Raw genomic sequence first — 144179 nt, forward strand, 5'->3', positions numbered from 1 at the left:
ACGTTCGTAGATTCAATGCACCTGTTACTGAAGACGTTGCAGGAATCAGGGTTGCCGATCGTAAAGGTCTACAAGAAATTGTAATCGTAGGAGAAATAATAATCTACAGTTCATTGCTAATACACACCGTTCAAATGACGCTCTCCAATATTCGACAATCTTCTGGAAGGGACAAGACATAGCATAAATATTAAACAACAAGATCCCGTATCAGGTATTTAATTAATTATGAATATGATCATTACACTAACAACACAATTTAATTATTAAACGTAATTAATTTAAATTAATATTTATGAATATATTTTTACAGGAGCCGAAACAATTAGACGCGGGCAGAACAACGTCATTCTACGACCTCGAGAGTTTTGTCAACAATTCATGGTCGACATGTACGCGAAGATCGAGGGCGAAAAACAACGGTCTACGATACTAACGATATAATCAACTTAGGCTACGTGCGGACGAGTAAATTCAATTGCGAGACGCAAATTGTATTGTAAACAACGCCGCCGAACTTGGTAACTCTGTCTGTCATTCTACGATCATCGTACGTAGGCAGTCCACGTCATATGCAAGAATATATACACGATGCTCCGACTTTCATGCGCGAATATGGGCGACCGTGTTTATTTTTCTTAGTAATCCAAAATGGCTAGAAATTACATCTTTGCTAGTGCCTGGCCAAAATGCAATACATCGTTATGACGGTGAAGTTATCGGTGAAAGGTGAAGTTATCGAAGGCACCATTTAAATGGTACGTTTTGAGGTGAAAATATATTAATACCACGAATACCTATTATACCCACAGATGTACTAATTCAATTAAAGCGTATTCAATTATCGATTAGATTGGCATTTGCGATGACTATAATAAATCACAAGGCCAGACAATGTCTGTTTGTGGCTTAGATTCACAAGCACACTATGTTTTTCATACGGACAATTATAGGTTGCATACTCTCGAGTGGGTACACCATCAAGTTTGTTTGTATTAGCTAAAGAGGGGTTAACGAAAAATATCGTTCACATTGTAGAATTAAGGGTTTAATATTATGTAATGAATTTATGAATAATGCATTTAAAAAATAGTGTTCGGTGTTTTGTTATTTTTATATTCCCTCATAGTTCACAGCGCTCCATGCTTTTTTCACTCATATACTGCATCATTACACATTTCCAATAAGTTAGGTTTTTTTCTACATTAGAAATTCTCTAGAAATTATTAACATGGCAAAACAACGTTTGCCGGGTCAGTTAGTAATATTGTATATATCTTAGAATGAAACTTATTAATTAGTAATTTTGAAGAAACCACCATTTCTTGTTATATATGCAGGAGTAAAGGCATGATCAAGAATGCAAATTCTGAGATAAAAGTTATGATTTCATTGCAACAAATAATCAAAAGTCGCCATCTGCCTGCCTGTAACAGACTTACAGAGATGGCGACGTACCAGTAGGACATGCTTTAATTTTAGTAATAATTTTACTGTCGCTTTCTTATTTAGAGGTCTTGATTAAATACTTCTTAACAAATGTGATACGGCGTACTTTATTATTCTATATTATATTTTTTGCAAATTTTGTACATAATTAAGTCAAAAAATGATGTCTTGTCCTTTAATAAAACCATATTTTTTCTCATTTGATAGATCTTGTTCGACATGATTGTTTTTGGTTAGCTGTGGGCTAAATCAATCAATAGCTAGTTAAATTAACTAAAAAAGTCAAACCTATCGATGCCAATGTAAATAATTGTTAATTAAATATAATCAAATCAAATCAAATATTTAATCCTTATCACCTAGTGCATTTAAAATAAAGCTACTGAGCTTAGCTACTTTTAGTTTATTATTCTTTCATAGAAAAGTAGTTAATCGAATCGGCCTTCTGTCTGACACATATACAGAAAGTCCACTGATTCACGATGAGGACTAAAGACTATAGGCTCAGCGAATGAGATATTTATAACGGATTTTGCAGTCGGATCAATTAGCTTGACGTATAATGATTTTGACCGGAGAGAACAGTATTGCACAAATGGACGGATTTTTTTCGGATTCAATACCAAATCTTTCAAATATATTTTTTCATAATCTATGTTAATACTTAATGACTGAAATTATTTATATATATTTTTGAAAATTATTCATAAATACTTCTTTTATTGTATTCTTTTTATTTTGTAAAAAGTTCATCTGCACGTGCATGGTATTACCTACTCGCAAAAAGTTTATAAATGAATTTGATTGAACAAGTTTTTTTGACATGACACACTATTTATCTAAAATTTGCTACTGCCGTGCGATTATATTTTATTAAAAACAGCAAAGCCTTTCTTCCTTTCGAGATCTATGAGTATTTTTTTTTAGCGAAGAGATGGGAACGAGGATGACGCTCGACCTGTTTTTGCGAAGCATTCTCAATTTGTAGTAATAAAAACAGGGACAATGAATAAACTTACATTTTACAAATATATCTTACTTAGCATATAACAATTATGTTATGTTTCATTAAAATTTACTATTTATGATATGATTAACTAAATCATTTAACTGTGATAAAAACAGTGCTTCTAAATACCGGGAATGCCTAAGGAATTTGTCACACACTTTTTTTTACTATTTACGATGATATTAAAATAGATGATCATAAACATAAGCGACACGATAGAAACTTAATTCGCGGGATTTTTGGTATTAAGCGGGGTTCTATAATTGTCTGTGAATTAATAATTTAAATACATAAGCTATTATATGAAACGCGTCCCCAAGTTTTGTTATAAATTACAGAATCATTTACTGCTAAACTATTTATAATTATTATATATTTTGCTATTTTTATATTATTTAAAGCGCGATGTGTCCCGGTTATAACTCGTGAAGCGTACTATACTTGTTATTTACGAAATACCATTTATTTTTGATATTTGGCAGCGTTTGATAATTGCCACTATAATTAAAAATCTAAGCTATCCTATCTCTTAACTTGGACCAGACTGCTCACGGTGTGCCAATTTAATTTAAAATCGGTTAAGTAGTTTAGGAGTCCATCGCGGACATACATCGTTACAGGAGATTTATAGATATATTAAGATAATGCGAAAAGACTATCTCACCAACCAATATATAATAGATTTTCTCTGAATAATAACCATTTAAGGACAAAAGACAAATAACTTTATATTCATATAATTCACCGCATATCATCGCCTGATGACTATTGTAAGGGCCAAAATCCTTTTTAATGCCTAATCCGAGACTACGATTTTCAATTTATTTTTTTACATTAAACTAATTATTTTTTTATGATAATACCGATATGTTGTAGTTCCATTCATCATATACCTATCTCTGCAGCGTTATTTCTAATGATTTAACTGATTGTGTGGCATATAATATATCAAGTTGTCGAAAAATTTAACAGCTGCGTTACTTTTTACGATTTTTTTTGTTATTATTATTGAACATTGAGACACTAATAAGTATGTTTTGAACTGTAATGGTTATGTTAACCTCCTATAAAGTTAAATCACAAAAATAATCAGTTTCACAGAATATTCTTATTAATCTGGATTACTGCGTTACCAATGTTGAATATTAAAACCTAAATGTTTTCATTAATGACTAAAAAACACTTTAAATTAATTCTAGTTGACGACATAATATTCTTCTTTCGATGACTAACATACACGTATTAATTTGAGGCATTTTTAATAATTAGAATCCTATGTATTATTTAAAATACAATAATAATCAGAGGGACACAGAAGTAACGAAGCCTAGTAACCCAGTAGTATTTTCTTATATATAATACTTCGTACTTTCTATACTACTATAATGATAAAAACAAAACAAATTTAACTTTTTAAGAAGTTCATTCTTACTTGACATAAAATTAAGTACCTAAGATAAAGCTTAGCTAATACAATATAACGTTTACCCACATTAATATTTGGTAGGAACCAATTAATATTAGAAAATCAACCAAAACCCAAGTTTCCCTCTTCATCAACTTCACTTTTAGCAACACCTAGGTAAGTTTAATGTTTGACCTTAACACAAGGATCTATATCTTTGTAGGATGAACGCTCTCCTTTTCAATTTGCTGTATATCTTTTATAGTGAAACTAGACTAGACAGAAACTAATTGTTTGCTACAGTTTGTTAAGAGCCCATCGTCAGAGCTGGAAGATGAGAAATAAACTTTATTGTAATGTTTTCTTCCAGGTACAACATGAACACCCTCAAAAATCTTCCATTTCTGTTATATTAGGAACTGATAGTTGGCTAACTCTTGCTAAGAGCTCATCGTCAGAGCTGGAAAATGAGGAATAAACTGTATTCTAATATGTTTTTTATGGTACGGCAACGATATTAGAAATGTCATCTAGGACTATTTCCTCGTCCAGTCCATCCAATAGAACGGCTTCTTTAAGTGTTTCAATGACAATAGCAGGAATAGGCTGATATGTTTTTGGATTCATGAATGAACAAAAGCCCCGTTGGCAAAAACAACTGAGGTCTCTGTATTGAAGTTCACCGAGAGTGTCAGTATAAACTTGATAAACTTGCATCGGTTCGATGGGCACTAGGTTTTTAGGTAGAGAGGTATTTTTTAACGTTTTGAATGTCACCCGTTAGTCAGTAAATACAAACGGACCTTGTTCAACTCCTTTAGAGAGTAAAAAAAAACTTCTGCCTTAGAAATATCTGAACCAGCAGCTATTTTATCTGCAGGGCATTTGAGATAGCCACCAACACCAACAGCAGCCCTTTTCCCGTGGCCGGCTTCAAAGAGTTTCCATGCTACGCGAATGATGTTGTATCCGTTAAATATTCGGAATATGAAATAAAAAATTTGCTTCTGTGTGTACTGAGTAGATGGTCCATCAGAGAAAGAGTGATTTGTAATTTTTGGATGTAGGTGTGTTCAAGTAGAGGCAGGATTATGGGAATTATTTGCAGCTCTTTGGTATCTCTTTTTGTATTTTCTACACCTTCCATTTGTTCCGGTTCTTCCTGAAATTTCATATTTTTTCTGTAGACTGCATATCGATCTCTTCAAATTTTTCTTCGATCTCTAGACCTCGATCAACATGGAGTTCCTGGCCGTGGGCTGGAGAGCGGTGTAATGTCCATAATTTATTGAGAAGTCTTTTGAGGTACCCGTCGTTTCTTATTCGCATTATTCCATTTACGGTTTGCTCTATGTTCACGCTCTGTCATGTCTTTCACAAGATCCCGTAGTAATAACGTTGAAAACAACTGCGTTACCGATTCAACTATTGCGATACTTTTTTTTAGTAACGCAGTGTAGTAGTTACGCAGTTGTAAATATTCGACTATCTTGTAAATTATCACAATATAAAATAACAAAATGCAATTATATTTTAACATGACGGATTCAATACATAACTAACTACGTATGAAAATAATAATAATGTATATATGTATATATATAATAATAACAGAGGGAGGGTTGGCACCCCGGGCAGTTGCTGTCATTTGTTATACAAGTCTAACTGATTGAAATGCAAGAAAAAGTAATACATATTTTGAACTTAACCATCTTCACCAATTTATACTGATTTCCCATAAATTTTAATTTTCATTCCATGGGACTGGTTTTTAGGTATCTAAAAATATTTTGGCCCATAATCTGTTGAAACCGGAAGCAGTTATTAAAAAAAAAAAAATAATAAAAAAACCAAATAAAATAAACGCAAAAGCACATACACGAAAACTTGAAGGTAACGATTGAATTGAATCTGTCAGTGTAATTTCTGTCAAAATCTACATGCAACTCCGGCAACCTGCCTGTCCCCCGAGATACCTATATAATCAGTATCATCAAATTCAGGAAACATATATCTAAATCCAATTCTGGGTTTGAACCTCAATCGTGCTGTTAATAAATTAACTTGAAAAAAGAGCACTGTTTTAAATCATAAGTATAATCTAATTATGTTCCATGGGGGATTTTCACGAGTACATGTTATTAACTTTCTCTCGCGTAGACACCGATACCGATGCCGTGGTAGTGGACGATATGATTTTGCTATCATGAGAGTTATATTTTATTTTTTTCCTGTTAGATTATTAAATAGACATTTACACTCAGAATCTAATCAATGTACAGATTTATTTTACAACGAATATATATCTAATACATTTCAAATTCGTAACATCATTTACGTCACTACATGAAAGAATTTTTAAATAAAAACTTAAATTTAATAAAAATGTGTGCGTGTACTAGTGTACACACGTAAGAAGTGAAACTTCTTTATGACCTTATTTTTTTAAAAATGCATGCAACTTTATAGAAATTGGTTAGAGTTAAATTAGATTGAAGTTTAACAAAAGGCATTTATTATCATAGACATGAATACAAATAATACAATCATTTCATTAATTGTAATAGAATTATTACTATCATTGTTATCGTTATTATATATTTTAGTTATTATTGGCTTATGGTTACTGAAATATGAAATATATTAAGAAAAACACTTTTTGAACGGATTAAAGCTATGTACTATTATTAAAAACTTATAGTTATGTACATAATTTTAAATTAGAATCCGCGAAAACAGAGGACACCGTGAGTCATTTTTGCAAAAACCCGTCATCTTTTAGTCGATACCAACTTCGGGGCAATAAATACAGATAAAACAACTTTCTCTGCAGTTGTGATACTTTTGACATTAAACACCTTTCGTCTTCAGTCACCGTGACCACGCACGCTGAAAAGCACGCGAAACGTCGGTTTTTTTTTTAAATTTAGAATTATGTAAATAACTATAAGTTTTTAATAATAATACATAGCTTTAATCCGTTCAAAAAGTGTTTTTCTTAATGTGTAAAAGCTATTTTAACAAAAGACAATACTATGAAATATATTGTTTACATTCTACAAAATTTAGTAACCGAGTAAAAACTCCATCAATTGTGTGGTAGGGACAATAATGGCGCGTAACGGAAAAATGTTACGCGTAACCGAAAAATGTGACGGTAACTTTTTTCCAACACCGATAAAGAAGTTTCACTTCAAAAAGAAAATATGTAATAACAAACCTACGCCATTATTATGTTTTAACTTTCCTAATGTTTGTATATATCGATATCTTGTTGACATGCATGATATTGGTACTGTGAAATATACCTATTATTCTCTAAGGCATAGTTATGCTTCGACGATTGTAGTTAAACCATTAAATTAAAACATTAAAATAACTACATTTATATTATACATTACATAAAATCTCTACCGTTGTGTTCAACTGCTTAGTACTCGACCTTCGACGGAGAGAAGGCCTCCTCCAAATTCTGGCACTTGTCTCGCATTTTCGCCACAATTTTCCTATCGCAATCCCTTTTATTCCATATTACCAGGTTCCTGGTGGACGTACTTTTTTCAAAGTGTAAATTATGTAATAGATATAAGATGGTTGCAATTTGCCCTTACTTTTTTATTCCTTTTAGATTATTAATATAGATGACGCATTCTTTTAAAAATATAGTTTGTGAATTCTTTAACACATTGAACAGTTCGAGGTTTTTTCTAAAGTGTGTTGACATACAAAAGTGGTTTTCACGAATGTTTGAGTTTGAGATCATAAAAATGTCGTGATTAATAAATATTATATATTTTCTTTTACATTGTCAAAAAAGTTTTATGTCAATTAATAATTATTCTTTGTGTTTTAGTACGGTCAACTCACGTAACGGCGATGGCAGGTAATAAGGTATTTCTTCCATGTCACACTCAGCCCAGTGCTCAAGACAAGGTGGAAATGGTGTTGTGGTTCAAAAAGACTATTGGGAAACCTATTTACAGGTAATATAGCTATATATATATTGAATCCTATACCTTAAGCTAATATTTTAGATATACTGTTGAACTTCAATTAGTTCTGTAAATTAACGGTAACTTAACTATTTATCTTATCTAAGTGATCCCTGATGAGTAAATGTCAGAGTTAAGAAAGCAAAAGGCAGCTTACCTATCTAGTTTTAGAGCCATGGTAAACATAATTAAATCTTTTTATTGGCTTTTTAAGTAGCTGGTTAATTATAAATAATAGGTTGGCGAAAAAGTTTCTTCGCATTTTTAAAGAAAATTCACATTATTTTTAAAATAGTTTAACTAAAGTAAAGTAAAGTAAAATGTAGGTACCATTAAGTTCGATAACTTCTTGCCATCTTGTAGGTAGGGACATGATGCCATTGTTATAGAAATTTTGGGACTTCTGATTAAAATACCGCGACAATTGGTTTTGGCAGTCGTCTCGTGATGTTAACCTGACACTGCCTAAAGAATTCTGAAGAGACCGAAACAGGTGGAAACCACCCTTTCTGTTGACTTATTCCGGCCGCTTTCTCTCTTCTTGCTTTAATCTCATCAGTTGTTTGCAGTAGAGTTCAGAATCGATGGTCCTGCCTGGTGGTAAAGGCTCATAATGAATAATGACCTTCCAATCCCACCACACACACTTGTTGCGAGTTAACCCGGGATTCGCCACAGTCTGTGAAGCCGAGTACGTGATCCACTTTTCACCAGTTCTTAGCTTCATCGAAAATAGTTCGGTTTCATTAAATTGTAATAAAGAATCATAAATGAGTATACAGTTCATTATGTTTCTTTCAGTGGGCTCCTGAGGTACCCAAATATCGAGCTTTTTTGTGTACCCAGTTTTTTTCAATGCACCAAAACTATTTTGTGGTCAAACAAAGCAAATTTTTTTCGTAGCATGCTATGCATTTTTACCTTTTTTGAGGTAAAATTTTAAAATGTATCGAAATTCTACATTAGATTCACTCATCTTGACATAACGAAAAATAAATAGAAATTATAAATTTTCCCAATTTGAATTTGGAATTATCTTCCTTAAAATTTAAACTTCACATGATACCAAAACCAGCCAGACACAAATACGTAGTATAGCCAAAGAGATTTTATTACAAGTTCATATATACTACAATGCGAAAAGACTTCTCATGTTATTAGGTCAGCGGATAACTACGCTAACTACCCGTTGATTACTTACAAAAAGATGTTGGTCTGCCAGTGTCAAATTGTTAACAGGTATGATGTGCGTGGGCGCCCAATGAGTCAGCCGAAGTTTTCATCCAGTGAAATTGGTACTCGAGCCTACTTCTACGCCACGGTCACTCCTGCTATTCTTTTATTGGAAAATGTGACATCAGCAGATAGTGGAATATACTGGTGTCGGGTAGACTTCCTACACTCAGCAACACGAAACTATATGGTTAATTTGACAGTCATCAGTAAGTATTCCTGTAACAATCAATGTATTAACGTTATTGTAAGAAATAAAAAACTATAATAAATTAAGTAAATAATAGGAATAGTTAAATTTAATAAAATACCTATCGCCATTTACAAGAACCACACACAGCGCCTATTTATAAGTGTTATTTATATAAAACTTTCCATATATACCTACCACACATCCCAGTACAAGTAACATAACATAATTTCATTGGAAACTATACCTACTCTTGTTTCTTAAATCAATGCTAATTAAATACTTAACCAAACAAAATTTTATTAGATAGTTAGTATATTATAGATAGTAAAGGAGAAACAAAAAAATCCCACATCGTTTTGTTTTACCAAAACATTATCTTAGAAGATAATACTTCTTGCATTATATTAATATAATTACTTAATATATTTCAAATTAAATATTCATAGCTTCTCGCCTATTATCAGACATTGTAATGCTATTAAATGTCTATATTATGTGTTAGAATTACAATTTTCTTTTATTGAAACTTGTCGTACTTCCATAAAAACGAAGCTTGATTTATTTATTGAAATGGTATCGGCGAAAGCGACAGTACTTACCCACTAGAATATCCCACAAAACTTATTGTTAATTATTTTATACAATTACAAAAATAGAGAAAAAATATTAACGGACAGTTATCATTGCCCGGCACCCTTTTGTTCAAAAGCGATGTTTTAAATGAGAAAGATTTTGGGTCTTGTTCCTAGTATTTATGCAAACTTCTATTTCTGAAGGCTAAATTCTATTAACTGAGGTAATCATTGGAAGTTTTTTTAAATACTATCAATTTTCATTACTTAGCTCCACCGAATCAACCAACTATAATTGATGCGAGGACGCAGGATTCAATTCGTTTGTTGGAACCTTATAATGAAGGAGACACGATTGAGCTATTGTGTGAAGTAAAAGGAGGTAAGACCACCAATTAACATAACTTTTACCTTTAGTAAAGGTTAACCTCAATATTATATAAAAAGTATCATTTTTTAAGAAGTGAAATCCGAAATCAAAACATTTATTTTTATATAACAGGAAGCAAACGGGCAGGCGGACAAGCGGTAGGAGGCTCACCTGATGTTAAGTGCTCAACCGCCGCCCATGGACAAATTTTTGGAAGGCTCACAAGTACGTTGTGGGACTTTTGAGAATTGGGACCCTCTTTTCTTGAAGTCGAATTGTTTCTGTGAACAGTTGGTTCCACAGAGTAGTAGTGGTATGTGGCAAAAACTGCCTTAAGAAACGGTCAGTTGTGGATTAACGTTGACGTTGAGGTGAGAAGGGGGTATTTTTTATTCTACCTTGACGTCCTAGTATGAAACTAGGTTGATGGTATATAAGTCCTCTGAGCAGTCTCTATGGCAAATACGAAAGACGATGCAGAATTACCTGCAATCTCTACGCAACTGAGCAAACCGGTGGGAAAGTGAATGGTCGTCGACGATTAGAGTGGCTCGTCGTTGAATACAGTCCCTTCCAAATGACCGCCAAACTCAATAACGAATGTCATTTGATATGTGACTTCGAAGGGAGGAGAAGCGACAAAGGATCTGAATTAGACAAAATTTTGTCTACCCCAGTCCGAAACTCCATGTAGCAGAATTTCGCTATGTCCAAACTTATAGCTAGAACCTCCCACTTGGACATCATTGCCCACCTAAGGTAAACAAGAAGGTCACGATCGCCTTTTTTTAGGCATCGGATCTTGAGAAAGTGTGCCAGTACCTCGGGACAATACCGAATGAGTACACGTAGCCTGAAACGAGTAGCGGTGGTTATTAGAATAATTTATTTAGCACTTTGTCAGTCCATGATAATGGACTATCTATCTGCATGGAAAGGAACGGCTGAATCTTCACTGATTAAGTTGGAATGTGCACAAAAAGCAATTCTTAAAGTTGCCTATCGCAGACCGTTAAGATACCCCAAGTCAAACTCCACCTAGAAATAAAAACTTATTCAGTAAGAAAGCTTAGCGATCTGTTTAAGATATCATAAACTTCATGGACTAACAAATCCGCACACATCTAAGAAAAGACGTTTTGTATTCCCGTCACCAAATTTGAATTGGAATTCGAATCTACAGAAGGGTTACTACGGCTTGGCATGGCTCTGAGGTTCCAAATTAACACACAGCACACGAATGGTCGTGAAATAACTTTCAGATACAGATACCGGCAAACTTCTTGAGCAAGGGAGGAGCAAGGATTAAACAAGGGAGTGGGGGAAAATTTCGACACGTCACTCTCCCGCCGCCGTGCAGTGCTACCTAAAAATCGCTGCTGCGCATTCGGTATCTATACACTCTCAAATACATGCGCACACACACCCATTTCAACACCCACACATTCACGTATACTTAATGTCTCATAAGACTTGTGTTTGATTATTTGTAACACTACGTCACATGTACGTCACCATATACCACGAATTAATTGTTATCTAGTTACCTACAACACAGGGATTCCCTAGTAAAACCTATTTGTCATGAATAAAGCTATTATTATTGCTGCTGTAGTTTTTTAATATTCATACGGGATATTGTCACAATTTTTTATCCTAACCTTCTCCTTCCCTATCTATTAACTCGATTCGGAAGTCACTGAGCATATTAGCTGAAAAGCACTCGGGTTACATAACTAATGTGATAAATTTGCATTTATGTCTGTCCGTAGTAAAACGTCATAAAAAAACATTATATCAATTGTAAGTTATGTTATCTATATATATAAAAATGAATCCCTATTTCCCTTGGTCACGACATCACGCGTGAACGGCTGGACCAATTTTGCTAATTCTTTTTTGTTGTGTTTGTTATTGTCAGGAGAAGGATTTTATGAAAAAATAAATAATAAAATTGCACAGAAAATTAGAAAATGTAATTAAGTAATCCAGATTTTTGTTACAGCAAAATTTTTTCAGTGCACAGCGCTTTTACAATTCAAACTTTTTTGATACATCATAATGGCGATTTACATAACATTAACAGAATGCGTGCTACAAATATCGTTAAAGAGGATGTAATAAAAATTAATATCGTTTAAAACAAATGCTTCGATCGGAGTTAATGTATTGATAAAATAATTACAGTCGCTAATTGTTTGTGGTATTAATCTTGAAAATCCATGTTTTTCACATGGTCAGTTATATGCCGCGTGTTCCCGTGTCGGAATTTCAACAAAACTATTTATATACGCGCTAGAAAAACAAAAAAAAAAGAATGTTTTACATCATAAATCATTACAATACATTAAGCATTACACTTTTTTTCTAAAATACTTTTTTAGTTAATTATACCAATTCGAAATCAATATTCATAGTTAAGACAGGACAACGTGTGTCGGGTCCGCTAGTTATTAATATATTTTAAATAACGTGGAAATAAAGTGATATACGTTATTTAAAATAATAATATATTTTTGTTACAGAAAGTTCAGAATGTTGATCTAATTGTGCAGTGATGAAAGAACATCAAAATGCAGAAAATAGTTAGTTGTATAGCATAGCTATGTAAGCTGTTGAATGTTGATGAATGTAACTTATCATTAAAATGTTTATATAAGTATAAATTAAGAGATTAAATGTAAAACAATATATGCTCGTGGAAGAAAATAAGCCTTAAAAATAGTAGTTGATATTTACCATACGCGAAAGATTCCCGTGTAAATTCGGAATGAAGTCTGTCACCTTTAATGAATGGAATGGATAACTCGATACAACTAAACATACTCTTCAGGGTTTTAATATTAGTATATTTAGATATATTTTTCATCCTTAACGTAATAAAACACAGATTAGGGTAAATAATCGCCACCGGGGACCGTTACTTCGCACTTCGCTCACTCCAGTGAGCTTCCGTCCTGCCTTTCAGGCGATTGACCAGCCCGAGACGGCCCAAGCCGAGGTTCAAGTCTCACAGGAGACGCCCTGGCGCTAGCCGCGGGATAAAACGCCATTCAGGCCGAGCTACGCTCGCCAAAACAGCCTGAGCTGAGTTGTAGAGGCTCTTAAGGCCAACAGCGAGATTCCAGATTAGATATTACAAAATTGTGTACCGAAACTATAACTTACTACGAGGAATAGAATGTTAAAATTAACTCGACAACATCTTTCTTAATACTGATTGTTTGAATAATCCATATTCGCGTTAGTTACTAATTTGGAGTTATTCTGTTGAAATACAACGGTCGCATGGGAAGCAATAAATTGTAATATCTCAGTTGCTTGTGGTGAGGCAGTGAGTTTTACTATTAATCTAGATTTTTTCCAAGATTAGAAAGTAGCACATTTGAACCTTTTGCATTTATCTTTTTACCATTAGTAATAGGCTTATTAGTTTATACTAACGCTCAACAAAAATAATTATACAAGTGCATGCGTTAAAGTTTTATTGAAATTATTTTATTATCTCAAATAGGTATTCGTTTTAAATTTATTTTATTTCTATGAATACCTATGAAACAAATTTAAAATTTTAAATAAATAGACGATTTCCTATATTCTTTTAAAAATATATATAAAGTTCAAAAATTTATTTGTCAAATTTTTAAAGAGCTCTCATGCACGTGACTGACATATAACCCCCGTCATTACAGCTGACGACTTTTTCTTTAATATGATTGAAGCAATAGTTAAATACATTTTTGCTCGGTAGAAGAACATTATAGCATATTTTTTCGTTTACTTTTTCATACTGTCACGTTTAGCTCCACTGATAGAGGGACTGCTGCTTATTTTACTAATTTCTGAACATTAAACAACTCTTTGAAATAAAATTCATTGTTGTCTGCATATGCCTGTTAAAGATTTTATTGATTTCATTTTTAATTTTATATATTTTATTCAATAGGAAATCCACGGCCAAGTCTCATTTGGTATTTAGAGAACACCATAATAGATGAGACGTTTGAAGAAGAGGACAACGGAGTTACCAGCAATGCATTAACATTCCCAAGATTGGGACGAGAGCATCTTAATGCTAGGCTTAGTTGTCAGGCCTCCAACACAAACTTATCGCCACCGCCGAGTAAACTTTTTATCCTAAACATAAACTGTGAGTAGACAGTAATTATATGATTTTTAACAAATTACATTTTTATTACTCTTGAGTTCTTTAGGGATTGGAAGTTAAAAGTTTTCGTTGTGAAATTTCATTGTAAAACCCGTTAAGTTATCATTTTGTATTAATAGGTATGTTCCAAAGAATTAATGAAGTATGTGTTTCGTTTATTAGAATACAATATTAGTTCGGCTCAATATATAACCAATCTATCTAGTTTATTCGTAACCTTCCATATTTTTTTATATAATACTGGAACCTGATCTTAAGTGATACCACTCACATTGCCAGAGGGCTAGCACATGCGTTGCCGGACTTTTAAGAATTATGTAGTGCGAGTCATGGAGAAAACTACTATTATAGTAATAAATAGTTCTAATAAGTAATTCTTTTAAATCAAAAATACATTTCACTATAAATCATAAATTGTTTTCTGAATCTAAAAGTGTCGGTTAATAACTACTTTTCGTTTAAAAATTCACCTCAAGTTTTTCAATGACTTTTCCAAACTTGAACTGAACACTCAAACTTCGTGAATGTAAAATGTTATTTTATTCGAAATACTGAATTGAAATAAAATAAAAATAATCAAATCAAATATGACCTTTTCTAAGTGTGCAGATAGTGAAGAAACAAGAACAGCTTTCTGCTAACCGAAGATACGAGATTGAATGTATCGTTACTGGGTCTCGTCCTGCAGCCGAAATTACCTGGTGGATAGGTTCTAAGCCTCTAAGACATAATGTTATTAATGTAAGTGGTTAATACTTATTTCATGTAGAAACTGGATTATTGTTTACTTAATTACCAATACTTTATGGATTATTATAGTTCTAACGTTGTACTCTGCAATATTGTGTCGTCAGATGTGAAAAAATTTCAAATAAAAATTCTACTAAATCTTAATATATAAAACAAAGTCGGGTTTGTTCGAAACATTATTACTCGAGAACGACTAGACTGATGTACATGGTGTTTAATTTGTTGTCTTTGTCTTCATCCCAAATTAGATAGGAAATATTAAAATGCTTCTGTATAGTAAACTTCATCACCGAGAATCATTGTGTTAGCCTGGGCTACATTGGCATTCTCAGATATGACCACAATGCTTTGGGATCCATACTCTTCTCATGCATATCAAAGCACTTTTTGGATACACTTTTTTATCAAGCGCGTCACAGCGAAAATTCATCGACAGTCTCTTGAAACGCTTGTGACCTTTATTTAATCTTTTATTATATGTATCAAAGAGCTTGAGTACCAAATAGGCAATTTATTTCTGCCAATACTCCGTCTTTTAGGAACTAACCGGCCCGGCAAACATCGTTTTGCCATGTATATTATTTGCAGGAAACACTTTTTAGTTCAATAAAAATAAGCTATCTACTATAATAAAAAATATTCTTTTGGAGTGGATAGCCCTTATCACTTAGGGGTTTGAAAGATAGAAACTCATAAGAAAAATTCATAAGAATCGGTCGAGCCGTTTCGGAGGATTATGGGAACGAACTTTGTGACACGAGAATTTTATATATAATAGAGATTACGTAGAAATTAATACTTTATCCAATCAATATTCGACAATGGTTTTTTAATATCCTCGTAGATAGCGCGACGAAACTTGTATTTTATTTGTGCATTTGGAATAGTTTCACGTAGAACTAAAGTCGGTAGCATCAATCTTTAAGAAAGGATGATATTCGTATATGTCAGGTTTAACTAGCGCCATATCAGTTGTCGAACTGTCGATGAAAGTGTTACTTCAAATTACATCTAGGATATTATTGCTACTATTAGGCGACAAATTATGTTGTTTTAGGCCTTAAATGTTAATTTAGTTAAAAACATTTAGGGGATATTTTGTATTTTAGAAGTACCTTTTGAAGTTATACTTCTTTTGGCGAGTTAGAGAAAAATGATTAGAATAATTTTTTACGATGCGCGCGCACACCGTCACAAAATACCGACACCCTGAAGTTAGCTTAGAAAAATTGATTATTCAGAAATAATTTTGCGCAAAAGAAGTATAACTTCTAACGTATTTACATAAGTACACACACTTGTTTTTTTTAATAGGATGGGTCCTAAAGGAGTCCAATTAATATTTGGGAGGATAAAGTCACCGACTATCAAAAATGTATCACTTATATTTGTTTCTATTATGTAGCCACACATAATAAACGTTTCAAGTCTGCATAAAGTCTGGAGGTATATAGACAAGGCCGTTATGGAGACTGCGCCGGTCGTTGACTGCAAATGAATTATGGGGTATAGTTATCCAGAGTGTTTCAACACTATTGCAGTTCCACTCAGGCCTCTCATATGCTTTGCTAGATACATAGATCAGCAGCCCTCTGCCTAAATTTTTATTGGAGGTTTCTGTCGTTCTATCTCGTCGAAACATCTGGTACTAATATGGTAATGCACAATTCATTATCATAAAAATGGGGAGGAATGCTTCGGCTGTCTTCTCGTTTAATTTTTTTGAATATTTGGATTTTATAAGGATCTTAAGTCTAAGGCAAACATTTATGACAGACTTGAACGGTGGAGGCAGTGGTAATATTAGTAATGTTGAAAAAAATATATCTAAAAATATAAGAATTTTTTGAATTTCCTTAATCACAAAAGAAAATAGTCATACACAATACCACAAGAACTATATCGAGGTGGTGAAATAGCCATACAAATTTGTGACAATACAGCTTATTTTATATGCGGATTGGGGAGCACTTTAGCTCAGTTGTCGGTAGCGTTAATAATAGTTGACAAAATGCCTCAATATGCAATGCCTTACAATTATGCAAGGTTAGAAAAATAAATTGAAAATAAAATTAAGACAAAAGATATTTGTAAAAGTTGTGGTTCAGACGGCATTTGCCCCTGTTATTATTAAAAGTTATTTATGTTCCTTGACGTTACCTTAAAACTTAGTTCTTAAATTTGTTGTGGAGGAAAACTAGAATTATACCGATATTATATCTAAATGTACAATCTAAGTAAAAAGTATATATTGGAGTTAACCAGTGTAATCTGTTAATTTATAAAAAAATATATTTTCAATTAATTCTTTCTTTGTATAATATAAAATTAGTCATAATGTCTTATTAAAAACATTAGCTATGCCATTGGAGGCGGTTACTAAAATATTTTGTTTTATGTATTTATTTTATTACTATTTAGGTACTGATGTTGTGGATAATCGATTATCCGCTAAAAAAACACCATGTGTCGCTACTCCTCTCTTCGAAGACACTCTCCGAAAACCCTCTGCCAGCTTCGGACTACTGCGCATTGACGAATGTAAAAGAGTTAAGTTTCGCGATCATTGTCAGAGCGAAAGGCAAAATGAGCCGCCAAGAAGATTGGTGTACTTAGCACGGCGAGACGTTATTTCTCATCTCTGTATGAGAGCTCCCTAGTACCAGCTCCTTCCATTTCGATGACCAGTCACTGGTGGCACACAGTTCTGAGTGGCTTAATCCCTTGTGGTTGCTTAGTTATGTACATCACATAACAAAACATAGCTACACTCTTTGCGCTTCCACCGCATTTACCATGGAGAGTGCTCGGGGGAGTTGGTCGGATTAATGTCTGCAACTTAGTTTCATCATCGGGCGACGAGGCAAAACACCAGCTTTTTTATTTTCATAAGAACCTTCTCCTGACTGAATAATTAACACAACAGAAAAAGAATTAGCGAAATTGGTCCAGCCGTTCACGCGTGATGCCGTGACCAAGGGAAATAGGGTTTCATTTATATATATATTGATATGTTTTTTTTAGTTTTGCAATATAAGTACATATGTCAAAAAATGTCTATTTAAGTTCTTTTCGCTTCAATCTTGTAAAATTAATTTCTTTCAAAAAGTTGTAGGAATAGTTATTAGTAATACATTTTTAGAAAGCCCACGGTGAGCAGATTTTAACGCAAATATAAAATAGTAGGTTTAATAATTATATCAATAAAAGAATTTAACAGTATGTGAGGGGAAAAATATAGTTTTTAACAAAACTTCGTCGGGACTTGACAATTCAGACAGGCCGATGTCCCTGGGTCCTTTTCATTTGATTTTGCTTTGTAGCGTAGATTCACGTAAGTTCACGTAGAAATTCTATCTATTGTGTTGAATTATTGAATTGATTAGTTTGTGGTTATTAATTGATAATAGGGGGTTTTATCTTCATTTTACACAATTGTTAAATATTTTATAAAATAAATATTAGAAATCATCATATAGTGAATAAAAAGTTATTTTGTCGATAAGGAAATAAAATAAAGGTCATTTCTTTAAACTGTTGTTTTTACAATTTATTTATCTAATCAAAGTAAAATATCTGAGCTTTATTTGAAGCCCTATTTGAAACTATATACGTGGGCGAAAATTTAATCGCCTTTCTTGACACAGACCTCACTGAGACACTGAAATGGACCTCGATGTTCCATAGTTCGACCCAAAGCAGGCGTAAGAGGGTTTACGTGACCTTACCTTACCTTTCTAACTTTAGGTTAGCATTAATTTTTTGATTTAGAAAAATCGTATTTTAAATTTCAGCCATTAGCGATTACCAATAAGGTAGACTTGCTCATGACGGATGTGACATTTAATATACAAAAAATATTTAAATAATAAGAATTTTGACAGTTTTCACAGTCAAACTTGACCCGAAGTGTAGTACAGCTAGTGCCAGAACCACAAGATCATGAAAGATTCCTGATTTGCCATGCTGAGAATCCTCATCTCAGGGCAAAGAGCCTCGAGGACACGTGGAAATTAGATGTTCAATGTAAGTAGAGGTATTAAGGATTACACAAGAGCTTTTGTTGTACTAAATATTTGTTCCACTCACTTAAACTTTAAATATATATAATAACATATATAGAATAAAGATATATGTACTAAAATATTCCTATAAAATTGAATTATATTTAGGTATATTGATATAAATTGAATGTAACATTTCATTTCATTTCTCCCAAATTATTTTGAAATGGATTCTTAGTAGCTATTCTTAAAATAATAATGAATTCATTAGCTAATTTTCACAACTAAGGATAACTTTCCTCCAGATCTAATATATAGTTAAAATGCTGAGAACCCAATATTTATTTATTAGGAAACAAAACAGATACATCTCTCTAAATTAAAAAGTAAAAACAAAACATCAAAATTAACACAATGGGTATATCCACAATATACACATAAAAATATGATCCAAAGCAAAACATTAGCTAATTAGACAATACAACACAAAACATATAAATTGGGACAACGACAAACATACTAGTAGATATAATAAAGAAGAAAGATACAAGACTTAGGACAATAATAATTGCTACTTGCTATGGATCGTCTGAGCCCATTTTGGCAAAGTTTAAAATGATTTGAAAGTTGGAACCTTCTGTTTAAGTATGAACAAAAAAATATTATATGAATGTACATAATTATTAACACAATTATTACGATAATATCACTTCAATGTAAAATTTTATAAAGTAATTTGATTTTTCAAATATAGCTTTGCTATGCTCCATTTTTCAAATATAGCTTTTTTTGAATAAAATAAATGTCATTAAAAACATAATTTGTAAAAAAACAAATCTTGCAACGCAGTTCTTCTACCGTACAAAAGTTGTGAGATCCATGTAACGCCAAGTCTGTCAATTTATTCCACGGGACTTTTTTGTATTACGTTATTACGTAATTAGCTAACCCAACAACATATAATACTCATAGTGACCATATTATAAATATTACAAATATTTTATGTCTAAAATAAATATATTAACTTGGCCTGCTAATTGTATCCACAACAAAGTTATAGGCGTCGAAAATGGCCTGAATTACTTTTAGAAAAGTAAGTAGTAGTGTAGTGACATCATAATCACTCATACAATTTGCACTTGTATGTAGTAGTTATAGACGTTTGCCTTGTTTGTAATCTATTCATGTTCACCAGTCTAGATCCATCCAGTGTGTCTCGCTCGTATTAAATAATATATATTTTGCTCCCAGATTCTGTGACATGGGTTTCTATGCGTTAATATACAGTTCTATAATTGCAAACTTGTTATAAAGCAGTAATAAAATTTCTATTTACATTCTACAATTATGTGAGTTACTATTACACTGTTTGTAGGTATTTGTCTCTGTATGAAGGATGGGGATGTAAAATCATTCAATATTTTAATATTAATATTTATTGGAGTTTTTATGCATATACGTTGAGGTATATTACGAGTATTTATACGCACTCTGTCCCGATGGACCTGAGTTTAAGAAGTACTTAGATGGTTTTTTTTCAATTAAATTGGACAGGCGTTTGCATAAATGTAACGAAAAGTGAACGCTATGCCAGCTAATTTAAGTTTACATCACATCTTGCTAATAACTGCTCGTTTTCTTTTTTCATAAAAATGTCACATTATAATTATAATATATATATATATATATATATATACATCACATCTTGCTAATAACTGCTTGTTTTCTTTTTTCATAAAAATGTCACTTATAAATATAGGTAAATTTTTAAATTTAAAAATGATAAAAGTATTCGGAAGCTACTAATTGGAAGGAATATATTAATTGACACTAAGCTACCACCAGCCACACTAGGGCCATTTCTGTGTTGCGAGTGACCAGATACTCTTCCATTTTTCATATAAGTATACAAAGAACAATACACTATTGTATCAAAATTATTTAAGTCGTAAGGTTAGAATGGTAACGATTTACAAACCGTCGCCCGAATTCGATGATACTGAATATGTAGGTACTTTTTAACCTTGATTGGAACACCTTCAAGTGATTTTTGCTGCCAGAGTTGCGTCTAAGTATTAAAAAAAAATATTTAAAATGTTGTGTATTATGTATTGAAATTCGTAAATAAACCAGAAATTTTTCTACTTTTCTATCGGTTATTAGAGATGTGACTTTCTGCATAAAAATCGGTTTTTTAATTAATCTATTATTTTTTTGCATGAATAATGGATTTTTTTATATTTACCGATTATTTGACCAAATTTTTGAACTTTAAAGTTTTAGAATAATAACCTCCAACCACGCTCCAGAACCAGTTATTTAAAAAAATATTAATATCCTAACCTATTGATAGAAAACACTTTTTAACCGGATTGAAGCTATGTATTATTATAAACTTCTGAATGAATGGCCTAAAAACAAATTTAGTGGTCCAGTTAATAGCGTCCAGTCATAGTTTGTCAAAAACCGAATCAGAACACCCCACACACGGGTGGTTTGGTACGCAAGAGTGGAGGTGCTGCATTTCCCGTAGCGCCGGATTTGTCCAAAAACCAATTATTAAATAACTGTTTTTGGCGCGTGAAAATCAGTATCATCAAATTCGGGCGACGGTTTGTAAATCGTTACAGTTCTAACCTTACAACTTTAACCATGAATATCTTCATAATGGGGTTCCGCAGGATGGAGATGGCACGGGGTGTAGCCCTCAATAACCCCCCCTCCCTCGCCCTCCTAAAACCTCAAACATCGATGGTCCATATTGGAAAGTTTAACCAAAATTCCCAACAGATGTACCAATAGTCAGCCTCAAAATAAGCCTGACTAGCAAGAAGTCGAATCACACCTTGGAAGGAGATGACGTTTACTTGGAATGCACTGCACGAGCCAATCCTCGTCCTAGTAAATTATTTTGGTTCAAACAGGTCGGTATGTTAATATATATATGTAGTTCTAGAAATTCTAGAAAAAATAATATTGTTAATAGTGACACAAATTAATATATAGTGATTATTTTAGCATAGGTGAACATTTACTGAATTAAATCAAACAAATCGACCACTTCGGTACGGTCTTGTTCATAAAAATATACTATAAGACACGAACGCTAGGTCCGCCCTAGTCACATGATGGATGAATTTTTTAATGTAAATGTTGAGTATGTTCTTTAGGGTATGCAAATAGAGCACAACGCCAGCGCAGGGGTTTTTGTGAGCGAGCAAAGCCTGGTGTTGCAAAATGTAATTCGCAACGATTCCGGAGAGTATAAATGTGCAGCACAGAACGATGAAGGAAAATCTACAAGCATCCCAGTTAATTTACAAGTTAGATGTAGGTATTTATAAAAATACAAATGTAATTACGACTATTCACTAGCCCCGACGAATAAATGTTTAAATCATAGTTTCGTCAATTTACATTTACATGAAAACTTAAAATGAGGGGTCAGGGAAGAAGGGCTTGGCTAACGTCCGTATCTGAGCAGCAATATCTAGCACGCCACTCTTACAATGTTTACATTGTTATTATGGTTTTGGGATACAGGTCAAAATCATAGTGCTCAAATCCAATAAATGTTATCTTTTACTTTAAGATGATAAATTGTTTAACATAGATACCGACATTATTAGAAAACGTGACGTTCTATGATAAAATTATTTTTTTGGAGCACACACACAAAAAAAGCTCAGCTCTCATTATTTTTTTGAGACTTGTGATTATTATTCACTCACAACATTGCAGAGGTTCAAACTACCATATCTATGGAGCTGGTGAGATGAGTATCTATATGATTTGTCATGTGGCAACTTTAATAGCGATAATTATAAGTATGATGAAAAATATTAAGGACCACATATGTCACCATGGAAGTAGCCCTGCGTTTTCAATTGACAGCTCTTTGAGAATTAAAAAAAAAACAACAGATATACTATATCATTTGCTCGTTAAGGGTGATGTTTAGAAACTCTCAATATCTAATTCACGAATTCTTTTCTTAGATCCACCAGCGTGTATTTCTTCGAAGAACAGTCAAGTATTAGTAGTGCTGGAGAAGCAGACGGTAGAGTTAACATGTGAAGTTAACTCTAGCCCGCCACCTTATTATTTTATGTGGTTGTTCAATAATTCCAAGGAAAACATGGATATAGATCCAAAGTATGTTGCATTGTATTTAATACACAGATTAATAATATATATCTAACGTGAACATTTTGACTTGACAACTAGTTTACTTGGGTCGAAATCATGAACAAGATTGTTTCCTTTTTAGATGTTCAAGTTCAAGTGTCGTATGATTTTTTTAAATTAAATTCGTCCAGGATTAGAAACCAGGAGAGACAAAAAATACATTTCATTCCAGAAAACGTCAAGATATAGGCAGTATAGTCGTAAGACTTTGAACCGAACAGTTTTAGCTTCAGACTTCCGTATTTAATTCATTAATAATTTTTCATTCATGAGGTTTTGCCTCACCTTGACGTGAATGCTCGCTGATACCATGAAGAATCTATTGGAGTAAAGCCAGCGTCCATATATTTGAGAAACCAGCGCTTAACCATTCGTCAGACATTGCTATTTCAAGATGTCGTCTTTAAAACTATTTCTAAATAGAATATTTCTTCAGGTACTACAAAACAAGGGGAAGTACATCAACTTTCCTGTACACACCGAGGACAGAAGAGGATTTTGGTGTCGTCTCATGTTTGGCTGTAAACACCGCAGGTCTTCAAGACGAACCATGCAGGTTCATACTGGCGGCTCCTAGTAAGATCCTTTATCTTTCTCTTCTTATAAATTTAAATTTGGAATATGGTCCATTTATTTCCCTATGATTTATATTGACATTATCATTGAAACGCATAATATTTATTTTTGACTCGTGTCGACCTAGTAGTTCAGCGTGCGATTTTCATCCCTGGGATCGTACGTGCGATCTACGACTGTCCTATCAATGTGCGCTTTTGACATTTCCTCGTACGGTGAAGTAAAATATCATGAAAAACTGGCAGTCCCAAAGTCAAACGGTGGATGTTAAGCTCACGTACTAGTTTCGCCATGTATTGTTGGAGACATAGTGTGGATAATAACTCCGTATTTGGATCTGTAGTTATATCTTTGAGTTTTTATTCCATACCGAAGAATGCAATTTGTATATTTCATATTTCGAGTACCCTTTATGTAGGGTATGATTAAGAATCATTTTATAGTTTTAGCAATATAAAATTAACACTACAACGGACTTTATAATAAAAATAAAAATATGTATATTAATTTGACAACAATTCATTATAATGTGTAAGATTTGGGAACCCTTTTAAGTAACAAAATACCTGTGTCAGGGTTCTCAGCTCTTCCATACAAACTTCAAAATAAATTCAATAAAAATATTTATTCAATTAAACATTTAATATGCACCAAACTGAAATATTTACATCAATTTTTATCTTAGTGATGATTCCAATGTAAAAAACATTAACACCGGATAGTGCTTAATAAGAGCTTGGTGACGAGTTTAATACGTAAATTACAATAAGGGCTGTTGTATTTATTATAAAAATCACAGTTTGTTTTGAAGTTAATTATTTTAGAAAACTTTTCCCTAAAATTTAATTTTCGCGAACGCAAGATGCGTAAAGTACATTTGGTCTGGTGGTCTGGTGGTTTCATTTATTTATACTAATTTTGTGCGCGTAATATAAATGGAGCCCTGAAAGCGCATATATAACTAGTCTGGCCATAGATACTGTTACTTAAAAACTTTTCAATTCTTTTGAATGTGGAACATGTATATTATTTTAAAAACTTCATTCGAGTTTGATCCATTTTTTCGTGTTTAATATTAAATTACAATATGGGTTGGGGTATTACATAAAATAGGATTGCATTGGTCGCCTTGCACAAAGTGGCTATGGAGCCGTTTGTCGTATAACAGATACATCAAAAGCTTGGTTACAGCCGAATATCGTACGATCAACAGATACAACAACATTTCATCTGTCGAAGACCAGAAAATATCGGGGAGGCCGCGTGCTGTTAGAACTACAAAGGCTGTTAATCTGTTAAAGCCAGAATTTGTCAAAACCCGATTAGGATGCAAAAAAAATTTTTATCACGAGAAATGAAGATTCCAGCTAGGACTGCCGCGTTTTATAAAACAAGACCTGAAGTTTGGTGCTTTTCGTCGATATGTTCTTTTCGGGCACGACATGCCCTAAATCAATATTTACAATTAAAGAGAGTGGATCAATCAAAACGCCTTCTGTCACGGTACACGAAAAGCACAGAAATAGGGGCTATTTACCAATGAAAAAATTTTCACATTTGAATAACACTAGAATAAGCTATAAGATAAAGTATACGCTCACAGTTCTAAAAAAGCTGCTCAAGTGGTCGGAAAGGTATAACGTGGTCATCAACCTGCGTTAGTGATGATTTAGTGGGGCGTGTCTTATCAAGTCACAAAACTACATTTTTGTGAAAAAGGAGTGGAAACTTCAGCGAAAGTGTATCAAGATACAGTTTTGGATCGTGTTGTGCAACCTCTTAGCAATACACTTTTTAAAAATATACCTAGGACTTTCCAGGACGATTCAGCACCTGGTCATAAGACACGAAGTACCTAAGCCTGGCTTGATACCAACGTTCCTGGCTTTATAAGAGCTGAAGACTGGCCCTCATCTAGCCCAGACCACAACCCTTTAAACTTCAAATCATGTCACTTTTAGAGGACATGGCCTGCTTTACACGACACGTTGTCACAAGTCTGTTAAAAAATCTGTGGAGCAAGCAGTGGCGAAAATTCCCTTGGAAACAATGCATAAATCCATAGATTCGAGGGCAAACAAATTAAAGGCCTGTATAAAAGTCAACGGTGGCCATTTCGAACACATCGGTTTATTTTAGTTTTTGCTAAAACTTTAATAAATATGTAGGTATAAATTTAAAAAAAAATAATGCATTTTCATTTGAAGGAGGACTTGTGGCTGGACTCGGTATTTAGAAAGCATCTTAATTGGACCTCCTTGAAATTAAATACTTCACACACTTCCATGAGGATCATAAGAAATGATATCTTATCTTATCTATTTGATAGAAAATATATCGTCCCTACATCCCAATATCAGCTCAAAATTTTGGTTAGTTTTCACATTAAGTGAAATCTAAACATGTATATATAATACCTAAATACCTATGTATATATAATATAAAGAATCTATTGGTAAAAACTTCTTACTAACAATCTCAACGTTAGATCTTAATATAATTCAAGTTTTTTTTAAAGTACACACGGGCACACTAGGTGGGTACACCTGATGTTAAGTGATACCGGCGCCCATAGACACTGTCAATTCCAGAGGGCTTGCCAGTGCGTTGCTAACCTTTTAAGAATTCAAGGACCCTAATACTGCAGCTGGTTCCACAAAGGAGTGGCAAAAACTGCCTTAAAAAACACTCGGTTGTGGAACGACGGACGTCAAGGTAATACGGACACAACATCGTATTCTTCTCGACGTCCGATGATAAAAAAACTCAGCACGTTTCGTATATTAATACGATTCGGATTACCGAACAACTCCTCTGAACACTCTCCATAGTAAATGCGGTAGAAAATGAAGCCCACCCCACATCTCTACGCCACGTCACCCTTGGCGACAAGCCGCTTGGTTAAGTGGAAGAAGCTAGTACTGCGGAACTCCCGCCTAGACATCAAATACACCATATGATGCCGAATTTGTAAGGAATGGCCCGAAGTGAAGAACCGTCTTGTCTTGCTGACCACAAGCTTGCTAGTTTTTGACTGGCTTAGTTCTTGAAGGCTAAATTATCCTTACCATCCAAATGACCGCAAAACTGAAGTTCGTTCGATATGTCAACACCATGTTTTCCAATACTGGCTGTGGCTTAAAGAAGAGTGTCTTGTTCGACAAGAGGAGTAGCGACGAAGGGTATTTTTTTGCGGATAATGCCCAGACTTGTGTCTTGTATCTATTGGGGTTAAATTGGACTAGATTTAGTTGACCTCAGTCCGAGACTGAATTGTACTGCGCGTAGAAGGATTTTGACTTCATTCACCAGTTTGTTCTGGTAGTGATCGATAACTGCTCAGGAAATACCTACATGACCAGTGTAAAGAATATTCCCTGTGCTGTCGATCTCATAGCAATGAATGTTGCTTAGTTCCAACATAATAAACGCTAATCGCATCCAGTTACCTCAGATGCTGGCCGTAAATAATGGATTCCACAATTTTGGAGAGCGAAGAGGTTATAACTGTAATGGGCGTTCAAGGCAATCGTCTTTTTGAGGGATCGGATATATTAAAGCGGTCTTCCAGTACTTCGCGGTGTGCAATGGAGTGGAGGGCTGACCAAAAGTCCCTTGGACAGCTATGGCGAAAGACCAGAAGGTTCGAGTCCCCAAAGGAAGGCAGCCTTAGCGATTTGCCGTTTGAAGTACCTGGAGGCTGAATTATATGCTTCTTTATGTTCGCTGGTATTGCCATCACAATATCTCGCCGCCGCAGGCTTTAAAGCTTCATTCTCATTAACAATACATATTAGTTTCCATAGTTACCTAAATATCGACACTAAATTCATATCTCGTATTCAACTTTCTCATCCACAAGATCTAAAAATCTTTATGGAAGTTCACACTTACTACGGTCTAACCAATTACAATATCTTAAATAGATTCTACCTTCATTTAGTTTAATAAACAATAAAATGAATAAACATCTAATGACAAACAACTTAACCAATTTCTTAATGACACTGGAAGGAACTAGCGGTTAAGGTACAGGCTAGGCCTAGTTTAAACGCTAGTGCTTATAGAAGTATATTGTGTATAAGGCAAACCAAAATGAACATTGTATCTCAATGTTTCGTTGCCTATTGTATGTTTACAACCTTTAGAATGTAAGTATAAAATGTAATGTTTTTTGATAAAAAAATAAAAAAACCGACTGGAAAGCACAACTTTTATATAAAAGCAGGAGTTAAATAGAAGCAAATAAATTATTAAAAATATTAACAACAGAAATTATGATATCATAAATTAATTTGACGTTTAATTTTGACTTTCGAGGCATTCCATTTTTTCGACCATTTCATCGAACTAATCAAATCGAAGGCAAAAGGTAAATCAAAAAAGAAGTAACCCTTTAAACGGTTTTTAACTAACTTGACTTCGATGTTTTTAATTTATAAGCTCTGTGACGTATAATGACAATGGAAGCTGACAGTAGCGCCATTGCTACGACATTTATAATAGGACATAGGTCGAAGAGTCATATACTAAGACATATCCTGGTATAATTCTGTATAGTTATTCTTATAAAAAATTATATCGTATATGCAAAAAATCTACGAAGGAATGTTAACTGTAGACAGTGATATGATGATTGACAGCGTGTAAATAGTAGAGACTGTAGTGAATGTGACATTCTACACATTCACTACAGTCTCGAGGAATATAATAAATGTCGATTTTACTTATTTACCTTATGCTACATATAAACCGCTGTGCCTATAAATTACATTTTAAATATGTCATTTAATAACTATTGCATTGATATTTTAATTACAATATGTCTTGTAGCTTTGCCAACGAATCTACAGAATTGTTCAGTGTTGAATTGAAGCGTTACAGCTCTGCAAGTGGAGTGTCAAGAAGGCTTCGATGGAGGTCTTCCTCAGGTATTCCATATGGAGGTGCTGGAACTACCTTCTATGAATGTGAGTATATACGTTTTCAGTTATTAAGAAGTTTAAGTTCTATCTCTAATATATTTTAAGCGAATATTAATGTAGTGATAATTTACTTTAATTTTTATTTGTTACATAATAATGATGTTCATATTGTTTTAATTACTTTATTTTTATAGAGTTCTATCAATACATAAAATATTTGACGTTACATTTTGGACATAATTAAGTAATGTAAATTATGTTCTTATTTTTTTGGTATAACATTTAATGGTTACAAAAATTTCGGTAAATGAATGATTTGATTTGCAGTAGTATGTAGTAAAAATAAAATGGATACAATTTTTACAAGAGGCGTTGCCGTTTTGTGCAACGCCATTGTGAGAAAAGATGGGTAATATCTATCAAGTAGTAGTAGTAAAACACCCTGCGCTGGCCATCCCCTGCCATACTTACTTTTAGGCCTCTCAGTCGATTTGTCGCTGTAACCGAAATTGATTATGTAATTTGTCCATGTGCAGGTGCCCACTCCTTATTCGCGTGTAATAATCCTAACTTTTTCGAATGAAGAAGATGTCATTTGTAAAAATCCGATATGAATTAATAAGTGATGTGATAAATAGAACCTAGAATTTTCCTACACATTACTGAAAGGTAAGGTTAAAGTGAAGTGCCTTAAAAAGGGAATAAAAAACATTCTCGGAAACAGCAGTAACTTTCTTACTAAAATCATAATATTGTATTTTTTCCACAAGTGCATTTTATTCTTAAGACGATTACGGGTTATTTAAAAAGAACACAAAAGTCGTAGATGCAACATAAAGAAGATCGACTCATTTGTTAGAACACGTATGTTTAAAAAAGTACAAAGTTATTTGATATCGCCGACAGTTTTAGTTCAAAGCCAAGCCCGCTTCGTGTCTGCACTTTATATCTAGGAATGTTACTATATTTTGTGTAAAGATCACAAAATCATATGATGCTACGCATGGTTTTTATATTAAGTTTAAAAACGTGACTTCACCAAATTTAATCAAACGTGAACCCGTTAAATTTATTACAAAGATATACTACACGGCACACACTTTTCTTTTTACTGTTACGAAAATATGCATATTACACCTATCCCCTTGCACTATATAAATAATGGAATACCGTTATATCAACTTTGTATATATATATATATATATAAGGCTTTGAATTTTTGAATCTTCAATTTTTCAAACTGCGAAAGCCTATGGGCCATACGTCACCGAGATGCCATGGCGACGTGGCCAGCGACGTCGCCAACTAGTTCTTATTGAGATGTATGCCCGTTAACTCACATGGCGACCGACTGGTGACGTCACCAAGTAGCAAACGTAGCCAGAGTCGATCGCTCCGCATGCAGCGACTGGCGACACTGACTACTTGGCGACGTTGCCTTGTCGACGACGTTTTGACAATCAATAACAATCCAGCGCTTTATACGCATAAAATGAAAAAGGCTTATTTTGTTGCTTATACATTTTTAATATATTAAGTTCTTCTCGCAATTCCAATAAAATGTATTAATTTGTATTTTTACATTTGTTATTTTCTTTACTTTATAGATCGATCGATTAAAAAAAATATTTGTTTACCGAACCGCCACCCATGGACACTCACGTTGCCAGGAGGCTCGCAAGCGCGCTGCGGCCTTTTTAGAATTTGTATGCTCTTATCCTGAAGGACCTGGCAGGTGATTCCACATAGTGGTGGTGCGTGGCAGAAATTGCCTTAAGAAATGCTCAGTTGTGGAACGACGGATGCCAAGCTTGTGATATCCATCGGCACAATTTGTAATTACCACGAGCGTTACGGGTTGTGTATGTGTCTATTTACGTTAAGTGTCTTTGGGAACAGTATTGCTGTCGCTATAGAAAATTATAGAGTAATAGTAAGTAGTAATTATAGAGAGTATGAGTGTTTCTTTCTTCTAGGTTCTGTCAAACGTTACCTCAAATATACCACTTCTGGCAGTTACTGGTCTCCCTGAGCGAGCACGAGCCCATTATCTTCTCCTCCTGTACGCATCGAATGCGAAGGGAAGGAGCGAGATAGAGACCTTGTATGTTTTTGTTTCACATAATCGATTAACAGGTAAGTTCTAATATCTATGTAAGTATTACATCGGAGTCAAGTTCAAAATTCTGCATCTACATACACTGCAAACTTGTTTGAGAACTGTATAAAGAAAAAGCAGATTTACTCGCCAGTAAATCTGGCCTTTTTTTTATATGCCTCGCCTTCTATCTCAATAAGGCGCCCACCTGCTGCTGCCCGCCTGATGTTTATGTGACTTATGCCTAACTCAGGTAAAGCTACACCTCGCTTTGTTAATAACCTCAGCATAAGTAACACCATTTTCCTCAGCTTCCTTTTCTAATGTCACTAGTACTGCTGCTGACCGGGGCACAGTGAGCAATGCCTCTTCTTTGGGACCGCCTCATGTTGCACTATCCTTTTACCTTTTTTCCTCGAAACAACACTAGCCCAAGCCGTAGGTCCCTCCAGTGGGGTCTGTACATTCAACGTTATTATCCAACCAACGTCATATATGAAAAACCTATTCCTTTATTTCCTCCACCGACGATTCTCCTCTCTGATTCCGGCATAATGAGTGGTGTCGCTTTGCGTCTCCTCTGTTTACGTTTCTGAACCTGTTATCTCCCCGGAATGTAGACAAGACTTGTTTCGGGATCCATCACTCATTTTAAAATCTTACATTTTAAACAATTGTGTGATAAATACAAAGAAAACAACAATATTTTCCAAGTAATTCGCCTTCATTAATAAATGACGGTAGTTAACGCCTACCGACATTTTAAACTCATATGTATATGCCTAGTCTAGCCATAAATACTGAAACAAAGTAAAAAAAAATCGATTGCAAATAATATTTAATACATTTACAGTGTATTAGTTAAATACATAAATATAAAACAATTTAAAATATAAAAAGCTTATTCGAAGTGGTCCATTGGCTGCAATACAGTCTTTTATCTTTGAGGCCAGATATCAATAGCAGCACGCACTCTTTCCATGGGAAAATTCTTCACTGCCCATCGTACGGATTGTTATTACTATTAATTAGGGTTAAGAGGAAGCCGTATGTTCTAAAACTGACAATAAATCATAATCCAGTGGATTGAGATCGGGACTAGACGACGGCTAGTCTTCAGCTCTGATGAAGTCTGAAACCTTCGTTTCCAACCAAGACTGCGTAGACCAAGCTTTATGACCCGGTGCCGAGTCTTGCTGGAAGGACTTGGTTATTGAACATGGTGTTGTTAGGGGGCTTGACTACCTTCTCAAGAATGATATCTGGATACACCTGTGACGATGTTTGGATATATTTTTAATAAAGTATGGCTCAGACACTCCTTCATAGCTAATATCCCACCAAACCATCACTGAAGTCGGATAGTGCCCACGTTGCACTCTGTCGACTAATTGGAAAGCTTCCTTAGAGCTTTAAGCATAAATATGGTCATATTGTTTGTTGCTCAGTTGTAAAAAAAATCTCATCCGTAAGCAACATTTTTCTGTGACCTCCCTTTGCGTATCGCTGCAGTAGTTCGTTCGTGTCATGGTTCTAGGCTTTATCTCCCGAGATAAAATCTTTTTCTTTCGGACAGGATACACTCAAATCAACAAAAACAACGATTATACAACTTACAATGATTATATACCTAACAACATCGAAAATGTGTCTTAACACTACATATTATCTTTCTATGTTCGACCAATTATACATAAGCCAAACATTTACAAAAAATATTTGTTGTTCAGTTCATAATACACGATAATATCAAAAAAAAAGTAGTCTGTTTTTCGTAATCGATTCTGAATTTTGAGAAATATCCCAAGAAATTTCCAAATTCCAAAGCGATCGTTCCAGCCATACGGTTGTGACACTATACATTTATCGGACATACAAAAAATATTTGGCAATATATCCCGGCTATAGTAAATATTGCTGAGTATTGCATTGTCTAACCGTAAATGCTGGCTGATTCTACCCGCCACACTCTTGCAGCTATATATTTTCGTGAAAAAAGTTGCGCTTATGAAGTCGCGAGGTGATGTTATTGTTAAGTAAGAAACTAATTTTGAAAATAAATAATTTTGTCTTACATGCTGTTTTGTGCTATATAAAATATAATTATAATTATTAATTAAATATAATTATTTATAAAATATTATTATTAATTTAATTGTGAATTTTAACTTCATTGTATAATTTGCTTAATAATAAGTTTAACACTACATTTAATTCCAATTTTTTTACGTAGTCATACACTTAAACGACGTGCATTTTTACGACTTACTTTAATAACAAATTACCCTAACCTTTTTTTTTATAAATCATAATAAAAGAATTTATTACATTTAAGATAATTTATTTATACCTAGTCTAGCCATAAGTTCTGTTACAAATGAAAATGCATTTTTGATGCAATGAAGTAATGTAATATGTATTATTAAAATGTATAGCTACATATTTATTAAAGTCTCGGCAAAAATATAGAAAAATATATTAAAAATGGCCACCTTTGGCCTTTAATCTGTTTGGCCACGAATCTATGGATTTACGCACATTACGCTCCCAACGGAAATTTCTCCACTGCTTGTGTCGTTTAGAGCAGGCCCTATATTCCAAAACTGACCATAATTTGAAGTTTGATGTCTGGGCTAGATGAGGGTTTAAGCCAGTCTTGGGTTATTCGTGCCTTGTGACCGGGTGTCGAATCCTGCAGGGAAATCGACGATATATTTTTAAAAATTGTATTGCTGAGAGAGAGGATTCACAAGGTGATCCAAGTCTGTATCTTGATACACTTTTGCTGAAGTTTTTACTCCTTTTTCACAAAATAACCACGTTATACCTTTCCGACCACTCATCCTTGAGCAGCGTTAGAACTGTGAGCGTACACACACTTACTTATAATAGTATTCGTTGATCGTGAAAATTTTTTCATGGGTAAAGAGGGTATTTCTGTGCTTTTCGCCTGAGTATCGCGACAGAAGGCGTTTTGATCGATGCCATCCATTTGTTGTAAATATTAATTTAGGCCATGTCCTCTTATATCGACAATAAGCACCAAGATTCAGGTCTTGTTTTACAATACGCGACCGATATTTTTTTTGCTTCCTAATGGGGTTTCAACGAATTCTGGCTTTAACAGCACTAAAAGCACGCGGCCGCCCCGATCTTTTGTAGTCTTAGACCGTCGAAGTGTTGTTGTATCTTGTAAATTGCTCGTCTCCCAGCAGAAAATGATAATTTTAAAATTATAACGTAATTAATTTTTTATTTATTTATTTTAAATCATTTTCCGATCCACTAATATCTGGTAATCCTATGTGTTAGTAAGTATTTGTAACAGTTAGTATGTATCAGGAACCCTCTCCGGTAAAGGCCTCCTCCAAGTCTTGAGATCTTTCTCTATCTCGAGTTATTTGCATCCATTGAGGACCCGAGACTTTTTGGTGTCATCATCCCATCGAGTGTAATGTCTGCCTCTGTACCTTTCGCCTGGTGGGCCTCTCCATGTAGTTACTACTTTCGTCCACCTGTGATCTGTATGGCGTGCTACATGACCCGCCCAATTCCACTTAAGTTTTTTGGCGTGGCTTAGAGCATTAATTGCTTGTCTACCTTTTTAATGTTTAGCATGCTCCTTTCCATGCCTCGTTGACATGTATACATGTTGTTTTTTGTTTTATTTGTAAATTTCCATATTTGTGCATATGTCAGACATGGAATAAGGCACGAGTCCATAACTCTTTTCTTAAGCATTATAGGCATATCACTGTTAAATATTTCTTTACAACTCCAATAGTTATTCCACGTACTTCTTACTCTTACTCTCTATTTCTTGATCATTTCTGTCGCTGCTGAATCCAATTTGTTTACGCACGTATATATAATATGCAACATATTCTAACTCATCATTTCCAATTTTTAAAGTAGATCTTTTGTAGTTGGTCATGGCTTTTGTTTTTGTTATATTCATTTGCAAATCTACTTGTAAGCTAGCCTTGTATAAAATTTCTATCATATTTTTTAGTTGGTTGCTTGTTTCTGATAGCAATACTAAGTCGTCTGCAAATCTTAGATGGTTTAAATATTTGCCATGGATGTACAAGCCTTGTCTCTTCCAGTCTAGTTTACTTATAATCGATTCTAATACTGCAATAAAATTTTTTGGGGAGTGTGGGTCACCTTGCTAGACTCCTCTACGCACTGGAAAGCTTGGTCCTATGGATTCTAGCTTGACTCTACTAGTGCTGTTTTCGTATATATGTTTTAGTACAGTTAATATTTGACCTCTACATTCTGTGCTTTTAGTGTTTCCCATATACTTTCGAGAGATAAAGTATCAAAGGCTTTTTGGTAGTCTATAAATGCAATGTAGAGGGGTCTTTGTTGCTCTTGATATTTTTCTATTACTAGCTCTAATGTATGAATGTGGTCAACAGTAGAAAAGTTTTTCAGAAAACCAGCTTGTTCCTTAGGTTGGTGCTGCTCTAAGGTTGCACTTAACCTGTGGTTTATTATGGTAGAGAAGATTTTATATAAACTTGGTAATTGCCTATATGTTTTAGGTTACTGTATATTTTAGCTGAGTTATATCTTTGGTTTGTGTTGCTATTTCTTCTCTAATATGATTTAAAAATTCCTTCATATCATTTCCATTTTGTTTGTATTCGTAGGCTCCTATTGTTATTATTATTTTAATTAGGAATATTGTAAAAACAAAGAGGAAGAAAAAAAAATATAAATATCCCCTTTGAGCATATTTGAACACCGAATTCGGAGAGAAGACAAGACTGTATGTCCTTCGAAGTCACGGGTTATTAGAAATTGTGGTTGAAAGTAATGTTCATATCACGTCGTAAGTTAAAGCTGACTCACAGTTGTTTACTGTATACACTTTGTTCACGAATAATTATTTCAACAAATTGATTTAATTTCCTTAACGTTCTCAACGTCTTCGATTAAATATTCAGCAATAAATGTTATTCGTTTAACTTCTTTACCCTTTTAGTTGGTAAAAACTTGCTTGAAAATAATAGACGAAGCGATGTGAATATGTTAAAAATCCGTGTATTTACGATCTGAATTTATGCTTTAACACTTCCACTGCTTTGTTACGAACTTTTATCTCACTTTTCCTACTTTAAAATCAGATTGGATTGATATCTATATTTTTAAAACATAAACAAACACGACACGATATGCGCACCGCGCCTACCCGAGTTCCTTAATTTTACTATAATATGTAATCAATAAGTGTAAGCCAAACAGAAGTTTCTAAGATATATCACAAAATTTGTTTGTTTAACATGAAATTACCGAAATGTATATTATACTTTTTATTCTAACAAAAAAAGCTTTATAGAAAAAGAAATATAAATTCTTTATTGGTAACTTAGGATGCTGTGTAAGCATGGATACCAAGTTTAGGTTTACTATGGAACCATAATTGTTTTAGATAACTTAACGTCAGTGATATTTTTTTTACAGAGTCACCCACTCCGCAGTCACTGCCGTCAATGCTAGGGTTCTTTGTCGCACTTGGGGGTTTGTTAACTGCCTCAATATGTGCAGTGCTTGCGGCAGCTTACCGCCGGAATAGGACTTATAATAATCGACCCACCAAGTGAGTTATAGTAAAAGATGCTGTAATGATAATATTGTAAGTTTTTGCGCGAGTACTTTACATAATACATGATTTACATAAATTTGTAAGCGCCATTTAAATGTATTATATAATTCGGAATTAGGAGTGCTTTATCTAAATTGTATAAAAATTCGCCTTTTCTATTTTTTTATCAGAATAATTTGAGTACATTTTATGTAAATAGTCATTGTTGGTTTTGATAATTTTTTACTTTTATTTTAACTAACAAATTACGTCACAATTGTAAGGAAGTATTTCGAATACAGTTATTATACTCAACAACGACTTCAGTAAATGTCATTTTATACATATTTTTGTTTTGTCATTGTTATATATTTTGATAATTTTATAGTAATACCGTGGACTCGTCAGAACATGATGACACGTACACATCCTCTCAAAAGATCGACTATAGCCGTCAGTTCGCACTAGAACTTGGCCTCCACGACAATCCAGACAATCCAGACCACGGCAATGGTAAGTAATTGAACACTTTAAGTTTACCAGACCTATCTCGCTTTAAACTTATTACAACATTCCACGTTTCATCGAAGTTGGATTTATGAATTTATTCCTCGATTGACTGCAAGAACCTTGCTTCGTTTAATTATATAAAATTACAGTGATGCCATATTAATATTACAATTCAGGAGACAACATAGAAGAGATGGAAATGTTTGCTGTGAGCGACGTTCTGAGAATTCGTGGCAATCGAGACTCTAATGACGTACCTAGCAACAATGTGAGTAAACAATTCTTTAAAAGTCTTTTAGTGATAAATAATTATTAATAGGTATATTAATAACGTCAGTAACGCCTTGTTTTACATGATGCGATAAACGAACTTTTAATGGTTCGTTTACATCACAGTTATATGGGGCAACAATTTTTTATATTTTTTAGACATAATTCCTAGATTTGAGTACAAATAATGATTATTTACTCCAGTATATGGTTTTTCCATTTTTAGCGCTAAAGAAGATTTTTTTTGCTGCAAAATACGAATACAAATTAATTAACGATATAAATGGTTTCCAGACTATGTTCGTAGTAGACTGTGATGTAACACCTCGTAGCGCGGACATCGTAGCAAGGCATGGACCTAATGTACACGACTGTATATTTTCCGGCCAATAAGTTGGCCTGGGTAATGACCCAGGCCAGGGTATATAATGATATACACAGAAGTCGGTTTTAGTTTTCACACCATTAATGTACATGTACGGGAACCCACCTCGAAGAAGCTTGCCAAGTTACATGTTCGATGCTAGTACTACATTTATATGATAAATAAACTTAAATTAGATAAATACAATGTGACCAATTTATTCATCACTGTGCCAAATCGCCGTGCCAGTTCTACAAGAAAATAGTTAAAATTGAAATGTATAAGTATTATGTAACGTACATTAGAATTAAGATGAATTAAAAAGAGAGAATTTCTGATTAAAAACCACAAAAATGTTATATTATATTTTAATAGAAATTATTAATTTAAATTATGAAAAGATTATAATAATATAATAATGGGAAGAATCATATAAAAAATAAAAGTTATCGTTGCTATTATTCATAATAACTAATATGGCCATAAATACTGTTACATAATTATTTTTTAACTTTTTAATTATTTTGAAACATCGCGCACGCCTTCTGTCTCGATACGCAAAGTGTATCAAGATACAGTCTTAGATCATCTTGTGAATCCTCACTCTCAGCAATAAACTTTTTAAAAATATCCCGTGAATTTTCCAGCAGGATTCTGCACCCGGTCACAAGGCACGAATTACTCAAGCCTGGCTTGAAACCAACGTTTCGGGCTTTATAAGAGGTGAAGACTGGCCCTCATCTAGCCCAGATATCAAACCTCAAGACTCTAAATTATGTTCGGTTTTAGAGGACAGGGCCAGCTCTAAACGACACAGTGACATTGAGTCTTTTAAAAATATTTGGTTCAAGCAGTGGCGAAATCTCCCTTGGAAGCGTAATGTGCGTAAATCCATAGATTTCTGGCCAAACAGATTAAAGGCCTGTATAAAAGCCAAAGGTGGACATTTCGAATAGAATACTTTTTTAAAATTTATTGCTGAGACTGATAAATCTAGGAATAAATTTTAATAATAGGTACATGTTACATTACTTCATTAAAAAATGCATTTTCATTTGCAACAGAACTTATGGCTGGACTAGGTATATATAAATTATCGAAAATACAATAAATTGTTCTATTATGACTTATAAAAAAAAGTTTAGGGTTAATTGTTATTAAAGTAAGTCGAAAAAGTACAGGTTTCGTTTAAGTGTATGATGACGTAAAAATATTTGTAATGAAATTGTATACTTATTAAAAGGTTATACTTATTATCAAGACATAATTGTTAATTAATGAAAAGACTGCAAAATTAAACAATGAAGTTAAAATTGACAATTTAAGTAATTATTAAATTATTATATTTAATGACATAGCACAAAACAGCATGAAAGACAAAATTATTTATTGTCTAGATTGGTTTATTAACAATAACTTGAATTAGGCACCACGATTAGCCCAACTTTTTTTCAGAAATGTAAAACAAGGTACTAAAATTAGCAAAGAGCAGGTGAGTTGATCCTTTGAGTCCATTCGTCAATAATCCGTTAAAAAGCTTGACGCGGTATCGCGCGATCGAATACGATGGCTTTCACCAGCATTGCAGGCCATGCTGGCTGCGCCAGCGGAATAGTAGTGAAATTCCAAATACATATCAATTTTTGAATGTGGCAGGATATAACTTTGCTTAACACTTAAATAAAATAATAAGTAGCATGACCTCAATCAAAGTGAATGACTTCAAACTACGAAATCAATTGTATTGTATCCAAAAGTTTTTTGGTCACTTACATTTATGCGCTACATATATACTGACTCAAACCGTGACATAACACTTTTAAGGCTCCTAGGCGGTCTATTTTTCACGAAAATGTATAGATGCAAGAGTGTGGTTGGTAGCATCAGCCAGCATTTCCGGTTAGACAATACTCGGCTATATTTCTAGTATGGCCGGGTTATATTGCCAAATATTTTTTGTATGTCCGATAAATGTTTAGTATCCCAGTCGTATGGCCGGAACAATCGCTTTGCAATCGATACGCCAATACGCCAATATTTCTCTTAAGTGTTCGTCTCTTTTTCATGCATCAAGTTTGCCACGATTCGTTCGAGTAGCGCTATATTCGTATGTGTTTGTTTTGGTTATAAGTACCAGCCAAGCCATGTAAAGTGTAAACACCGTGTAAAGACAATAATGTACTGGACAATACTGTAAAGCCATATACTAATATTGAAATATTGCCGATATATAGATTTTTCAGCCATGTGCTTGTTGTGTGCAAATGTTTTATGTATTTTCGCGATAGAGTCGGCAATGACGTAACCCGTGTAGAGGACCCTTTACACAAGTAACTGAATACACAGAGCACCTTTAGAACATTTGGTTGTGGTAAAATTCAGAATCGATTACGAAAAATAGATCACTTCGATATTAGTGTGTATAGAATAAAATAAACAACAAATATTTTTTGTAAATGTTTGGCGTATGTTTATTTGGTCGAATATAGAAAGATAATTTGTAGTGTTAAGATACATTTTCGATGTTGTAAGTTATATAATCGTTGTTTTTTGTTAATGAGAGTGTATTCTGTTGTTTTAAGAAATATACTAAGTATTACTGTTATTATATACTTTAATACGCGCAAATGCAGAAACCGTTTTTGAGACAATGTTTATAGTTAATGTTACCATTAGTAAGTAAGCTTTTTAATCCATCCCTGCAAACAGCTTTACCTCACTACTATTATTTATTTTTCTGTAAATGTGTCCTCTGAACTAAGTACAATGACAATAATGATAAAATATAGGAATAGTCAAAGTCGGATTAAGTGTTGATGGCCCCCAGGCTCTCAGCGCTCATGTGAAATCTCTGGGCGGATCCATAGAAGGGAAGAACGTTATGGTATTCAGGTATTTTTGCAGAAAAGCTGAAATTCTTATATCTATTATATACGTCTTATTGACAAAATGTTGGATGTGTTATGAATACAGCCCTATTTATGAGATAGATATAGATTATATGTGATGGAGAGTAATAAAAAAAAACCCACTGTGTACGCATCCTTAAAAAATAATTTAATTTATATGTGTAGTATAAATTGTAGCCTTAGCGCATGTCAGTGTCACCCCATAACTAAGCTGTGCGTTGTTCTTCGAACAACAGAGATTACAAAGTTTATAATTATACTAGTACTTTAATTAGTATAATTTTAGTTATTATAATGTTAACATTGAGTTACGTCTATCTTGTAGTCAACCTTTTTGACGAGAATATGCAAAGGTAGTGGAAATCACTTTAGGATGTAAAATTTATAGCTGACATTTTTCTGACGTAAGTTTATCTGTCGAGAGCTTACTTAAATCTAAAGCAACGTACTGGACGTACGTAGCAACGTACGTCTATCATATTGAAGAAGATACGCAAGCATCTTTTTATAAATAAACATACGAAATTCACAAAATTTTAAAGTTATGTAAAAATAAATGTCTCATAAAATGTATCTAGTTTTAACATTGAATGGTAGGTACTAATGATGTAGTAGTCCAATAAAACTATGTAATGATGATGATTGTGAATGGTTTTGTAATAAAAGACAAATATCCAAGAATGTATTTAATTTGACATCTTAAACTATTAAAGTATAGAAATGTCCTTTATTGGAATCGATTTAACGCCTTCAGCCTAAGGACGCAATTAAACCAACGAAGCAACGAATTATTTGAACAAAGGTAATACAATAAAATTATAGAATATAATAATATACAGTATTTACAAACATACAAAGTAATAATTTTAAAAATTAAATAAACAGAAAACCAAAATAAGTTTAAAACATTTGCTCCTCTTCGTCTCTTGGTTGTAAGAAAAATGAATTAGGATTGGATGGTTTATTTATATTTTTACTAACTTTTCCTCAGATGTGTTTTTGGGACAGTCCTTTCCGCAATGTTATGTTTTCTCTCGGCCTACATCCTCTGTCTTCTTTGCCGATGAGTAGGCATATCTACCTATTTGATGACGTGGAATAAGTGATACTTGTATCTTATGTTCCATAATAAACATATTTTATTTTAGTGAAAATTTTGAAATATAACCTATATAACTTGGGCTAATATTCCTGAGCCATCCAATTCGCAATTTCAAATACTTTGATGGAACTACTAACGCCATCTAACGGGCAGTAGCTGTACTAGCCTTATTGCTTCGAAACTAACATGTACTGTCGCCATCTACTGGGAAGTAGCTATACTACCTTAATTTTGAGTTATTGATCATTCTACCGAATTAATCCGCGCACTAAGTTTCCAAAGGTGAATATGGAGGGCACTACTAGTAGGATAAATACGAAATAATGAATATTACAAACATTGATTTAAAGAAAAAGTGAAATATTAAAATTTCATATTTTTACAACAAAATGGAGCAGTTATTGGCGACACACAAGCTTGATGAACAGAAAACATTTTTTAGAAGAAAAATTCACTATTCTAGAAGAAAATCATAAAAATGGCAAATTAAGGGTACAGAACAAATAATATACTATGTATTACGAAAAACAGGCAAGGCAACGTTATCTGGTGTTTTTTGGTCTGCAAGAAATCGAGAAATCCTATTCCAGTGTAGAAAACAGACCTAGAACCCATCAGAAGAATAGGAAAAGGGCTGAAAAACCACCTATAGTTGTTACATTAGTTCCACTAATTACCACTTGGTAGAAAAATAAGTATACTCAACAAAGGAACTTTAAAAGATACACCATATTATTTGGAGAAGGACTATCCCCAATCAATTCTCCAAATAAGGAAAGAGCTACAATAGAGTAAGTAAGAGCCGAAATAATAAACTTTGATATTAAAAATACACCAATAAATACTAACAACAAAAAGAAATCTCTCAATTTCGCCGGAAAATGACAACTAACAATTACGCAGAACAGAGACCCTATGCAAGCAAGCAAAAGAATGCTTACACACACACAAAGGAAAGATCTTCAAGTTGTTCCGTTGTTATATTTTGTTGTTGTATTTATATAATAACCTACAATGTTGGAACACTTCATATGAAGAAAAATATCGGAAATAGAGAAAGCGCTAGGAGGCATAAAATACAATACAATCGAAAGTCCGGCGCCTCGGAAACACAATAGATGAATATTAAAAATTCATTCTCTGCTTTACTGGACCGACGTCGGGCCTATGTGGGTTTTATAACAAAATAAAGAAGACAAGCCTTGGAGGAGGCCTTTACCGTAGAGCGTTCCTGATATAATTAAGATTAGTTACAGATTATAGTTAGATTAAACCTAAAACAACTTGAATTTGTGTGTTTAGCTTTTAAATATAACTTGTCGTTAAACTTAACCCATTTTATATACGTAACCATTTTATCAAATTCTCGTGACGTTTTAGATATAAGCCTCATATATTATTTGATATAAGGAACTATGGAAAGAACCTTTAAAAAAAATGTTTTTACTTAGCATACATATTAAAATAAAAAATGTCAATTATGTAGAAACAATTTTTTGTTATATTTAAATAAACTTTATTTAATGAGATAATGCGTTATAATAAAACTTTCAATGTATTAAATACTTTTTTTTACCGTTAGTGTCGTAATCGGAACAAACGTAGAATGAGGCGAAAGATTAAATTTTTAAAAAGATTTTTATCTGGTTACGCTAAAGAAGTATAACTTCTAACGCATGTACATAGCTTTTCAGGGTACCCTAAGCGGTAAATTAATGAAGCATTGAAGGTTCAGGATCTAACGGAGAAAAGATAACGGAACCAGAACACCCAATTACCACGTACCTTGGACTGTTAATTTTTTGACAAGTTGTGAAATAATTTATTTGATTTATTATAAAATCTCCCATGGGGTCTAAGTGTGTGGTAGAAAGCTGCGTCTATTCCATTGAACATTTTGTCATGCAACTTTAGTACTATATGTACGTTTCTAACACCTTTGGATTTTATTTTAATATTTGAAATACTAAGTCTATCCCTCCATTTTATTTATGTTTCATTTTACATTTTCACATCCCAGGCTATAAAGAAAATTTTGATTTACTGACTGATGTTCCCTTTTCGGTGCTGGTATAAGTGGCACTGCCAGTATGACTTCAGCTACTACATCTATAGCCACAGACTACGTGGAAAAGGCTATCTCAGGGTTCACCGAGGCAGCAATAGAGGGTACCGGAACGACTAAAAGCGACCGCACCACATTACCAGATAACGATAATATGCATGCGGTCATCGTGGATACCGCTAGTACTCCAGAGAAGAGCACTACTCCTACAGAAGGTAGAATTATACATCTTATAAAGTTCGTATACCTGCAACATAAAACTAGCCTACATTTTATTGCACTTTTAAAATGTTTGTTTAACTAAATAGGAGGTATCCTAATAAAAATACTATTATTGAACTATAAATAGATAATATTTTGTTTCTGGTTGTGAAGCTATTTCATTTAATTGCTTATTGTGTATCAGCGCGGGTATTTATAGCTATTTAACCATTAGCTACCGTCTACTAGCAACTGTCAGTACTGATACGACATTATACTTTATAGAATAGTTAAATTAATTGTAACATAACATTATTTCTTCAGAGAACACGCATACAAGCAATCAGTTTACACCGACAGTAACGCGACACACAGAGCCATCGCACACAACGGAGGAAGAGATCCAGACTATGAAGGTCACACGCACACGTATATATGAAGTGGTATCTGGAAGCTACCCTGGATATTATGGCCACGAGCCTGAAATGAGAACCAAATGGTACCATCCTAAATCGACTGATAACATAGTGGTACCACCAGAATGTGAATTCTTCGCAACTATTGTTGGTAAGTTATACATGAGAAGTGTTTTTAAAAATATTTCCCTACAAGAATTATGTCGTTTTATTTTTGACCTCCGAAAAGTAGGCTATCACTCGAGAAAAAAAATTGCAACTAAACGACGTATGAATTTCATAAGAACATTTAATTGTTCTTCTACATTTTGCTTAAATACAATTCAAGGGATAGGGATTATAAGTTTTAATGTATATTGCAGTTACATTACTTTGGTGGTTTAGTATTTAGATAGATTTTAATAAAATAATCATAATCTCAAATGGGAAGAAACAAAACGCCCTTATAATAGTTGTAGCTTGATGTGCATCGGAAAATTTTGTTTATATTTCCAGGTAACGTTGCGTCGGTGCTTCTAGCAATAATTTTTATAGTGATACTAGTGATGAAGCTGATGATCAAGTTGGACCATTCGTATAACGGAAGACAAGAGTTATCAGCAGAATGCTAGCGCCGCACAGCTTGCGAATCAGGTATATAAATGGGTATATTTAAAAAAAAAATGAAACCACTGCAATAATATATTAACTTCGCTGCAATATATGTCGTTTATTGAAATGTTGTCGCGATGTTAGTCTTTGCAATATTTCGCTCTATCCAGCAGATAAATAATGTATTTGAAAGTTGATATACATATTTCGAATACTTTGTCATATAATTTAAATTTTATCATAAAAGTGTTATGATTTTATGAAATTACTAAAATTATCTTTATTTAATGTAACTTTTTCAGGCTCATTCAAGTTATCAAACCGGTTCAAAGGTACAGATAGGTGGCGCTGTTCGAAACTTGCAGCCATTGCCTCTCTAGCCAGTTAAGGGAGATGGTATCGAAGAATGGTAAGCTTAATACACTGCACAGTGCATTAGTTAATGTAACGAATACATTTATAGACAGCAGAGTTATTCTTTTACGTAATTTAGATTTCAAGAAACTCGAATTCTCGATAACTCGAACGAATAGTCATCATTAAATAAAAACTCCAACAATATGTTTTACATTTTAATAATTCAAGAGCTCAATTAATAACTGTTGCTTATAAATGAACTAAACGTGTACTTCGCCATGCTAAGGCTATTCAAGAGGTCATTCATACGTAGGTCAGTTTCTCAGATACCTTGGTTTAAAAAAAGGACTAAGTAGAACATTTAAACATAATTTCACTCCTGGCATCTTCAAATATGATCGCCCGACTTCGCTCGTCAGATTCGTGTGTCCATACGGATTGTATGGAACGGACATATCAGATAGTTAATTGTATATACCATAGTCAATATAACCGTAGTCGCTTTTTAGCTGGATGTATTTTGTCTTTTTTTGTGAAATAAATGTTTTATAAAATCGTTTGATCAGATTTTCGTTCGTAATATCCGCAAATAGAGACATCTTTGTAAAGTATGAATGGCATATACAGTTAGCGTTGCGTAAGTTTACTGTGAACTATCGACTGATTCGCAAGTGTTAGTGTAAATGATGTTAATGTTAGTCATTCGTGCGGTTGAACTTAAGCCAGATAGTTTCATACAATATGGAATTGCTTTTTACTCAATGGAGTCTTGTATTGTAGGACATGTTTGCAAATTGGTTATGTAATTTAATTATAGAATCCATTTTTGTACAGTTTTCCTACTAAATAAATCACCAGCCAAGCTTTTTACTTTGGCTTTGACAAATTCCGGTTTTTGTTTCTGAGTTTACCTTTACCATATAAAAATAAGATAATATCGTTAATATTAGAGCTGCAAATAGTGAAAATAAAGCATATCGTTAACCTGAAGACTACGGTAATATTACGATCTTAAGACGACACATAATTATGTGTAAGACAATAAGATGTAATAGTGGATTATTGAAATTTGTCGTAAGTCACTGGAACGCTAAAGGTTGAACTTCTGATGGAAAATATACGGTGATCCTTTTTAATAAAATATCGCAATGATAATAATTTATATTTGATCATATAAGCGACTATAATCAGAGTTGTTGATTAAACTGTATTTAATGGTGGATTAAAAACTATTATTATATTTAATGAAAGCTCGATTTAAAACTGCTAATGAACGACTCTTATTCAATAATTAAGACGCATATTATGCTTATATTTATTGAAATTGTTTCAAAATGCCAATTGGAAATGTTTCATACACATAGAAAACACTTTTACTAATCTTTTAAATTTATTTCTCATTTTTATTTTTACATTTATTAATGTAATAAAAAAGTGTAGCAACAACGTTTAAATTTTAAACTTTAAATGCTTTTAATTTTTTTCGATCAAGTAAAAAATATAAAATAAATCTTAATAGAAATTGTGATTTCTCTTATTGGGAGTACCTATTTGTTATTTAGCCTAACCCATATAGATAAAAATAAGTAATAATTTAAATGCATTTTCAAGCTAATCAGTATACCAATATCTTGATTTCATGGAATCACGATGAAATTAATATTCTCCACAAAGAAAGTTGCACAGCCCTTATATCGTTGCACGAATACATAGTTGTTCAAATTGTAAAGTCTTTAAACACAATAAAATCTTAATAGATCGTTATATATATGTGAATGATAGAATGTTATCTTTAGTGTTTCGGTATATTATTTTAGCCAGCACGATGTATACAGTTTAAAATGTGAATCCTTTACTGATGCCGAATGGTCTGGACGAAAGTTTTAAAACATCTTAATGTGTTTTAAAACTTTCTGAAAAATATTTTGTTGAAAAAAAATCTCTGATCTACGGTAGCATAGTGATTGTGGGAATAAATATTCAAGGGTTTACCAAAAAGTTTCTCTTGCAAACCATACACAACGGAATAGAATATTCGATAATGGTTAAAACCCCGTATTACCCTCACGCAAACGCTTCACACTTTCGTGAAAAGGCCAAAAATTATATGATGGTCTTAGAAAACTATTAACTACATACTTGGAATCTATTTGCAAAGACTATTGTTTTGTATGAGTAACAAAATAATGAAGTCAGCGAAAACCTAACTAAATTGTTTATTAACGAACTCCATGCCATTAAGTTGCTGAGAGTAATTGTGCTCCTATATTCAGCGTTAGATTTAGAATTATTTCTTACTCTTGGAATCCATATAGCGAAATAAATTGCGGTGGCAAATGTAAATCAGTATATATTTTAGACAGATCTAAAGATAATCGAATAAGTCAGATAGAATTACAAAAGGAAATGTTTCCATTAGACTTGAGAGGATGCCCTTTATTAACATACGTCGTTATCTCAGAGCCATACGTGATGCCTCCAGTGCGGAAAGTAACAAGTGAATTATGGAACGACGCCTACGAATTTCAAAAAGGCGGAGAGATAAATTTGGTGAAAATCATAAGCCAATTTACGAATATGACACTGATTACGCGTATGTCGGAGACTGAAGAAAATTGGGGTGACATTTACTCGAACGGAACGGCGGCGGGTGCCTATGGTTTACTTAGAAATGATTCAGTTATCTCAGAGATCTCGTTATTTTACATAGACATTGAAGTCACGAGAACACTTCGTAAATGGTTTAATACTATAGTAAGTTACACTCAAGATGAAATGACTTGGTGTGTTCCTCGCGCCCGCTGAGCTGCTACGCGGGATAACGTATTTACAATATTTCAGAGGTCTACTTGGCTCGCTACATTAATATGCCTAATGACCGTGAGTTTACTGTTTCATTTAATGAATTACAAAGAAAATGAAGGTAAAGTATCGAAGTGGCCAACTAATTTAATTTTAAAAACATTTGGTATGCTGCTCGGTTGGAACGTTATGTTGGATCCACGGTCGGCTACGTTCAGAATTTTGATGTTTGTCTGGCTATGTTTTAGCTTCAACATGGGGATATCGTACGTTTTTTTAAGGAGTTTCCTAATGCATCCACAATTTGAGAAGCAAAATAGTAGCGAGGCGGATTTCATTTAATCTGGCATTTCTCTGGAGGGCAGAGAGATTTACCGTTCCTATGTTGAGACTAATAACGCGAACTCGTTTAATTTGTATCACAAATATAACTCGACATCTTTCTCGGTGGGGGTACGGCAGTCAGCTAACGAAAGGAATTTTGCGGTGGTTTCTTTGCGAAGACAAGCTATGTATAAGGATCAAATTTTAGGGAGAGGTGAGTCATTGATTTACTGTTTTGCTGAAAGCGATAACCTTTATAAGTACGGTGTAGCTTCTAGCTCGGAATTGGTATCCTTTGTTGAACCGATTTAATAACATAATACGAAGTGTTTCTGAGAATGGCTTGATAGAAAAATGGAGTAAAGAGTTGTTTAACCGTCCCAGGGGCGCCGAAAGGACGAGTACTATTGTACCGCTGGGTATGCAACATTTATTTGGAGCTTTGTTGCTGATAGGAGTGCTAGATCTAATTTGCATCATTGTGTTTATTGGAGAATTAGTATGTTCTTGTATGTAGAACGGATCGTTTTCATTGTACTCTGATTGATTTAAATAATGGTAATCAATAAATAAAAAAATTAAGCAATTACAGTGTTAATTAAAGAAACACTAATAAAAAAACAGAGCCGCTACTAATAACTACATTAAGTTAAATTATAATAAATGGTTTCGTACAAAAACATTTTTTTTCTACTCCTTTCACAAATATGTGTCGATGCAGTGCGGATGAAACGAAATAAACTTAAAGAAGTTTGTTCCGTTTCTTATACAAGTGCATTAGTGGCTTAAGTTACAACAACAATTGAGAATTCTCGTAAAGTTTGTTTCAAAGCGGATACTTATTTGGCATTATATACAATGATATATCACTATTTAATATGTAGGGGGTCGCACAATAATTCAGCTCGCTTAATTACATTCCAACATCATTATTGCATTATCTACAGATAATACTAACCTCGACTTATATCTTGATTACCTATAATTAGAACATATAAAATACATAAATTTGCCTATGGACAAATTAGGCAAATAAAAAATAAGAAAATGCAAATGTTAATTGCAAGTCCCTATAACGTTATATTATTTTCTTTTTTTAAAGCTAAAGCTATTGTTAAAATTATACTATATGTGTATTAAAGAAATATCAGAAGTTTGCCTTTTAATGTACGGGCTTTTGACAACAATTATTGAAATGGAAAAGATCTGTCGGTCCTTGAACCACTCAATTAGTATATGAAGTTTAAACCGTCAGTGTCGCTGTAACTTTGCATAACAAATGGTGGCCTTTGTTATATGCGTCAAACTCAAGCGTACGCGAAAGATAAATTGTTACCGAGGACGGTTGACGCCGAGAGCGGTTAGGTATTAATCGTAGTTTAATCACTGCATAGTGTAAGCTTGAGACGTAATCGATTACAAAGAGCTTCGGATAGTTGAAGTTCTTTATTACTACTAGTGTGAAGTAAGGAGTTCGCTAACTAATAATTCGATTGAGTTAATTTAAATTTTGTTGAACTGGAAAGCTAGGTATTGTTTAGATGTAGAAATGTATGTTAATATGCCTGTGTTTACGATGGTGTAAGCGTTCGTAATTGTTTATAATTTTTTAGGGTTAATTATTTTCTGTTTAAGCACAAACTATTTTTGTTGCCGTACCTGTTGTCTATTTAAATAGGGAGAAAAAGAAAAATATATAATAGTAGATCTCATTTAAAACTAGTATTATTATTTGTAACTAATCACAAACAAAATGCGTTAGGATAATATTTACCCTTATTAATTAATATTGTATTATATCCTCAATAAAAAACTAATTATTAAACGTTTGAGCAGTGTTGGCCTAGTGGCTTCAGCGTGCCACTCATCCATGAGGTAGTATTTTCGATCCCCGGCTTTCTTGTGACCAATGGACTTTCTTTCTATGTGCGCTCGCTTGAACGGTGAATCGTCGAATAAGTCGTGAGTAAACCGACCTGTCTTAGACCCAAAATAGTCGACGACGTGTGCCAGGTACAGGAGACAGAAACAGATTCAGAAATCTGAGGCCCAACCTATAGCGGTTGTAGTGCCACTGATTTATTTTATTTGTTAAATTGTTAAACGTAACAATAAACTACGTTTATTTGTATAAAAAGGAGTAATTACTATCATTGTAAAAATTCTAAATAGATAAGTTCATAAATTTTCATTATGTACAAAAATAGCAACTGTTTAAATTTTATGAGTGAAACCGAGCTCTGTAATATAGTTGTCAAGTGAGACGCGGCGTGAGGCCCATTTGACTTCCCCGTCGTACACATAAACGATAACATAATTATCCTTAACTTGAATTTGTTCCGACCTTGTTAGGATTTTATGCTTTGTGAGGTGCTAAAATTTTAACGGTTATGTGGGGATGTGGTTATGGTGCTACAAAGTTGTAATATACTATGGACTTTGAACCTACAGGTAACCTATAGGTCAGTAGACTTTTCGTGTTCGTATAACGGTTTCTAATGGGAAGGTAAGTAAATAGTGACTGCTAGCGGTATTCAGTAAGTCATTTTCAGAAATATAATGAAATATAGAAGAGAGTGGTTAAGATAATACATATTAATCGGATTCGCTAATAAAATAGAAGAAAAAAAATATTGTTATCAGGAACAAAAACAATTATTATATGAATGTATATTCTTGGTGCCCACTTTTAACGCGTGAGACACGGCCATTTCAACTAAAAATTAAATTAAATTAGAAAATAAAATATGATGTCAATAATAGATAAAAACTGTACTTAAACTACTGTTTTTATCTATACCATTTGACATAGTGTCTGCGTTATAGCGTGACATTAGGATCCTGATCCTGATATCAGGATCAACTGTTTACTTCTTTATATTTTTATGTTCAAGAAGCCAGAGTTTTCATTTGAGAATTTATAATAAAATCGTGTGATTTCCTTTTTTAGTGAAACATATAATCGAAATTACGTTGGATCCATGTTGGCTTCAAAGCAGACTCGTTGAATAAGTTGATAAAGCACCTATCATCTTTCCATTTGAAAGGTAAGAAGTTGCCCCATTTTATAAACATTGATGTAGACATCACCATTAAGATCAACATCATATAGACATATTAAGCTACAACCACGAAATACTGATGCTTGTAAGCGACACTCACTCCTTATAAGATTTTTTTTTACATTTGTTAAAAAAAATATTTTCTGGGATACTGAAGAGTGATAATTTAATGCTGTCTTGAATACTCTTAACGTTATTTGGGTTCCTTTAAGCAGTCTATTAAACTAATTTTCTAAGTTACCCAATTGTTTTGTATTGTTAAACATACGCGTTGAATAAATAATTACTCCAAGCACCCATCTTCAAAGATTAGATTTACCGGCACAATTTGTTCTAAGAAACCAAAAAACAAAGTACATTAGCTGAGAATGTACAGAAGACCAAACTTACTTACGACTTATTTACGCATGACGACTTGTTAAGGATAGTTATATTATACGTGACGGTTTCTTTGTTGGGGCCTCTATAATTCTATGCTGCAAATACGCAAATCGTGATGTATGGTTTAAAGGAGCATCTGTCATTCAGGAACCATCTAGAGCGAAAAATTCATCATCATTTCAATTCATTCAAGTTCACATATACAACAACTCTTATTCCTTGCATATAAAGATCAAAATAGAATATCACACAAATTAATTACTTAGATGAAAGAACGTTATTTTATAATTTCAAAGATCTTATTTCCTACTAATACGGGCGTTTTTCGTGCAAATTGTGAATAAATGATGTGATGTGGTTTTTTACGAACTTGTTAGCTGAATGACACTTAATTCGCTTTTTCCATATTTTCGTTGCGAGTTGCGTTGTCTATCATTACGACTCCCATTTGTGCCTGTTTTTGAAATCACGTTGTACCAGAACAACAGTTCGGTGGATACACAATTTTATATATAAATATAAAATAATAACCCCTGAGAACACTCCTCGTTACTGCGTCCTACTTAATGAAAGGCACACAATTGTTAGTCGTATGGAGAAAATTAGTTTGGGAACCATAAGACAGGTTAAACCGATAATATAATGAATAATACTGTGGCTTTTCAATAGTTCACAATACGCGCAAAACACTCACTATGTAATTATAAAATTGATTACGTAATGTAATGTAATTGGCAAAAGGTAATCAAAAATAAAAAGCTATCATATATCATAACAATCTAGCATAACCCGAATAAAACAAAGAACTAAGTTGTTGTGTTATGTGTTGCGAAAGACAAAAGGCGTATTTTGCAGGCATGAAAAGCTGTGATAAGTTCAGATCAGAGATACAGATCAAAGATCAGTGCATCCTGTCTGTATTTACTTATGGAGCCGAAACCACAACGCTCACACGACCTACGGCGGAAAGCCTGAGATTCACACAGCGGGCGATGGAGCGTGCCATGTTCGCTTTGCAAACCCGTACGAAATGAAGCCATTCGTGAAAGACCGCCGTGAGCGACGTAGCAAGAAAGTTAGAGTAAGAAGTAGAAGAGACCCGCAAGATCCTTGAATGGGGACCTCGGCATAATAACGGACCGCGCTGCCGCCTACCGACTAAGTGGACTGATCATCAAGGAGGTTGGCTCCCAGTGGATGCAGAGACGTAGTGCAGGGGGTATTGGAGGAAAATGGAGAGGGCCTACGTCCACAAATGGATCAAAAAATTGGTGATGATGATTATAACATACGCAGAAGGATTTTAGATTAAAGTTATGGGACATTGATTAATATAAACATGATTTAATATAAGGGGACGTATATACGTTTATTTAAGTACAGAATAAGCTTATATGATAAAGCTTTATCTCTTGAACTGAGCAGTATTGTCATCGCGTTTAATCCAAGGAATAAGATTTTGTTTTGCGGTCTAAAGGGTAAGTTGTTGTTATGTAAACTAATTCTCTACTAACATTTTAACAAAGTTTGCAGTCTAACGGCAGTAGGAAAGTAACAAAATTTTACAAAAATGATATTATTGTTTTTTGTTAAAAGAGCTTTTACACATTAAGAAAAACATTTATTTACATAATTCTAAATGTTTTTTCCGACGTTTCGCGTGCTTTTCAGCGTGCGTGGTCACGGTGATATAATTATAAGTTTTTAATAATAATACAATAATTTAATCCGTTCAAAAAGTGTTTTTCTTAAATAAAATTTTATGGTTTATGTGTATTTCACGTATACTTAAATGTAATATATTCCTAATTTATTAATTTAAATATAAAATATTAACCGTTCTCGATCAGTCTTAATTAACGATAAAATCTTTCGTCACATTTACATATTTGTAAAGCAATACAAGTGAGATAAAGATACATATATTTAGAAGAAAATTGAGACTTGTTTAAAATTATTCTGTATTATTGATTTAAAATCAAAAACTTTTTTGTAACTTGGACTGTACACTAAAGAATTTTCACATAAATAGATCCCTTACAAGTACTTACTCTAGTTTTTACAATGCCTTTATATTTTGTTTGCTTTTGTATGTCTACAATTTAGATCTTACCAACTTTTAAAGAAATAAAGTTAAATAAGGAGTAAAAAATATCTTTTTGGTTTTGAAATAGTCAAAGTTTAATAATAGTTTAGTGAAATGTATACAAAACATCTTTCTTAAACCAAAATTAAAGACAATAAGGAGAGTGTTACAAGAAAGAAATAAATGTTATCTATCTAATTCTTCTAAAAAAGCAAATCTTTATTTACTGTTTTTTCACAATAATTTACTGTTATTGCCCTTGAGGAATATAATTAAATTTATTTTGATATTAAAACTTACTAAGAAAGGTAGCCTTTGGAAGGAGTAAGTTCTGTGGCGCCACTAACCCTTCAGAAATGAAGAGTGCAACTGAAGAAGAACGGTTGCCAAACTTATTATTTCCTAGTGAAAAACATTTTTTACGTACTTTTTGCACCGTGTCTTTTGCACACAACTGAAAATGGTGTACATATATTTTATTTATTCAGTGAAAAGTGTTTCGTGACGTATTTAGTATATCGGCTACTACAGCTAATATAAATAATAATCATTTTTTTCTAAGATTTCGAATATTCTAAGAAACCAAATTTACAGTTCGAGACAAATTTCAATAAAAACATTCTTGATAATTCACTATAGTTATAGGCATTATGCATCAAAGTCGAATTATTGACAATTATGTAAACAAAGCTTTCGTTTATTACAGAATATATATTCGCGGCATAGTGTAGTAATTGAATTTTATTGTATTATGTAATGGGCGCCACGTGCTGCTCGCTAATACAGCATTGTCAGATGTCTTTAATGACATAGTAATTAACAAAGGACTCGGATTCTGTTTACTTCTTAAACTCTGAAACTTCTTTAACAAAAATAAAATATTCACAAGTTGTACTACTGTAACTAGTTTGATTACGAATTTCAGAAATATATTTTTAAAAAACACTTCAAACTTTTAGGATTTTGTGATCAATTGTTTTTTTTCTAATAAGCAAGTAGGTGATCAGCCTCCTGTGACAGACACACGCCGATGACTTTTTGGGCCTAAGCCATACTCGTTTCCTCATGATGTTTTCCTGCACCGTACGAGCCAATGTTAAACGAGCATATAGTCACTTTGCAGAGATAAGAGTCTCACGCTGAATCGACCAGACCAACACTGTTCTTATTTTGTGATTCTCTTAACGATTAATGATTCAAGTATAAATAGTCCCGAGTTATTTGACAGTTTTAAAATGGCGCTTGAGCGATTTGTTTTAATTTTACATGATTTTACGTACTGAATTTTAACAATCTTATTTAATTAAATGTATTTACTAAATAATGGGATGATATACATATTTAATTAACAGTTTTAAATCGTGTATAAACTTTTATTACAATAAAACCATATACTAAAATGCAAGCGGATGTTGCGAGAGTTACTAACTTTGCGAGATAAAAAGAAAAGGTTGGCCAACGTAAAATTCGCCTGTGGTCAGTGTGTGGGCATAGATTATTTCATGTTTTTCAGTTATATTAATAACAGTCACCATATTATATTGCTACTTGGTTACGTAAGTTGTAGATTACTTTATGCGTTCTTTAACGGACGTAACGAATTTATTCTACATATTTCTATTTTCTACTGATAAGAGATTTCAACCACTAAACGTTGATGTCATGTCAAAGACGTATGGTTAAACATTTACTGTAATTATCAATTTTACGTTTGGGCCATATATCATATATTACCGATAATTTATTTTGATAATACTAATAATAAAATAATATTTTTATAAGAAAACATAATTATATATAACTTTAGATTCGGACCACTGGTCGGTTTTTTTATTGTACACGCCGGCCACTTAAATCTAAAAGCCTATTGAAATGTAATATGAGTAGGTGTATATCCATTATCAAAGTTTTGTTTATATTACCTTATATCAAATGTCATTCTTAATGAGCATTATAAGGAAATAATTATTTGGTTACTAACATTTTCGCAAAACAAATAATTTACTATTTATTCTACGTGCAATTACGTTTCTATTTTATTTTACATACCTATACTGATAAAATATTGAGAGAGTATCTGATTATGTAATCTTTGAATCACCACTCAGCTTATGCGGAACTGTAAAATTTAACGGTTTACAATAAACTTGTGGAACTTAGTCCTTTGCCCACATGTGGTCCGATCCGGTTATACAGCCTGATGTTTTTATTATCAAAGCATAATTCGCGATTTTTAGTGAACCACTCAAAACAACTCCTCTTACACTTTACGATGGTGTAAAATAGCCATATAAGACAAGTATTCTTTTTTCTAGAGGTCAGCCATGTTGTTAACCGTAAGATGTATGTGGGAGCTTTAGTGGTAGACGTTGCAGAAACCAAAACGATGGATAGATTGAGAATCTAGTTATTTTTTGTATTGTAGACCAAATAGGCTATTTATCATATAATTCTGTAATTTCCTTGTAAAGCCTCTGAGTTTAATATTTAAAAATCAGAGATCCGCTTTTTCACGATATTCAATGGAACTGATAACAGTTCTATTTATATTTATAGGTATAAACCTAGGTACACTGAAAATGTTTAGAAAATGCAAAACGGCTTAATGTAGTTGCCTATACTTGTATTGTTTTTCGAAGTAATCTCCGTTCCTCTCTACACATCGTCGCATTTGATGGAACCACTGAGAAAAGCAATGGGCCCATTCTTTCTATGGCATTTTCGTACGCATTCACTGCATCTTCAGGGCTCGTAAAGCGAGTGCCTTGAATTTGATCTTTAGTTCTTAAGAATAAATGAATCGCACAGCACAGCTAGATTGCTACGTAAACGCTTAAACTCGTTGAACCAATTGTAAATATTGGCAGGAGATGGGGCTTCATTAAGAAATGCTAATCGCAGCCTATCATAGCTTTGTCGTTGAGTAAGACCACAACGAAAGTCATAATAAATCATTGACCAACAATTTTCTCGCGTTAGGTTCATTTTCACGTGTAAGAGTTTTAGATTTGCCGCCAATTCACAAAAACAAATGACAAATGAATGCTACATTAGGTTACCAAAGGGTTCTAAAACTGAAATTCAAAAAAGTTTTCATTAGCAATGTTTCTAACTGGTTCTAATTGAACTGGTTTCAATAGTTCTAAACATTTTCAGTGTTAACTACGTACATGTTTCAGTCGAGTAAACATGGAAATAGCAAAGATGGATGTGGTTGTGTGGTAAAGGTTATCGAAGCTTTGACTTCTACTGCCTAGAATAGTCCATGACGACATCCGGCGCTTCTCAGGGCAAATCACAGATACAATACGGTTTATTCAGCGCACGATATCTGGTCCAGTTTTGCCGCATAAATATTTAGTTGCCTCACCCGTCGGAGGGGGCCTCCTCAATTGAAATCCATGGTAGTCGAGAAGATTACAGATTTGTTCAAGAACGTCATTCTATTATGTCCATTAATTGACATTTTTTTTGTTTTGAATTTCAGAATGTCCCGAAACGTAATAGTTACTCCTTCTTGCATTGAATTGTAGAGGCCAATTACTTAAGGCCAGCAGTCAATCTTTAAAATCTCACCATGTTCAATTTATATTGCCAATTTATACACATCACAATACTTAACACAAACTAATTGTCCATCTAATTACTATCAACTGATTTCAAATATCAAACAATATTTTAAATCAGGTACATAGTGAAACTCTCAATCAAATAACAGCAATGCGATTGAAAATTGCCTGCCCAAGTGGGCGGTTGATACCTAAGTAAGGCTATTTTTAAAATCGAGTGTGTAGTTTCATCTTAGAAGTGCGATTCTATGTCACATTAAAAACATTTAAATTATTTCAGCCAGCTGAATCGAGGATTCAGACTGTTTTCGGAGAGCTTCTAACACATTCAAAAAAATTATAACTTGCATAAAGTTACTCTCGTTGTTCTTCTTTTTCTTTCACTGTCCCAGTTACATTTCAGTAAGCAAACTGCTCCGGCTTAATATGTTTATAAATATATTACGAGGGAAAGGTAAGTATATTCATTTCCTTGAATTTATCTCTTAGAGATTCCCTACATTTTAAATCATAGATTGTACGAATAGCTTTCTTCGTGCTCTCTGTACTGTTCTTGACTTAGGCGATAAGCATAAAACACCAGCTATTCAGTACCAGTCCTGCTTAAAAAGTTCTCGAACATCGTTCAAGATAGTTTCTACGGATATATACTCGTAAGTGAGCCGAAACGCAACCCGTTAATTTGTTTCGAGTGGGATACCAAGAGATTAACATCGAAGTGATAAAGTACCAATAATGAAGACAAGTGAAAAAATACTATGTGAACAGTTCTAATTGAAGTAAGTAGTGTCATTATTTGGGTGTAGTTAATTAGTGTATTTCTACGCGTATTTCGCGTCATTTTAGTACAATTAAATTCCTCGTTGATTTAATTACAAATAAGCCCTTGAAAAGATCTACGGCGTTTTCTATCTAATCCCCTAGCTCGTAACTATATTTTGACATAAAATCAGAAACATCTGTTAGACTACCGCCGGAGAGTTTCAATTATGACATAATAAAAATACACGATAAAACAAAGACAGTTTAAAAATGAGAGCAAAACTTGTGAGAAAGTTGTGTGGTTTAATCAGTGCGTAATAATTTTTATTATGCCGTTTCATAGTACGAATGATTTATATACAAATGTGAACATACTGTGGCCAGATGGCGTTTGTAAATAAAATTCCGTGAACTGAGTTATTGACGTTTTCGAATTGGGACTACTGTGATCTTGACCAGATTTTGATCGACTGACCAGACATATTGAAATGTTCTTCATGTTTGTGATCAATGTTTGTTGTTGGCGTTTTCTAGTGACGAGGTGATTGAATGTAAAACAAAAGGACATGTCGGACAGGTAACGATTATCAGATTGATAAAAGGGCCTGGGCCTACTTCTAATTAATTTGCGATATTTGTTTTAAAATAAGTGTTATTTGATTATTTATTATTTGAAAGGTGTACTAAGACAGAACAGTTTTTTATTACGCCGGCTTTTTCTCTAGGCCTACATCCTCTGTCTTCTTTGCCGATGAGTAGGGATGTCTATCTATTCAAATTTAATAACGTCGAATAATGGATACTTGTATCTTATGTTCCATAATAAACATATTTTATTATAGTTCATTGGTTTAAATTAATACCCCTAATTAGCAGCTACCATTAAGTCGTAAGAAAATATACATTATATACCTATTTTAAATATGTACACTGCACACTATTTCGTTAAACACTCACTACCTCATCAATCCGACAAATGGGGGGGAGAGGTACTAACTGAAATATTAATTAAAGTAAAACACGAATCTATCAGCCCCATACAGTCGGTTCGTTGAATTACCCTTTGATCGCGATAGATAATAATCGCTATGATGGCTCATGGTATCTAAATAGTGGCCTATTGATATTAAAAATGAATGGAGTTTGAATTATATTATTATTAGCTTTTATTACTTTTTGACATATGGGTATAAATAATTATCAAACCTCAAATGCAATTTCGGTCCGGTACTCCCTACAGAAATACTTTTAGGTCGTTTGTTCGTCGACGAAAATTCTACTATTTTTACACAGCTACAGCTGTACAAAGTACAGCTTGTTACTTTGGCTTGCAGTCTACCACTACCAACTAAAATCGTTACAGTAACGTCCAATTTCAATTAAGTATTAAAGCGAATATAAGGGATTAGTTTTGAACTGCAAAGAGATCTGTGAAGAGTAACGATGTTTGTGCTATGTCGTAATTATTAAATATAAAAAAGTGAAGTTGTAGCGTTGACTGTTGTTCAAGTGCTGATATAGTATTAAATATAAATGATGATGTGTTTATATATGTAAAAATATAGATTATTGTTCTCTTATTATAGTACATAATATTTCGACTTTATATAAAACGTGGATTGAAGTAACTAACAATCCTGAGTTATAATATACGAATTTAAATGTATATTTATAGCGATTAATATAATGGTTGAAATATATATACAAACGACCCTCAATGCAAAATTAATCCCTCTGATTGGCGGGTTTAGAGAGGATTCCATTAAATTGGGGCTTAATATTTATAATGGTATATGACATTGTTTCATCAAAATATGATATTTTTTTTTGTTAAAACAAATCTTCTTTAAGGGATACTCAGAAATATAACATAAATTAACGTTTCGAGTACAGTTTTTGATATATAACTTTGTGATAATGAAATTATATTATCTGTAAGCGTGCAACAGTTTTATCTATATACTAGATGGTACTAGGTATTATATATATATATATTGTTTTGATTTGCCAACCCTATTGGGGTTACTCATAGCGAGTATTATTATTGTAACAGTTCGAAAACAAATTTGAAGAAAATCTCGCGATTAAGATTATTTTAAACTCCGATTTCAATCATTAAAAGTTTTAACGTCGTTTGAAGTCTATTTAGTAATAAATGTACACTACGACGGAAACCATTTTTTACTACTTACTTTATAATGGTTTATGACATTGTTTCATCAAAATATGATAATTTTTTTTGTTAAAACAAATCTTCTTTAAGGGTTACTCAGAAATATAACATAAATTAACGTTTCGAGTACAGTTTTTGATATATAACTTTGTGATAATGAAATTATATTATCTGTAAGCGTGCAACAGTTTTATCTATATACTAGATGGTACTAGGTATTATATATATATATATATATATGTATATATATATTTGTTTACTACTTTATTTGTGTATAATTCAACATTTAGAAAAATAAGATATTTGAAATATTGTATTACAATAAGATAATTAAAGTTATTTTTTTACTTAGGATACGATAAAGGCCGATATTAAACCAAATCTTTAAATTACTTTTACCTTAATATGCAAGGTCCGATTTAGGGGAGCGCAACCATAGCTACAAAAAATATAATTTAAATTCCGACTAGTAAACATTAGTCAACCACTTTTCTTTTGATATATCTCTATATGTTTGTTAAATAATAAATACTAATACTTAAAATAGTACTACGTGAGTTGACAATAAATTATTAATTAAAAATCTGTAAAATATATTAAAATCAAAATTTATTATTAAAAATTATGATAAAATTAAGCCTATGTATAATATTACAAATTATTATCATAACAATTCAGTAAAAACCTACTTCAGTCTTCTTTTATTCAAGTTCATTGTGAAAATGTCGATAATGGATGTATTGTGTCCTCAAGCCTGAGCAGAGCACGCGACGCGACGGTTTGAACTAATAATAACTTACCTTACTGCATTGCTCCTATAAATAAACGACTTGAGACGAAGACTAAAGAAATAGATGTGGCATATTATGCTTGTTATTGAAATTGGAGGTGTTATTTGAGAAAGATCGAAGCTGGAAAGGTAAGTCTTTCTGTAATAAAGCTTTTAACAGATATACATTGCATTATATTTAAATTTTATGTTTGAGGCCTACAGAGTGAAAACGATTTTAATCTTTGAACAAACCCTTCACAAGTCAGTTGTTGAAACAATCAGTACAAAGACATACATTTTAAAGTTATTTATTTAAGTATTTCCGTGGTGAGACGTAAATTATTTTCATTAGTACAAATACATCGAATTAAGACGCATTATCTTTCTTTTAACGTTATAAGCTAAAGACACGATGTGTTCAGAATTTATATATGACACAAAGACAACATTTCTTTCGTAATTGGAAAATGTCGTGTTGAATACGGATTTTATGTTGGTTTTATTAACACATAATTTATTTTTCACCTTTGTGTCTAATATTTTCGAGTGCTTATTACTTTATTTATCACCTAAAGAATATTTAGTACCGTAATGTGTCTTAATGTTTTATTTAGCCTTTAATTTATATTTATTTAACAGTGGTGTTACAACCAGTTTAGGGCTGGGCCTCAGATTTGTGTTCCGTGATTATTTGCTTTTTCTCAAACGCAAATGCAACCTGCATCAGCTTATTGTGTCCGACACATAACGTCCACTTTTTTGCTATTGATGCCGGTGATCCTCCATCTCATCAAGCCGGGCATCGAACCAACCAACTCAGGGATGGGAGTCGCAGTCGCACGCTAAAGGCCAACAAGAGCAGTGTAGTTTAGGCGGGTAGAGCAATAATGTTTGTTTAAAATAATAAGTAAACATTCCATATTATTTTTAAAATTTAATTAATATCTGTAAATGATAGCATTAGCAGTTAAACACATAACGAATATAACGATTCTACAGAATGGGCCAAAATCACACCAAACATGCGATACGGTCATTAGACCCTACCGTTATTTTTTATTTATTCCATAGTTTAGGATTGATCACTGGGTTATATTTATTTATTTAAAAAAATACATATAAAATCAAAGAATTACACGAAAAAAATATAGACAAGAATGAAATACATGATAAAACGGTTCAAACGGTTTAGTTAATTATACCAATTCGAAATCAATATTCATAATTAAGACAGAACAACATCATCGGGTCCGCTACTATTCAATACATTTAACTTAGTAATACCTATATATTCGGAGCTTTGTGTGACGAAGATGTATTTTGTCATACATAGAATGTGATTATCAGGGAAGAAGAGGGAATAACATGTCCTTGTAATGGGAATGTACAATTTTAAAAGTGGTTTGATGTTAGTGAATTATAAATTAATACGATTCAAGAGATACTTACAGAAAAGATACTCAAATTTAAGGCTTTCTAATGGCGTTACATTTTTTATGCATAATCACGGTACAATCATAAATCACAGTATTTTACGATATACGTTTGTAAAATACTCACATTGGTAGGTAGAGTTTAGTACCAGTATTGGCAGCTATATCATTTCTACACCACGAATATAATTCAAACTCTTTTGTGATTATGTACTTTTATGATATAAGCAATCGTGTCTATGGACATTCACGCAGTGCTAATGCTAGAAGACACACCAGTAAATAGACCCAAAATTAAGCAATTGACATTATTGTGACATTAATTTGTTAAGCTAGAATATTTGTTAAACCGATTCCAAAAACCGGAAGGAGAAATGTTAAAAAGAAGGTTACAATTTTATGGATTATATGTTTTTTTCTAAATAGCCACGCATAGCTCCGACGCCAAGACCGATTTTAATGATCGAGGTCAAATCTCGTTTTATATTCATATTGATTTTTGGCACCCATTTCTTACGCCTTGTGTACAAATAAACTAATTACCATTCAATTCTATTGCTAATAAAAGGACGAAATAAATATAAATAAAAATATTATTAAATGTATTTTAGTGCATTTCAGAGTTGGTGATACTTAAAAAAAATATAACTTCTTAAGTAATGTCCGACAGTAAATTTTTTATTTTGTAGTTTGATTTATTTATTTATACACACATTCTAAAACAATGTGTTTTCTTAAAAAATACAAGAAAATATGACATTTCCAATTAATCACACATACACATGTACACACCAATTACATCAGAACATAAGCAATATATCAAAGGAAAAAAAACTAAAACTAAAAGTTAAAAAATAACAATTAATTTTAGGTTTAATAAATCTATACATTTTATTGTATATGACGCGTTCAAATACTTTAGCAAAAGTGGTCAGTATACAAACGTTCATAATTGACTGGGGAAATGTATTGGACTCATATACAGTGGAAAAATAATCCGCAAGTATGTTACAAATAGGAGCACCTTCAAGAGCTACTTTATGGTTAAACCTAACACAAGCAGGGATGGAGGAGCTTTTAGTTTCATTTTTAACGTAATTCCAAAATAATTGACGATTTTCAGAATTTAAGCTTGATTTAATGATTAAATGTATTTCAAAAAACATTATTTGATCATTTTTTTTGACCTTTTGCGCAACAGGGAAAAAGTATCAAAGTCGCGAGGATTTTTGTACTTTATAAATTTTGTACGGTATTAATTTTTTTCCCGCAAGCATTAATTTACTGAGTCACTGAACCAAATCGGGGTAGTTGAGGTACGTTTACGTTTGAGCGGTGTATTATTAGCGATGCAAGTGTTCAAGGTACAGTAAAATGTATTAATACCTTCATTTACATCAGTAGATGAGAGTAATGAGTACCAATCAACGTTACTTAATTCATCTACACATTTTCTAATATTACATTTTCTAAAATTATAAATCTTAGCGTTGCTGCAATAGTCCAGAATTGGTTGGAGACAATCATCTATACTGACCTAGAAGGCAAGATGATGAATATCTTCCTTGCTTTAATACGAGAGTTTGTTCTAATCTCGATTGAAATTGACAGTGATTTGACGGGCAAGTAGCATAAGCATAAGTTTAAGGTATTGTCATTTACATTTTTAATACTATTGTAATGATCAAGATTACCCACAGAAACAAAATCCAGCAACAGTCTAGCTTTAAAATCCCAAGATATCGTTTCAGCAGACATATTACCAGCTAGATCACAGGCAGGTGAACAGCAAGTTACACTTGGGGTGTTAAAGTCACCAACTGTGATATATCAGGAGGGAAATATACTAGGCATAACTAAATACTTTTTATTTTATGGTTGACACTACTATTGATGAGATAAAGCCACAAGCATTCCACGTCCGTCTCCTATTCAAACATTCTATTAACAATATTTTTTTAAAATAGCGATTAATACACCACCACCAGAAGTTTTATGACTTGTAATAGGGTTCCGAACCCTTCTATACACATTGTATGCAAGGTTAAGTTAAGGTATCTTAAGGTTTTTTTTTGGCTTCATTGTTCTCATTTATATCCGACAAAATTCCGTAAGAGACTGAGTCTGATTGAAAACCATCAAAACTTTTTGGAGAGCTGATCTAGTGAGTGGCAATACACCTTGACCTCATTTTCGATCAAGACCACAGAATCGATAGTTGCTTAAAGCATTTCAGCATTACGGGCATTGCTTTCTTGTAGGCTATATGAGCATTCAAACGAGTCAAGATCCGTACGCAAGGAATTAATGCTTATCTTCATGTAGCTGAACTCAGATTGCAGCATTTTTAAGGCACCACCAAATGCATCCCACTTATCATCTTGTTGAGCAAATCTCATGTTCGTATCACTTATTTGATAATACCACACATTGGTACTACACTAATTACTGGTCCTACCTGGGTTTGTCAACTATATATCACTTGATACTATACAATCAAAATGATAAATCGGATTGCATTAGGAACATTTCAATCTCTTTTGTTTTAAAAGAACAGTCATATTACATTTTAAAGATTATATACACATAGCCAATAGTGTCTAGGCTCAGTATACCATTAGTCAATAATTAAAGAAAAGTATTGTATCATGATAAATTGTATTGAAAATTGTGGTGGCAAATATCATATAATTAATGTGGAAATAATATTCTGTCAATGAAATACCCACAACTCCTGCCGACGGCAATTTTACGTGCGTGTGTGGTTTTATTTTAACAAACTAAAATACATGCAGTCAATGAATCACTCACAGGTTATATTATTGAAAAATATCCCCTCGCACTATTTACACTGAAAATACCTTATCCTAGTCAGGTACTTCGTAGTTTATAGCCACGTAAATGCAATAAAACATAGTGTGCAAACTTTAAGCATTTGCAATTTGCAAGTCTTCTCCCATAGAAACAATATTGATTACAATCTAATATCACATGGCCACTATAAAACGAATATAAACCGTAAAGGAACATATTTAAGCGTAAAGAACAAATATAATGTTAGAATTACAAGGATCATTTACTGAAGAAGAAATGATGATTTAAATAAAGAAGAAGTAATTAGGTTGGCTGATCGACTGTGAGGAGTTCTTTATAGCAAATATCTCTTCAGCATAATGATAACCTTAGCATATACCAAGGGCATTTTTATATTTAAAACCTCTAAATTTGTAATCACAAATTCCATTCAGGTACGGATATAGTAGAAATGTATTTTGATTAAACCAAACATCATATCTCTTATATTGCAGTCTTTTGAAGGCATACTGAATAATATCAGTACTAAAAACTGGCTTTGAAAGAACGATGTTGAATGCAAAAACTATTTATCAAAGAGTCATCGGTATACACACGATTTCTGTGATGCTTATATTACTTTAGCCTTTTATATGTACCGGCGTCTTTTCTTGCTTTTGTGGTAGCGTTGCGTGAAATTAGGAATTTTCACATGGAGATGAAACGTCAGAGTTTTGATTTTTATCTATGGTTTGTGGTGTGCCAATTTGGTTTTTGAATTTTTCATTGCCTGTGGCAGAATAAACCCTCCCTTTCCCTAATTTTGACTATATATAATAGACATTAAATAAATATTTACATATATAGTACCGTTTTAGAAATTATTTAAGATTAAAATTTCAGTTATGAGCATTACTGAACACGGCGATGCATACTAAGAGTGTATTAATTGAATACGTAGTTATTGAATGACTACGTATTATTATTAAGGTTTAATTCCATAAACAACACTTGCGTGCCTCGTAGTAAAAAAATAGTAATATAAACTTCTTGGTAATAAAAACTTTGACTTGGTTCGACGCATTTTAAACCAACTTCAAAAATACCAAAGGTGAGAATAAAAAAATTACATGCCGACTATCCGTCGATACATATATATATTTTAACTTACAGTACGAAGTTTTTCAATTAATGTCGCAGGTAATAAAATTGCCATAGTAATAATAAAATTACGTAAGGTAAAATTTTTGCAGTCGGAAAAAGGTAGTTTTATCGACATTACAATCGTGAAGTAGCAGCTTCAAAATACAAAAAAAAAGTATTTAATTATTATGTTATAGGTACATAAATTACTATCGAAAATAATATAAGATAAATTAAAAACACATATACGTGTGTTACAGTATACACTGTAAAATTGAAATTACTAAGACTGACTTCTGTACATCAATTGACACTGGCCGACTTATTTGCTGGGAATAAAATTTTAAACGATATTGAAATCTATATGATGCAGCGCTCTATGGGCTCTATATATCTTTGACATCTAGATTAAAATTTTATGACCGTCTTGATATTTTCTGATATACCTGACAAAGAATTTAAATTATAACGAATCTATATTATATTTTATTCTAATTTAATTTTAACACATTAATTAACACAAAAATGCTAAATATAAACCAGGTAGACATTATCGATAATAATATCAAAAATATAACTTAAATAAATAATACATTTAAGAAAAAAATGTAAACTTTCCCAAATGTTCATGACCAATAAATAGGTCGCTTATTTTATAGGGAAAGGAAAAGCAAAAATTAAATCCATTGAAACAAAAATAGCAAGGACAAAGGCGAAATATACATTAATGCAAATGCCTAACTTGAATGTGGTTAAATATAGGGAATGATTCAATTGTTTTTATAAACTTATGAAAGCTACCTTATAATCATAAAAAGCTAATAAACACCCATATACATATATGCCCCTTTCAGATGGATAGTCCTAGCTGTGGGCACATTACCTTCTGACTTACGCATCAGGCACATTGAAGCATTTAGTACTGCTGAATTACCAATTCTCAACGTACTCTAAGCTCGTTGTATTATATAATAGTATGCGTTGTAAATAAAGCCGAACACATGAGTGGGTAAAAAGGGTACACACCGTACGCGCTAAGATAGATGTGCCTCAAAAATTTGTTTTGCTCCCGCCCCAACATCACTTTATACTTAATTTCTCGATAAATGTTCTATATGACTTGTCACCAACGCATAATAGTGTACCTAGCGATATTTGGGAAATCCTGCGCTTGTCTCAGAACAAACCCAAGGTTTTTATAAGATTTACGACAAATCTGTCTTACGTTTACACGAAACATCATGCGGTTACGCTCCGGCGTAAACACAATGCCAAGATCTTTTCCTTGCCTCGCCAGTTTGATATTATATAGTATAGGCACGTTGGAGCGGGTAAAACTCATAATGGAAGACTTTGCAGCAATAAAACTAAGTTTATTTAAAATACTCCATTCAGAGACCTTCGAAAGATCTCTCTGAAGATTCTCGCAATCAGACATTTTTTTAAATACATATTTACGTTCTGATTACTTACAAAAAACAGTGGCGCTGTATCGCTGGCTGCAGTATCTACGTTAATTAGTTTACTACTACGTATTAGATTTCCGTATTTGTTTCGTGATATTTTCTTCTGAATAGCCAAATAGGTGATCAGACTTCTGTGCCTGACCTACGCCATCGATTTGTAGGCGGCATGCCAGTTTCCTTATGATGTTTTCCTTTACCGTACCATTTCGAGTTTATTGGGCATATAGAATATAAAGTTTATTGGTCATTCGTACGCACGACCTCAAAGTCAGTAGCGATCATGCTACTAGGAGTACTCAAATATTACTTTATCAAAATTATTAATAAAAACAAATGTAATTTGTCAATCACTATACTTTTGGGGTGTTACGTAGTTTCCGGTCTAACATTTAAACATTATATAGAGATTTATTTCCTTATAGGAAGCCTTTGTAGTCACGCGTGGATATATAGAGTGCGAAACTTCAGACTTCGTTTTGTTTTGAATTACGAACAATAAAGAACAGATTACGGAGGCCGGTATTGACCATGTCTTTTTGTTCATTTTATTTTTTTCTGATATTGTAATTATTAAAAAAAATAAGCATATAAAAAACAATCTCATCGAAAATGTTTTTTAATAATGTTTTTTTCCAACCAAAGTCCAAAAAATCCCTAAATAAATCCAGGATATAATAGCTTGTATTTATTATCTTAATTATTAATTTATACAGAGAACACTTGTTGAGACAAAGTGCGGGCTAATTATCACGAGTATACCTTACACTAACATATGTACTTAATTCAAAGAAAATTTCCTAATATTTCTAAGGTTTCTTCGTTCCCGATAGGCACAATTTATGTAATATGCGTAGAATATGTAAACATTTCTAAGGATATTTTTGTTATATAATATCAAAATATTGAAATACCTTATGAACCAAATAATTGTGCCGCCACGCACATACCAATAATAACAACAATACGCACACAATTTTAATCGCATGAACATTTGTCTTTGATTCTAAAAAAAAAACTGCGGGACGTCGACTTTTATCGACAACAGAATTGATACAAAACAAGTATTTCATCGAATAAGGAGTTTCTATTGCATATTTTATTTTTAGCAAACATAGAACTTTGATGATATGATAATTTAATGCACAACTTATTAAAATAATATACGTCACCAACAATTCAAAAATATACATATTGGAATTTAATCATTAGACGTACATAATAAGATTAATTTGTAGTCATTTAATTTTATCTATATATCACGAATGAAGACGTAATATTGTATTTCACGGTACAGAAGTGGGCACGATTTTTGCAAGACCATATCTACTATATAACATTATACACATATATGGTAATCATCGTAACGACGTAGTACGTCGTAGGGTCGTGTAGGGTGTGAGGAGGCACTATGTCAGAGACAGCTGGGACGATGCCCTGCATACGCTGAGGGACTGCCCAGCATGGGAGGCGAAAGGAAACCTTTGTTAGATGCACTCCAGGGTGAGGACGCAATACTACCAAACATAGTAAAAGCTTTATTAAGCGCGGTAAATGATGGATTTTTTTACAATTTGAGCGTCATAAAAATCAAAGAAGGCCCAGGGCGCTTTATGCAGGGATACTTCTGATAAGTATATTCAAAAACCAACAATGGGCGTGGAGAGGTGGACGCAACCACGGCATCGCATGTCGGGAAGCGGATAAGGCTCTGCTGTTACCGCATCCCACCTAAGACGATTGTTGGTGGCGCATTGGGGTTTTAGTGGGTATGCACAATCGCGAGTCCCACATAGCCCTCCCACAATAAGGAGTCGCGCCGTGGTAGGATAGGCGCAATGCATTTCCATAAGAATCGAATTGCTGTACCCTCAGTTACACTCTCTATTTGACGGAATAGTAAAAATAGTTCAAAAACAAACCAAATAATAGTTTATTTACTCACATAGTTCCATTTCAACAGATGCATTAGCCAAACATTTGAGTCAAACAAAACAGAACTCCCTCGAGGCACATTAGCGGTGTATTCGACCGTGACTTGCCCTTATATTTCGGTTTCTCTATTATTTTTACAAAAAGAAGCTCTATTTTGTATCTTTTCTCTGCTATTTATTGGTCTCACCGTGAAATATAGGTAATTTATGTTATAAGGGATACGTTTAAATTTGGCTTATGTAATTGCCTATGCTGATATGATTTAGGTTTACATTTTCGTTGTTAAAGAAATGAGTTAGTTTAGGTAACAAAAATATTTTTTAAAACCTTGGAATATCTATAATTTTTCTGTGTCGGTCGTCGGTAATGTCTATGTAATGTTCTTCGAGCTGAACCCTAGTTAGAAAATATAAAACCGTTCTGTCACTCGTTAATCATCTACCACATTCGATAAAAAGCACATAACTTTTAAACAATCGAATTTGTAACGGTGTAGTCGTAAAGACATTTATTAAGAGTCGTCCATTAGCTGAATTGCAAGTCCCGTCTGTTTATTATCCCTATAAAGTATAAATCACTACATTCCGACCTCCGATTTAACAGTTTTTGTGAAGTTGCTGATCTAGACAACATTTGATGATGATATTATAAATCAATATTCGATTACTGTATCGGTTAATGCAGGATATCGACGATCGACGATTCGAGTCGCTCTTCATTGAATACGGTCAAGTGGAAGGAGCTGGTGAGAAGGAGCTCCCGTCCCCCATAGGTGAGAACAGTATTCCATGTGGGGCCGAATTTGCGATTTAATGCAATGATCTTTAAGAGAATGTTTGAGTAAATTTTATGTTTAACATTTTTAGGTAGTAAAATTTGCATTATTAATAATGCAGCTAGCATTGCATACAGCTCCTTACACTTGACCGTAACGAAAAGCGGATCAAATCGACGACGATCAAAACTTTTCCGAGTTGCTTCATTGTAACTGAGTTTCTTTATCGGACGTCGTGGCATAAAACGAAATTCCACCCGTATCACCTCCACAACTGTGTTAACTTTTTTTGGCAGTTTTTTCCGCGCACCACCACTATACGGAACCAGCTGCTCACTGAAGTATTTTCGAACCTATTCGATTCAGCGTCCTTCAAGAAAAGAGCCTACCAATTCTTAAATGAGCGGTATCTCACCCTCTGGTATTGAGTGTCCATGGGCGATGGTATCACTTAACATCAGATGAGCCTCCTGCCCGTTTGCCCCATGTATAATACAAACAAAATATTTTAATGTACTTTTCTGATAGAAAGAGAATAGAATACAAAAATATATATTTACTAAATAGTAGATAACACAACAGGGCATTTATTGAAATTTTATGACAAAGAAACGACGTTTAAAAATAAATTATAATTGCGACTCTAGTAAACAGACCGATATACTGAATCAAAAAAGGTGCTTGTAATAAAATTGACTCTCAACCTTTCGAATTAAATAATGTTCATTCAATCTGTTCAATGTGCATAATGAAATTATGGAACATTGAACCAACATTTTCATATGAACACTTAATTCATGTAAATTATCTGGTTTCATTTGACTAGCTTACATTTGAAAACATGGGTCTTTTAGCATGTTTGTTATAATTAGCTAGGAAACTGGTCGAAGTTATGCTTAATGTTTGAAACTTAACAGAAACTCTGTTTTAAGACATTAACACATAGAAGTAAATTGAAGATCAAAAATAGTTTGTATGTAAGGCTTTTTACGAATATAATATTATAAAACTTACGTACGTTTAAATCTTCATCATACGAACGTGATGTATTTTACAATGATTATATGCGGAAGGAAAAGGTATATAAGAAGATGGTGAAGATTCGAGCACTACGTTTTAAGGGACAATGTGTATGCCCCCTCCCCTGTCTTTCTATCGGGTATCTAACTATGACATCACAAATTCTATAATTGTATGAACATTTTATTGGTTGTTATGAAGACTGTATGAACTGTTTTACTGTATGTACCTGTATGAATCGTTTATGATATAATATCATAAACGATTTTTAAGGATTTTAGTAACGAAGAAATAAATTGTATTTTGATTCAAGAATTGATTGATCGATAGTTTGTGTACTTGTTTTGTGCATTGTGAATAATGAATAGTATGTATACATGGTTTGTTATTTTAATTATTTATTTAATAATATTAAATCCTTTAATATAAATCGAATTGAGGATATAGGTTTTAAGTAAAATTCGAGTATGTAAAAAGTTCTTTAAGAATTCAGCCGTAGTCGTAATCAATATGGCGTTGAAAGTTTAGCAGATTATATAACAACGCTCATGAAAATCGTGATCTGTCTAGCTTTTGGATTAACCTGGATGAATTTATTTTATGTCCTGCAAGTATATCATATAACACTATAATAACTAAATGAAACGGAATACTGGACGCTTTTTCCCGTCTTAAATAGTTCAAAATTAGTAGCCTTACCCAAGTATGTCTATAATTTTAATTTATTCACACATCAAATAGAGTATTTAATCTAAATGTGTGGGCGATTTACAATCTGTAAAATAGCATATACACTATTCTTTCAAAGTGTTTAGTGTTTTTTTTACAAAATATTCTTAAAGACTAATAAAATATAGAATAGACGTTTTATTATTTTTTTTAGTTACAGTAACTACAGTAAGAAGGCTAGACGCCTTTGATCCCGAATCTTTTTCAAGTATGTTTGACAAAAACATTTCTTTTAATTCAGTAGTAGATCTACTTCTTAAATGGTTGGTGTTTAGATTAATTAAAATTATAGGGATGGTGGAACATATATTTCTGAAAATGACTTAATTAATATAAGGGTAGGGGCGGCTGTGGCATACATCTATCATCACGAAATAATGATGAACATGATAATGATTTCGCATTTATCCAGTTCGAAAATAAAAGTATTCAACTAAGTGGAGCTTATAATACAAACATTGTTACTTTGTCAGCACTAACGTCTAAAAAACTACATAGATATGAAAATTATAGAGGCTAAAAAAATATATTTTTTGACATCGTTTGATGTTAAAAATATGCCTAAAAATAATCTTAAAGTCATACCTTTTTTATAGTTGTTTTTCCTGAGTGGCGAACTGACCACTTAAATATGATTCCTATTTCATTCATAGGAGGCCAGCATAAATCTCACTTCGAAAGATGATAAATAAATAGGGCTACACGATCGTGCCTTTGTGTATACATAAGGTATCTCTGCAACCCTAGTACGTTAATTTCGGTTCGGTTAAATACACGATTCTTACCGGATATCGTACATTACAAACAACTTCATACTTTAAAAGAGTCGAGGAGACATAGAAATGTTTGGCTGATTAGAGGGTTACAATACTCCATACAAATAATATCTTAATTCTCTTTATATGTACGAAGTTATGTTAAAGTTCACCGGAAGTCCGTTACTTCAATGTAATTTACGTTTACAATTAATATTAATAAAAGGTAGGTCTTTTATAATAGGGAAGCATGGCTAGCGAATGATTGATGTGCGGGCACTCATAGTTATTAATATTGATTGAAAATATTACGACAAGGAATCTTGCCTCCATAAATCATAATATGAAATCTTTAAGAAATAGTTTGTATTAAACCCGGCACACAATAAGTAAGCAATTAAGGGCTCTAGCGTGTGACTCACATTCCGAGTTTCGGACCTTGGCATTGGAGTTTTATTTTTAACACTCACTTACGGTGAAAGAAAGCATGGTGAGGAAGCCCAAAAAAGAGGCCAAAGATTATGCAGAAATCTGAGGCCAAAACCCATAGGCTCCATTGTTTTTTTTAGAAAAATGACGTGACGTTATTTATGTTTTGAATAAAAATAAATTCTTCATTCAGAACTGTAAAGTTAGTTGGTCTGTATAAATAAGCAATAACCTTACTTATTTGAAATATATTTATTGATGAATATATAAATGAGAAAAAACAGGGAGCATTTTAAGTAGAATTAAATGGTCGACGAATTTCGAAGACAATTTGAATATAAGCGATTGAACGCAAAATTACAAACAAGTATTCCCTTTGTACTGCAACATCAAAATTAAATGTTAATTCGGACATTCCATTAGCGACTGATGGGGAAACAAAAACAAAAGACTCACATTAAGCCCCTTCCCCCCTGAGATTCAGTTTAATACGTCCTTGTTTTTAATACTATTTAAAACAATAATGTTCTGTCAAGTAAACACTATGTTGAACACATTCTGAATACCATTTTTTATTTTTTCCGAGGTGGCCCAACGCTTCCCCACCTCGAGCTGGTCTGAACGTTGGCGTAACATATAGTTGTCACTCCCGCGATTACCTCTACCATGAGTATCTGGTCATAGCCCATGTTCCATAGCAGCGGTCCAAGATCGGAGCCTTGTGGAACAACCTCGCCTCTTCAAGAAGAATAAACAAATAAATTAATGGATTTCAACATCTCCAAGCATTGCGAGTTCAAGTTAGAGCACAGAGTACGCCAAGAATTCGCACTTGCAATGTTCTTAATAAAATTGTTACATGCCAAGAAGAGTAGCACTACAGCCTCAATGTGCTTGACCCGTCAGAAGGCAACAGCGTCCGCCGCATGTGTCCGTGTGTCCGCCGAAATAATTTTTAAAAAGGGCACATATTATTCCATATATTACGTTAGTTTACAAATTACTTGTGTGAAAGGACTTTTATATGGTCTGTTGAGTGACCACTCTAAAAATAGGGTCACCTATTAAGACAAGATTTTTCCTATTTAAATAAATACCTGATGAAAAAAAAATATTTATAGCAACCTGTCCTGTATTTATAGCAACCAGAATTTGTGATAAACGAGTTTCGTGAACTCTTTCCGCGACTTGAATCCACCACTGAGTCAAATGGCAGTCATATGAACTATTGTGAAGATTACTTTAATATTGATTGTTGTTACTTAACAACTTATAACTTTAATGACTATGGAGTCACTATTATTATCGACTTGAATAGGCGTTAATTTATAATATTTTTTAGATTTGAACTAACTTGACTTTAATATTTTTAAATAACGCCATCTGGCACAATAAATTGCTTTAACAAGTAATAATAATGACTATAATTTTACTGTCACTATAGACTATAGATATTTTAGAATATCAATAACGACTATCTGATAGTAGATAGGTAAATTTATATATTATATTAAACATATCATATAGTTACAACGGCAGCTGAAACCAGCGCCATTGCTCCGACATATACTATGTAGATATGATATATATAAATATATTTGTAGATATTAGATTATAAGAGAGGTATTAAAATAGTTCACTAAATGTTAATCTTAATTGTATTAATCTTTAATGACATGAATGAGTTGTTAAGTATTTACGCATAATGGTTAGAAATAATTTTTAAATGTTCATACCAATCTAATTGTATAAAATGGAAACAGGCACTTCCTAACTCAATTCCTAGAGCTCCTTTTATGAAACAGTGTCTTAGCTGGGTGTCGCAATGATCTTCCTAACCTGTTTTTGTTGAATTTCAACGGCGTACCCTACTTTTGAAAATTTGTTATACGATTATGCGTTGCTATTTCAACGTGAACTACGTTATTATGAGGAACTTACGACCGTTAGTTCAGATAAATAAATTCTTAAGAGTTGAATGTTTTTAGTGTTCATTAATTAATATTTATGACGATTCTATTGACCTAGTCGGTACCAAAAATCAATATGTAAAGTTTTGTTAAACAGAAATCTGAGTTATGTTTGCTTGTATGTACTTTAACGGCTCATTATGTTTTTATTTTGAACTAATATGTACTGATTCATTTAAATTTTGTAATCAGTTTTCTAAAGCTAGGATCTGATGGATGAAGGTTCTACACAGATGTTATTATTTATTATTAATATCAAATCATACATAGGTAGTATAAAAATCGTTCCGATTATTTATAATGTTGCCGTAACATAGTATTAAAACAAGCAAATCACAAAAACCTAAGAAAATAACACAGCTTTAGTAGAAATCTTAATATTTTTAAATCACTCTCTTGAGGTAACGGTTTCATGTAGGAACAAACGTCATTATAAAATATATATGGGAGCGTGTTTTTTTTAATGTCTCAGCGAATTAAGTAATTTAACAGTAATACTAGCTTAACGGTACAAAAGCAATGGTAATAGTTTTAGATTAATTATCCCTAAAGTACTTAAGACAATGAACATTTGCATGTGCTAACACTGTGTGGTTAAATCTAATGGGGACAAAGCAATCTTTGTTTGTGGAGTAGTTAAATAAATTGAGAATTGAGATCCTTCCAACGTAATCGTTCCCTTGTGGGCCATAAAGAAATTCGTAGATTTTATACGACGTGCAATAGGAATTATAAAAATAAATTACGTTACGGTTTTAAATATAAAAGGCATTTTATAAGCAAACAAAACCCGAAGCCTTAGTATGTCGTAGGTGAAAAATTTTAATTGTTCTGGAGGGTCGCTTCCTACGTAGCGGATAATATTGTGATGACTCATCAAAATGTTTAATTAAAGCTGATAAACGATAAGCGATTTCTCGTGAAGAAGAAATTAATTATTGTAACAATAATACCTGATCATGAGGCTATTACTAGTAGTAACATATATATAAATAAGCGTCGTACTCGAAATTAAAATATCATAAATCCATTTCTGTGTATAAGTCACTTTCTACTTTTTATATATGTAAGAATCGTATAAATAAATAAAACTTGAGTTCATTTGATTCAGCATTACACACTGAATTAAGATAAATATATTGAGGCTAAAAAAATCTATAGAAAAGCTCTAAACCATCTTGGGAGCGGTTTTGCCACAATGTACCGCTTCCTATTACATACAGTTAATGGGATTAATTGAGATTGTCCACAACTCCGCAAATATAGATAAGAATTACTTAAAGTTCGTTACAGCATTTGTGTACAGAACATTAAAGCTTTTGTTTAATAATATTACAGTTCAAAGTTAACTGTTTATTTTAGTCCATAATATTAACAAAGACAGACAGAGTTAGTCAAAGTTAACCTCGATTTTGATTTGATTACACCAAACAATAAAGACAAGTTAAAGAAAAACCTCTTCAACTTTTTAATATAATATATTTTAATAGACCAGCTTTTCCAGCTTTCTCGTCGTCATCGACGGAGCATACTCCGACCTTAAACCCGACAATGTTGGTATCCCACAAGGCTGTGTCCTATCCCCGACCCTGTCTATTCTGCATATCAATGATATGTTGCAACTTAGCGACATTCATTGCTATGCGGACGACAGTACTGGGGATACTTTTTACATGGGCCGGGCAGGCATTTCTCGGGCTGTTGTCGATGAGTGCCGGGACAAACTTGTGTTTTAAGTAGAAACTCTTTTACGTGGAGTCTCGGACTGGGGAAACGCAAGTCTGCGCGTTTTCCCCTAAAAAAACTCCCTTTGAAGGCACTCTCTTTAAAGCCTCAGCTAACATTGGAATACTGGTTGACATATCGAATGACGTTCAGATTCGCGGTCATTTGGAAGGAAAGGGTAAATTAGCCTCCTTTTTGGAGGCTTGATGTGCTCAGCGAGGCGAGACGGTACTTCACTCAGGGCCACCGCTTGCAACTCTATAAAGCACAAATTCGGCCCCACATGGAATACTGTTCTCACACTCTGGGCGGGAGCTCCCCAGTACTTGCTCCTTCCACGTGACCGTATTCAACGAAGAGCGATTCGAATCGTCGATGACCAATCACTTTCCGTGCGGTTGGATCCCTTGGCTTTGCGTAGAGATGTTGGGTCTCTCTGCATCTTCTACCGCATTTACCATGGGGAGTGTTCAAAAGAGTTGTTCGTCTAATACCCGCAACCGAGTTTCATTATCGGACGTCAAGGCAAAATACAAAATACCATCCGTATCACCTCGACGTCCGTCGTTCCACAACTGAGCTTTTTCTCAGGCAGTTTTTGCCACGCACCACCACTATGTAGAACCAGCAGCCCACTGAAGTATTTCCAAACCAGTTCGACTTAGGGTCCTTCAAGAAAAGAGCGTACTAATTCTTGAAAGGCCGGCAACGCACTTGCGAGCCTTTTGGCAATGTAAGTGTCCATGGGCGGCGGTATCACTTAACTTCAGATGAGCCTCTGCCCGTTTGCCTCCTATTACAAAAAAAAAAACAGAACGAGAGTTACCAAGGCATAACCCTTGGTAATCGCTGACGTTGCACTCAGCGATTTCGCCGACTATAGTTTATTTGAAAGTTGATTATTGTATTCGTATTATTTAGATTTAGATCAGTCTTGTAGTAGATTTCAAATTGTAAAGACATATAAATAAATAAATTCTTTTTTTAATGTCTTTTCGGTCTGCCTGAACATAACTGGCGCAGTCGGTAGGATTGCACGTTTAACTAGGAAAACCGCGAATCAAACTCTTCAAAGTCCCCTAGTAAACGGCGACTCCCTAGTCGTGTTACTGCAATCCAAAGGAACCTCATCAAGGGCGGTCACCGAGATCCACGCGGGTACACCTGGAGCATTGGGCGTTCCCTCGTGCTGCTACGAGACTCGACAAGAAATGCAGTTGCTGGTCTGGTGAGTACTCTCGCTAAGCCAAGTTTCCTGCTCTATTTCCTGTCCTAGATATAGTTTATATATATATATATATATAATTAATGAGTGTTTAAACCTAAAATCGGTTTAAAACTTTAACATTGTAACAATAGGCTATTGTCTTGTTCTCACATCGGACGGACATTCCTTAGCGTCACGTTACGCGTATTGTTAAGTGTAAGCGGATCTACATAGAAATTGTTATATTTTATAACTTTATTAATTCATATAAGTAAATTCAAAATATGTCACTATTAGATTCACCGCATTTTAAAATTTTATTATTGCGCATTTATTCGCAAATATGACGGAACTAAGAAATTACTTAATTTTTATATTAGAGAGGTAGAAAATGTTCTCGAACAAACAGAAGTCGCGAGGAGGAACCATCCCGAATTGCTTAGCGTAATAAAAAGAAAGTTGAGCGGTGCGGCGGTAGAGGCATTTGCCTATGAGACTAACTTAGATACGTGGAACAATATTACAGCTCTAATTCGTCGCTTGGGCGAACCTCGAACGAAATTCAAGTAATGCAGGAGCTTACGAGGTCGCGTAAATTTAAAAATGAGAACGCCGAGTCCTTTGGCAAACGGCTTCGTGAGTTACTGGACACCCTGTTATCTGTAGGAAATCACGCTACAGCTTGGAAATATATACAATTTAGAACCAATTACAGATTTAAATATAGGAAATATAAGAGAACTAGAAAGGTCAATAACAGTAAAATCGTATAGTACTAAGCACTCATTAACATTTATTTTACAAATACCTTTTATTGATAAAAGTATATATGACCTTATTCATTTATATTCTATCCCTGATACCGAGTACCTCACCATTATACCCAAATCCAAATTCCTTGCACTTGGAAGCGATGAGTACTCATACCTCGACAACAGCTGCAAGTCGATCACCGAGAGCGTTCATCTCTGCGAGTCTCTGCAAATGAAATCCTTCACAAAATCAGAAGATTGCATCGTCAACCTCATAAAACACAATAATGCCAACTGCTGCAGCGACCAACACATCTTACCATCGTGCATCGGGAATCCATCTTATAACCGTAACAGAAGATTGTCGCGCAGAAGTTGCGAACATGACGCTGCAGTCACATGTCACGAAATTAGACTTAGATGAAATAATACCATTGCCCCAAAAACAAGTCTCACCTGTGGATGTCGTGCGGTATCAAGTAAAATTGCAAGATCTGGAATTAGATAACATTCGGCAACTACTGGACAAGGCTGAAGATCTGGAGAAGCAGGGTGACATCAACGACTGGCCTAAGATGATGGCAACTCCAAGCTGGACAACTATCATCCTCTATCTGTTACTGATATGTGCAGTATCATGGAAAGTATATAAAAAGTTATCAAGAAGATGCACCAAGAACGCACGGAAGATCTCGCCTACCAGTGAGGACACTGGTGGAAGCTGTAAAATCAGCTTCTCTCTGAAGGACGGAGGAGTTACCAAGGCATAACCCTTGGTAATCGCTGACGTTTCACTCAGCGATTTCGCCGACTATAGTTTATTTGAAAGTTGATTATTGTATTCGTATTATTTAGATTTAGATCAGTCTTGTAGTAGATTTCAAATTGTAAAGACATATAAATAAATAAATTCTTTTTTTAATGTCTTTTCGGTCTGCCTGAACATAACTCGAGGCGAGAATTTTGAATTTAATTACCGAGTTACAGTAAATTATAAACGCCCACGGCTTAACTTAAATTTTTATGTCATATTAGTAAGTCTAGATTTCATATGATTAAAAATAAAATAAATACGATTTTGATTCTATTTGGATTACTACCACTTTATTTTGAGAGCGCGCTGATTGCTGATATATATGTTCAATATTTCTGTTCGAAAGTATAGTTATTAAACGAGGATCAACAGATTTCGATACGTCCGCTCTTTATTGTTAGTGGCGAATACACGATTTACATACAAACCAGTATAACTAATCCGCTGTGTTTAAACTTTTTGAAAGTTCTGAAAGCAATTTTGTTTTGATTAGGACGGATTTTTTTAGATATAATCTGGATAGTAGGATATAATCTGGATAACTCGTTCATTTTAATGGAGAATTTAATATAAATAGTTTTTTTTAAAGCATTCAGTCAAACAGAGTATTATTAGCCTTGTGGATAATCGTAGGTCTCTCCATCCCACGTTCAAATCTTGGTATACTATTAGATTTTTTTTCTAAATCTTAATTCTGAGATCATCTTTTACATCCTGAGGAAACTAGTATATCTTAGACTTTAAAGGCTTGATAAGGCTAGACTTTTAAAAAAGAACTCTAATCACCTACTAATTTACCAATTAAATATTCAATCACCTGCTAATCGTCTATAAAGATTAATCAAGAAAACGTAAAAAGCGGAGGGCAAGTTGTCAATGCATTTTTTTTAGTTATTAGTGTATTAGGTGAAATTAAATAACCAAAAATGTAGATATGTTTGATTTTATGTATATTTGTATGATTTCAAACTTGCGTTGGAAATTAAAGTATTTGTTGTAAAATATGAAACGTGCGCGATTGTAGCATGGCGTTATCAATAAACGACATTCCTTAAATGATTAAATTGTTTCCATAATAAAGCCCTGTTTTACACACTGCGTGTGCTTTTGCTTATTATAGATAATATATTTTTAAACTAGGTCATCGAGTCTGTAAATTATGTTTTTAACAATATATTATGTAAAGCCCAAACCAAAGCCGAAGACGCCTACTGACGGTTTATGTGCTATAAGTGTCAATCAATTTAGCGAGATACACTGTTAGTAGTGGAGCAGTACTAACAATTGTTATGGTGTACATAAATTAATCTATTGTAGGTATAAATGTACCTATATTGTCATTATTGCCCACTAGTTTGTCGAGTCACTCACACAAGTCCAATTTTGGACTCTTCTTCAACTATACTAACCTATACATCACGCATATATTTACTAATACTTTGAAAGCACTGTTTGACCCTGCTTTAGAATGTGCAATGAGTTTGAAGGGGAAATACTTATTGAAGAGGAAATCGCTAATTATTTACTAGGTAATAAAGAAACTCAGTTTACCAGTCTCACAGGTAACGTCTCCGTACCATGTTTTTTAGACTCACTTAAACCAATGCTTAGTTAAATAGAGTCTACATCGAAAAAGCTATTATCTAACTTTTGTCTTTGTTTATAAAACAACGGATAAAATAGCAGGCAGGCAGCAATTTCTCTAGTATATAAGATACAGGTATCACTTATTTCAAGTCATTAAATTTGTATCACAGACATCCCTACCTAAGACAGAGGGTGTTGGCCGGGAAAAAAAGCCGGCATAAAAAACTCTCGGTACTCTTTTAAAATAGCAAATCATCATATAAAATGGCAAACAACATTTATTGTAAAACAAATATCGCACAATTGTAAAACAAACACTAGTCCCAGGCCCTTTGATCAACTAGACAATCGTTAACTTTATAGTAAGTCTTTTTACACAGCTTTTCTTTAATACAATTCTTAAATTATTTAAGAGGCAGAGATAAAAGAGCCTCTGGGATTTTATTATAAAAAAAGTATCCCTTTTCCTAAAGAAGAATTACTAACCTTAGATAGTCTAGTACGCGGAAATTGCGGCCTGCGTTTGTTCCGAGTATTAAATAATATTATAAAACTAATAAATATTTTATCTTCTTCTGCATGTCTGGAGATATCTCTAATTAATTATTTATTAGTTTACTGCGTCATACATAGTACTAAATCTACGGTATATGTTAAAAACTCTTTTGTCTAAACACTAATATTACAAAAAAAAACATTACATGGTTATGACACGATGTAATTCACGCAATAAAGCTGGCTAGTATTTGAATAAGGATTAACTAACATATCATTAAGAGACATTTCTATATGAGCGATAAATATTACGTCATATTTTTATATGCCCAAACATATAAATGTACATGTGTGAATTCAGCACATATGATAAAACTTTAAAATATGATATAAATGCCAATTATTTATTTTCGTAACTCGACGTTTCGAGTTGTTTTTCATCAACGTATCCTCTCAATAAAGTTTGTAAATAATTTGCTTCTCTTAGATATTTTTGTGTCATACAATCTAAACTATTTAAAATAATATTTATAATAATAATACTTTAAATATCATACAGAAACTCAAAAAATAAATGTCCTTTATGAAATTTTTTTTCCTTTTATTAATAAAAACTAAATCAGTATAATTTTACCGTTTTGAGCACACTCTTATTCGTTGCTATCTGTCTAATAGTGATTACGCTTATTTTGAAAAAAAAAAAAGACTGGTACATTACTTTAGTTAAAATAGCACAAATAGGATTTGTTATTTACTAGATAATATGAAACGCCATTTTATAATTTGTTTAACTTTTAGGCGTTGAAAAAATATTTTACATGGTATATAATATTACATTATGATTAATAGATTAAGCCTAATCATAGTATACCAAGTGATTATTTGAGTTATTGAATGATAATTATGGGGGTCAAACGACCTTGCAGTCAGCCGAAAATGGTATCTACTGCAGTCGATAGATACCCATTTAGATGCGTTGGATAGTCGGATGCGTTGCAGATCTTTGAGGGAAGAGTACGCAGTGTTTCTAATACCTCACATACTGCTACAATAATTACATTATATAAATGCAAAAATAATAATAATAATAAGCCTTTATTCCACATCTTTGACATACATTTGATTGAAATAAAAAGAAAAAATTTAGTTTTTCTAAGATGCGGCCCCTGTCCGGGAGAAGGCCTCCTCCAACTTTTTCCACCCTACTTTATTTTTCGCCATCGTCATCCAATCTCTGCCAGCTACCCTCTCGATCCCGTCGGCCCATCGCTCCATTGGTCTTCCTTTCTTTCTGTTTCCTTTCGGACCCGTCCATTCTGTTACTGTTCTAGACCATCTGTCGTCTGTACAACGGGCTACGTGGCCTGCCCATCTCCATTTAAGTTTAAGGGCATATTGCTCAGCATCAATAATATTGGTTTTTCTGCGAATATTTTCACTTCTATGTTTGTCGCGTAATTTTATTCCGAGAATACTCCTTTCTATCGCACGTTGGCACGAACGTATTTTGGCTTTTGTTTTGTTTTTGAAAATCCAAGTTTGTGCTCCATATGTAAGGCAGGGCAACAGGCAAGAATCCACAACCTTTTTCTTTAACTTAATTGGGAGCTTAGCTTTGAGGATTTCTTTTAAGCTCCAAAACTTCTTCCAAGTTGTGGTGACGCGGCGCTCCAGTTCGTTGTCATGTCTTTGTTTCTTAAATGAAACTTGTTTACCAAGATAAGTATAGCTGTCTACATACTCGATGTCTGTTCCGTTAAGCATAATCGGGTAAATATTGTTATTTGTTGCAACTTTTGTTTTCGAAGTATTTATTTGTAGTCCTATTTTTTTGCTGGCAGTATTTAGGTCTTCTATCATTTCTTGCAATTGATTTGGCGTACCTGAAAACAAAACTATATCGTCTGCAAAACGTAGGTTGCTCAAATATCTCGAGTCTATTTGTATTCCTTTCCTTTCCCATCGCAGTTCTTTCATAATATTTTGAAGGACGGCTATGAATATCTTGGGTGATAAGGGATCTCCTTGTTTTACTCCTCTACTGATACGAAATTTTGGTCCAAGTCTGTCTAATTTTACTTTACTGGTACTCTTCTTATATATGTCGATGTAATAATGTTGATGTATATGGCTGGTATGCCTTGATATGAAAGCGCCTGCCAAATACTTTCATGTGAGATACAGTCAAATGCTTTAGTATAATCGATGAATGCTAGATATAGGGGCTGGTTAAACTCTTGATGCTTTTCTACTATAAGATCTACCGTGTGTATATGATCAGTCGTTGAATATCCTGCCCGAAATCCAGCTTGCTCTATAGGTTGGTGCTTTTCTATAAATATAGCAATTCTTTTTTCTAGACATATTGCGAACAGTTTGTACAAATTTGGTAGAAGACTGATAGGGCGGTAATTGCCAATGTCTGAAGGGTCACCTTTTTTATACAACAGAACTATATGGGATTCACCCCAAATTTTGGGAATTTCTTGCTTTTCCAATATCTTGTTGCATAATGTGGTTATCAAGCTTATAAGGATATTTTTTCCAATTATTAAGGCTTCATTTGGGATACTGTCCGGACCTGGACTTCTGTCATTCTTCAGCTTATTTATATTGGTTAGAATTTCATTGGAATCGAAGGGTGACACTGGTGCAGTTTGTTGTAAGTCATATTTCAAGTAGCCTAGCGCTCCATCCAGATTGTCCTGATAGAGGTCACGATAAAAGTCTGATGCTATATTTATTATGTCATTTCGCGATTTAAGTTTGTCAGAGTATCTCTGGGATTTTAATGTATGAATCCATTTTGTTTCCTTGCTAAGTTCCTTTCGATTGTATCCGTTCTGTATTTTTTATAGTCGTATTTTATCATTTTATTTGTAAGCTTATATAAAGCGGTCAGTTCTGTCTTTTCTTCTTTGGTCTTGGATGGTTTTGATTGCAGTGTATAACGTTTTTTTAATTTGTTGTTTTGTTTCATCCGAAATAATTTCTGGTTTTGTTTTCTTTATAGTCACGGTTGCCAAACTTTGTTTTATAGCCGTTTCAATCTTTACGTAGAATGAGTCTATGTTATCTTCGTGTTCCCATTCGATTTGTTGGATTTTTAGTTTTAAAGCTGTGAGGTATTCCTGCTGATTTACGTCAAGCGTAAAATCTGTTCTAGGTGTTTTGAAACAAGCTCGACTTTTTTTGGCTTTACTCAGTAGGAGAGTGCCTCTCAATAATCTGTGGTCGCTTTGGAAGATTTTATTATTTATGATTTCCAAGTTTGAGAAGCACTTAGTGCCGTTGCTCAGAATATAATCTATTTGATTTTTATGTCGTTGGCCTGGAGACATACAAGTCCATAGGTTCTTAGTTTTCTTTTTAAATATTGTGTTTATGATGGTGTATCTATTTGCTTGCGCATATTGCAGCAGTAGGTCGCCTCTGGAATTTCTGGTTCCATAGCAATAGGGACCCATGATTGAGAGCTCGATATTTTGTCTCTGACCAATTTTGGCGTTAAAATCTCCCATAACGATAATTTTTCCATGGGCTAGTTTTTGTGCTGCTTCGATATTCTCATAAAAGGTATTGACGTCCTCGTCCGGTGCGTCATATGTAGGGGCATAGACTTGTACAATTGATATATATCGCTCATTGAATGCAAAACAGCCACAAACCAGAAAACTCATTTTTAACAGGAGAGCCGAAACAAAATTTAAAAAATGTTTTTTTGAAAATTGTTTAATTGTTATAATATTAATATATCATTATTTTCCTTATTTAATTTAATTACACTGTGATAGCACTCTTCCAACCTGATAAAAACAACAAAAGCCCTTTTTGCATTCAAAATGTGAACCAATGTTAGGGTAATTATCTCAAAAAATGAAACCTGCTTTATTTAATGTTTTACTAAGAAAATAACTAAAAAATACAAATAATTCGCAGTAAATCTAAAAAGATACAAAGTATTCATACGACTATCACAAAACTAGACATTGTTTTATCGTTTTATGTTAAAAAACGCGATATTAATTTTAAGGTAATCTAAAATTATCTTTGAATAAAATTCTTAAAATATTCATAGTAACAACATTATAACACAAATCTAAAATAAAATTGCTGAAAGTTGAACATTAAAAGATTTGAAATTATGCTTAAATTAGTATAATTATAATACCTTTTACTATTTATTATTATATCACAGCCTGTATGGCTAAAATCACAAAAGTAATATCTAAGACAGTCTTTTTTTAAAGGCACATTTATAAATTTTGATAAAAACTTTCGTAATATCTAGGTATAATATTTTTCTCAATCAGTTTGAGTATACCTTGTTTTTTCGTTTCCGATATTGTAAGTTTATGATTATACAACTTTTTTGGCACTATGTTGTAATTAGTAGATGATTTAGACATCCTTTTTGTCAGCGTGGAGACTGAGATGAATTCTTCGCTTTCGTATCAAGTTTTATATAAAAACTGGTGTTTATGTTCTCTGTGGACTTATTTTTATCTCGGACCATTTTACTTTTTGCCCATCTTCGGATGTGACAAAATTTCCAACACCCAAGCATTTTAAATCTAAAAAACTGTCATGTGCAAGTTCGTGAACTGCGAAAGGTGTACCCTTTTTCCTTGCTGTCGTAATAAGAGTAATATACTGGTCCGGCACAGAAATGGGTGACGATTTTAAAGCCATTGAAATATTACGTTGAATTAATGAGTGGGCGGCATCCCCCTCATTTTGGGTATGTCCCTTTATTAAAAACTTATGAATGATACTTCTCAATTTCGGATATATTTTCATAGCATATTGGTATGTTGCTAGCATGTATTTGTTTTTTTGTTGGCCGCAACAATTATCACTATAAAAAACTACGTCGAAATCACCCGCAGCTTCATCGTTCAAACGATTCAATACATGAGCACGCATGATCCAATTTCATTCAAACCCCGACCCCCTTCCCCCTCGTGCCATACAAAACAATCTGAACTATTCTTTCCTAATTTAGTAATTGTCAAATTAAATAAATTCAATTTAGAAATATAATAAAAGCTAGAGACTTCAGCTCGCGGACAAGGCATAACTGCTTGTAGATCATATACACACACTACATAATCCTCATTAATATTTTGTTTATCCCTCTCCTTTTCAGATCTAGCGAGACATTTTTCTTGTAAATGCAAGTCGTACTTTTCTTTCAAAACAGATTTATCATCTGCATTTAGGTAAGCTGTACAGTCTTCACACTGGTCCTTTTTAGGTTGCCAAAAGGAGATGTTAAAGTCCTCCATGAATATATTATAATATATTTTATATAAAACATGTGGCTTATTTTCTTCTTTGCACTTGATAACGTACAGGCGATGCAAAGCAGCAATTGACATGTTTCCCACAATATATTTACGTTTTGTGTGAGCACGGCAATAATGGCTTTCAATTCTAGGGATTCAATTGATATGTGCTTTGACACCATCTTTCAAAGAGGCCTCTAACTGGAACTGGTTCCCATGTTTCCCTCGATTTTCTTGTATTAATCCAAGTCGTTCAGAATTCTTTTTGACAACAGTTCTTATAGTTTTATCAGAAATAGCAAGTGTATTAATAAAGTATACTTTGCATACTCGAATGCGTCTATCGTTTTTAGGGAAATAATATGCGTGATTAAAGTTCTGACGAGTGCTGCCAACACGGACATAGCGATACTTAGGTTCAATTTTTGTCATGTTGTCGCTAATGAAATGCCTCTGATTTGTCAAGTCAATCTTCCAAAAGTTCTCAAATAAAGCCAACCTTTCTTCCCGTGAAAATTGGTTAGCACATTTTAATTTGCATTTATCGGAACATTCAAGTCCAATTTTCTTGGCTTCTATTTGTTTGTTTGATTTGGACATTGTTTCATATGCCTTTCCGCTGTTTTTAAGAGCCTTGGATTTATTTCTCTTCCAAGATGCTGGGTTACATTTTCTTTTTCGGGATAGCAGCTGAGGTTCCACGCTGGGTGGTTGACAATCCATGCTAGGGGGCTGGGTGTCAATGCTAGGGGGCTGGGTGTCAATGCTATCAGGTTGGGTGCCACTGCTAGGAGGCTGGGTGTCAATGCTAGGAGGCTGGATGTTAATGCTAGGCGGTTGGCTGTCAGTACTAGAGGGATGGATGTTACAACTGGGTGATTGTGGTTGTTCAGTCTCTAAGATAGGTGCCTCAGTGTTAGAAGGCTGCATTTCCATGTAGTTGGTTTAATCATTTGCCCGGAAAGGTCCCGGTTTTGGTGAAAAAAAATGGTACTTAGGCCGTTTCAACTCTATGTATTTCTCAGGTAGAAAATCAGGATCCTTTCCACTATCATCCGAGGAAAAATCAGTTAAACTAGATAACGTAGAACAGTTCGCGTCACTGTCGTCAACGATATATCGTAATCACGCTGGCTGTCAGGGTAGGAGTCCGTATCAAAACTAAAATTTGCCGTTTCTCTTTGTTGTCTAAACTGTGCTGCTATTTGAGGTTCCTGGGTGATGTCGTCGAACAAGGTTTGTTTCTCTTCAGTTCCAGATGGTAGTATGTCCTCATTTTCAACATTAATTAAGGTCAAATCGTTAGGGTTAGGTTGACTGATTGGATGGCACTCCGTATCAAAATAATCCTTACCCGTTGTAATGTCTTGATAAACTCTTGCTGGAATATTACAATCCTGAATTTGTTCAGAGTTGATAACGGGCAGGTATTGTATGCTTTCAGATTCGAGATGATTTTCTGAATGGCCGATTGCCATGCTTAAAATTATTTTTGCTCTGCTATTCATTCTGTAAATAATTATATAGACTATTATTTCTCGCGAAGCAATGCGTATCATAAATTGGGTGCAAAAATGAGATGAAAGATGTTAACGTTTGCTCTGCCACCTGCACGTAGTATGTGTGGGCGGTTGTAAATTACGGGCGCTGATTGACAGTGGTTCAGAATTTTCGTTAGTGAACGGGGGGAAATTGCTAGTTGTTTGTCTGATGGAAAGGAAATCTCGTTTACCCGTCTCACTGGAGTTGGTTCTGCTCCATGTTTCTCTTATCAAGGGATAACGACTTGTGCCGAGTTTGATGGATTTCACACCGAAGTTACTTTCAATGTTGTTGATTCTGATTTGATTCCATATGATATTATTTTAGGTAGAGAAATGTTTAGGACGCCAGGTTTGATTTTTACTCTTAATAGTCAGGGTGCTAGAATTGCTCGCGATGTTAACGTTTACCTAACTATAAACACAGGCTCAGTACTGGACCAAATTAATACTGATTTGGCTGGCGAAGAGGATGTTGATGGGTTGAGATTGATACTGGAGGAATATAAAGCTAATTTTACTAGTGGCAATTCTAACACTACTGTTAAAACTGGTAAAATGCAAGTAGGGCTGGGGAACCCCGATAAAATTGTGCAGCGACGGCCGTGTAGGCTGGCCCCTTCTGAACGCGCCGTGGTGCTTGAAATAATAGCTGATTTAGAACGTGAAGGTATAATTCGTGAGAGTTTCTCACCTTTTTCTGGTCCGGCTTTGCTTGTCAAGAAGAAGGATGGGTCTGACCGTCTTTGCGTGGACTTTAGGGAACTCAATTCCAACACTGTGCGCGATAGTTACCCTTTACCACTAATATCCGAACAGATGGACACCCGAACATACCAAAGCCAAATGAGCTTTACTGTAATAGGTTACCTCACTTCTGCACCTGTTTTAACCATATTTGATCCCAGTAAACCAATTGAATTGCACACAGATGTAAGTTCAATCGGATATGGTGCAATTTTTTTTTCAAAAATTTGATAATCAGCTAAAGCTTATTGGATACTTTAGTCAGAGAACTGATGTAGAAAGTAGGTATCATAGTTACGAGCTCGAAACTGCGGAAGGGTTTCTAAAGAGTACGTTATCGCTATCGTTGACGGTTTTACGAAATATTGTTGCTTGACCGTTGTTAAAGATTTGACGTCGCTGTCTGCATGCACGGCCCTTAGAGAATTTGTACACATATTCGGAACGCCTAAGCGTATCATCTCTGATCAGGTGACTTCATTCACCGGAATGTAATGAATGGTCTATTGAGTTTCATGAGGTGGCGAGTAGTGTTAGTCGAGGCAATGGGCGGGTAGAGCGAGTAGTGTCGGTTCTCACAGACTGCTGTACTATTGCTGAAAATCACAAAAAGGGGCCCTCAATTGCGCAGTATGCAAGGGTGCAGGTGGAAGTCCATTCCAATTATTATTTGGTATAAACAAGGATCCCCCTCGGCAAAATTTTCTCACAGTTGACGCGAACCAAGGTAATTATGAGGACGGTTTAATTAAGATGCGCGATCAAAAGCAGGATGGACGAGCAGGCAACGCAAAACACGGTATGATTCACATCTTTATGTGACGGTTCATCCATTTGCAATAGGCGACTTGGTGCTAGTACAAAAGAACCCCCGAATAATTAACAAACTTAGTGAGAAGTTCAATGGTCCCTGTAAAATTACAAAGTTATGTTCGAATGATCGTTACATTTGTGAGCCATTATCTGAGGGACGGTCAAAATATGTGTGCCACAAACGATTGCGTAAATATCCGGCTAGTCTGCCTGAAATGTCAGAATGTCTTCACCCCATAGTATCCATAAATTATTAATTTTCTATCATTGTAAAACAGATTTCAATTGGTATTTTGTTTCGTAAATTTGGGGTGCTGATTAATAATTTGAACTGAATTATTGTATTAAACCGTGATCAACTTTGTTGATCTTGATCGTGATAGTGTTTTAATCAATATACAATTTATGATCATTATAAATTGTAAAAAGGGTTTATTTGTTCTCTGAATGATGAATGACAATGTTGGATTGAAAGCCTCATCGCTTTGTCCTAATGATCTGCCTAAATGGTCCTCATGCTGAAAGTTTAGACGCTATGCAGTAATTTGTCCTTGTATTGATGCTGAAAGCTTAGACGCTTTGCAGTAATTTGTCCTTGTATTGATGCTGAAAGCTTAGACGCTTTGCAGTAATTTGTCCTTGTATTGATGTTGAAAGCTTAGATGCTTTGCAGTTATTTGTCCTTGTATTGATGCTGAAAGCTTAGACGCTTTGCGGTAATATGGCCTAGTATTGTTGCTGAAAGCTTGAACGCTTTGCTGTATTTTAGCCTGAGATCTATTTTACCAGTATCGATGCTGAAAAGTGTACGCTTTGCAATGTGTTCGATGTGCTGCTCGTAAGAAGTGTTGGAAGCTTAACGATTTGCTGTGCAATAAATTTGTAATACTTTGAAAGCTTCTATGCTTTAAGCCGCTGGAGGATTGAAAGCTAAGTCGCTTTGTCCGAGCTCTTTGAAACCTACCATGCTTCAACATGATTGGACTGAAAGCTGTAACGCTTTGTCTGAATACATTGAAACCTACCATGCTTCAACATGATTGGACTGAAAGCTGTATCGCTTTGTCTGAATACTTTGAAAGCTACTACGCTTTAAGACATGATTGGACTGAAAGCTGTATCGCTTTGTCTGAATACTTTGAAAGCTGCTACGCTTTACGCTGATCAAATGTTGTAGACTATCGGATGGCACCGATAGCTGTGACACTGAGGTGTTGTAGTATCGACATACCGACTGTCCGAGTGACAAAGATACAACGCGAGAGCGCGTTGGCTGTCAGAATGGCCGTGTCGGAGAATGAATATTTTAAAATTCCCGCCACTATGAAGTTAGTCGTAGAATGCGGTGTGGTATGGTAAGGTAGACTGTCAACGTTGACAATTGACAATGCCTAGTCTGTGTGATCTACCAAATGTCAGTGGCGCGACTGTTTCGTGGCAGTAAGTGAATTCTTTAGTCACTTGAGTTTCGAACGTCGCCTGCGCCGGACGTGCGCACTGACTGTGATATTAAGTTATAATGTCGGCCGACGGTAGTAACACCAATTTCGCAATTATTAATCGCGTTGAATCTGCGACATACATATAATAATTGTACGTACTATCTGCGGGCACGATCGCAAGTGCGGTCGATGTATAGAGAAGCGCGCGTAGACCAAGTGGCAGACAACGCGGTGATCCTTCTTCCTGTCGTCCGGCTCCAACTGCGCATATACTCACCACTTGTGGTGAATCAGGATGTTCCTCCACTCTCATTTGGGCTAGAAAAACATTAGATATAAATATATATCGCATCTCATTTTCTCTTATAGAGATTTCTCACTAACCCGAGTATCTAACTTACAGATTTACAGAAGAGGAATGTCTCACATATACAGGTAAAAAAGAAAGTATAGAAAACAATAACAGACGCACATTTGGTTTGAATCAAAGAAGAGTTCCACGAAATTTATGAATGAGTCATAAATAACAAAAGTTAAATGCGTTTAACAATGTTTATCGCTTAGAGGTATAAGCAAGTTTCAAGCTCACTTGTAGAGTTTTACGCGTTAAAAATAACTGTCACTTATAGGTTTCATGTTTCATGTTTTTTTTTCATAATCAAAAAAGCTATATTTGAAAAAATGGAGCATAGCAAAGCTATATTTGAAAAATCAAATGACTTTATAAAATTTGATATTTTTTTTTTTTTATAAAATAGGGGGCAAACGTGCAGGAGGCTCACCTGATGTTAAGTGATACCGCCGCCCAAGGACACTCTCAATGACAGAGGGCTCGCGAGTGCGTTGCCGGCCTTTTAAGAATTGATACGCTCTTTTCTTGAAGGACCTTAAGTCGAATTGGTTCGGAAATACTTTAGTGGGCAGCTGGTTCCACATAGCGGTGGTGCGCGGCAAAAATTTCCTTTAAAAATGCTCAGTCGTGGAACGGCGGACGTCGAGGTGATACGGGTGGAATTGACCTCGACGTCCGATGATGAAACTCAGCTGCAGGTATTGATCCGAACAACTCCTCTGAACACTCTCCATGGTCAATGTATGTTTCGCACTTATAAGGGTTTTAGGAGGGCAAAATGACACGACCTGGTAAATACTCATTAAGAGTTTTCTCGCTTACCCAGTTGTCACTAACTCAGGAGGTTTGAATGCATTTTAATTATTCCGAAATAAAGAGCGTACAAATTCTTAAAAAAAAAAAACTTATAATATTTATGTACTATTAACATGTAACTACATATAAAATTATACTCTACCAAATTTTTAAATAAAATACAAGATTACTATAAATGATTTTTATTTATAAAACAAATAATTTAAAATTGTAATAATCTAATGCATTTAAGACCATAAAGAATAAATAAATTGAGACTTGTTATGTGACTGCTGATTTTTTGCTTACCAAGTTTTGTTAATGAAAATGAAAACCGAAAAATTAAATTTAAATACAATGAAAATGAAATAATTATTAACTTACATAATAATAAGATTATGGGTAGTAAAACTTACCCAGAGCATAACTCGTGTCTGCAGGTCAAGCCTGTGTGACTGCAGGTCAAGCCTGTGTGACTGCAGATATGTTTGCCTAAAGTAGTAAAGTATGATCACCTGCCGCCTGCACATCCAACGCTGTTACCTCCATAGTACTTGGCTCGCCTATAAAATAAATATATCTTTGAAATATCATTTTTTTCTTGAACTAGATGTAGAAATAACATATTGGGTCAATACCTACACTTATCAAACTGCACATTATGTTGGAAAGCTAAAAATACACTTGCTTTTGATTGATCTAAATGTTAAAATGTTTAAATTATAATCTCTAATATTACGAAAAGATTTTGTATATCCAACAAAAAAGGCAATTAAACACTACTGCAATCTCTTCCTGGAAGGTTTCTCAGTAGACTTTAAATATAATTTATTTCACTTGTGTAATTTTACCATGTGGAGCCAAATGGGCCCGAGCTGCTGCATCCAGTAATGGTCTACGTAAATGATGCTCATGCAATGCGGAACCACATTTGAAGAAGTGGTCCATCTGCTACCATGCATATTAGTTCATCACTCTCTTCTTCATCAGTAGTTGGAGGCAAGTTCGAAAGAATGACCACACCAACTAATTTCTGTAATAAAAGAAGTTTTATTTAACATGATTTAGCTGAAATTTAAAGTTTCCTTGTAATTGAAAAATTTAATATATTTTCTTTGCAAAGTAAATATAATTTATATGAGATATTAATTTACAATTAATAGGAATAAAGTATATTTACAGTATCAGCATGAGCTGGCATTGAGCCAAAGAATAGTAGTGAGACACGTCGGCCTATACCACCAAGCCAGCCACTTGGGGGCCTAAGAGTGGTACAGCTCACTGTTGGTCTACCCTCTGAAAGGAAATCAAATACGGCTCATTATATATTAAATAAATAAAAAGCCATTTTGCACTATATACAATGTATTTATAATTTAGATATACAGTCCATTTAGTCTGAAATACATAAATAGATTTCTTTTTCTCACTGATTGATTTTTTTTAATGAAATTTACCTCTATTAGTAGATATCTTGAATAAAGTACAAGTAGTAACAATTGCAAGAAGTAACAATCCCAAAGTAGTACCAGTGTCATCTATTCTTGATACTAATCGATCACATTCAGGTACAGTCTGAAGGTACCGTCTGAGAACAGATAAAATAAGAACTTAGATGCTTGTATGTATATTCTATCCATGTGTTATATCTTTCACTAAAATTTTAATTTTATAAGAGGTATACATTATTATTATTAAATACATACATATTATTATTAAATACATACATATTATTATTAAATACATACATATTATTATATAATAAACACTACACTAAAAATAAAAATTGGTATAGAGGTACAATACTATAAGCAAGAAGTGCCTAGCAGACACAAAAACACTACAATGTGTCACCTTTTATAATAAAAAGCATTTCACATAAAATTACTATGTTACAAACTAGACACTGTAACTAGAGTGTTGACATTTTTTCTTACCTGTTCATCATTTTCATAGAAGATAAAAACAAGGTCAGCTTTGTGTGGGGTAAAGTGAGTTCACGAGCAGCTACTGGCCCTGATGAACCTGTCAGCTCCTGAGGCCAGGCCAGAACTCTACGCCCAGTTACAACCCAGCACCAACCAGATGGTGACATGCCTACACTAACATCACCACTGCCTAAAAAATGAAATAAAGTTTTATCTACTAACAAACTAATAAGCAAAATGTGAAAGACATGAAAGTAGGTATAATATATAAATAAAATGTAAAGGTAGTTTCAAGGATTGTTAGAATCTAGATCGATTAAGATTGATATTTTCATTAATTACCAAATGTAAGAGCTTCAGTAACCATAACTGGGAGGGGCATTACACAGGTCTCTACTGTGCTATGTGTTGTCTGATAAATCACGTCAATTATTTGCGGTTGCGATGTTCGGTCATATTTGCTAAAACAAAAGTAGTTTTCATAAGTAAAAAAAAATGAAAAACCATATTCTGACCATTGATATACATAAAGCCGAACGAATTATTCTTAACAGTATACGAGAAGGTTATGCGTGTACCTCTGATTCTTTTCAACTGTTGATAGTCTATGGGCTCGTCTTCCAGATAACGATTGCCTCAACCGTGGAGAGAACGGACTCCTCATTCCACCAGTACTATTGTAATCCATTATAAAACGTTTTAGAGAATTTTATTCTTGAATAAATAATAATTTGTAAAATGAAAATTTAATTAACCGCCAGACGCTAATGTGGACTATCCAATACTGTCATAATAGACGATTGACAGCTGACACTAGATAGATAACAGTTTTTTTTTTTAAATAATTTTATGGCCTGGTAACGAGACCTTTAAGCCAAGTCTTATTTACGGTCACTAATTCACATGTTATTCTATCGTTTCACTTGTTTTCTTAAATCTTCCCCACGGTATTTTTGATGTATTTATATAATGCACTATAACACTTTTTGTTTTTGAGCAAATCACACAACTGGCGGCGGGAGGGATCACTAATTTCCATTATTTCACTTGCCAATATTAGTCTATTAAAAATGAATATTTGGTTTTGGCATTTAAAAAAGATATGGTTGATATCTGCGATCTCGTTATTATTACAGAAAGAGCAAATATTGTTAGCTATAATATTAAGTTTAGCGAGGTGCGCGGGTGCAGTGTTATGCCCAAAGCGCAATCTGTTGATTGTGGTAACGAACTCACGACTCACGATACAGCTAGTATTCAACTCATCATACCAGGGTCTTATATGTAGATTTTCCTGTATACTACGATACCATTTTCCTTTCAATTTTTGATCTTCTTCCCATAATGTTGTCCATAAATTTTTTATCGAGTTATTGATATAATAATAATAATCAGTCATAGGAACCTACCACCGTACCACATTTCTGACATTAAGAGTGTTAATCCCTTCATATGCAGCTTTGTCTGCTTTTTCGTTACCAGTAATACCTTTATGTGAGGGTACCCACATAAAGGCAACAGTTATATCTTTTTTATGCAACCGCAAGACAGTATCTTTAATTAAATAAATAATATAATTAGTTTTAAAATTATTAATGTAAGAATGCTTAAGGCTATTTAAAAGACTCAAAGAGTCTGTCAAAATTAGAAAATATTTACAATTATTTATAGAAATTATAGATTTTAAAGCGGCAAAAACTGCATATGCCTCTGCTGTAAATATGGAGCACTTTTTATCGAGAGCAAAGCTTTCAGCAACATCTTTTTGGGAATCATATACCGCACTTCTCACAAAATCATTGCCTTTACTGCCATCAGTGTAGATTGTATAATACTTGTTATTTTCTTCTATAAAATCCAGTAAATCTGAATTATTTTCGATTGAATTTGATAAAATCGTAATAGGATGAGTGATACAACTGTATGAATGGGTGTAACACGACCAGTGTGAAAGTTTTTTGATGTTCGAATAATGAGATTGTATTTCTAAGAAGATCTGGCACAGAGTTGGAGATGTACCTCTCAGGAGATCATTTGGTGAAGTGAGTGGACCATCTATATTGATTGGATGAGGTATTATCCTATTTATAATTTGGGTATTATTTGCTGATAATAGTTTCAGGCAGTATCTTTCTGCAAGCATAAGTCGTCTCAATATCAATGGCATAATATTTGTTTCGACTTCCATGGCCCTTATGGGAGTCGAACACATTGCTCCTGATATGATCCTCAAAGCTCTGTTCTGCAATATATCCAATTTATGTACATGAGTGCTGTTTAAATAAGCGAAAGAACTGTAATCAAAATGACTTCTTACAATAGATTTATATAATAATGAAAGTATTTTGGGATCTGCACCCCATGTAACACCTGCTAGACTAGACATCTTAAAATGTTAACGCCATTTAATGCATTTCTAGATACATATTTAATATGTTCTTCAAATGACAATTTCTGGTCAATGATAATACCTAAAAATTTGTGTGAGGTGACTCTTTGAAGGACATCACCATTATAGACAACATCCACTATTGGTGTGTCCTTTCCAAATAGCATTAAATCACTTTTGCCAGCATTTATTTTCAATTTTAATGTGTGTTGATAATAATTATTTAACTGCCTTAAGGCAGTGTTAACATTTTCAATGGCTACTGTTAAATTTACATCTGAACTATACAACACTAAATCATCTGCAAATTGAAGTATATTTACATTTTTAATATTAACATATTTACATATCTCACAAGTATACAAATTATACAACAAGGGTGATAATGTGGCACCTTGTATAGTACCTTTTGATGCAGTTCTAGGTCCATATAAGATATTGTTATGCCTAACATATAGTATTCTGTTATTAAGGAAATCATAAATCCATTTACATAATTGTCCAGGTATACCAGAATTACTGAGTACCTTCACCAGTATGCCAGGATCCATACTGTCAAATGCACCTTGCACATCTAGAAATACACAAACTGTGTGTAATTTATTGTTTTTTGCATTTTTCAGATCCGATATGAGAGAAATGAAGCTATCAACACAACTTCTTCCTCTGCGAAATCCATATTGAATGTGTGGAATGACATTATTGGATTCTGCATACCAGTCAAGTCGAGATTTCACCATATTTTCAAATATTTTTCCAATACATGATGATAACGAGATTGGACGATAAGAAACCAGGACTAGTATTTCTTCTAGATTGTATACTCGTTAAAAGTTCAGACCATGAAAAAGAATCCAATAAAAATTTAGATTGAGGATTTTCATTGTTAATATTAAAATAATTGTCTAATGAATTTGGGTCAAGTAAATTGTTACTATCTGATAACTTATCTAAAAGTGGCTCTACAAATTCATCCCTATATGATTTATTACCAATTCTGATACCCTTAAACTTTTTAATGAGATTCCAAATTTTACTGATGGGTGTAGTTCTATTGAAACTATTGCAAAAACCATTCCAACTGATTCTTTTTTGCTCCTTTATAGTGCGTTTTTTTAAAGCATCTAATCTTTTATAGTTGATGTAATTATATTCTGTTGAATCATTTCTATACAATTTCAAGGCTTTGTAAGATTGTATTACGGCTTGTTCACATATACTGTTCCACCAAGGGGCTGGTGGTCTACTCCTAAAGTTAGTCCTAGTGAATCTAGGAACTGCCATGAGTTTGAGTTTATTGAGCCGGTTACAAAACTCATCATAAGATTTTATTGGACTCTCTTCGCTAACCATCATGTCATGGAAGACCAAACCAGACAATTCACTATACTTTGTCCAATCTGTTTTATCATATAAAAATCTGTCAACATGTTTATTAATTGTGTATCTTTCAATGCACATTGTAATGTTTGTTATGGTTGGATAATGATAACTACCCATAGCATCATCATGTACTGACCATTCACAAAGAGGAGCCATACATGGACTAACAAAGCTTACATCTATTGCTGAGGGGTTGCGTGTAGGATAATTTACTGTAGTAAAGCTACCATTATTATTAAAATACATAAGTCACATTCATCAATTATATTATATAAGTTATTCCCTCGACTTTTCGTAGACATACATCCAAAAGCAATATGATGTGCATTGAAATCACCACTTACAAAAAGAGGCTTCGGTAATTTTCTTATAATATTGTGCAATCTATTCATTCTTATACTCCTACGTGACGGAGGACAGTACACACAAAGAATAGACAGTGTAGTATTTTCTGTGTCTATACTTATGGCTATAGTTTGTATATCTTCATAAAAAGTAGTATTTATAACATTGTGTTTCAAATATGGATTAATTAATATTCCTACACCATTACGAGGATTTTTTGAATTTTTATTGTGGAAATTATAACCGGAAATATAAAAAGATTGATGGTCTTTTAACCATGTCTCATTTAGTAAACAAATATCAATATTATTTTCATTTAATAATTTTGTAAGAAGATGTTTTTTTATGATTTACACCTTGAACATTAAATTGCGCAATACGTGGAGACGATGTTGTATATGGTTGTGTATCCATTATATTGACAAACTTTTAATAAGTATATCTTTAATAAATGTTGTAGTTATAGGCTCATTATCATTCTTATTACCTATTTGAACCAGTGTTTGTACCAGGGCCATAAGTACATCACTGTTTGCAATTATTTGTGATTTTATATCATTAATACTTACAGCCTGTGAGACAGGCTTAATATTTACAGATTTATTTACATGTTTGGGTGCATTATTTACACTAATCACTTTTTTATTTACAGGGTTGGAGCGTGGTGGAAGGGGAGGGAACTCATTGTTATCTTTTGTGCTGGCAATGCTTGCATATGTTATTTTATTTTTCTTTTCTAGGATTTTATTCATTTTTATTGGACACATTTTGGATATTGCTAAATGAGGTCCACTGCAATTTACACAGCAAATCTCATTTTGTTTATTGCAGTCTTTATAAGAATGTTCACCTGAACAAATAGAGCAACGCTGTTTGCCATTACAAATTTTAGCATAATGATTAAATTTCATACATTTGAAACATTGTTGGAGAGGAGGTATATATTCAAACACTCGGTAAAAAAATAAATCATATTGGACACTCTCAGGTAAAGAGTTTGCCAAAAATGTGATACTAACAGTTTGTGTTCCGACTAATTCATTGCCAATTTTTTTCATAAATCTCCTAACTGCAATTATTTCATTTGTAGAAGTTAATTTAGTAAATAGTTCTTTATTTGATATACTTGCAGGCACAAATCTGATAATACCAGTTTTTTCAATTTGAGCTGCTGGAATGTATGCTTTCATATCATGTTTCTCAAGAAAATGTATATTGTGTATCAAGTTATTAGCTGTATTATGTTGTTTAAATATGACAACAATTTTATTTGCGCTCATTCGCCTTATTGCCACCACGCCTTTAATTTCAGAGAATATGTGGTTTAAATATATTGGGCTTTTATTTCCCAGCCTGTCCTGAATATTTTTGTTTTCAATAAAAACCTTAAATTCCATATTAATAGAATTTTCAGGATATAGTCTTTTATAATTAGGCTTGAGATATGGGATATACGAGTCTTTCTCACCGCCTCCGCCGCCAGCATCAGAAACATTTTGGGGATCTTCGAGCCGCCGTCGTGGTCTCTTTTTTGAGTTGGGCGGGTCAAGCCCGCCCCCCTCGTTTCCTTCCATTTTTATTATTTATACACTATGTTTATATTTAATTTGTCTATTAATACTGTTATTTACAAAGAAATAATCTTTATTTTCATTAAAGTATTATTTTAGAAAAAAATAGTACCGCGCTTTTTCAATTTCCCGCCAAGAAAAAAGCATAACAGTTATTAATATGCAGACAAAATTAGACGTGCAAAAAAGGTAGACTTTATACATTATGACTATAGTCGACGCATTTTAAACTGAGTCGTTGGGCAATAGAATCATGTCCTGACAGTAGAAATGTGTACGCAATGCAACCCGTTATCGATACTTAGCTACCTGCGCACGCGGGGTCGTACATTATTACGCTTCGTTACGCAATACGCACAGCGGAGGATTTATTTTCTAACGTGGTGTTGATAAAAATTAATGGTGACATCAACGCTCAAGCTTCGTGTTAATGTTTTTAGAAGAATTGAAAACTGACTTCGAAAAAAAAGTTGGCCTAAATTTCAATAGTTCACGAGAACTTGCAGCACTGATTTGTGAGTTAGTGCAGCGACCTTTATCGATTTGCACAGGTTTACAATGGTTACGCACATCACTTTCATAAGACCTGTAAGTGCGAGCGAGACAGACAGATAAATATGATTTCTGACCCGAAGCCTCAGTTCATAATACGTCGAATATAAATATTATAATATTCGCCTTGGAATTCCAGCATTGCTGAATAACAGCAATTTTTTGTAAATGTTGCTTGAATTGTTTGTAATTGGAAATCAGTGGTGGAATGTTCTATGTTTTTTTCTCAGCCGCAAAACAGCAAGCATCGTAGGCGTCTGTCTACCAGAATCTCTCAGAGCATGATGGAGAAGAGTCATGCTGAAGAGCGGCTGACGGGTGTGGAACGTGAGTTCAGCTCAAGTAGCTCTCTACACCGACGGGACTTGGAAACTATTGCCGAACAACAAGCTGTTGTCGACCGGCTATGGCAGGTATATGCCATACAAAAACTTATAAATATTGATATTAATTATGAGCCGTTCTAGGACGATCCATAAAAAATATTTTAATAATTAATTAAAAAATACAGGGACTGAGAGTCTTCATATCGATGTGAAGATACACAAAGACCAAGGACAGTTTAATGAACAGGTTCAATTACTAAAACTTATATAATACTACTAAAATGTGTAACATAATGTAATAAAAAATAAATGTTTATTATATATGTCGGGGAGGTTGCGTTAAAGTGATCATAGATGTCGTTATTAGGTGTTAAAAAAAGCGTCAAATGCTGTCTGTTTCAGAGATGGCTTTTGAGTGAGGTCTGTGTACGATTCGAAAGTGGGGACGTAACGGGTCGAGAGGTGGTCGCCGACCACCGGTCGGTCAGTTTGGTTTTCGACGGCATCCAGCAAAGTCGTATGCAGAACTCACTGCGCTATAAATCTAAATTCGAAATATGCCACGTGGCGACGAAAGCGACGGTGGTTGTTCTCACGAACTGCTCGGGGACACTTGTACCGCGCCATATAAATTATAAATGAATATGCGTGAGCTATATAGTCTGTATATTTTCCGGTGGTACTTTTTTTATAAGGAATTTAGAGAGTCTAGAACAATATTATTTATTTACATTGCACATAAGAGTAACAATAAACATGTTCGGTAATATGTCAAAAGGCTGAGTGTAACAGAACGCCTTATACTGAATGATTACAGGGGTGTGGGTGGAGTGGGTTTTAATCTGAACAGTTTGTTGCAACTATTTTATTTAAAAATGTAGATTCTTAATTAATATTATTTATGGATGACCTCAACGAGAGAGAAGTGTATTTAAATAGAGCCTGTGCCGAAAGATAACTGGCGCGACAGCTATGCACACTAATATACCTTTTTATTTTCTACGCGTCATTTCATTTATTTACAAAAATTCAATACTTTTTTTCATATTAAATATCAACATGATTGCTTTTTTTCCTGTATAGAGTCAGCTATCTGAAATGAGTTTTAATGATGCTCAATGCACCGAGACTAAGGAACGTCTACGCACTCTACAAAGGTCGCGCCGATGACTTGGCCGCGAGGCTACAACGCTGTAACTTCCGCTATACACCGCCACAACCGAACTTCGACTCTAATAGAGTTGCTGGTATGTAATAATAATATTAAAAATAGATTAAAAAAACGAGTTTTTCCTTATAATGTTTTCCCTCACCGTACGTCGAGTGTTAAATGGGCACATAGAATGTTTAGTAATTAGTACAGCATAATTATCATACGGATTCTTATTAACCTAAGTTACTAGTAGAACCTAAAATAAATTTCAGGCACGGACTGCAGACTGATCGACGTCGTCCATGACAAATACTGTACTGCACTTGAGACTGCGGCTGGTGGAAGAGTGAGTTGTTCTTTATAATGTATTTTATTCAAACTATTTATTATTTGATGATTTGTATTAGTCTCGATTATTTCTTGTCTTTTTGATTGATGATTTACTTTATATTGATTTAATATTCAAGGCAAGACAGACAAGGTCCAATTGGCCCTGGATCTTGTGAAGTTCCCTGAGCGAGTCCGAGCAGCTATGCAATGGGTGTTCGGTGGGACACTAGTATGCGCTGACCTTGAAACAGCCAAGCGCGTAACGTTCCACCCGCGAGTGCGTACGCGCTGTGTGACGCTTGACGGCGACGTGTTCGACCCGGCTGGTACACTTTCTGGTTGCGCGAGAGCTAAGGTACAATCTAAGTATTTTATTGTAAAGTTTATGTTAGTCTTATGTTGATAATTGAATCTATTGTTAACTGATATTAGAATCTCTAGTATTCGAATTTATTGTATTATGATTTAAGAATGCAGCAATTAAAATAGGTAATAAGTGGGTAACACTGAAAATGTTTAGAACGGATCGGTTACAAACATTGCTCATGATTTTTTTTTGAATTTCAACTTAAGAACTCTTTGGTAACCTAATGTAGTATATTGCATTCATTTGTCATTTCATCTAAAACTCTTGTTACACGTGAAAATGAACCTAACGCGAGAAAATTTTCAGTCAATGATTTATTATGACTTTCGTTGTGGGCTTACTCAACAACAAAGCTATGTTAGGCTGCGATTAGCATTTCTTAATGTAGCCCCATCTCGTGCCACTATTTACAATTGCTTTAACGAGTTTAAGCGTGGACATAGCAATCTCAATGATGATCCGCATGGGGGACGTCCTTAACAGCGACCACTGAAGATAACATCAGTGCTGTGCGACGCATGATTGAGGAAGATAAGGGAGTGACCTATCAGCAGATACGTGCAAGCCTAGGGATTGGTTGGAGTCAAGTTCAAAAAATATTACACGAACGTTTAGGCGTCAGGAAGCTTTGTACTAGATGGATTCCACATACTTTAAGAAACACCTTCGCATGGACTGGTGAATATTTGACTATGGCAGGTGTCGAGATAATGAGTCACCCGCCATACAGTCCTGACCTGGCGCCTTGCGACTTTCATTTATACCCAAGAACTAAAAGGTACAATTCAAGGTATTCGCTTTACGAGCCCTGAATGAAATATCGAATGCGACGATGTGTAGAGAAGAACGGAGATTACTTCGCAAAACAATAAAAGTAATTGGCAACTTTCAATATTAAGCCGTTATTCATTTACTAAAAAAAATCAGTGTTACCTAGGTATACATTACCCTGATATTCATGTCAGAAAAACTCATTCTGTTTACGCTGTGATGCAAAGAGACGAATGCGTTACTTACAATAAAGCGGCCTAATTACACTATTTTTGATGAATAAGTAGGATAATTATGTTAGGATCAAGGCCGAGATGTTCATAAATAGTTACACGATCGCTTTATTCAAAATCCGTTTCCAGAGGAGGTCGTGGATTCGAATTACGGATTGTACCAATGGGTTTCTCTCTATTTGAACGTGGATTCGAATTACGGATTGTACCAATGGGTCTCTCTCTGTTTGAAAATATTTGCTCGTACCGTACGTAGGGACACGTATGAAAACCGGCATGTCTTACGTTAATTACGATTCTAAGAATAACGCAAAGTGTGACTCCCATATGTCAAAATATGTTTTGACATATTTAGTCGGGCCCCAATAACCGAAGGCCCAACTACCTAGCTATTAAGTAATAGTGAAATCAAAGCAAGCGTTGTAGCACCACTTTTTTTTACAGGGTGGTTCGGTTCTGGTGATGCTAAGCGAGTTATAGCAACTGGAGCAGCAGTTGCAGCAGTTGGAATCTGAGCAGACGCAATGCAGCGACAACCTCGCTGGCATGCAGGCAGCAGCTGACAAATATGCGGCGCTGCAGCAAAAGTGAGTTTAAATAGTCTATTGACAGATGTGCTTTTAAATTTCAAATTATTGTTATGTATGAACGGTGCCGGCGCTTTAGTTGCGCCGACTCCGCCCCCTAGTGCTTTCGTCGTGAGGTAAAGACAGTTGTTGCAAAGTAATTTAATTTTATATAAGTCACATTTTGAACAGAACATCGGCATCGCAAATATAATGTGTATGTACAAAAGTTGGTTTTAACGAAGTTATCTTTACACATTCCTTATTTAAATTTAAAATAAATTAGTGTAAAATTAAATAACTTATACATACATTTAAACTTATATTATTACATTCCAAAGCGGTAACTTTGTAGGAAAATCTCTTTAACCTGTTATTTTAGTACAAGTATGTACTGAAATGTCTTCAGTATATGACATTTTACATTTATTTATTTCGCAATCCTACAGCTAACAAAAATTATATAAAACAAAAACATATTATACTAAAGATAGCTAATTTTTTTACAGGTTAGAGATGTCTCGACACTCGTTAGAAGTTGCAAAGTCTCGTGTAGCGGCCACTGCGCACGCGCAACTTCACGACGAGATCGAGTCTTAGTCTCAGGTATATTACCATACTATATAAGAGCATTGAGAAGCAGTGTTGACCGAGTGGCTTAAGCGTGCTACTCACAATCCTAAGGTCGTATGTCCCATCCTCGGCTTTGCACCAATAGACTTTCTGTTCGCATCTAACACTGAGGAAACAACTTTGTTCAAATCCAAACATTGATGACATGTATCTGACAAGGCTGATCACCTGGTTGTCTATGAAATAAAAATGATCGTTGTAGCGCCACTAAATTATTATTACTATATATGTGTATTAAGCATTCCTCTTTGCTAATATGATGAAATGGAATGTTGAACGCAGCTTTTAGCCTTAAATGTATAGAATTTGTCCTTAAATGTATATATTAAATATGTCTTTAAAGGTGAAAGAGCCGAGTGCAGCGTTAGAGCGAGACAAGAATGAACAGAATGAAGCCGCCGCCCAAGCAAAGGAACTTGAGGGAAAGGTATACCAAAACTATAAAAATTAGATATGATTAGAAAAAAACATTTTTCTATTATAGATTTTTAATTCTTGACCAGATACCGATAAGTGCCATTATTGAAATACTTCTACAAGTTGCATATAAGAAGCTTCCCTGTCACAGGTCTCTCAATCTGAACTCTATTGTACATAGCTAAACAAATAAAGAATTTTGAATTTTGTTTGAATTTTGAATAAGAAATAACCAATCTTACAGAGAGAATAAGAAAGCAGAACAGGCTTTGAAGAAGGCAAAACAGGAAGCAGAGCGTCACAATAGTTTATGGAAGCAGCAGGAACAAGAGTTTGAGACTTTGCGTCTAGAGATCCAAGAGTTGGAAAATGCCGTGAATACTGCTGAGGCGCAGCTGAAAGAAACCACAGAGAATACTGCAGACCTGGCACAGGCATTGGAACAAGCCCAGAACGATCACACTGGGGCCTCTGTGAGTAACCAATATCGATTATTTTACAATACTTGTCTTATTGCCAATATTACAACAAATACTCTGTCACAATGATTGATTTTCAAAAATTGGTAAAAGTATTTTTGAAAGACATCAAGCTCCAGGTCGTAACTAACTTACAAACTCGTTTAACATAAATAAGTCGGCTATGGCCAGTTTCATTCCAATGTGGTGACACACGTGAGGCTTGGGTTCTAGAATGTTAGACAGAAGTCCGACCCTCATTACGGTTATGAACCTTATTGGGAAGGGTATGGGAAAAAGTTGGAAGAGAAAAAAAAGGAAACGGGAGAAAATTTTGCTTGTGGAGAAGAGTGTCACCTTATGTTTGTTGAGTGAGTTACCTTCTATCATTCGTATTAGTAAGTTATGAGTTAGTATTGTCTTTAGTTAAACATAGCTTTTACACATTAAGAAAACACTTTTTAAACGGATTGAAGCTATGTATTATTATTATAAACTTATAATTATTTACATAATTTTACATTTAAATTTTTTCCGACGTGTGGACTGACTGTGTTTAAATATTAAGTTATAATGTCGGACGACGGTAGTAACACCAATTTTGCAATTATTTATCGCGTTGAATCTGCGACATATATATTCATAAACTCTAAATGTGGACAGAAGCTATTAAATTAATCACATTTGTTCATAATTTAAAATGCATTGTTGTGCATGGAAATTCAATCTAAAAATAATTAAAAATTACTTAAAAAAGGAAAAACTGTATTTTCCGTGAGCAAAGTACTACGTCAGCTAGACGATAATTTCAATTAGTCGTCGCAGTTATGTTTAAGAAATTCGTGTTTTCAACGCACAGTTAGTATAATTATTTTAGAAAGCGATGTAGATATAAACGGACAATGTCTTGACAGAATTTGTACTTTAGGGGATTTTTCTTTGAGTATGCTTATAAGACTGTAATTTTTTAATGAAATTTTTGTTTAATTGAACTCAGTTTTAGGGATAATAGTTAAGAAAAGCGGTATTTTTTTTTGTTCTAGTCCTGTATTTATGTACACCAGTTGAACAAATGAAGGCATCAAAAGGGTAAATATGATAAAAGCATAATTATATAACTGTATCATATCCTTAAGACGTTGTTAATTAGTGTATTAATTTCATCATTACGTTGTAATGGTAAAAATATGTTCATACGTGATGATTTTACTTGGATGATACATTTTCTTAATTGATTTTATTAGCTCTTTTGTGAATTACAAAATATATTCTTTTTATTTGTTTATTATGAGGCAACTATACTTTTCAATCTGCAACATGAGTCTACAATACATCATCTATTCGTAGGAGTTTCAAAGCATGGGTTGAGAAGAATGTCCCTAAGCTTCAACCAGACTACAACCCCAATCATGGCTATGAGCCGTATTGGCCTGGAGGTCACTGGCTTTATTTGGACAAAGAACTTGGCCCTTGGTGAGACCACAACCAAAACCCCCTTCTTTGCGGAGAAGAATGCAACTATTTATATACACGGTATGGTCATTCATCAAAATACAATGTAAACTCTATATATGTCACCGTAAAATTGTAAATACCGTTAGTTTGAATACACTGAAGGGATTGTGAATTTTATGTCGTTTTAGAGAGAACAGAGAGATCAGAATTAGAACAAGAAAAAGTTTATTTCAGACTAGAGTTAGTAGTTAGTGTGTTCATAAAAAATCTTATTTGAATGCTATTCGGTAGAGTGACTAACTCTAAATCATTTTCCAACGTCACTTATCTTCTCTCCCGTTTCAATACACAGTGATTTTCTACTACTTTATTCTAAGCTGGTGAGCAACTAAGAATATGATACCGTATAGAAAATCCATTACGCCTACTTATAAGTCCATGGTCAACAATCGTATACAGGTGCAGGCAATCCCAATTTGTAAACGAAAGAACAAATTTCTTAGAAAGTTTTTATTCATGAAAGTACTTTACAATTGTTGTCGTTATTATTAGTGGGTGTAATGCTATGTAGAGTGTATCATTGTATGGAAAACCAGCTAGACCAACCAAAGCCAATCGATTTCGATGCTTTAGGGAGTTCGTCGTTAAATCGAGGAATTTTACATGGAGTTTATACTGTGTTTTCAAATGTTGCAAGTTAATTGTTAATATCATCAGGTTCTTCCAAACATAAAACCAAACCCTGGACTTCGTCTTTCATGTGCCTGACGCTATCAGCCTTTTGGGTATAACTCATGAAGTTTTTTACATCTGGAAATCAAACTGTTTAAACAATTATGTTTTATATATTTCTTCTACAATATTAATGAAAAAAAAAGTGTAATCTACAAAAGCCATCTATATTATATAGGCTATTCTATATGTGTTTTGTTTATAGGGTTGGCAAGGTATGTGCTAGAACGGTGGATAACAAAGAGTACCAGCAATGTGTGTCGATATTCGGTCTTTGTCTTGGTTGGTGGAACGATCAATTCTATCGAGGATTCTATACCTTTGATACCTACTGCAAATTTTTAGATGCTCAATGCAGGACTGAATACAGCAAACCTTCGTATTTCCCTTAGATAACGTACTAATGGAAGTCATAGTATTATCTCAGATGAATTAACGAATGGCACTTTGTAAACATGACTAAATTAGAGTTTCCTGGCTTATTCAACAGTTAAAGTTCAGCTTTCAGTGAGATAATATAGAAACTTGCGCATTACATACAGGCCAATTAATGCTTTTGTGAAGCTTTCATTTAGCTTTGATTTAGCTATTCTTATTATATCTATATTATTTAGAATATTCTTAGTGATTGTCTTTCAGAGAACTGTTTCGATTAGATATCAACGATTTCCAGACATAATTTATTTGCAACAATTTTTTTTTACAATTCACAACAATTGGCATTATCTATTTCACGGCAATAGCCATGGTTAATTTGATAAGAATAAAAAAGCTGTTTAATTAATACGTGTGAATTTTCTATTCATAGTAATTTTAATTGTTTCCTCTCATTATGTACCTTACCTTATTAGTACCTTAAATGACTGGGAAAATAAATTTTTCGATCGAATCGCTTTTTTTAATGAAATGAAATTTAATTGTCTGACATAGTTTGTTTACTTATTATCGTATAAATTAATACGCGTGAAGTCAATTCTGGCAATTTTTTTTATAAATGTTTGATGAATTCTTTAAAACCGATGTATACGGCAAAAAAGACAAGAAGATGTTTTACATTGTTTAAGTAAATAAAGTTTCAATTATAAAAAGCTAATAACAAGTGTGTCATCTCTTGCTAAAATTACAACTTGAATCCTTCTGGACATGCTTTTCATGTTGTTTTTAATAATATTTTGAACTTTTCATGTCCCTGATGTTTTGTGGTTGAACTGATCTTACTACATCCCAGACCTGCTCAATTGGATTGTGGTCAAGACTTCGAGCTGACCAATCTAAACCACGCATCCCAACTTCTTGCATGTACGCTTCCACGCCGCCAGAATGGTGCGGGCGAGCTTTGTCGCCCATAAAAATCAAATCTTCCTTAAGAGGAGTTAATAATACTCATTGCAGAAGAGTGGGAACGGGAATGCCTCATTCATATGTTAATTTTATCGATCGGTCGTGCAGATTTCGGTCCCTATAAATAAAATACGTATGAAATGCTACTTGCATTTTCGTTTTTCTGTTATATTGTGTGCAAAACAGTAAAATATTAATTATCTTAATAAATAAAATCTCAGTGTTAATTGTATTTTTGGTCTCGATGTATAAGAAAAATGGAACCAGTTCGTTATATTTGTGTTCATTGGCTGAATGAAACAGACAGTGACTAGAGTTTAGAGTATTGTATAACATTAACTGTCTTAACGATTTGTATTGCAAGGATTTATTGATAGACAGACAGACAGACCGAGACAAGTATAATCTTATTTGAGTCAAATTATTTTCGAATCTTATAAGTATTGTGCCAAATCAACGCGTAACTAATGTACAACGTACCGGCGAAAAAGTAGAAGACTTTCGGTCCGACGTCACACGCTGAAGAATCCAGAATCAACAACAGAGCGCGTTGAAGTTTACCTCTTTAGTATGCTTCTCTCTTAAGGAGGGAGGAGTCATGTAACCCAACAATGATTAAGTTACATATAAAAGTTTTAGGTATTAATTAGAAGCGTAAATAAATGTAAACAATCATCGCACACTTGAAAGCAATATGAGCCCTTTAGTTTTTACCACACTTATAAGTGTCTTTTAGATTTATGATAAGCCATGTGAGCGTCGCTACCCCTAATTTTGAGTTACTTATAAACTCATATTTTAAACCATTAAAGTCAGTTGTTACCCAGATTCAAACAAAGAGTTTTATATAAACATCTCCATACTAAAAACCGCCACCGAACTTAATTCTCGTTTAGATTGTTTTTAGTTTGATACCCTAAAACTCGTAAAGTGACTAAATCGACTTGTCTGTTTGTATAAAACATTTGATTTTAATGCTGAGTGACCTTGCTAAATTTTCCTTTCTTATAATCCTAGGGTTACCAGAATTAAAAGTTTTCTATACGTACCTACGGCTTCCTCTCTCACTCTTACAATTTAATTATTAAGATTTATGAAAATATTGATACATTTTACAATAATCTTTCTACCTACCTTAATTTTATATTATACTAACTAGCTGACCTGGCGGAAACGTCGTTTTGCAATGTATATTATTTCCAGGAAACATTTTTTTAGTTCAATAAAAATAAACTATCTACTATAATAAAAAATAGAGGTTGTTCGTAGAGGGGTGACAATTAAGGGTTTGTATGTATTTTTCTAAGCTGTATGATAAAAAAATAAAAGCAAAAAAATTATCTAAAAAATAAAAAATAAAAATTTGGGATGGACACCCCTTACTACTTAGGGGTTTTTGAAAGATAGATAGTAGCCGATTCTCAGACTTACTGACTATGCATAAAAAAATTCATAAGCATCGGTCGAGCCGTTTCGGAGGAGTATGGGAATCAACATTGTGACACGAAAATGTTATATATATATAGAGATTACGCTCTTGATAAGTTTTAGTTTTTACAGTTTGCTTTATTAGCTTCTAGTTTGGAATTTTTATGTTCTTATCTAATGGATGTGCATGTGCAAAATTTGTGCCGACTAACGAGGCATATCGCTAAAATTGCGTCGTCGTATAAATTGTAAACATATTTCCTCGGTTCTATTTACCTTAGTTATCTAGAGCCATGACCTTTTTTATCCATATAAACAATGAGACAATATCACGAACTTCAGTTCTTAAGAAACCATCAGAATGGGCAGGCTCAGCCAGGATCAGATCCAGTTCTTCAAGGACAATGGTTATATTATATTGAAAAAGCTCGTTCAAGGCAGAGCATACAGAGGATAACTCAAGAGTATGATGATCTGTTCCATATATGAAAAATGAGTCAAAGGTGGAGAGTTCCTGGGTAGGCAGTGAAAATAACCATAGAGCGAGTGACAGCCCTTATACAGTACGTATTACATTTAAATAAATCTGAATGATAATTATGGTTAATGTTAGACACACACTTAAGCTATAGTTAGAGTATGAGTTAATTAGTAGCATTATTTGATGCAGGTTTCATTATTACGATGGAAATAATTTTATTTACAATACGTGTTTGGGACTTTTTAGACATACAAAGTCTAGCACGTATATTATGCAATGCGTTTTATTTCATCTTTGCTATCTAAACATTTTTTATCAATAGTTCAAGTTCATGGGCGCTAGTAATATCTAAGTATTGATAATAATTTATTTTAAGTCAATGATATAATTTAGCTTATATATATAACGACAATCTGCTGGATGCTATGGAGGACCTAATGGCCACACCCAACATTGCTCTTCATCATACCAAAGCGCATTATAAGCCACCAGAAAAGGGAGCCGCTTATCCTATGCATCAGGTAAAAAAACCTCATTACCATTATGATAAATGATAAATTAATCTCTTGAAATCAATGATTTTTTGTAATTAGGATTACCACTATTTCCCATACGAAAATGATACTACGACAGCTGCTGTTCTTTTTTTGGATGGTGCTGACGTAGAGAATGGAACACTATTTGTATGGCCGGGCTCACACAAGTTTGGACCTCTCGAAGACTTCGGACCGAAAGAAGGAAGCGAGTTTCATTACGTCGATACAGGTTTGCTAGTTTGTTGATAAATATAATGTTAATAAATGCAAAATCGAGACTAGTTCCTTAATGTATAATGTCAAGAAGTTTATATTATTTTACTTTATTCGTTTAGTATTTTACTAATACAAATACAGTTAACACTTATTCATTTCTTTCTAGGAAAAATACCCAATCGAAAAAGCAAAGCCTGTTATTGTTGAAGCCGGAGATTTGATTGTGTTTAGCTACCTAATGCTGCATGGCAGCACCCCTAATTTATCCAAGAGGCCACGTCGAATGCTCTTAGCGCAGCTGTACGACCCCCACGATAAACCTATTGGGGGAGAGCGCTCACAACCTGGCAAAGGTTGGATTTTAGGAGGCGTTAATCTTAATAGGGATGCCACAGTAGCAAGGCGAGCGGATGATAGTTAAATAAGTTTTAAAACATTTCCTTGAGAATTCTTATTTCTCTACAAACACGACAAACAAATCATTCAAATATATCTTCAATAAATCTTTGTAAACTAAGGGTATCACATATACATAAATTTATTTTTAATAAAAAAATATTCTACATAAGTATTATGTTTTTTATTAGCACATCTGTTATACAAGTCGTGAAGAAGTTAATAAGTTTTGTAAAAACTCTGAAAGAGGCTTACAAATGCGTCAAAAATAATGTCCTTGTAATTGACGATTTTAATGCAAAGATAGGATAACCATAGCTTACTTATAGACCAACTCTTAGAGAATTTGGTTGTCAGTGAGGTGTGAGAGGTTAATAATGAACATATATTTAAAAATCTATTCTTTTCAACAAAACGAGCAAACCTATCAAAAATGTTACATGGAATTAAAGACACATAAATTGGATAACAATAACTAAGGAATAACTGTAATGAGACAAGCAAGAGATTATGAATAATAAATGGAGACACAAAGTTTTATAAAATATTATACCGACACTCTACGACGTATTCTTACAAATTCATATAATTGGGATCGTAACCGGTTAGACAAAATAACCCTTTATTTATTCTTTTATCACGCGATTGAGAGCTGAGATATTCCACAAAATACAATAAAATAAAAGAAGAAGTTGATGGATGCGTAGCATTGGGGAGGAAATAATGACTGAAAGAAATTTTGAATTGTTATCTATTATATCTTTTTGATTATATCTTAAGAAATTGTGAAATGTGATTTATGTACCCCGGATATTTCTTTATAAAAGATTTTTTTTTATAACTGTATTGACATTAAACTTAGTAATTACAGTATATCCGATTGTTAACAATCATCAAAAATCCTCTCAAGGCGGAAACACATTATTAGACGTGACCCGGCGCTTGTGCTTTGGATTTAATAAATAACGAGACAGATAAAGATTTTAAAGAAGATTTGATGAAAATTTTGGGTACAGATCTAATACTTAAATGACTCAGGAAAAAAAAGGGCTAGGCGTATCCAGACTTATTTCAAGACGATGAAAGATTTCATATGTACTTTCGAGACACTAAAATACAAAGTAATTTTAAAAGAAACAAAACACAATTACTACACGGAATAAATAATAATTTTTAATAGTTCGTAATAGTTGTGGCCATTTGTTCAAAATAAATTATGGGAAGTATGCATCCTATAACTTATGATGTTATGATGTTCTTTATCTATATCTAATAAATTATCGTGATTTATGTGTCGTTTTTACTTTTACTTTCTATTTTTAATGAATCATATTTTTAGTTTAGTTTGTTTTTTTTGTTCTTGTTTAGTTTTGTCTTAATAAGTGTGTATAACATGTGTTTTTGCACTTCTTGCTTATCTTATGTAATTTAATACATTTATATTTATTTTTTCTTTACTCACAGTGGTTGCCTGGAAGAGATCGCTCGAAAGCGATAAGGCCGCCGGTCACCCTCCTTTTGATTTAATTATGTTCAATTTGTTTTATATTGTAAGGTAATGCTTTTAATAAAACCATTATTTTTCTTATTTGATAGATCTTGTTCGATATAATTGTTTTTGGTTAGCTGTGGGCTAAGTCAAGCAAATAAAGATTATTGTTTTTTAGGGTAGATACCTAATATTAATCAATAGCTAGTTAAACTAGCTAAAAAAGTCAAACCTATCAATGCCAATGTAAATAATTGTTAATTAAAAACTATCAAATATTTAATCCTTATCACCTAGTACATTTAAAATAAAGCTACTGAGCTAAGCTACTTTTACTTTATTATTCTTTCATAGAAAAGTAGGTAATCGAATCGGCTTTATATCTGACACATACACAAAGTCCATTGATTCACGATGATAGACTAAAACCTAGAGGCTTAGCTATTGAGATATTTCTAACGGCTTTTGCAGTCTGATTAAATAGCTTCACGTATAATGATTTTGTCCGGAGAGATTTTTTCCGATTCAATTCTTTCATTGATATTGGTTTTCTGTTAGTTGTGAGGGTTAGTTTACGTTTCGTGAAAAATATTGTCTTTATTTTAAATATGGAGATACAGCATTTTTGATATCTGAGATACACTAATACCAAATCTTTCAAATATATTTTTTCATAATCTATGTTAGTACTTAATGACTGAAATTATTTACATATATTTTTGAAAATTATTCATTAATACTTGTTTTATTGTATTCTTTTTATTTTGTAAAAAGTACATCTCCTCGTGCATGGTATTACCTACTAGCAAAAAGTTTATAATTGAATTTGACTGAACAAGTTTAGTTGTGAGAGCCTTAAGAAACACAATTACAAAACGTAGCGTATATCCTGGATTCTATATATAATGCTTGAAGTGACACACTGTTTTTCCAAAATTTGTTACTGCCGTGCGATTACATTTTGTTGAAAACAGCAAAGCCATTCTTCATTTCAAGATTTTTGAGTATGATTGAAAATTGAGATTTAGCATATTTAATTGCTTCCGCACGCCAAAATCGTATACGTTTTGTATATACGGTCATATTTAGCTTTGTCTTGTCCCTGAATGTAAAGGTAAGCACGAAGATGGCGGAAACGACGTTTTTTTTACAGCGAAGAGATGGGAACGAGGATCACGCTGACCTGTTTTTGCGAAGTATTCTCAAGCATTTTAAATTTTTCATTATTACTTCAATCAATTACTTTGTAGTAATAAAAACAGGGACAATCAATAAACTTACATTTTGCAAATATATCTTACTTAGCTTATAACAATTACGTTATGTTTCATTAAAAAATAATATTTATAATATGATTAACTAAATTATTTAACTGTATTTTTAAATACCGGGAATGCCAAACGAATTTGTCACACACATTTTTTTACTATTTACGAAGATATTAAAATAGATGATCATAAACATCAGCGACACGATAGAAACTTAATTCGGGATTTTTGGCTTTTTTTAAAAGGCCGGCAACGCACTCGCGAGCCCTCTGGCATTGAGAGTGTCCATGTGCGGCGGTCTCACTTAACATCAGATGTGCCTCCTGCCCGTTTGCCCCCTGTTCTCTGAAAAAAAAACACTCTTAGGACTATAACAGTAAATATTTTTTTTATAAACTTCATATCATTTCATCATTTACACAAACCAATCTTCAAATATCTGTAAACAGTCGTCTAATTTTTTCCTAAGTGGGTTACTAAAGTCGAGGGGATTAAAGTCACTATTTACTATGATTTAATTATTTCATCTGCGAAACTCAGCCTTCGTAGCATTTTGTATTACGCGAGGTGCTATAATCGTTTTTCAATTAATTTAATTTTAATACATAAGCTATTTTATGAAACACGTACCCAAAATTTTGCTATAAATTACAGAATCATTTACTGCTAAACTATTTATAATTATCATATATTTTGCTATTTTTATTATTAATTATCTTAATCGAACTCGATAATATTTTAAATAAGTAAAAATAGCCACCTATCTAATTTCGTAGCGTCGAAGCGTACTTGTTATTTACGAAATACCAATTATTTTTTATATTTGGCAGCGTTTGTTTTGGTTAATTGTCGGGATGGCTTGAAGCCCCTCTCAAAGCCGCATTAGTTGCTGCCCTAGTCACAGCCTTCTGTATTTCAAACGTTTTCACGTTCAACTATAGTAATACCTAATTTAAACTTTCCATTTTCCTTTGAACGTTTATTCCCGGTGACATTTTCGACTTTTAAATCAGTCTGCCGCGAGCTCTCCTGAAGGATGCACGTTTCGCGCCTCTCCATTTCTTTATATATGAACATTTATAGTTAAATAATGAATTTAAAATATGCCTGTGAACATGACAAAAACACTCAATTATATTTAAATAATTATTAAAGTTAAATTAGATACGTTTTGAGTATATAGTAAAGTTGGACGTTCTGATAAGGGAAATTACGAGAAAATACCGAGGGGTGTCAGGAACCATGCATATGCGTGTCTTTGTTGTGCTGGTTGCTATGACAACCATGATTCTGGGTCTTATGAATGATACAAAATACACAAGTGTACTAAATATATCATGTAAGTTCTGTATTTTACTTAAAAAATTAACAATATTCATTTCGTATTTCTGTACTTGATTTTCTAAGAGTATTGGAGTTTTTGTAAATATTAAACACAGTTTTATTCTAAACTGGCGCTTAATATATACTATTGTTTATTCGCCATAACATGTACTAGAGAAAAGCAAACGTTTTTACATCAATTTACAGAATAATAAAGATCATACTTTATAAACTTGAGGTTGGTTCATTGCGCAAATTGAAAAAAAGAAAATTGCACCTGATAATGCTAAAGCAATAATTTAAAGAGGGAGGGATTAGAAGAGTTTATGGCCACGCAAACAATGCCAAGCTGCAACAGGCGGCTTGGTGTATAGCGGCGACCTGAAAGTGCAAACGAATATCGGAGTTTCATCTTGCCATTTGTTAAATAGTAAATGATCAAAAGTTCAAAATGTTCTAGATTTGAATCTGAGGGACAGTTTCTAACACACGCTTATGTTTAAGAAGCTTATGTTGTTGTATATAGTAATAGTTTATAATATTTAAAAACATATTTCATAAATCTTTCAATGTTATAACGGTGTAAGACGCCGCAAAAAACATATTTACTCCATAACAAAAATAAAATTTCAATAGCATATTTATACGCAATTTCAGTAATATAATAAACAAAACTTAATGCTAATAAATCCTTAATTATAAGGACTCTCTGTACGAGCAATAATCCTCTTCCAGCCCACTCCCTATTCCTTTAGTCTTCTATATAAGATTTTCCACTTACCTTTTCTTCCAGTTAAATTATTAAATGTTAATTTTAAGAAAATCGTTACAAATCAAATAAATTCTCGACTCTCTCGATTATTATTATTGAATACAAATGTTTCAACTACGTATACATTCACTATTAGCTGGTACTAAGATTAAAGTTTGGGGGTTTAACCTTAGTATCCGCTTATGTATAATTGTCATTTGAAATATGATATTACGTGCTTTCATCACATTTATACATTAGAACATCTACTATTCAAATCTAAACATGTATAAACTATAACTAATTACATATGGAAATGATAACTGTTAGGCTCACTCACACACAAAATACTGTTCATCTAATTATCACTAGATATTTCATCAGTATTATCTCATAAAATTGTGAGTACGTTCTGTTTCTGTATTTTGTCTTTATATCTTTACAGCTATTATTAGTACCAAAGACAATTAAACTAATAGACCAGCAATATTCTTATAAAAATCAATACAGTGTAAACTTTATATAACGACACTGAATGGACTGTGCATTTTATGTCGTTATAGAGAGTCGTTAAATGGAGAGAAGAAAAACAAATAGTCAAATCTATGACTCCTACTTATTAGTCATGATCAACAACAGTCTACATGTGCAAGCAATCCCAATTTGTAAACAAAATAAATAACTTCTTATAATGTTCTTTTTATAAAGAGCTTACACTGTATAAAACTCTGGCTATCTGGCAGAAACCCTTGATATCATTTAATCTAAGGAAAAAAGTTTTACTAAAACTTATTTTACATAAAACGTAATAATGTATACTTATGAAAGATAAAAACATAAATGTGTATAAAATGCTTCTAATTTTACATTTACTGCCAGTTCTCAAATCAAGGGCGTAGAACGGAAGAACTGGCTATAAACTCTCTGGACGCCGGGTTTCTTCTCTCTCTTTCCCATCCAATCTCAATGGGTTCTTGTGTCGCGCGATCCCGAGGTTGCGAAATCAGCGATGCGAATATTGATGTAACTTTCAATAGTGATTAAAAGTCACCGTCACTGTTCAGCATGTCCAGCGCCACTTTCTACGTCTAAATAATAACCATTTAAAGACAAAACACAAATAACCTTATATTCATATAATTCACCGCATAGCACCCCTTAAGAACTATTGCAATCTTTTGAAGTTTTGTTCTAGTTCTCTTATCTGATTTAGTTTGTAAAGATCTCGTTTAGTGGAATACGATACTTTATAGAAAGTAACGGATAATATGTTATTTAATTAAGAAATAAAAATATATTCGAGGAGAGTTTAATATCAATTTACTTGATAGTGAAACTATGCGCTTAGGTATTTAATCTATTTAATTTTAAATCAGTTAACGTGATAAATCAATTCCATGTACCATTTCATGAAACGATTTCTTCAAAATAAAAACTCTATTTTCAAACAAATGATTGATTGATTTTAATAAAAAAATACATCCCTTAGTGATGAGAAAATAATAACATATGAAGTTCCATGAAACTTTATAAATTATTTTTCAGCTTTATCATTCCTCATTAGGCGGACTAACGATTTACACTTTCTCTTTATATATTTTCAAGTTTTTTCTTTGTCCGTAAAAACCAAAAAAATTGACATCGCGTGCATTTAAATCTTCAGGCACTAAACACAGATACACTCCTAAAAAGATAATTGTCAATGAATACGAAATCACGGAATAGCAGCACGGAATAGTGAAGTTAGCAGGACACTCACCAGCAGAGTAGCAAAATATAACATCCTGAACGCTTTCTAAAAACTATTAGGAACTATCGCTCTGATCCGTCCAACTATCGCCCAATAGCTATAACCTCCTTGTTCTCAAAAATAATGGAATCCATTATTAATGGCCAGCTCTTGAGGTATCTAGAGGGCCACCAGATGATTAGCGATTATTAATACGGCTCAGTAGTCGTTCAGCTGGTGACCTTCTAGTATACCTTACACATGGGCAGAGGCAATCGAGTTCAAGGGGGAGGCGCTAGCGGTTAGTTTGGACATAGCGAAAGCCTTCGATCGGGTGTGGCACAAAGCAGTGCTCTCGAAGCTTCCAGCCTACGGGCTTCCTGAGAAATTACGTGACTGGATCTTTAGCTTTCTGGCCGATCGGAGCATCAAGGTCGTCGTCGACGGAGCATGTTCCGACCTTAAACCCGTGAATGCTGGGGTCCCACAAGGCTGTGTTCTATCCCCGACCCTGTTTCTTCTGCATATCAATGATATGTTGCAACTTAGCAACATTCATTGCTATGCGGATGACAGCACTGGGGATACTCTTTACACTGGCCGGGCAGGTATCTGTGGGGCAGTTGTCGATGAGTACCGGAACAAACTTGTGTCTGGAGTCTCGGACTGGGGTAAACTAAACCTAGTCCAATTTAACCCCAAGAAGACACAAGTTTGCGCGTTTTCCGCGAAAAAATCACCCTTTGTCGCTACTCCTCTTTTTGAAAACACTCTTCTTGAAGCCACAGCCAGCATCGGAATATTTTGCGTTGACATATCGAACGACGTTCAGTTTCGCGGTCATTTGGAGGGAAAGGCTAAATTAGCCTCCAAAAAGCTTGGTGTGCTCAGCAAGGCGAGACGGTACTTCACTCCGGGCCACCGCTTACAATTCTATAAAGCGCAAATACGGCCCCACATGGAATACTGTTCTCACCTCTGGGCGGGGGCTCCCCAGTACCAGCTCCTTCCACTTGACCGTATCCAACGAAGAGCGGTTCTGTTACAACTCCTCTATGCATCCTATATTGCTGACATACCCTGTGCTATATCCTCGTCATCATTTCTTCCCATGCATTAAAAACCTTACATTCCCATCAAACCAGTCTTTCTCCTAACGAGCAGACGTGCTCTTATTTTATTTTCTATTTTCTTTGCGAATTATAATCTAAGTTAATATACTTATGTGGAAATCATTACAATCTTTTTTTAAAAAGATCCCAAGCAATTTCCGCGTAACAAATTGGTGGCAGCGGTGGGATTTTTATAAATCTCGCGTACCCTCTGAGTAGAAGTATCCGCGAAAAGCCAAATTTCCGAAAGATTTAAATTCGAAAGTGTAAAATTCACTGTGACAAGTCTTATAGTGCTATACCCAAAAGTGCAAAAGTGAAAGTGTCTTTAAGTGCAGTGCTTTGCGTAAAACGGCTAATTGCCAAAATATGTTTAAAATCGTAACATATTATATCGCTGTGGTCCTGAGCCTGTAAGTGATTTAATTGTAATAACTATATTACTGCTATCTGTCTCGAGTCGCGTCGAAAGGAAGTTCCAGTCTCACCATTGTTTATAATTAGATAAAACTGTATTAGTTACATTAAAACAACGGACTCTAATTCGAGAATTTAATATTTTTTAAATACTGCTACTTATCTTATTGCATCCTATTTAAATTTCGTTAAAATGTCCACAAAAAAAGATGTCGAATTAAGGTCTGAAAGTAGTATGTCTGAAAAACTAGAGACAAGTGTGTTGGTGAAGTTTATAAAACCTTTTGATGGATCCCATGACAAGTTATGTTCATTTATAAACAACTGCGATAATGCTTTTAAGTTAGCTTCGCAAAGTCAAAAGCCTCTTTTATTAAATTATATACTATGCCAACTCGAAAACAAAGCTGGGAACAACTGAGTCAATTTCTACAATCCCAGTTTGGAGAGCGCAAACATTACGCACATTTATTGTTAGATCTACAAGAAAGCCAACAACTCCCTAACGAATCTGTTAGCCAGTACTCCTTGAGAGTAGAATCTAGCCTCTATAAATTATTAACTGAAATCACACTAGCTAATAAGAAAAAAGTGGAACTGTCAGGTAAAATATCCGCTATGGAAGAATTGGCGTTACACTGTTTCATAATGGGCCTTACCCCTAGAATCTCTAACTTTGTTAGGATGAAAAACCCACAAAGCCTCAATGAGGCCACTAACCAGACAATTTCAGAGGAAAAAATGCAAATGTTACTAGAAACCAAAGCCTCTCAGACCAATAAACAAAATCCTAAACCCTATCCTGTGCGGGAAGGACGCCCTATACATAATTTGAACAAACAGCCGGCTCCCATATGTCGGTACTGTAAGTTTCCGGGACAAGTAATCGAAAATTGCATAAAACGCGAATATAATAACAATCGCAGTCGTAATAACTTCAACCGTGCTAGCGCCAGTAGTAGCAACAACAACTTTCAACGCCCCGCAACAAGTCGTACAACTCAATATCCTCACCAGAATAGGGTTCATCATCTGGCAGATGATGAACGCGGACAAGACGAGACGGACGGTCATTTAAACGAATAAAGGACTCACAGCGGTGCCCTGTGAGACCCAAAGTCTTAAATCAAAATCGGTCTTGGCATAATCACGGCACCCACCATTCCTCTGTATCCACTGCATCTAGAGCCAAGTCCTATGCACTTGTTGTATCCTCCGTATCCCCTCGCGGAACGAGAACCACTGAATCGTTTCTAAATAAGAAATCCGCTGTATCCACTGTATCCTCTATATCCACTGTATCCTCTGTATCCCGTCACGGAAAGGGAACCACCGAATCATTTCTAAGTAAGAAACCCGCTGTATCCTCTGTATCCTCTGCAACGAATTCTTCCACTGTGTCTAATGAATCTCGAACTAGTAAAGTTCCAAAGCCGAAAGGAAAAAATCCTCCTGTGTCCTCCGCGTCCAACTTATCTGCTAAACATGTTACATTTAATACTAATATTTTGAAACCTACTAAATCCTCATGTGCAAAACCTGTTGGCCAACTCCAAAATAAGAAACATACTCCGAGTCCTTGTCCTACTCCAATAATACCTACAAAAGTAGGGTCACCTATAACGGAAAGAGATTATCCAGAGTCTATGAGGTAACCACAAATTCACAGAAAAGATACTTACCTCATGTTAGTCTCAATACCCAAGTCAATCCACAACCGCTTATATTTCTCGTCGATACAGGTTCTTGCGTAAGTTTGATAAAAAAAAACTCGATCACGTCCATGCCAATTCTTGTAGATGATATAATCCAACTCAAGGGAATAGATTCTAACAACGAAACCGTACCTACTTTAGGCCATTTTCAACTTCAATTATTTGTAGGCATTGACACAAACATCGCTTATCGATTTCACGTTGTAGAAGAAATAGATTTAGGTTATGACGGGATAATAGGTAGCGATTTTCTCAATGACTTAGACGGCATTATAGATTACAATTCTGATATCCTAAAAGTCCGGAACTTCACTATCAAAATTGATTACAGTCGTCCTGTGTATAAGATATTTCCCCGTAGTGAGACGATAATCGAATGCACTGTCTCTAACCCGGAACAGAAAGTTGGAATAATCCTAGATCAATACCTTTCAGATTCTCTTTTAATAGCCAATTGTATTGTTTCTGTAAATAATAATAATCGAGTTAATATATCTGTGGTAAATACATCAGAAGAGCTAATAACGTTAGATTCTGACATCAAAGTTAGAATTCAACCCCTCCATGCCAGTTCCTTCCAGGTAGATCCTAATATCACCTCTGCTAAATCATCAATTTCCCGTAGGAAAGAAGTACTAAACCGATTAAGAACTGACCATTTAAATGATGAAGAGAAAAACTAGTTAACCGATATTTGTTCACAATATTTCGACATCTTTCATTTACCAGGTGACAAATTGACAACCACTGACCTCCTTAAGCACAAAATCAATACACACCCCGCTGAGCCAATAAATGTGAAATCTTACCGCTTCCCGGAGATCCATAAAAAAGAAGTGGACAAACAGATTTCTAAGATGCTCTCTCAAGACATCATCAAACCGTCAACTTCACCCTGGTCATTCCCAATTTGGATCGTACCCAAGAAATTAGACTCGTCAGGGGAGACAAAATGGCGCATTGTAATAGACTATCGCAAACTCAATGACATAACGGTAGGTGAAAGTTACCCAATCCCTCAGATAAATGAGATCCTAGATCAACTAGGACAGAGTAAATACTTCACTACCCTTGACCTTTGTTCTGGTTTTCACCAAATATCCATTACAGAAAAAGATACTCCTAAAACAGCTTTCACTGTCCCAAGGCCACTTTGAATTCAAACGTTTGCCATTCGGGCTAAAGAATGCCCCTGCAACTTTCCAACGGCTTATGGATACTGCGTTAGCAGGATTACAGGATATTCATTGCTATTTAGATTTAGACGACATCGTTATTTATTCCCACGACCTCAATTCCCACTGTGATAAACTGTCTAAGATCTTTCATTAAATTACGTGAACATAATTTGAAACTACAACCGGATAAGTGCGAATTTCTACGTAGGGAGGTCGGATATTTGGGCCATGTAATCAGTGAAAACGGGGTTAGTCCTAACCCTGAAAAGGTAAAAGCTGTTTCCTATCTATATTGCTTTGAGTGAAATCCAAGATCCCTCTGAAATCCTACAAAGGGAGAGAACACTATATATTTGTCTTTCTTTTGAACTTAACGGAAAATATATCTACTTTCTTTTCACTAAAGTCTACCATTTTGATAGCTGCACTTACGAGGAAATCTTTAAAAGCCTTCTATATACTAGGTCTATACTATCCCTTTCAACTACATCTTCCACAGAACACGACATTCAAGTAGCCTATACTGACTTTCGTAACAGCTTTGATAAACACACCTGGTCCAGAATTTACAATATGTTCTCTTATATTTTTACAAATACCAACATAGAAATTGAGATATACCACGACCGCCTCATATATCCTTCACCTTCAGAAATTCGTAAAGTATTACACGACAACCATGATATACCCATAGCGGGTCATCTTGGAACTGCACGCATGTTGAATAGAATAAAAGAAAAATATTATTGGAAAAACATGCGTTCAGATGTGGAAACCTATATAAAGAATTGTTCACTGTGTCAAAGTAATAAAGCCCTTAGACAGACGAATCGCGCACCCATGCAAATAACGACTACTTCTACAAGACCTTTTGAGCGTATTGGTATGGATCTAGTTGGCGCTCTGCCCGATGCCGGTCTTCAATCTCTTAAATACATCCTTACCATGCAAGACGACCTTACTAAATTCTCCTTCGCGTATCCCATTGCTAACGCCACTTCCGAAGACACATTCGAATGCCTTGTCCATTTTATATCACTATTCGGTATACCTAGGATGATTTTGACGGATCAAGGCACCAACTTCACTGCAGAATTATTTAAGAAAACATGCGAATTCCTTAAAATAAAACAAATTTGGTCTTCACCTTATCACCCACAAACTCAAAGTGCTCTAGAAAGGAGTCATTCAACGCTCAAAGAATATTTGAAATCCTATGTTAATGATAATCACACAAATTGGCATAAATATGTTTTTACTGCCATGCTATCATATAATACGTCTGTCCACGCATCCACAAACTTTACTCCCTATGATCTCCTCTTCGGCCATAAGGCTTACATCCCTGACTCCGTCTATGAACAACCACCTGATGTAACTTACCCTGAATATATAAAATTCCGAAAACATCATTAGATCTAAGGAAAGGTCTAAAGGTAATTACGATAACCATTCACGGCCAGTTAGATATCAAGTAGGCGACTACGTTTACCTTAAGAACCACGTGCGCCTACGAAAGATCACTCTTATGGAAGGGACCATACAAAGTAGTAAAGATTAATGGACGAAATAGCCTCACCTTGCTTATAAACTGACGCCATGTTACTCATCATTACGACGAGGTTAAGCTCGCATCTAGGTCTAGTTCACCAGACCAGTAAACACTAAATCTAATTATTAACTCCTTAAATTATTATAAGCCCTTAACCCAATAAGCCTCTGATAAGTTAGTCTAATATCTTCTATTCCTCTTTCACCAATTCCTCCATGGCTCAACAATTCATCGAACAGATCCCTGCATCAAATTGATAGTTATTTAAGTGTCGTAGTCCCTATAGATGTCTCATATATAAAACCTCACTTTACAAATTTACAACGTAGTATAAGCTATTCTAAATTAATTTGTGAAGAGAGTTTAGTGTTTAATCCTTTAGAATGTAAAAATCTATTTCAGCCTGTAATAATTCAATATGAAGATATGACTCGCTATAGCGAAGCCATACCAAATCTTGCTTCACATCACTCAACGAAAAGGAGTGCCTTACTAGGTGTCATAGGTACTTATCTCTAAGAAGTTATTCTGCACTATGGAAGAGGAAGATGCCATACGCTATGATGGCGCAGTTAGAGAAATTCAATCAGATGAAAAGAAAATAGCGTCGTTTGTAAAAGAAAATATTATAGTTACGACATCAGCCTCAAAGACATTCAATAAATCGATTAATATCGTAGAATCAAATCAACGCGAAATTTCAGACGCACTAAGTGCTCTCCGTACGGCCGTTGAAAATATTACGATTGAATCTCGTGAATTAAAAATTCACTCTCGTGTCCTAGTACTGGTATCAATGATAGGAAATAATCTCTTGACTATATCTTTCAAAATACAAGATCTGGTGGAATCAATTATGTTTAGTAAATCCAACGCACTACATCCCGGAATATTAACTCCTAAAGAACTCTATACAGAGTTGATCAATAATTATCGTTTTATTCCACCAACTAAAAAACTTCCAACCCTACTCAGTCTTGAAAATATTCATACTATCCTAAATATCTCTACAATATCGGGATACATGACAAAGAACGAGTTAGTTTTTGTCCTTCATATTCCATTACTGAGACCCATCGATTTCCTACTATATCATAACTTACCATATCCAACACCGCATAATGTGGAAAATCCTACCTCTTATTCTACTATTATACCATCCTCTAAGTACATTGGTCTGAGTAATGATAAATCTCTTTATTGTAGAGTAGATGAACTCCAAAAGTGTAAAATAATCAATAGAAATACTTATATCTGCGATGACGTCATATCACGCTCTTCTTCCGTAACTCCTATCTGCGAAACAGACATAATTACTAAAGCACTTACCTCTATTCCCGAAACGTGTAAAACGAAATTCTTCCATGGTCATTTTGAAATTTGGCAACCCTTACAACAGAATAGATGGTTATTTGTATTGTCTGAAAAAGCTAAATTAAGCGTAATATACAATTTCACACAAACTGTAGAATTAGAAATAAGTGGAAGCGGAATTTTACACTTACCTGCTGGTAGTGTTGCATACTGTAAGGACTCCAAACTCATAGCAAAGGATTATCTAGTTATTGTACTTAAGCCCTTAGAAATAAGACTAGCCATACTAAATGACTCTTGTTGTAATACAGATAGTTATTCAAATATAAGTACTCAATTACCCACTGTTCATCTAAAGAATATAGTAAATAAGCCAAATATTGTCCTATATGAAAACTCTTATAATATAATTTTAATTGTTGTAGTAATCTTAATTTTAAGTTACATTATATTTAAAATATGAAAATGTACTAGTGTTTACAGGAGATTCCCATTTAAGCAAAAGAATGCATCCGCTCTAGATCCTGTCTCTAATTCCGTTCCAGATGAAGTTGAAAGACGAAGTCCTGCTCCCCCATCACTTCGCATTAGCAAAAATTAAATACCTTTTCCTAACTCTCGTAAACTATCCCCTTCAGGGTATAAGTTTACTCTTGGTCGGGGGGTTGTTACAACTCCTCTATGCATCTTATATTGCTGACATACCCTGTGCTATATCCTCGTCATCATTTCTTCCCATGCATCAACAACCTTACATTCCCATCAAACCAGTCTTTCTCCTAACTCTAATACGAGCAGACGTGCTCTTATTTTATTTTCTATTTTCTTTGCGAATTATAATCTAAGTTAATATACTTATGTGGAAATCATTATAATCTTTTTTTAAAAAGATCCCAAGCAATTTCCGCGTAACAGTTCGAATTGTCGATGACCAATCCCTCTCCGAGCGGCTCGATCCTTTGGCGTTGCATAGAGATGTGGGGTCACTCTGCATCTTCTACCGCATTTCCCATGGAGAGTGTTCAGAGGAGTTGTTCGGATTAATACCTGCAGCTGAGTTTCATCATCGGACGTCGAGGCAGAATACAAAATTTCACCTCGACGTCCGACGTTCCACGACTGAGCGTTTTTCAAGGCAATTTTTGCCACGCACCACCGCTATGTGGAACCAGCTGCCCCCTGAAGTATTTCCGAACCAATTCGACTTAGCGTTCTTCAAAAAAAGAGCGTACCAATTCTTAAAAGGCTGGTAACGCAATCGCGAGCCCTCTGGCATTGAGTGTCCATGGGCAGGGGTATCACTTAACATTAGGTAGGCCTGTTGCACGTTTGCCCCCTGTCCTATTAAAAAAAACTATTGAACTATTGTGTATGCTTCTCGAACCCTATTTTTTGTGCTCTCCTGGTAAGTACTCTACTGACTTCACAGACACGTAAATCTTCTAGTGAAATTTGTTATGTAGTTGTAATAGCAAGCCTCTGATAGAATTTATTAAAATACCTGTTAGTTATTAAAATGATTTGATGCTACTTACACATCAAGGAAATAGATCATGTTTTAAAGAAGTGACAGAAATCCGCAAATTGAAAAGCTTTCGAAAACTAAATCAATAGTTTTTTTACTTTCAGCAAATACCTTATGTCTAGGGTGCGGCGAGCTGATCTGAGCTAAGTGGCTACTCCTAATAATTCGGTTTAAGTTTTCGCCAAAATGAGAAAAATTTTAAAAATAGACCGCTCCAAATAACTGCCCGCTGTCACTGCCACAAATAGCTGATGAAAGTTTGTTCGAGCATCCTTTTATTTGGCACGGTTTAGGCATGCCATTATCTTTTTTACGTAATTGAAATGTGAGACTAGTTTCAATGCTGCTTGACCGAATATAAGACACCTTGTATTTTTTTGCGATAAGGGTCCATAAACGGTGATTATGGCGGCCATCTTGTGTTTTTGATATTTTGTACTAAAACTTCCAACTCACCCAACTGCTACGAGTTCCTGAGCCAAAACCTCAATCCAACCGAGAACTATGCGACGTCATGGTATGAATAAGCGAGCGATGCATCTCAGTTGTAGGTTATCAATAGCAATAAGAGCCCATGGTACCCAGAACACATTATTATAACTAAATAATAAATTTTCCAGGAAGTGAATTCCATAGCCTCACTGCGGAAACCCTAAATGATTCGCCAAATATTCGTTGATCTTTAAATAAGGCTGTGGGGGTACTATGCAAAGGAGGGGTGATATCTCAGCGCTATGAAATGATTCGAAATCATACGAAGTGACTGATACAAATTTAAAAGCGTCACTATCGTGATTTATGTGTTAAGGATATTTAACTACTTATTGTCCTCGAATAACAATGATTTTGTGTTTGTGTCACTCAATCGCTAATATTGCGTAAGGCTGAGGTCCTTGTTTCATTAGATGTAACAGCAAGACTAGTTTTTCTTTAAAAACATGTTTAAAACATGCACCACGGAATAATTATAACCTAGTGCGGAAACTAGCGTTAGACGAATTTTTTGTCCCAATGATATTTCTGTCTTAAATAAAGTTTGATTATTATTATTCTAAAACAAATTTTGTAAGGAAACCTATCCTTTTCGTATCGTATTCTTTTGTTAAACTCGGTGTCGTTATGGTCATTTATAATAACAATTTTATTTATAACATTTTATTTACATTTTTCTTTCTCCCCGTAACTACATTAACATTAAATTAAGATCCATTATTATGATTTAATTTTTTTTCCGCTTTGAATCATAATTTCGCACCCATGCACTTTTTCACATTTCTCTTTTTTTAGTGTTACTTGGAAGAAATAGCTTAGTAGGAAGCCCGTTGCACCATTACGATGGTCATGTATTAATATCAGGAAATATGTAATAACAAACCTACGGCTTTATTATGTATTTAACGATATCTTGATGACATGATATTGGTACTGTGAAAAGAACCTATTATTCTCTAAGGCATAGTTATGCTTCGACAATTGTAGTTAAATCATCGAGCAGTCAGCTTTCTTATACGGAGAAGAAATATCTGATCCGTGAGCGTGCAGCGTCATACAATAAAGTGAGAACATCATAGTTTAAGATCAGACGTTAATCTACCCACATCCGATACCTTTCAACGAGTAAATTATAAAATAAAAATTTAAAATAGATACATTACATTAAGTATCTGTCATTGTGTTCAAATACTTAGTACTCAACCTCCGACGGACGGACCTCCGACGGAGTGAAGGCCTCCTCCTCGAGACCTCGAAGTCTCGCATTCTTGCCACAATATTCCTATCGCTATCGCTTTTATTCCATATTCCCAGGTTCCTGGCGGGCGTCCTCCCTTTTCTCAACGTGAAAATTATCGAATGGATATAAGATGGTTGCAATTTGCCCTTACTTTTTTAAGATTTCGTAATTATTTGCCATTAGTATACAAAATTTTAAAGCTTTGCTTTTAAATTATTAATATAGATGACACACTCTTATAAACTAAACTAAATTATAAATAAATTAAATATTTTAAGGGATGTATAATTAAGTTTATTATGAAAGAGCTGGAAACAGTGACACAGGTATTTTTTACTTAAAAGGGTTCCCAAATCTTACACATTGTAATGCAATTGTAATAAACACATATTTTATTTTATTATTATTACCTTTAAAAATATACGTGGGTAACACTGAAATTGTTTAGAATTGGCCGGTTAGAAACATTGAATGAAACTTTATTCAGCTCAGTGGGTGTTTCCTTTCGAGGATCGGTCAACGAAGGTAAAGAAAGGAAGAAGTCAAGAAAAAAAGATGATTAATTCTTTAGCCGGAAAGGTCATTTCGCGACAGTTAGTTGCTAGAAGATGGAAGGACAGTTGCTGCAGACTGATATGTCAATCGCTGTTTGCCTGTTGTCTTGGAAAAAATTCGACAGCAGCGCCCTTGAAGCAGGATCCTTCTTCACCACGACAATGCTTCAGCGCACTCGCGCAAAACGGACTGTTGAATATTGACTAAGGCAGGTGTTGAGATAAGGAGTCATCCACCATACAGTCCTGACCTCGCCTGATACCGCCGCCCATGGACACTCAATGTCAGAGGGCTCGCGAGTGCGTTGCCGGCCTTTTAAGAAATGGTACGCTCTTTTCTTGAAGGAAGAATGGGCCCACTGCTTTTCTCAGTGGTTCCATCGAATGCGACGACGTGTAGAGAGGAACGTAGATTACTTCGAAAAACAATAAAAGTATTGGAAAATTTCTACATTAAGCCGTTTTTAATTTTCTAAACATTTTCAGTGTTACCTAGGTAGTTTGTGAATTCTTTAACACGTTGAACAGTTTGAGGTTTTTCTAAAGTGTATTGACATACAAAAGTGGTTTGGACGAATATTTGAGTTTGATAACATAAAAATGTCATGATTTTTAATAAATATTTTATATTTGCTTTTACATTCTCAGAAAAGTTTTTTGTCCATTAATAATTATTATTTGTGTTTCAGTATTGCCAGCTCACGTAACGGCGATGGCAGGTAATAAGGTATTTCTTCCATGTGACACTCAGCCCAGTGCTCAAGACAAGGTGGACATGGTGCTGTGGTTCAAAAAGGCTAATGGGCAACCTTTTTACACGTAAATATAGCGATTGAATTCTATACCTTAAGCTTATATTTTAGATATACTGTTGAACTTAAATTAGTTCTTTAAATTAACGGTAAATTAACTATTTATCTTATCTAAGTGATCCCTGATGAGTAAATGTCAGAGTTAAGAAAGCAAACAGCAGCTTACCTTTCAAGTTTTAGAGCCATGGTAAACATATTTAAAGCTTTTTATTGGCTTTTTAAGTAGCTGGTTAATTTTAAATAATAGGTAGGGGAAAAAGTATCTTCGCATTTTATAAGAAAATTCACAACATTTTTTAATATAGTTTATTTATATTTACCTAAAGTATGTTGAGTACCATTTTGTTCGATAACTTTTTGCCATCTTGTAGTTAGGGACATGATCCCATTGTCATAGAAATTGTGGGGCTTCTGATCAAAATACCGCGACAATTGGTTTTGGCAGTCCTCTCGTGATGTTAACCTGACACTGCCTAAATAATTCAGAAGATACCGCAACAGGTAGAAATCTGAAGGTGCAAGATCAGGACTATACGGCGGATGCATAACACCTCCCAGCCAAGCTCTCTTTTTTTTTCTGAGTGGCTAAAGATGTGTGAGGTCTAGCGTTATCATGATGAAAAACCACACCCCTTCTGTTGATTAATTCCAGCCGCTTTCTCTCAACTTCTTGCTTTAATCTCATCAGTTGTTCGCAGTAGAGTTTAGATTATGACCTTCCAATCCCACCACACACACTTTTTGCGAGTTAACCCGGGATTCGCCACAGTCTGTGAAGCCGAGTACGTGATCCACTCATCAGTTGTTCGCAGTAGAGTTTAGAATCGAAGGTCATACCTGGTGGTAGCTCATAATGAAAATTCCCTTCCAATCCCACCACACACACACCATCACCTTGTTGCGAGTTAACCCGGGTTTCGCCACAGTCTGCGAAGCTTGACGGACCTTTGACCTTTTTAGCACGTTCTTATCGTACGTGATCCCGATTTCATCACCAGTTATCAGCTTCTTCAAAAATGGTTCTTACAGTGAGCTCGTGAGGTACCCAAATATCGAGCTTTTTTGTGTACCCAGTTTCTTTTAAATGCGCCAAAACTATTTTGTGGTCTATTCCCAGTTCTTCAGCTACGTCGTAACTACTGATATGCCGATCTTGCTCCACTTTTTTTAAAAATGGCATCCATTTTATCTGTAAAGGGCGACCAAAGCGACGTGCATCTTTGACATCAAAATTTCCGGATTGAAAACGCTTAAACCAAATTTGTGCTACCCTCACAGACACTGGTAGCACAAATTTGCTAGTGCAGTCACTAGGTCCATAAACATCGCTATTTTTTTTGCGGCTTGCGTGCTTTTTTACATTTTTTGTAGTAAAATTTTAAAATGTATCGAATTTCTTCATTAGATTCACTCATCTTGACAGTACGAAAAATAAATAAAAATCACACATTTTCCTAATTTGAATTTGGAATTAAAATAAATAAATAAAAATAGCCTTTAATTCGATTACACTATAGTTACACTATGTGCATGTCAGATATATTTTTACTAGTACTCGACCTACGACGGAGTGAAGGTCTCCTCCAACTTCTTCCACTTGTCTATTCATTGCGACAATTTTTTCGCTAACCTTTTTATTTCGTCTTCCCAAGTTTTTGGTGGGCATCCTCTCTTTTATCTTCCCATGGCCCAACCATTCCAATTAAGGGTCTTATTGACCCATCTGCTATCACAAATGCAGCCAATGTGAACGGCCCATTTCCATTTTAACTTTTTTGTACGGCTTCGTTGTTTTTTACCTTGTCTTTTAGTTTCAATTGAAGAATCGAGCGCTCCATAGCCCTTTGGCATATTAAAAATCTACGTTTTTAATCCATATGACAGACATGGAAGTATGCATGTGTCCATGACTGTTCTTTTTATAGTTAAGCTAAGGTCGGATTTCAGAACTTCTTTTAATGCCCAAAATTAGTTCCATGGTAAGTTTACTCGTCTGTTTGTTTTATCCACATGTCTATTTTGGCTAAACGATATTTGCTTACCTAGGTATATGTAGTACTGCGCATATTCAAGAGACGTGGCATTGTCAAAAACTGGTCTTTCTTTGCTGTTAGTCATAATTTTAGTTTTGGAGGTGTTTATTTCAAGACTAATGCATTTACTTGCGCAAACCTTGAGCCTCAAGTTGCTTAGATACTGACCGTTTATTTCTATCCCTTTTTTCTCCCACTGAAGGTTTGTCATGTTTGAATATCATAATGCTCTGTAGAATCGTTAAAATATTCTAGGTGATAAAGGATCGCCTTGTCTTATGCCTCTGCATATTTTTATTTCTGAGCCTATTCTGTCTAACTTCAGGCGGCTTACACTTTGATGGTATATATTTTGTATGAGTTCTATTATTTCATTCACCAAGAGGTTTCCACATGCTTTTGTAAGAACAAAAATCTTCCAACTTTTATAGCTTGATTTGTTATGCCATCTGGTCCACAGCTTTTCTCTTTCTTTCATTTATCCATAGCTTTGATAACTTCATAAGTTGAAAATCTTTCAGTCGATATACTGTTGCGATGGATTTCAAAATTTTCTGTATTATTTATTGTATGCTTAGAATCATATAACTCTTTGTAGAATTTAGTAGCTACCTCAATTATTTTGGATCTAGAGTATGTTGTCGATGTTGAACTGGTTTTTATTCGATGTATACATTGTTTGGTTATGTTAAGTGCTCTCAAACCTTTTTTTAGACTCCTTGTTTCTGTTAAAAAATTATCTAGTACTTGTAATCTATATTTTTTGTTGTCCTATTTTATCATTTTATGTATATTTTTATACAGATATGTTCGATCCTTCTTTTCTTCGCTGCTTAAATGTGAGTTACGAGTCAACTCGTTTCTTCTGGGAATTATATCCTTTATTTAATTTGAGATAATATAACCTTTTCGATTATTTCTATTTTTAGTTTTTAGTGTAAGGGCTCTTAAGCTTTCCGTAAGTGATGTTTTTGATCATAATATTTGTTTACGTTGCCTTCATCAGTATCTTTTATGTCTTTTATTTTGGTTTCTATAGTTTTTAAATATGACTCTTCATCTTCTGGAGATTGAAGGTAAGGCTATTTTTATATTTTAGTCGACTCCTTTTTAGGTTTTTTATTATATATGTGCATCTTACAAGACTATGGTCGCTGGCAAATGATAGATTGTGCACCACTTGTCATTTGTTAACGCAAGTCATTTGTTAATATTTAGTCAATTTGACTTCTTCGCTTTTTGGGTGAAACCAGGTCTAAAGGTTTTTTTAGCTTTTTTTTCTCTTTTCAGCAAAATTGCAGGAGCAGATCCTCTTTGATCCCGTTTACCAAAGCAATTAGCACCCAATACTCTTTCTTCACCAGGCAACTTTTTTCCTATTCTAGCTTTAAAGTAACCTGCTGATATAAACTGCTTGCTGCAGTGCTTCATAGCTTTACGTACTTGTTCATAGAATTTCTCTAATTCATTATAAATTGCTTCGGATGTGGGTGCAAGTACTTGGACAATAGACAAATCTAAATTTATTATTCTTAAATTTAAAATGCAGACTCGTTTTGATACACCAATAAAACTCTCAATGTATTGTTTCAATATTATATATCTTACACCGAAGTAACAAAGTATATTTTAATTATCCTCATCAATGTTATATCCATCTCTTCTTATTTCTGACAAGCCAATAATGTCATACTCTATTGAAGCAATACTTTCTTTAAATTCTGAGAGTTTTTGACGTGACAACGTCTTATACTTCGATGGAGCTGGCTGCACGCACGAAGAAACATGACTCATGCGGCGTTACCTGAGGCGTTCCATTTGTAGTTTCCGTTTCCATTTCCACTTGAAGTGTAAGCGAGAGCGCGGAACCAGCGACTAAGAGGCACAATTGTTATACGTTGTAATGGAACCATGCGCTTCATAGTAAACGAGTAAGTTTATTTTTTTAGTTGTTGATTAAGGTTGGGATTCTTTCGGAGATTCGGAGAAGATTCTCTTTCGTTTTTCAGATTTCGTATAATATAACGAGTTAATCTTTTATAATATAACATGTTCTCCCTTTAGCACGTTCAGCTTGTAATAGTTTAGTTCGGTTTGTAATAGTTTTCTTTTTTCTAATACTACTTTAGAGAAATCTTCTTTCAAATAGGTACATGTTGGATGGGAATTTCTTTCTATTTTTCAGTATCTCAGTATAAGGAATTTTACTTTCTATTTTAGAATGGCGATATCCGATTTATGTTTCTTTTTTTCTTCAGTTAATTCTGCCAACTTCACATTCATACTGCTGTCGACGGACTTTGTTACACTTTCTGTTATTATTCTAGTCTAGTCTTCCAACTTTTCGCACAGCTTTTGGTATATCGATTCTACAAGGTAATCCATTTCTTTTTTGTCCATACTTTGAAATGATGTTTCTAACTACCTACGCAAAATTATTATTATTTATTTATTTATCTTTCTGTTCCCTCCTTTCCTCCCTTGTTTTTATATTTATTTCCTTACAGAATTACATTTTTCTCATACATTATATATGTTAAAATTAAATTAAATATTTTCATATAGAATTAAGAAAAAAACAGAAATTAAAAAAAAAATTAGCAACCTCGAACACTTCCTCACTTAGGTTAGAACTCCGGCCGATACCAAGCTTCGATTCCAGAACGCGCTTTATCTGCCACGCTACAAGACTATATGACCTGGAGGACGAATTAATTGTACAATTTCTTTTTTGAATGACGTTTACAAAGAGTGACTAATGATACAATAACTCTTCGCAAGTCACGTACACACTTTTTACGTCACAACGTCTAAATACAAAGTCATAGTTTTTTTATGTAATATTATCAACAAATATTGATTGTCTGATTGATGAATCTGGAATGAATGATTGAATGAATTTGGAATTATCTTCTTTAAAATTTAAACTTTTAATGATACGAAAACCAGCCAGATACAAATAGCCAAAGAGATTTTATTACAAATTCATACATACTAGAATGCGAAAAGACCTTTTCCCCACCATAAATACCGTAAAAAATCCAGATGTCAATCGTTATGATCAAATTGTCAACAGTTATGAAGTGCGCGGGCGCCCAATGAATCAGCCGAAATCGTCATTCAGTGCAATTGGTACTCGAGGCTACTTCTACGCCATGTCCACTCCTGCTATTCTTTTATTGGAACATGTGACTCCAGCAGATAGTGGAATATACTGGTGTCGGGTAGACTTCCTACACTCAGCAACACGAAATTATATGGTTAATTTGACAGTCATCAGTAAGTATTCCTCTAACAATCAATGTTTTTTACGTTATTATAAGAAAGAAAAAACTACAATAAATTACGTAAATAATAAGGTATAGTTAAATTGAATAAAATACCTATCGCCATTTACAAGAACCACACACAGCGTCTATTTAAAAAGTGTTATTTATATGTAACCTTCCATATATACCACACATCCCAGTACAAGTAACATAACATAATTTCACTGTAAACTATACCTACTCTTGTTTCTTAAATCGATGCTAATAAAATACTTATCCACATCCAAAATTTTGTTAGATAGTTAGTATATTATAGTTAGTTAGGAGAAACACAGAAATCCCACATCGTTTTGTTTTACCAAAACATTCTCTTAGAAGACAGTACTTCTTGCATTATATTAATATAATTACTTAATATATTTCAACTTAAATATTTATAGCTTCTCGCCTATTATCAGACATTCTAATGCTATTAAATGTCTATATTATGTGTTAGAATTACAATTTTCTTTTATTGAAACTTATCGTACTTCCATACGAAGCTTGATTGATTTATTGAAATGTTATCGGCGAAAGCGACAGTACTTGCCCACTAGAATAGCCCACAAAACTTATTGTTAATTCTTTTATCAAAATACAAGAATTGTGAAAAAATATTAATGGACAGCTATCATTGTTTGGCAGTTTTTGTTCAAAAGCGTTGTTTTAAATAAGAAAGATTTTGGGTCCATTTTCGAGCATACATATAAGAAATAGAATATTAAATATATAAAAGAAAATTGAAAGATAATTTATAAATTAAAAATCTAAATTAATTTAAATAATACAGTTGTTGTTTAGTTAGATAAAACCAAATGTCTTATTATTCTAATATGCCTCCTACATACGATATACTATTAGTTTCAATACGTATGTCATGTTTAATTTTTTTACAACTACTATGAAAAAGTATATCTTATATATATGTCTACAATACATATGGTATAGGTAATAGTATCCTTATATTTATGCACACTTCTACTTCTGAAGGCTAAATTCTATTAACTGAGGTAATCATTGGAAGTTTTTTTAAATACTATCAATTTTCATTACTTAGCTCCACCGAATCAACCAACTATAATTGATGCGAGGACGCAGGATTCAATTCGCTTGTTGGAACCTTATAATGAAGGAGACACGATTGAGCTATTGTGTGAAGTAAAAGGAGGTAAGACCACCAATTAAAATAACTTTTACCTTTAGTAAAGGTTAGCCTCAATATTATATAAAAAGTATCATTTTTTAAGAAGTGAAATCCGAAATCAAAACATTTATTTTTATATATCAGGAAGCAAACGGGCAGGAGGACAAGGGGCAAGAGGCTCATCTGATGTTAAGTGCTCATCCGCCGCCCATGGTCAAATTTCTGGAAGGCTCACAAGTAGGAAATGCAATCCCGACTCGAGATCGTGAATTCGAGATCCCGCGGAATTAGAAATATCAATCCCGGATCCCCAAATTTTCGGGATCTCGTATAGTTTAAAAAAAATAATTCACATGACTGAATACGATGAAAACTGCATGTTTGTGATAGTGAGGTTAATTAAAATAAAATATTATTTGAAAGAAAACAAAAGCCTTTATCCTTTAATATTACTAACTAAACAACTAACAATTTTAGTTACATGAACATAATCAAAACAAAAGTAGGTACAGCTCAAGGAGATTAAAAAGTGATTGAAATTCGGGTGAACATACCATGTTAAAAAAATAAACATACCACGTTAGATATTACAAAATTCTGTACCGAAGCTATGACTTACTACGAGTATATATACTGGAATAGAAATTAACTCGACAACATCTTTCTTAATACTGATTGTTTGAATAATCCATATTCGCGTTAGTTATTAATTTGGAGTTATTCTGTTGAAATACAACGGTCGCATGGGAAGCAATAAATTGTAATATCTCGGTTGCTTGTGGTGAGGCAGTGAGTTTTACTATTAATCTAGATTTTTTCCAAGATTAGAAAGTAGCACATTTGAACCTTTTGCATTTATCTATATTTATCTATTTACCATTAGTTATATTAGTTTTATTTTATTATGAGTTTATATTAATGCTAAACAAAAATAATTATACAAGTGCATGCGTTAAAGTTTTATTGTAATTATTTTATTATCTCAAATAGGTATTTGTTTTAATTTAATTTTATTTCTATTAATAGTAACCAATTTAAAATTTTAAATAAATAGACGATTTCCTATATTATTTAAAAAATAAAATAAAATTTGATGTATAAATTTCAAAAAAAAATTGTCAAAAAACGTGCACGTGACTGACATATACCCCCCGTCATTACAGCTGACGACTTTTCTTTAATATGATTGAAACAATAGTTAAATACATTTTTGCTCGGTATAAGAATATTAAAGGATATTTTTTTCGTTTACTTATTCATGCTCACCTTTAGCTCCACTGATAGAGGGACAACTGCCCCTTATTTTACTAATTTCTGAACATTAAACAACTCTTTGAAATAAAATTATTTGTTGTCATCCCGGGCTATGTATCTACCTGTTAAAGATTTTATTGTTTTTTTATAATTATATAAATTTTATTCAATAGGAAATCCACGGCCAAGTCTCATATGGTATTTAGAGAACACCATAATAGATGAGACGTTTGAAGAAGAGGACAATGGAGTTACCAGCAATGCATTAACATTCCCAAGATTGGGGCGACAGCATCTTAATGCTAGGCTTAGTTGTCAGGCCTCCAACACAAACTTATCGCCACCGCCGAGTAAAGTTATTATCCTGAACATAAACTGTGAGTAGACAGTAATTATATGATTTTTAACAAATTACATTTTTATAACTCTTGAGTTGTTTACGGCTTGTTAGTAGTAATTTTGAAAGTTTTCGTTTCATTGTAAAACCCGTTAATTTATCATTTAGTATTAATAGGTATGTTCCAAACAATTAAGGATGTAGGTATATGTTTCGTTTATTAGAATACAATATTAGTTCGGCTCAATATATAACCAATCTATCTAGTTTATTCGTAACCTTCCATATTTTTTATCTTACACTGGAACCTGATCTTAAGTGATACCACTCACATTGCCAGAGGGCTAGCACATGCGTTGCCGGACTTTTAAGAATTATGTAGTGCGAGTTATGGAGAAAACTACTATTATAGTAATAAATAGTTGAAACTGATTATTTTAAATCAAAATACATTTCACTAAAAAATCATAAATTGTTTTTTGAATCTAAAAGTGTCGGTTTATAACCACTTTTCGTTTAAAAATTTACCTCAAGTTTTTCAATGACTTTTCCAAACTTATACACTCAACCTTCGTGAGTGTATAATGTTATTTTATTCGAAATACTGAATTGAACTAAAATAAAAATAATCAAATCAAATATGACCTTTTCTATTTCAAGTTATTTCTCTCAACAGTGAGGCCTCTAAGTGTGCAGATAGTGAAGAAACAAGAACAGCTTTCTGCTAACCGCAGTTACGAGGTCGAATGCATCGTTACTGGGTCTCGTCCTGCACCGCAGATTACCTGGTGGATAGGTTCTAGGCCTCTAAGAGATAATGTCATTAATGTAAGTGGTTAATACTTATTTCATGTAGAAATTTGATTATTGTTTACTTAATTACCAATATTTTATGAATTATTATAGTTCTAACATTGTACTCTGCAATAGAAATAGATGATTGTTGTCTTTAGATGTGAAAAATTATCAAATAAAAATTCTACTAAATCTGAATATATAAAACAAAGTCGGGTTTGTTCGAAACGTTATAGCTCGAGAACGACTAGACTGATGTACATGGTGTTTAATTTGTTGTCTTTGTCTCCAACCCAAATTAGATAGGAAAAATTTAAATGCTTCTGTATAGTAGACTTTATCTCCGAGAATCATTGTCTTAGCCTGGGCTACATTAGCGTTTATTTCTCAGATATGACCACAATGCTTCTCATACATATCAAAGCTCTTTTTGGATACACGTCTTTATCAAGCGCGTAAAAGCAAAAATTCATCGTCAGTCTCTTGGATAAGTTTTCAAACGCTTGTGAGCTTTTAATTTGTCTTTTATTATATGAACAAAGAGCTTGAGTACCAAATAGGCAATTTATTTCTGCCAATACTCCGTCTTTTAGGAACTAGCTGACCCGGCAAACGTCGTTTTGCAATGTATATTACAGGAAACACTTTTTAGTTCAATAAAAATAAGCTATCTACTATAATAAAAAATAGTTGATCGTATAGAGAGGGGTGACAATTAAGGGTTGTATGTAATTTTGTATGCTGTATCATAAAAGATAAAAATAAAAAATATTATTTTGGAGTGGACACCTCTTGTCACTTAGGGGTTTGAAAGATAGAAACTAGCCGATTAGCTCAGACAGGTAGCTCAGACTTAGACAGAGAATATGGATAAAAACAATCATATGCATCGGTCGAGCCGTTTCGGAGGAGTATGGGAACGAATATTGTGACACGAGAATTTTATATATATAGATATTACGTAGAAATTATCTGTCACTTCATCAATAGTATCTCCAATTAAAACTTTTATCCAATCAATATTCGACAATGCTTTATTAATATCCTCGTAGTTAGTGCGACGAAAGTTGTATTTTATTTGTGCATTTGGGATGGTTTCACGTAGAACTAAGTCGGTAGCATCAATCTTTAAGCAAGGATGATATTCGTATATGTTAGGTTTAACTAGCGCCATATCAGTTGTCGAACTGTCGATGGAAGCGTTACTTTAAATTACATCTAGAACATTATTGCTACTATTAGGCGACAAATTATGTTGTTTTAGGCCTTAAATATTAATTTAGTTTAAAAACATTTCGGGGATATTTTGTATTTTAGAAGTACCTTTTGAAGTTATACTTCTTTTGGCGAGTTAGAGAAAAATGATGAGACTAAATTTTTACGATGCGCGCGCACACCGTCACAAAAAAGCAAAACACATGGAGAGTGTTCAGAGGAGTTGTTCGGATGAATACCTGCAGCTAAGTTTCATCATCGGACGTCGAGGCAGAATACAAAATTCCACCCGTATCACCTCGACGTCCGACGTTCCACGGCTGAGCGTTTTTCAAGGCAATTTTTGCCGCGCACCACCGCTATGTGGAACCAGCTGCCCACTGAAATATTTCCGAACCAATTCAACTTAGGGTCCTTCAAGAAAAGAGTGTACAAATTCTTTAAAGGCCGGCAACGCACTCGCGAACCCTCTGGCATTGAGAATGTCTAGGGGCGGCGGTATCACTTAACATCAGGTAAGCCTCCTGCCCGTTCGCCCCCTTTTTTATAAAGAAATAAAAACCGACACCCTGAAGTTAGCATTGTCAACATTTTAAAATAAAAAAATTGATTATTCAGAAATAATTTTACGCCAAAGAAGTATAACTTCTTACGCATGTACATAAGTACACACACGTGTTTTATTTAAATTCAATCGGTCCTAAAGGCGTCCAATTAATATTTGGGACGATAAAGTCACCGACTATTAAAAAGTTATCACTTATATTTATTTCTATTATGTAGCCACATACGAGGAAATAAACGTTTCAAGTCTGCATAGAGTCTGGAGGTATAGACAAGGCCGATATGGAGACTGCGCCGGTCGTTGACTGCCAATTAATTATGGGGTATAGTTATCCAGAGTGTTTCCACACTATTGCAGTTCCACTCAGGCCTCTCATATGCTTTGCTCGAGATACATAGACCAGCAGCCCTCCGCCTATATTTTTATTGGAGTTTCTGTCGTTCTATCTCGTAGAAACATCTGGTACTAATATAGTAATGTACAGTTCATTATCATAAAAACTGCTATTAAGCCTTGACTCGGTTATTTAAATAATATCGATAGTTCAAGTAGGTAGATTTTAATAAAATTACTTTGTACATGTACGCAGGCCACGCACGTTTTTATAAAATAAAGTTACAAGTTTTGTCAAACATTGAAAAACATAGAGATTGTACCAACTTTAGTGTAGACTTTTAATACAAATTTGTTATTTGGACTTGTTATTAAAGCGCCAAAATTATATTTTAATCAACAATGCAATTTTAAGTTTTGAATAGTTAAAGTAATCTACAATACTAAGGTTAATAGTGAATTTATGCAACGTTAGTATCATCACAATATATTGGCCCATATGGAACCAGAAAATCACGTCTAGTATTTTAATGAAGCAAAAACAAAGGATATACCTTAGATCAATATCCATATCCATACCCATACCATGAAATACATAACTACTCTCCAAAAATATATACGATTAATACATAAAGGTGGGTTTAACATTTGATTGCCAGCGCTTTCGTCTCCTTAAGAAGATGCTTATTATCTGGGGTCACATGCTCATTTACAAAGAATCTTTTCGAATCCCCTGACATTCCCATATCAGATGTATGGTTTCTCCCGTTTGTTACGTGAGCCAGGTAATTTTTTGTCTTTAATTTCGGGTGTTTTCAAGCGCACCACAATTGTTTTTGGTTTACCAGGTCTTCTGGTTTAATTTTTTTGACTATTTGGATTTTATAAGGATGTAATCTAAGTCTGTCTGTCTAAGGCAAAAATTTGTGGAAGACTTGAACGTTGGAGGCAGCGCTAATATTAGTAATGTTGATAAAAATATATCTAAAAATGTAAAGCATTTTTGGAATTTCCTTAATCACAAAAGAAAATAGTCATATAGTATTGTACCACAAGAAATGTCTCGAGGTGGTGAAATAGCCACACAAATTTGTGAAACAGCTTATTTTATATGCGGATTGCGTAGCACTTTAGGTCAGTTTTCAGTTGCGTTAATAATAGTTTACATAATGCCACAATTTGTAATGCCTTACCGTTATGCAATGTTAGAAAAATAAATTGAAAACAAAATTATGACTAAAGATATAAGTAAAAGTTGTGGTTCAGACGGCATTTCTCCTGTTAGCATTAAAAGTTATTTATGTTCCTTGACCTTGAAACTTAATTCTTAAATTTGTTGTGGAAGAAAACTAGAATCATACCGAAATTATATCTATATGTATAATTTAAGTAAAAAATATACATTGTAGTTAACCAGTGTAAAAAAATAATAATTTTCAATTAACTCTTTCTTTGTATAATATTAGGTCCTTA

General features: G+C 33.9%; 3 protein-coding genes, 1 long non-coding RNA gene and 1 pseudogene across 11 annotated transcripts in view; 4 read left to right on the top strand and 1 right to left on the bottom strand.

The window, feature by feature from the left end:
* Positions 1-9116: 9116 nt before the first annotated feature.
* On the top strand, positions 9117-45333 carry LOC123716484 (cell adhesion molecule 4-like). Its single transcript, XM_045672248.1, is given in 9 exon segments — positions 9117-9297; positions 10125-10235; positions 14170-14346; positions 14511-14533; positions 19035-19167; positions 21936-22069; positions 22316-22468; positions 28763-28879; positions 45256-45333. Coding segments are annotated over 9 exon segments (1107 nt in total).
* A 2018-nt stretch (positions 45334-47351) lies between these two features.
* LOC123716485 lies at positions 47352-80140 on the top strand (annotated as a pseudogene).
* Positions 80141-86364: 6224 nt separating this feature from the next.
* Positions 86365-95986, bottom strand: LOC123716260 (nuclear pore complex protein Nup133-like). 4 transcript variants are annotated; one of them, XR_006754534.1, is made up of 9 exons: positions 95751-95986; positions 95515-95633; positions 95182-95362; positions 94702-94832; positions 94425-94540; positions 94096-94277; positions 93661-93807; positions 92257-92415; positions 86365-89063 (listed from the first exon to the last, which is right to left on the bottom strand). XR_006754534.1 is itself a non-coding variant. In XM_045671917.1 (6 exons), exons 1-6 carry the CDS (start codon positions 95858-95860, stop codon positions 94155-94157), a joined length of 780 nt encoding a protein of 259 aa, XP_045527873.1. In that variant the 5' UTR covers positions 95861-95986; the 3' UTR covers positions 93827-94154. The 4 variants fall into 4 exon arrangements, 1 of the variants encoding a protein (XP_045527873.1); XR_006754535.1 differs by having other exon boundaries at positions 93887-94277; XR_006754533.1 differs by lacking the exon at positions 86365-89063 and having other exon boundaries at positions 92187-92415.
* Positions 95987-96469: 483 nt separating this feature from the next.
* Positions 96470-113035, top strand: LOC123716261. 5 transcript variants are annotated; one of them, XR_006754538.1, is made up of 13 exons: positions 96470-97245; positions 98185-101825; positions 102822-102985; positions 103164-103237; positions 103359-103576; positions 105037-105179; positions 105668-105764; positions 106135-106218; positions 106453-106681; positions 111965-112185; positions 112497-112624; positions 112770-112868; positions 113022-113035. It is a non-coding gene; the product is annotated as an uncharacterized LOC123716261 (long non-coding RNA). The 5 variants fall into 5 exon arrangements; XR_006754537.1 differs by lacking the exon at positions 113022-113035 and having other exon boundaries at positions 112770-112869; XR_006754539.1 differs by lacking the exons at positions 112770-112868; positions 113022-113035 and adding an exon at positions 112697-112711.
* Positions 113036-131622: 18587 nt separating this feature from the next.
* Positions 131623-144179, top strand: part of LOC123716487 (nephrin-like) — a 19900-nt gene continuing 7343 nt past the window's right edge. Inside the window, exons 1-5 of the mRNA XM_045672249.1 lie at positions 131623-131729; positions 136832-137034; positions 138121-138231; positions 139635-139838; positions 140475-140626. Coding sequence (XP_045528205.1) covers positions 131623-131729; positions 136832-137034; positions 138121-138231; positions 139635-139838; positions 140475-140626 — 777 coding nt within the window. The remainder of the gene's footprint in view (positions 131730-136831; positions 137035-138120; positions 138232-139634; positions 139839-140474; positions 140627-144179) is intronic.

Source organism: Pieris brassicae, chromosome 11 (genome assembly GCF_905147105.1).
Source record: "Pieris brassicae chromosome 11, ilPieBrab1.1, whole genome shotgun sequence".
Lineage (NCBI taxonomy): Eukaryota > Metazoa > Arthropoda > Insecta > Lepidoptera > Pieridae > Pieris > Pieris brassicae.

What these genes read in the sequence shown, in the direction of transcription:
- LOC123716260 (XM_045671917.1), bottom strand. Translation starts at nt 95,860, where the DNA reads ATGGATTACAATAGTACTGGTGGAATGAGGAGTCCGTTCTCTCCACGG. An exon ending in CAAGATATCTACTAATAGAG is followed by an intron (nt 94,541 to 94,701) that starts GTAAATTTCATT and finishes ATTTCCTTTCAG; the next exon opens with AGGGTAGACCAACAGTGAGC. An exon ending in TGCCAGCTCATGCTGATACT is followed by an intron (nt 94,278 to 94,424) that starts GTAAATATACTT and finishes CTTTTATTACAG; the next exon opens with AAATTAGTTGGTGTGGTCAT.